This window comes from Xiphias gladius, chromosome 14, assembly GCF_016859285.1.
Source record: "Xiphias gladius isolate SHS-SW01 ecotype Sanya breed wild chromosome 14, ASM1685928v1, whole genome shotgun sequence".
NCBI classification, from domain to species: Eukaryota; Metazoa; Chordata; class Actinopteri; order Istiophoriformes; family Xiphiidae; genus Xiphias; species Xiphias gladius.
The window spans coordinates 14,146,833-14,285,738 of NC_053413.1; the positions used below are offsets into that span (position 1 = coordinate 14,146,833).

Below are 138,906 nucleotides of genomic sequence, written 5' to 3' on the forward strand. Positions count from 1 at the left end.
TACTATCAAGGCGCTGACAAATTGGAAGAGATGCCCATCAAGCAACCCAGATGAGGATGACAGACACAAAAACATTTGTGTCTTTATTGAATTGACTCATCAGTTATCAGGGATTTCACAAACTCTGTCAGTTTCTCAGTACCCCTCGTCTTACCATAACGGAGGCCCAACATGAAACTAAAAGGACTTGACCCAGAGCGCCTCTTCTGTCCTTCAACCGTTCAAGCACAAGGGCTCACTCGCTCGCAGCAGAGCTGTAAAACTGTTGTCAATCATGCTAATTGTTTACAAAAGGCAAAGAGCTCCATGTTGAGCATCAGCAGTAAACAATTTACATGATGGAGAAAGAGCAATAATAGTGACAATGGTGGTGATGATGACAGCCAAATGATGAAGAGAAAAATGTGATAAATTGAACGGAATATTGTACTACTCACCAATAAAGATGCTTAAATATACTCAATACAATATAAATTATTAAATCTAAGGTTTATTTTGTTTACCCCTCAGTAACCAACACTATTTTCCTCAGCTGTAAACATGATTTCAAACGTACTGTAGCTAAGAGCCCTACAACAGTCAGCTACTTTTTTAAGAGTACAATTGATAAGTCTGGGTTTTGCTCCAAATTTAACCATTTCATGACAGAGAGAAGGACGTGCATCCAGTTAAGCTCGAGGCACCTTCACTAGGTGAGCTTCACCCCCCAAAATCGTAATAACGTAAAGCATGAAAAAATAAAACAAAAATTCAACAAAGACACAAGGGAAGGCAACTTCATAGAAGTTAGGAGAACAAATGACAAGATAATCCCAATGGGGAGGCCTTTTGTGTTGCCAGATAAGAGGCTCTGAGGAGGGAAATCCTTATTTATTTACCCTGACATTATAAAGTCAAGTTTATACTCATTCACCTGACTCCTGAAGCAGAAAGATTCACTCTCAAAGCCAGATCATGTGCATTCACCAACAAAAAAAAAAAAAAAAAAAAGAATTTTTTTCAAGCATGCTGTGACTGGAATGCAGCCCTTTGGAGCACAGACGAAAGGCATTGTAACAGAACCACATCAGGTCACATCATAACCAAGAGAAGAACTAGTAGATTCCCTTATAGAAAACTTGTGGAAAGCTCATTATCAAAAAGACTCATTGCAATCTTTAAAACAGAATGCTTCAATTAAATATAGAATATACTGCTTTCAAGTATGAAACAGACATATGATGCGTTCATAAAATGCACTAATAAAATTATACTTCACGTGGCAGGTGAGGAAGTGCCTGTGGTGCAAAAGTGATGTCTAAAACACCTTGAATCTCTATTTCGGCTAAATACTGGTGGAACATTGTATTGCTTTTCCCTCCTCAGACCGTCTAGATCTGGGCAACCACTTTTTTACGATTCTGGGGGTGAGTGCCAAGCAACACACCTCTGCTGTTTCCTACAATACCTTCCACACATCAGCAGATTGTTACAAGAGAGGTTCCTCAGAGTGCCTGTGATGTGATAGTCCTTGTTGGTCTACTCCTCTGCATCTAACCGTTCATTGACATGTATGCTGGGACATTTCAACCAAAAATATTATATGGGGAGAATCAATCGAATACTTGACTAAGCTTTTGTGTTGCATAAGGGTGGAATAGGCCTATCCTTTCTGAATGACGTTACAATAACACTGCCAACATCACCACCATTTTCTCTTCGTGTTATATATATTGCGAGCCTTGTTAATCTATTATCCCAGTACAAAAGAAAAGAAAAAAGAAAAAAAGAAACACACAAGAAATGTTATCATATGCCCTGGTTTCCAGGCAAGGAAAGTCATTAAAAAAAAGCTCATTCACAGAACAAAAAGAAAGAAAATTCATATCACGGCAGATACTGCTCATCTTCTAAGTAGAATGGGTGTATGTGTGCCTGTGCATGCTTTTCAATCGAGCATCTTGAGTGTGTGCGTGTATGTGCGTGTGTGTGTGTGTGTGTATGTGTGAATGTAAGTGTGTACTGCCTAAGAGCAGGAATGGACAACGCCATTCTTCTGCATCTCTGAACCAGTGGCACCTGGATCAGAACACAGACTCAACGCAGACGTCTTATTGGTTAGTGACAGCATGGACCCGCCCACTGCACTTTCTTGCAGACTGCTGGAGCCGTTTGACACCTCACTGAAAGGGGGACAAAGGACCCAAGTGAGAACTGATAGGTGGACAGACTAATTAATGGAATGCATGCACATTCAGTAAAATGTACTATTGTTTATGTTCAAGTATGTGTATACCTACCCAAGAGCCAGGGAGATTTCTTCCAGCTGAGTCTTGTGCTCTGGTTGTCCATTCTCTGCAGGTTTCATCTTGTACTGCTGAACATCATGCACTACTTGGTTTTCCTGGTTTGGAAATGGGCAAAACGTAATTAGTTGCTGTTACTGTTGTACGCATATATGCACTTGTCATTGTGGTATAAAAGTGCCTAAATAAGCTGTATGATGGTTTAACACAGTTTCCACAAGGAGAGACTGAAGGGATTCTTAAGGAAACCCCTTACCATAGCCATCTCTCGGGTCCTCTTGCCGATCTCTCTCTCCACCTGGTGGAGCTCCAGGCTTAGCTGTTCGCTGGAGACAGCTGTTGCACTTGCTCCCCCCGCTGGCCACTTGGGCTGTTGTTGCTGCTGGGCGGCTGCTGCTGCCGCCGCCGCTGCTGCTGCTGCCACCTGGCCCTGGCTGGGCTGCACAGGCTGACCTGCCAGTGCACTGGCCTCTCTCTGCAGCAGTAAAGAGTTACTGGCAGCCTGTATTGTGAAACAGGAAGTTAAGGGGATGAGTGTGCAATTTAGTAATTTCTGGTAATAATCTGAAGAAATACAGCATAAAATACAAAATGTGTTTTTTGAGACTGGATATTTCAGTATTATGACTAGACTGTATGACTGCCAACTTCCTTTATTGTTCACCACAATTATGGTCATGATGAATGATAGCAGGGCTATAAATGCATTAAACATGAATAGTCTCCTCTGGAGTTTAAAAACATTTTTAGATGTATTTAAGTAGTTCAACATTTTTGAAAATGTCAAATTTATCCCATTTATCTATTCTCCCAGACCTTCGTAGGTCCTGTTAGAGAGCATACACACCTCCATGCTGTGCATCTGGGTCTGTTGGTTGATCTGCTGGTTGACCTGTTGCAGCTCAATTTTTAACTGTTCTCTGTCTGGGGCTGCCATTGGTAGGCTGTGAGGATGACATACAGTCAAGAAATTTACATAACTGCTTTACAATCAAACTTTTCACTTTCATACATGTATTTCTGTTATTTTTATGAAACCGTGATCAGTATTATAATCATATGAATATTACAAAGATGAAAGGAAAAACAAATGCAGGCCTCACCGCTCACTAAAGTGTCCCTGAGAGGAGGAGGCAGTCTGGTGGGAGGGGTATGAAGCTCCACCCCATCCTCCATGACTTCCATATGTGTATTCTGCCAGTGGCGAGGGGTAAAATAGTTGTCAGAAATGTTTTCATGACAAATTAGAATGATTAAATGCCACAAATATGGGAAATGACCATGTTGCCAAAATTCCATTTAAGAGGTACGAGTGGTCAGTGAGGTGAAAATTAGTAGAGAATTTGTCAATATCAGTAAATTACAAGTGTTATTAAGTATACAAAAATCACATGGTACATATGTATATATAAACGATATTTTTTGTTTTAATCATTTTTTTGTTTAATTAAATGTTTCAATCTCAAGTATTTAAGAAATAGGTCTGATAAAATTTTACTTGATGTGAGAAAAGAGAAAATCCATCACTCAGTATGAAAAGTTTAGAAAGCTTATAGAGATTTAAATTAATTATTGACCATCCCTAATAAGCAGTATCCTACTCCACCTGAGTACACCAATTATACTTTCCCTGTAACATCACGAAGACTTGTAGGTTATTAAAAAAAACAAAAAAAACAAAACAAATCTAATATATACCCAAATACAACTTTCACAGCATAAAAAAACATTATAGTTATGAATGCAACAAGACAAATGCCTCTGAGTCAGCTGAATTCCGGAAATGATATTGGGATCCTTATTTCCTGTTGATGCAGACTGACTAACTGTGTTCATCAGTCATTAATAGGTTGCTGTGCACATGATGTCTTACCTGGCATGGCCATGTGTTTAGAGTTTGGGTTCTGGGGAGTAGAGGCCATAGCCTGCACAGGGCCGGTGGTTTGGTAGCCTGTCTTTGAGGTGCGGGAAATGGCACCAAAACGTGATACTGTGGGCTGGGGGCCAAACGGGATAATGGGGTCATCGTCTTTGACTTCTGCACCCCTCCGAGGAGCCTCCAGCGATGGTTCCCTCAGACCCTTAGCCTCCACATTCTGACAGACAGGGGGGGAGGGAAGGACAAAGAGAAGAGAGGTTATGATATGGAGAGATCTGAAGAAGAGTCAGAGTGAGCAAAATGTTCTTTTCTCAGTTGATAAACTGTGGTTACACAAAGATTGTTTTTGTCAGTAGAATAAAGAGTAAAGATGAACAAAAAGCACACTTGTCAGTTCTGGCTGATTACACTTGCTAAAACAAAACAAGATAAAATAGCATAATAGCTTGCGTTATTTAACATTACCTCGATTATTCAGTCAGGTCCTATACATTGTTACGCTGACCTTGTGCTTCAATGCTCAGTCTTTCTAGAACCACAATGCATCAAGGAATCTAACATTTTCCCACCCCTAATGTCTACTCAGGAAACACTGATGTGGTAATGAAGTTATCCATCTGAACTCACCATCATCTCCATGGTACCAGAAACCATAACATCTTTGGGTTTGGCATCCTTTGTACCAATGTAGGAGCCAATGGTTTCACAAGACCAGGGAGAGTATTGCCCTGCATAGTCGGGCTCTCTGCATTTCACAATGCTTTTGGAGTTCTCTTCACCGTACTGCAGACGCAAAACATTCAGAGAGAAATTGCTGTCACTAATACTTACATGTATTCGCAGTCAACCAACACTTCTTTTCAACTTTTACGCAACCATTTCACGCACACTTCTTGAATCATGTGTCAGGTCTTATTAGTTTAATGCTTGTGTACAATCTGAACCAGTCTCAAAGACACATGAAATTCTCTCTGTGCTAACCTCAGGAGGGTAGTCGCTGGGGAAGGGATGAGAAAGAGTGGGGGAGGCAGCAAATGGTGGAGGTGAGATGACCTTCCTTTCCTCCAGCTGGGATAACAGCTCCTGACGTCGTCGGTGCAGATAGTCCAGACTGGGCTGTGGACCACTATATGATGGGCCCTAAGACACACACACTCAGAGATATTGCTGCTGTACTGCTGGCAGTTATCTAGGTGTTTTGTAACTAGCATGATGACACAAATAGATAAAGGCAAATAGTTTAAATGAAAAACAATCTAATCATACTCACCCTGACATAAGCCCTCGTAGGTGGAGCCTGGGCACCTGGTGGATAGTAGCCATCTGGTGCATACCTATCCCGGGCACTGGGCTCCTGGTGGTAAAGTGAGTTAGCCTGTCCTGCTGATGGCGGGGGAACATCAAGAGGCGCGGGACTCATTCTGACCATGTTATCCCTCTGAGATGGGTAAGGCTGTGGGGGAGGTGGTGGACCAGTGTAGGTCCCGTGGCGACCCCTGTCATAGTGTGAAGGGTGAGGGTAGGAGAAGGTTGGGCCAGAATGAGGGGCCTGGTAGGTGCGTTCCGGAGGGCCGTAGCCAGGGTAGGGGTCCTGGTAGGGGGGTCCTGATTCACTGGGGGGAGGAGGGTTACGGATGTAATCCCGAGGAACATACTGTGGCGGCTGCTGGTAGGGGTACCCTGAGAAATAAATGGCAGACTATTATTAACATATCTTCTGTAAATGATTTCTAAGTATAAAAGTGAAAAAAGATTAGCCTCACATACAGGAGCATACTATGCATTATTCAGTCTACTTGACCCTCACCTGTGGGGTATTGGGGGGGCTCATACTGAGAAGCAGAAGTTGGTGGGCGAGTGTCATAGCACATCTCAGTGAGCTGCGGCTGGGGGTACACTGGAGAACTTCTAGGTACCACAGGCATGTGCTTCACCCCAGAGAGGTGGTCTGCTGGCATCCTTGGGTGGGCCAGGGCATGCGGTGGCAGAGGCATACCGGGTTTGGGCACAGGGTCCAGGCTATACAAATAAAGAGTTCAGGTTCATAACTAAAATATTTCAAGGTCAAAAACAAAATTTCAGGATGTATCTAACCCTGCTCTGATAAATACTTTCCAGGTAATTTTATTCAATAGTCTGAACAATTAAACTACAGAGAAGGAATACATTGCAATCAGCAGGTGTCATTTAGAATAAAAATCTATGGACTCAAAGGCACAGTGTTGAGTGTTCTTTTGCCGCAAACTAAATTAATGTACAGAGAACAGAGTACTTTACTCACACGTCAGGTGGTGATCCCGGGGCACTGGGACTCCCTCCATCCATCTTGAGGGGTTTACGCAACAGTTCGTATGGAACTGTGTCGGTGCACCGGGCAATGAGCTGGGGCAAAGAGGGTGCGACACTGCCATTGGGGAGGGGGGAAGGCTTCCGGGTCACTGCTACATCAAGAGAAAGGCCCTCATCTGGCATGAGCCCTCCTGGGCCAGGGAGGCGAGCTGCCAGACGCTTATTCATTTTACGATACCTGACAAGCATAAAACAGTACAAAATGTATAAGAAAAAGGGAGAAGGACAATGGTTTCAAGTCAACTGCATCATCCAATTAAAAAAAATGTAAACAATGCTTCATGTTGATATTTGTCACACTCACTTCTCCAGTTCTTCCTGAGAGTGAGCAAAGGTGCAGCTGGCTCCACGAGGACAGCCTCCTTTCTGCTTCATGTCACGACACATGTATGTCTTGTACTTGCTGTGCTGAGGAGGCTAAAGAGAGACATTAAGTATTAATAAAATAGACAACACTCAACTTTTCGGTGTCATTATGGTAAAACCCTATTTATGGCAGTTGTCTTGCATGACAACATGCAAGCTAAGCTGTGTTAACACTCAATACTGTTGATAATGAAGCATACAATTAAGGCTGATACTGACAAAATGAACTGTCACAATATTATTTACCAAATACCTCAGAATTGACAGATGTGTTGCAAAATAAAGGAAAAGCCAACATCAAGTGTCTTAGTAAGGTGTTGGGCCACCATGAGCAGTCACAACATATTTTGACAACTCTCGGGAACTACTGGAGGGATTAACACCATCCCTATTCCCAGCTCTTTTCAAGTTCATATAGAAAAACTGACCTGTTGAGGATCAGCTCCTTTCTTGCTGTGGTTCTGGATGAAGTCCACCAGGCCATGCACCACTGTCTTCACTGCTACCAACCCCTTCTCAAGCTGCTCCCATGTAGGAGGGGGGGCATCTGGGGAAACAAATGGAGATATGAGGAAAAACAGACATTTAATTTGAATTTTCAAAATCAAAGGTGATCTACACAATCATAAGAGTTTTCATCTATGAATATTTCAAATTATGCTACTTAAATTAAAAAACCTAAATAACTTGTTGGTGCAGTCCCCTTGCCCACCGTACCAACTACTTCTCTTGATCTTACAAAGATAATATTTGGTAAGGATTACAAAATTCGGAGTTTGAATTTGAATGCAATTGCACAGAGTTGCACTGTTGCAGCTGTTACAGCAAATGTTTATACTAAAAGGCACTTTTTTGAGGACATAAATACAAATATACGAAAAACAAACCTACATAAGATATCTATCATCTACTCTGCTTGTTTTAAGCCAATTTATCAGGCAAGATATATTCGAGTGTTTTGTAGAGAGAAGTTTAAGATGATACAGAGGTCATAGTTTGGATTCAAAAATGTGACACTGTATATGTGACTTAATCCTTATATCATTTCAAAGCCAAGATTCCTGAAGTTGGCTTGTTTCTTACCAGGACTGGGATCAATGTTGGCCAGTAGTTCCAGGTGGGGCCGCAGCCTGTTGAGGTTGGCTGGGTCGCCAGTCCTCTGCAGCGCAATCGTCAGCTCCTGGACACTCTGAGCAAAAGATGCCGGGGTCTGCAGCTATGCCGGAGAAAGAGAGACGGAGAGTCAATGCTTTGGTAAGTTAATAGCTGACAGGTAGTTAATAGCCTACACATTATGTAGGAACACTGTTTGATATATAGAATGAGAATGCATAAATCATTTTCTATAAAATATGTACTGTACGTGGAAACAAACATGGGATACAAACAAAAAAAAACATTTACTCATTTTACACACCTTATCTATGATAGACTGCATGTGTGACTTGTGAGACTGATCTCCATATAACAGAGACGACCACTGGTCAGGTGCAATGCGCAGCCCTCCCTCCATGGCAATCTGAACAATCTGAGAGTCATGCTCGCGACGCAGAGCCTCGTAAGTACGAAACTCCTCTTTCAGCTGCATCAGGGATGAATCTTCATCACGTTTGGTCACCTTGGTAGACACAGAAGAAGTTGTTAGTTGAATTTTTTTTTTTCCCTCTGTTGGGCTTCTACCACAGAGAGATTTTACTTCATTTTCTATGTTTCAACTCATTACAGTGTTGAATTAACAGTGATTTTTAAAAACGTATCTGCATGGTTAGGGTCACACTAATATTTATGGTGATGGGGTCCACTGTGAAGCAGCACCACATGACCTACACTATTTCTCACAAACATCAAGAAAATTAATTAAATTTTTTCTGGGTTTTTTCTGGGACACATACCTTGAAGCAGGAGGCCCTGTAGAGGAGCTGCACCACATGACCTATGCTAGTTTTAGAGGCCTGTGGGAAGCGTGGCTCAAGCCTCTGGACTACAAAGAGAACTAACACCTTCCTGGAAAGAGCAGAACCATCCTCTAGAGCAAGAAGAACCAACTTTAGAGCTTCCTCCTGCATTGCTGGGGGAGGAAAAACACAAACGTAAAAATTACGAGTAATAGTTTATTATCAAAAAGCCCCAGAGGCCCCTATTTACTGAGGACATATGGAGTGCTTCAGGGCTTCTTTCATTTTACAGGTAATGGAAAACATTTTACCTGGGCCGAGAAACTGACATCCTCGTGCACGGACAGCGGCCCACAGATTGGAGGAGAGCTGCTGTGGATTCTGGTGCTGTAAGATGAGTTCGGTGACAGTCCGCTCACCTAGAGAGCGGGCAGCTCTCATGGCTCTAACGCGACCCTCCTCCTCTACCAGCTGGCAGTGGACCAAAGTTACCAGTTTCCTCTGCATTGGTCGACTCAGCATGCTCTGGGCCGTGCTGCTCAGACCCACACCTGATAAGAGGGAAGGGTATAAATACAGAAACATATCCTTGTACTACTACATACCAGTATACTACATTTAACAATAATATAATAATTTAATATACTACGACAGCGCTACAAAATAACGCCTCCATAGCTGAACTGATGCCTCTCAAGAGAAATTATTTATTTTTAGTTGCTGTATAATTATGCTGTAAAAAAGCCTATTTCAACTTTTACAATGAGAAAATTTTGTTACAAACTGTTAATGGTTAATCAACTGTTCATAATTCACCATTTACATCAAGTATAAATCAATCAATCATGTTCAATTATTAATCATTAATATGGCCAGTGATTAGAACAACAGCTTAAAATCTCACATTTAATGTGAGCAATACATTTTAAATAATAATATGACACTCATTGAATATATTTCTTTAATGCTTGTTTACCACTGGATTTTTCAAAACATGTAATGGTTTACCATCCAAAGTGGCCCCACCATGTCACTATAATCACTTTTAAAACAACCATTAATGAGTACTAAGTATGAGATATGTCTCTGTACTATATTTACAGAAGAGCAAGTTCTGCTTTTCTGTTTTTAATGACATTCCATGTTTAACAGATACAGTAACTGGCAAAACCTCAAATCAAGCCAACTGATTTAAGCCTTAACCACAAGACACTTCAAATCCTGTTCAGACATTGTAATATCTTTTTTAAATCCTTCATATTATGATGTAACAAATTGCATGAATAACAGAATTATATAGTATTATACAGTACTACTATTTGTTATACTTCTGACAAATGACAAAAACAAAAATTCAATCACTTGACATGTCTTCCATGTGTAATTTACGATGTCTTTAAAAGAAGTATTGTGTTTAACTGTATTTGCGAGAAGAGCCCATTAAATGACGTGTGACGTCATAGTCACAACTTTGTAAGTGGAAGCTCCAAGTTCATGAGTTATAACTTATGCTGATGATTATAAAAATGTCGTTCAAAGTGGAAATCCCTAATTACCTTTTTCATAAATGTTGTCTCCTACCCTTTTTCTTTTTCCCATGCAGAAAAAACCAACTCATGCACCATTTTTGAAACGCAACAAGGTCATGTCCATTAACAGTCACCTAGCAACAGTATTCTCACATCTTAAACCACTTGAACAATAAAACTACTGTGTACTTGTGGACTTCCAATGTTGAAAAACAATCTCTAGAGTTGAATTTGAAGTCGGCATGCATGTCAATGGATCAAAATCAAGGAAGACCAAACTACAAAGGTAACAAGCATGTGTTCGTGTATAAGTACCTCGGGTGTTGCTGAGGGGTTTGAGGTAGAGGGCCAGCTCCTCCACACACTGCCTGGCCTCCTCATAATGCTGTGAGTCCTCTGGACTGGTAATCAAGGCAACTGGCTGAGCCTTAGGAACCTACGGCAGGACATAGTGGGGGAAGGAATTAGTACAACCCATAGCAATAGGTGAAACTATTTTAGTATAATTATTTCTCGTCGATGTTGTAATGTGTGTTGTGGAACACGCATCGTTTTCTTTTCAAGACTAGGTCAAAAACTAGTATGTGGCTGGACCGCCCCATATCTTTTTGCTTCTCTCCAACTCTCTGTATTAACATACTCAGTAATTTAATAAAACCAAATTCCCAATAAAGCTGGTCTCATTTACAAGTTTTTCTGTTCTCTTGTCAGACAACAGAGCAAGTATGAAATAGTGACTGAAACTCAGCCATTAAGACGACATGTTAACCAGAAGTCACTTCCAAGCCATTCCTAAGCTACTGCTCTGCACAGCTAAAACCCTGGTTTTATAATGTGCTGTGATTTCAGCTATATTTACTTGTAAAATGATCACTCAGAGAAAAAGTCCATTCTCCTTTGTTTCAGCTGACATGAGGTCAATTGAATGAGACACATATAGAAGTGTGCCTGCAGAGGGAAAACTTGAACTAGCGCTCGCAGAGCAATACAGGCGACTCTCTTCTACGGAAAGTAGCCAAGGTTTGTCCAGTCGCTAAAAGGGTGTGAGAAGTTGGCAAATCGACTTTGCGACAGAGGCGCTGAGTTGGCAGCACTGCTTGTAAACACCCCACTGATGATACAATAGAAACTGTGTGCGCCTATTCATTTTCAAGGAGCAACAGCCAATGGTGTAACTTCAGCACTTAGTCACGCGGCGTTCGGCTGACCAATGGTGTAACCCACTCACTGACTGACTGACTCACTAACTAACTGACTCACTCACTCACTCGCTGACTAACTGACTCACTCACTCACTCACTGACTAACTGATTCACTCACTCACTCACTGACTAACTGATTCACTCACTCACTCACTCACTGACTAACTGACTCACTCACTGACTCACTCACTCACTGACTAACGCAGGGACATTCACGTTTATAGCGCTGGCCCTGCTGTTGTGGTCCAGCCAAACAACTAAACACTGTGAGTTGACTAATTCACTTCAAGATATCTCTATGTGGCTTCTGTGTATATGCAAGTATAATTTGGCAGAAAATTGAAATGGCATTGTAAAATGTATAAAAGTTGTACAAGAATTTTATTTGCGCTGCAAACACCTACAAACTCTCAGCAGCACATACTTTCATATAAAACTAAATGCTAATATTGAAATAAAAGAAATCTCCATTTATACTTTTCTGTCAATATACCATGCCGTGCAACTGCCAAGTGTCTTAAGAAGCTATTTCATAGAGCTCCATTATCATCATCTTGTCAGAGAACTATTTGGTTATGTTTCTGTGATGATTACTAGAGTATGCTCTGTTAATTAATCTGTTTTCCCTGGGCTATACTCACACTAAACTCAGAGCATGATCAACAAGAGAATTCAGATTTGACATTTTGAGATCCATTGCATTGCACTGAAAGCTTATACTCCATTCTCTGCATGCTGTCATGGCTTGTTTAACTGCACCTACCCTGGTTGACAATGCTAATAAACACCATTTAAAATACAGACAATACATTGCAAAAAAAGAATTTCACATTATGTTGTATCACACTAAGTAGTATGCAAACTTCCCAAGCTTGGCAATGCTTGCTTTCCAATTTAAATAACCACAGACATCAAATGAAACTATCAAAATAACTCTACCATCTTCACTTTAGACATTTTGATTTAATACTGACCAAACAAACCTGCAGCTCTGGGGCCTGTCATATGATAAATGAGGTTATTTTCATTAATAACAGCCAGTGCTCCAAACAGTGGTACAGAAGTATCATAACAACTTCCATTTCTATAGGGGCATATTAATTTGATTGGACATTATACCCTACTAACCTGTATGAGCACAAATATGCAAGGCACTCTGCTAAGAGACAAGCCTTCAGAGCCATGACTGTATCAGACACACAACAGAGCCATCGTCAATACGTTGACGATACATTATCCATTGTTATGCAGTATATACCCGGAAACTTGGCCAACAAAGCCAAAACACCATTGGCCATACTTTACCCTGTTGGTCAAACACTGGCTCAGAGAAATATAGCTTTACCAACTGCACTCAGTAAACCAATAGAATTAAAGTCATTGCTCAATGACTGGATTGTGACTCATAAAAGGAATCCCCATGCTATGTGCACATCATGTAATAGCCCTTGTGCAACGCTCTAATACAATTCCTAAACAGTAATTACAGAAAAAACCATTTGTCAAGTTAGGAATGGTATCTTAAAATGTTCCGCAACTCAGACACAAAACAAATCTCTGAGCTGTTATCATTAATCATTAGCTAGCATCAGCAAGGGCTCTGCATAAATGTTGTAAACCGAGATCTCTGTCATACCAAGCTTGTGTACAAATACACAGAGACACACGGCTTACCTGGCCTCCCACCAGCTGCAACAGGGCTGTGTTGACAGGTAGCTGCTCAATGTCTGTGCTGATGGCTGTCTGGTCAAAGGGACAAGCCTTACGGTGCAACTTGTTCAGGCACATCTTGCAGACAGTATGTCCACAGCCCAGGCTGATGGGCCTGCGAACAGTCTCCTCAAATGTCTGTGTGCAGATTGGGCACAGCAGGAACTCTGTCCATTGTGGTGCTTGCACTGGCATGGTTATAAGATTATGGGACGAGTGTGTGTAAATATATGTAAGCTTTTACACAGAGAAAAAAATATAATAATAATATATATATATATGGAAGATTCCACTGGAATCAAGATTTTTTTTCTTCCGAACTCAATTGTTCTTAAATGTCCTCACACATTGTGGATTTTGGATCACATCGCGTGACGAATACTGTAAAAGAGAAAGACAACATTAATTAAAACTGTGCAATCCACATTCAACAATTTGAATAAAGCTGCGTGCAAGTCAAAATCTAGCTTCATTTCATGTTCCAGCAGTATCTAAGTGCATTAACAAAACATGACTGTGTTGTGTATGGGTGCATCTGTAGTTACGGAATGCATTCAAGGCAGTGGGATGGCAAAGTAGGTTTCTTGTGGAACCGCTAACACTTAACTACGTGAAAAAGTCAAATATTTCTAATGGAAAGTTTACTTGGTGTTGACTACTCGGCGGTAAACGTTGTTAATTCGTAACACAAAACATATAAAAAAGAAATCGGAGGCGACATAGCAAATGTTCATCTGAATTATAAAATACAAATGAAACAAGCAACAGACAAGAATCAAAACAACTGCTGTGTGGCCTACTTAGAAGACCTGGTTACCACTATGACTATGGACAAAGGGTCCCGAAGAGGCTAACAACCAAGTCCCTCTGAGCTAACTTGTTATGAAGCTAACGTTTGCTAATACAGTTGGGTAACATTATGCTATCATTAAGCTACAAACATTAATTTTATTTGATTCAACGAGTTTGCTAACGCGATTTTAATATTTTTGACGTTTGGTCATACACCTATTAATGATTTATCTAAAATGAGTTTAGCTAGCTAATTGTAGATAATGTTAGCTTACTTAGCAAGCTAAGCTATGGGTGGCTAGTTTGCTAGGCTGGCTAGCGAGGAAACGTCGTTTTATTTAACAAACAAATACGTACTGATCTAAAACCATCGTCATTTATCGGTTATGACACCGTCGTCATTCTTAATGTGGATGAGATTGCGAATCCATTTCACTGCCAAGAACATCAGTTCCCATCTTGTGTGTTATTCAAGGAAACGATAGCTTGAGACGAACCAGTGACACTGGAAAGTGGAGCCATTTGACTTGCAACAGCGACATTATGTAACGCTAGCATTCGAAACTACCAAGCAACCTAACTATCTTAAAAATGTATTTATTTTCCCCAGAAACATCCATCTCACCTCTATGCTGATTAAATGTTCAGAATCACAGTAGAATAGCTTCTTGTTCACATTTTGCGAAGCAACTAACACAAATACTCTTCTCGTCGGACTGAGCACAGAGGGCTAACAGGCTAGCGCACAATCCGTACTCCTCCCTCTAGCAGCAGTTAGCTTGTAAGCTAGCTGCCTTTCGTGTTAGCAACAACTAACCATAGCTATGCGTCATTAATGTGACTAAAACAAAATATGCAACTTCTAGTGTTGGTTTCCATCTGGACAAATACATCATTATTGTCGATACTACTCACTCATTCCAAAAGACTTGGAAGATTTTCATCCTTTTTCAGAAAACTGTTGCGATATTTTCTTGCCATGTCGACTGTGCAGCTAAGCTGCTGCCGAGGTTTGGGGTGGGTGTCAACTCGTCAACAGAGTCGCTAGCCGGTTACAGCTAGCTGGGCAAGATGTATGTGTGTGTGTATGTGTGTGTGTGTGTGTGTTTGCGTGCGTGCGTGTGTGTGTGTGTGTGCGTGTGTCTGTGCGTGCGTGCGTGCGTGCTAATGGCGCCCTCTACTGACATTGAACCGCACGCACAGCCAAGCACAAAACTGAGCAGCATCTGCCGGAGCCTCATCACATCTGGGGATTGTGACAACTGACAAGCAGAACATTGTCCCAATTAGGCTGACTGTGCACGAGTGCAAACGCTTGTGTGTGCACGCGCGTCTATGAAAACAGTGAGGGAGAGAGAGAGAGAGAGAGAGAGAGAGGGTGAGCTGAGAGAATTGAGATCGCAGGGATCGGCTGTATTGACAAATAAGAATCAGCCGACAGTTGTTTTTAAGATGCAAAATTAGGCCTATATTCTCCAAAACACATCGCAGCCTATCACCTTTGCACCAGAAACCTCGAAATATCCCAAGAATGACAAGAAATCGAGGATACTTCATTTAGCCTTATGCCCATTAAGGCATTTTAGTTTTTATTTTTATTTTTTCGCTTTTTCAGTGGCTCGTTACTTTGCTCAGGGAGTCGGAGTGTGTGCTCTGTACTTACGCAACAGTGAGCTTCAGTCGGCGGCGAGTTTGCCAGGCAAGGACGAAATTAAAGCAGGCATTTTTGTATTCCATTTTTGTTTAATCCCTCTGATTTCTGGAGGGATTACCGGACCAATCATGATTGAGAGACCGCTGGCTCGTCTGACACTGCCTCCGAGGGAGCTGGGAGCCGTGTAGACAGCGAGTGGAAGCGCATCATTAGGATCTGGAGAAAAAACTGCAAAATCTTATCTGGCTTCCTTTTTTTTTTTTCATCCGGAGGGGAAAGTTGCTCCGTCTTCTCGCTTATGCTGGCAACCGACCTGAGGATGCGCGCTGCAATTTCTGCACGGTTGGCGCATATTTTAGTGTGGATGGTAGGCCTAACTTAAATGTGTTAAACTCCGCTCATTATGTTCGGCGCTGGAAGTATGTTTTAAAGGACACGATCTCCACCAAATAGCCCCAGGTAGGCCTACACGATTCATTGCGTGCGTTAACCTATTGACTAAATCTTTAGTATAATGTGCAGTGAAGCATACTTTGTGCATAATGTTAATTATATTTGTTAGATGGTCTTTAGCAAGATGCTGTGCATATCTACAGTATATGACTCAGAATTTCAAACATTTAAATTTCTTAAGGTCGAATAGGCAATCATTCAAATTTTCTGTGTGTATTTGGCGACTGATTATCAGAGAAAGTTTTTTGTTTCATTGTATATTGTTATTTTTGCCTGACAAAAAAACATGTAATATTGTTATTTCGAGTAGAGGCTCAGTTGCAGGCAGCAGTTGCTTATTCTAATTCTAAAGGATTATCCTGTGCACTGCAAAGTAATCAGTAGATAAGTCAACGTCAGTGAAACCACATTACATATCTCTTCACTGGGCAGATCAGATAGAAAGTAGCAGGTAACAGAGATGTAGAACAGATGTAAAAGACAAGTTTTATCTTCATGTATATACAAAAAGAAAAAGTTGTTGTTTTTTTTTTATCTATAGGGTCTGTCTGGACTTTTCTGTGCATGACCAGCCAATGGAGGAAGGAAAGGTGGTTGATAATATCCAAGAAAAATCCAGTTCCCCTGCACCCACTGGGCTTCCCATTAATTGGGGGCTCATCACTGGCCCTGTCCCTGAGCCTGTTTTCCCTGCACCCTCTTTGAGCGCCCAACTTCCTCCTCCTCAGAGTTCAGCTGTGCATGCACTACAGACCAAGGTGAAGTCACTCACACAGAGAAGGACAAGAGGGAGAGACAGAGAGAAGGAAAGAGAGAGGTTGGACACAGAGGTCCTGGTGAGCAATCCCGCAGGGCAGATTTCATCTGAAGTTTTTCTGAGACAGAGACCCAGAGGAAAGGGTCAGCTATCTCTGCCTGCTGCCTCTTGGCGATCAGGCGCTGCAAAGAACTTGAGCAGTAGCGATGAAGAGGAGGAGGTAGAGGTGCAAGTCAGGTTGGAGATCCACAGCCCTCCAGCTGAAGCACAAGGGGAGCAGCTGTTCCGGGGCGGTGAAGAAACTGAAGAAGAGAGGTCAGAAGAAAATGAAGACCAGGTCATTTTTCTGTCAGGCCCGTCTTGTGGGCTCGGGGCGGGTACCAGTCTGGATAGTCTTTTGACTGATAACTCAAGCAGTAGTAAGGATGACCCATCTCCTCCTCCTCCGCCACCTGTGCTCTTTTCCTGTTCTGCCACCACCTCTGCTTCTACAACATCCTCCTCTTCTTCCTCCTCATCTTCCACATCAACCAGACATTGGGCTCCACCAAAGGGCTTCTGGAGAGTGGCACGCCCAGAAACATTGCTTCTAAATGGTGTTGGCCCTCATAACGTACACTCCACATTGCCTCTGAAGGACTATACTCAGACAGAAGCACTTGCAGAGCCTCAGAGGAAGTCTAAACCAGCCGAGACAGGCACTAAAAGCAATGTAGGAGGTGTGGTGGATGACAGCGATGCAGCCTCAGAATTCAAGCACTCCACCAGTGTGGAGTGCTACCTGGACAGATGTGAGCAAAAGGAAACAGATGCTGGTGACCTTGCAAAAGGGGTGTACAGTTCAGACAGCTTGGAGAGCATATCTTCACAGAGTGGGCTACTCTCAGCTGATGAGAAGCTGAGGGTGAAGCAGAGGGCTTATGCAAAGTTAAGAGAAAGACAACAAAACTGCAGGGAGGAGAGAGAGCAGAGCGGAGGAGAAAGTGCTGGTTGTTATGGAGACACAACATGCAAAGTGGATAGTAAAGGTAGGTCTGTTTAGGGAAATAGTATATATTTATTGTCAAATGTATTGTCAAAAACGCTAGACCTGTCTTAAGAGTGTCAGAGATCAGCCTGGAACCAATTAACAGACAAGATCTTGATCTTTATCCATCTTGAGTTGCTATTTATTTTTAGTTTGTTGATGAATGAATTGTATTCCATTGAAGTTGTCTGACAAAGTGTTGTCAAGCCTCTGACCATGATACGAAACTCCTAGCTTCGGTTTTGCACAAAATCTGACTCTACTTTATTACATATCTATGAAATATAGTTTTAGTTGTGTGTCTGTAGAAGAATAACAAAGAAACAAGCAGAAACACTTTGAATATGCTAATATACTTTATACAACAGTTCACCATACAGATTGAATGAAGACTCATGTTTGTTCTTTATAAACAAGGGGCTCAGTCATACTGTAGTTGTTTGATTTTTATTTGCAACTTGCACAGTGTGGGTGGACATTGTAAGCTGGATACTATCCCAACTACAGTATTTTGAACAGTTTAAAAGCTCCGGGGGTGTGTTGCCATTTTGAGTGGAGACAGAAAATTCGGAGTAGTGCTTTGGAAAGTGCAAACTTTCTCCCAAAACTTTGTAAAGCTTTTTAAAACGTTAACATTTTGTCCACTTTGTCTATCTTGTAGAATGCTTTCCAGCTGTTGCAGCCATCCGGAGTGCCATATACAAGCCTTTGTTTGCCAAGCCTATGATATTGTATAGAAATGCAGTATGTAACCCGGCTGATTCCCAGTGTTGAACAGATGTCAGAGCGCAGATGTGCATATCTGAGGGCGTTGCTATTATTAGCAGTCTTAGCAGTGGGGGAAGTGTCCCTGCTTTTATATCTCTGTCTGTGTGCTAATGGATGTCTTTGTGTGCATCAAGGGTGACAGATTATGTATTTTCCCATGCTTTGTATCTGTAATATTGTTTATGTCTGCTCTATGTGTGTGTGTCGGTGCAAGACATACTGGTAAATCCATGATGATCAAGTGATTTTATTTCCCTTTCGTCACAGGGAAATCTGCCGTTATCTGCCTCTTAGTGGTTGCATAACCTATGTTTTTTTTTCTTTTTTGTGACTGACATTATGAGATTGCCACTGAAAGTAATGGTACGACAGTTTATGAAAATCGTTATGATCATACAATCCAATTATTTTAATACCCACATGTGTAGGTTACATTATGGCTGATGGCTCTTCTGGCAGTAGTCTTTGCACCAGGCAAATATTAAAACACTAAATAAGAACTGAACTGAACACTAAGTAAGAACTGAATATGATAAATCTTTGGGTTAGAAAAATGTACAGGAAAAACAAAGATTGGAGCAACTCCGTGCTCTTTAGACATAAAACCTTGGAGCACTTTTTAAAGCTTTTACATCTGAACATTGTTGAATCACAAAATTTAACATTAGTGCTGTCACAATCACACCATCTGACATTTTATTTCCAGTCCACTGAATCAGCACATCTGTTAAGATTTGTTCTTTTATTCTCTGTTTTATGTCAGTCGAAGGTGCCGATGGGGTTTTAGACGGCTCAGACTCAGCCATGCTTGCTCAGGAACTTGAACCCTATTTGAGGTGAGTAACTCAATGCTTCTTCGTGAACTTGGCAGGAGTGGTGACATACAACTCCTATACACTATTTATATCTTCTCCCCATGAATTCCACTATTACAGCTCTGTTTGTGGGAATTTAGCGTTTATTTTTTCCTGGAATGAAGAGGCTAGATTGCCAAACAGGCTTCCTCATGCACAATCAAAATAACTATTGTGACAACAGTGTTTAATCATTTACAAGAGGAAATGCTGACATGAAATACAATAAATTTATAAAGACATACAAATATGAAATCAAATATATTGATGAAGCTGATATTTTTACCCAAATAAAATTATGAAATGAAGTTCTTGTTTGCAAAAGATTTGCAAACTGTTAAACTTTATGATATGAATAAAGTCTTAAAACCTTGTAATTATTGCAGATGAGACACCGAACAAAAACGTCAGGTCATACATGAAGGTGTCATCCTTTAAGTAAGTGAAATAAAATAAATAGATAAATAAATAAATTGAACATGTTTTTCTGCACCCCAGCAATAAAAACACAAATTTCTCAATTTTTCAACATAGACGACATTGACGTATTTCTTAAATTATTCAGCTGATCCACCCTTTTCAGTTTATCCTCAGCAATGCCACCAATACTCTAGAGGCCATTATTATGACATAGTGCGTTATGAATATCATGATTAGAAACTGAAGAATGAAACAGCTGCACAAGATACCAAAGCAGGCTGCTAATTATACCACGTTTGACAGTGTTGGGATGAAACACTGACACCACAAACTGTAATCTATTGAAACACAACATGTTCTCCTCTTGACACACAGGAGACAATGAATCACACTCAGTCCATTACAAGGATTATCCACATGGCTGGTGTATCATGCTATCTTTATCACTGGGCCAGGGGATAAAGACAAGTACAGACGATGAAGCACAATGCCGAGCAGCTTAGCTGCTCGGCATAAGGATAGATGGATGGATGACGTTTCTCTCTGCTGCTCACCGCCAGTGCCACGCCCCAGTCTATCTATCTGATATTACATAAGACAGCTTAGGAGAACGCAGCTTGATTCACTCTACATTAAGTCAGTCTGTGGTGAATATGATGTTGCTGGATATGTCACAACACACAATAAGCTTTGCACATTTGAAGACTTCATCAAATACTCAGTTTCATTCAAACAGATGGCAATATAATCTAGTCTCATCATGCATGTGATTCTATCCATTCCATTGCTGTTTTCATCACCTAAATGATTAATTTCTGTACTATAGCATCTTTCTCTCTCTTTCTCTTGATTGTCAGGTCACTTCTTGTGATCACTGATGACCTTCCTCTGAGCCCAAGACATGAGCATGCGAAGCGTCTCCTGGAGCGAGCACGTCTCAAGGCTCGCTCCACTCACAGTAAAGGTGATCGCCCCTGCAGGCGCTCCCATTCTGATCAGAGATCCACTGTGTAAGTTGGCTACAGATGCCTACATGGGCAATGACTTCTTTGGCATCTTCACAACTTAGTTGAGACAGTGCAGTCGTGCATAGGTGTGCATTTGTGTGCATTGTTATGAATCAGTGGTGTAAGAAAAAGTTCCATTTACTAATCAGTTCTTAGTCTCTCTGGAAATTCCTTTGTTTCTATGACTGTTTCCATGTTTCAAAGTATTCCAAGCATTCATTTAATTTATAATATGGAGCATTTGCAATGGCTCCTACATTTGTGACTAGACAACAAACCTGGTCTGTGGTGGCTGAGACATACCTGTCGCCACTATCTACAGTATGTCTTTACCATGTCATTTGTTTATTTTATCACCTGTAGTTTGGAAAATGGGCACCATATGAGAATACTCAGTTTTATACAGATTCTTCAGTCAACCCAGTCTGTTGCTGAGAGATGACTGATATTAAATTTTAAGTGAATTTTCATTTGTTTTCGTTTTGCCCCATTTTCATAAGATACTAGTGTACAAGTTGAATTAAACTCTCTTATAGACAAAATATGTTTTGCTTTAAAATGTCTATAGTAAGCACTTCTTCTTTCTTGCAGGAAGAAGCAGCAAGAATCTCCCAGCCCAACGCCAGTGCAGAAAGCTGTGCAAATCAAAGACAATCTTACAACTCAAGCTGGTCCCCTCCTCATCCCAACTCAAAGAGACACTGCCCCTGGTGACCAAGTAGGTCGATCTAGACGGTATGGTTGTTCACCCACACGGGTACGCTTTGAGGATGAATCAGAGAAAGAAGCAGAGTCTCGGTACTTGGATAGAGTCAGACAGCGTGGCAGGCCTGGGGTGCCTAAGTCCAAGAGTAAAGAAAGTAATACAGATTCTAGCAGTAGTGGTTCAGAGAGGAGCAGAAGCCATAGAACTGTCTCCATGCCTCCCTCACAGAAGCAAGAAGATAAAGGTGTCAGAGGTGAAACCACAACAGTGATTAAAGAGATAATAGTGCTGGTGAAGAAATGTGAGGCATGTGGCTCTGTAGTCAGGGAACCTCAGCCGATCTTATCACCATCAAATCCACAGAATTCTGTGCCACAGCAGCCTTGCAACCCAGAGGACCCAGGGGGAAAAGCGGTTCCTCGCTGGGTGCCTCCAAACAAGCCAGAGGCAAGTACTCGTCCTAAAGCTCCTCTAACTGTCACTTTTGCTGGAGCTTTTGTGCTGGGGGAAAATAAAGAGAGTAGCACAGGGTGGAAGTCATCAGGGTTTGGGAAGCTTAGGAGAAGGAGCAGGAAAGGAGAAAGTCGGCTGGAGTCTGGTCATGGCCCTTATGGTCCATCATGGGCTCAACGGCGTAACTCAAATCCACGCAATAGGGTCAACTTGAGCAGAGCTGTTTCATTTGCCCCTGGCAGTCCCGTTGCTCTTGAGCCATGTGTGCTGGAGGCATCCGGTGGACTCAGGGAATCACCAACGCCATCGCTTCCTATAAAGTCAGCCCTAAAGTCGAGCTCAAGGAATCGCTCTGCTGCTGGTACATCCACAGTTCAGTTCCAGGTTACCTCAAATCATGGAGGAGAGGGCGGGTCTCAGCATTCAGCCCTGCTGGACTCTCCAGACACAAGAAGGGAGTCCCCAGTGTCTTTAATCCAAGGGACACCCGTAACAAGCAACCCCGTGCCCTGTATCAGGCCCTCCACTCTGAGGTACTCCCCAGCCCGACTCGCCACAGACCTGCCAACTGCTGAACTCTGGGATGCCACACCAGATGGAACAGGTGAGTGGTCACTGTGGTTGAGCCATGAGCCATGGATACATTACAGTTCCTATGGCAGATAGTTAAGAGATTTGAGGACCTTTAATGTCTGTTGTTTGATTGATGGAATCATGGATTGATAATGTATTTTATTGTTAGAGGGTTTACTATCCTTTGCTCAAGTAAGTGTAGTAATTCCATATTGTAACAAGACTAGGTCAAAATCTGGTATATGGCTGGATTGCCCCTTTATCTGTTGCTTCTCTCCTACTTTCTGTGCTCAGATACACAGTATTTTATTACAGCCGAATTCCCAATAAAGCTGCTCTCATTTACATTAGTCTTTGTTTTCCTTTTTTATAACCGTGACGTCATCTGACAAAATCACCATACACATAAGTTAAAGACAACGGCTTTGCTTTCCCTACGGAAAGTAGTTAAGGTTTGTCCAAAAAGTCGCTAGATTTGTCGCTAGGTGCTTTTGTGAAGAAAAGTCACTAAAAGGGTGTGAAAGGTCGGTAAATGTAGTGAAAAACTCCCCCTGATGACCTAAGAGAAACTGTTTGCGCCTATTCGTTTCGAAAGAACAACAACTAATGGTGTAACTTCAGCACTTAGTCACGTGGCATTCAGCTGACCAATGGTTCAACTGTATCACTTAGTCAGTCAGTCAGTCAGTCAGTCACGGACATTTGCGTTTATAGGGCTGGCCCTGCTGTTGGGGTCCAGCCAAAAATGTTATTTTTTAAGTAAGTTGTGCATTAAATTTTTTACTTATAAGTAAAAGTACTTAAATACCATCAGTAAAATGTATCAACAGTATAAGTACTATAGTAGTAGTCAATGTTGTGGAGTAAAAAATACAATATTTCCCTCTGAAATGTAGTTAACTACAAGAATAAAGTACCATTTTATGTTACTTTATAAGTACCTCTAAAATTAGTTAATTACATTGAGGAACAGTGGACGTAGAACTTAACTTTCTGCAGATATCAGAATATCATTGCTGAAATTGGTTCTGTGGAATTTGCATCATCACATTTAAAACCTTGCAGAATAAAACACAATACAACAGAACAGAACCGAACAGAACAAAATGATTCCTTGACATTCTTCTCTACCAGCAGGTTTAAGTGGAGACGCTGGCTCTGGTCCTGAGTGTCGACCAGCTCTGCGAGGCCTGGCTATGTCTCGGGCGGAGGACCTCAGAGCTGAGCTGCTGAGAGCAGAACATCTGAAAGCTGAGGCCACATGGGAGGAAAACTCTGACGCGTCCAGGTAAGCCAAGATAACAACACTCTTTTCATAGAACATATAATACCACAATAAATCCCTTGCCCCCACCGATGCTGTTCCCAAAATGACTTGAGCGTGCCAGTGGTAGCAGTTAGGAGATTAAAATCCTGACCTACCGTCCGCAGGATGTTACTGTTCCTAATATTCTGTGAATATCAAGACAATCCTGCCCTCTTCTGGAAACTACAAGCACTAGCAGTATGATAAAAAACATTAGCACACTGATCATTTTAACAGATCTTAAAATGTCTCAATCCCTGTGGTCCTGCTAACATCTGAGTCTACAATACTGTCTTACTAAAAAATACGTTCAACCTTTATTTTACAGAAAGCTGGATGGACGGCCAAAGCTCTTCCTCCGTCGCTTCTTTTCCTCCATTGGGCTGAATAGTGTTGGTAGACTTGTTAAAGGAGGCCGCTCCAGCAGCATGGAGCAGCTCACCATCTCCACTGCCCCCCGGGCCAGCTCTGCTTCCCCGAGCCCCACGCGCAGACCACAGCCTACCATTCGCATACAGCGGACACCCTCACTGCAGACCCTGCACACAGTGAGCAAGAGTACATTTTTTCACGCCATGTTATTTTTACTTCTGGACTGCGGTGCTGCTCTGTGACTGTCTTTGTATTCTCTTCATTTTTGTTGTATTTGATCACATCAAATAGATGTGACTTACACCTCAAAAAGGTAAGCCGTAGGGAGAAAGCATCTTATGTACATGTCTGAAAAACTTCCAGTTCCGCTTTGAAGTATCTTTCATTACTTATGTGCCACAAACCAAGGATTTGACGTATTATTGCCTGACACTGGCAGCACAAATAATGCATTCGTGCTTCCTTCCACTTTCTGTGATAGCCATCCTTGTTGTCCTCTTGGCAGCTACAAGGGTACACTAAACAGATGTAAACAGCTTTCTGCTCCAGCCAATCACAGCCTCTATTAGCATAATGTGCGTTTGTGGTGCCAAACTCGGTCTTGTTGGTTTTAGAGGGATGTTGGAGCCAAAAGGTCCAAGTTCCAAAAGCTGATCTGGTGCATTTTGCCAGTATGAAATACACAATTTGCTACAGTTCCATTTATTTGCCACTAGGTGCTGCCACTGGCCCAACTGCGCAAAGCCTCCTCAGTGCAGAGTTTAGAGAGAAAAACAGAGCGTTCAACAATACTGGGAGAGGTGCAGATACCATACGGCCTAGCGCCCAGGTAGGTGTCAAAGAAAAATAAAACAGAGAGAAAGACAGAGAGGTAGAAAAATTATATGTGGTATTAAACCACATTCTACATCTGTTTAATTCAATAGTTTACTTAAGTAATGACAAGAGCTGAATTTCTGCTTCTACAGCCCTGACAGCCCTCAGCTCGAGCTTCACAGGGCCCTGAGTGTTGAGGACGTACTTGGCTCCAGAATAGTGCGTCCGGTGGGCCGGGTCACCCAGGCTTTCCCTGATGGGACCCTCCTCCTGGAGCTCATCAGACCCCCAAATGGTCCTTTTGGTTTTGTCATCTCGAGAGGCAAAGGCCGACCAGACACAGGTAACTTTTTTAAATCAATATTTCATAGAATCTGGAGTTTGGTTTTGCAATTGTTTATTAATTTTGGGGGTAACTTTATTGTCTTAGCCTGCAGTTATGCTATTCTCCAATCATATATTATGTACCCTGAAAGTAGAATAGAATAGAAACGTTGCCTCTATAATAATAATCTTTATAATAATTGTTATGATATAAATTAACCTTGGCTTTATTGTTATATAGGCCTATAGGCAAAATTGATAATCAAACATAATCAGATACATCAGCAGCAGTCAAAACACTTGGCCAAATATGGCAGAAATTCTATTACATGTTCAAGTTCTGTTCAAGTGTTTGTAAAATGTATTAAAATGCTTTTCATCATGGTAAAGCTTTTATATGTTAATTATACTGGTTGCAGTTTTGTATACATCTGTTGTATATGGTTCACTGAACGCAAACGCATCCTCTGCCTCCTGTCTCTGCTTCCACCTGCTAAAGTCTACTTCCTCACAATTCGCCGTTGTTTTCATTTGTCTTCCTTCTTGCTCTTCCCCTTTTCTCGTATTCCTCTTCCAGGTGTATATGTAGAGAAAGTGGGCGACGGTAGTGGCGAAGGCCCCTATGTAGGTCTCCTCGGCATCGGTGATGAAATTCTGCAGGTGAATGGAGAGGCAGTTGCTGGCCTCAGTCTGGACCAGGTGACGCGGCTCATGACCCGGGAAAGCACCACTTCTCTTCGGATCATGCCGGCGCGTCGCAACCAACGCTGACTGGAAAGATAGACATGGCACAGAGCCATTTCTCCCGGGGCCATGGTTTCTAATTCAACACTGCAAACACTGCCGATGGGCTGTAACCTATAGGTGGATGTAATATAGTCAGCGTATATATCTCAGTGCAATTTCACATAGCAGAGTGGCCACATGGGATATCAGGGTTAGAGGTTCATTTCCTATTAGTGCAAACCCATGTTCGACAATATGACGCTGCAAGGGACTTGGATTACCATGGCAAATCAATAAAATAACCAAATAACACATCTAAAACAGACCAAATCGAGTAGCAGAGAGAACTCCGCAAGGTAGAAACAGATTTCAGAGTGTATATTGTGATTCACAACTTGCACAACTTGTTTCTGTGCATAGGTTTGGTTGTTACGGTCAGATAGGGATAGACTCAAACAACTCCACTTTTCTTTTCTTGTGATTTATGTTGCTCTTTAAAGCACACAGGATATGATCCCTTAAATGCTTAGTGAGCAGAACCATATTGTGTCGCGTTTAAAATTTTGTGCAGTTCCGTTCCCCTTAATCTTGTTGATTGTTTCATATGATTGACAAAAGAAGGGATGTGCCACAAATGTTATCTTGGCCCATGAGACCCTCAAACAAAAAGCTATCTCAGAGATGTATATATATTTGTGCCCTCCACTGTAATGCAACTGCATCACAAATTGTGTCTAAATAAAGGCGCTGATAATTATCTTTTTTCCATAGATGATATTTCCCTGGGGCTCTGCATGGTCTCTTCATTTGAATTGTGCTGTATCACGTAATGCTTCACGAAATTGATACTGTTTTGCTTCGAAATAAAATGTTTTATTTTGTCAACAGTTTTATTCTTGAATGCACGGCAGTAATTAATTATGCACATTTGTGTCACAAAAATGGTCACACAACTACGAAATTGTGTCACGAGGTGTCCAGTCCTTAGATGCATGAACATATTTCAAATAGTTAAACTTGGAGCATGATTTCCAATAATGTGAGTTTATTAAGTTATTTCCTTGATTTGACAGGACAACCCATCAAAGTTAAACGTCCAGTCAGCCTCGAGTCCCCCGTGGCTGGGGCCAGTCAGGCCTACTGAAAGTGCAAATTTGAAGTCATTCATTTCAGTGCCTCCCACTAACAGAAATCTTGGGCCCAGTCGCGGTGTCGCTGGAAGACGTTTACAACCACGCGAGGGGGTCGGGCGACGCCGTTGTTACACAGGATGAAGGAAGAAGGTCGTGACGGCTGCTTAAAGGTCGTGACCGATTGTTGGGACCGATGCTTTTTGATACACCGGCTTTAAAAACGTGTGTAAAAAAAAAAAAAGTAACGTGTAAGATTTTCCATACTCAACATCTGCCTACCTATCTATCTATCTGCCTCACGTGCTCTATAATTTCCCATGCCATCGGGTTATTTGACGGAATTTGGGCAAGGTGTACATTTAATAGACTACCAAAAAAAAAAAAAAAGCTCCGTGGGAAATCCGTTATTAGGATGTACCTGCTACCATTTAGTCTGTCCTGGATGTGCTCTGATAGCGTGTCACCGTTGATGTTGCTGCTGTTTTATCTGATGGACCAGAAGCCGATGCGCCTTTATCTCCTCCAGCCATGACTCCGCATGGACCCCGGGGAACCGCCGACCAAAGCTCCCGACACGAACAATGACAAGCAAAAGCGCGTTTATTTATTTGTTTATTTATTTATCTATGAAGAATTGTCACATCCAATTAAGGCAACCTTATCATAATTAGGCCCCAGTCCTCTATTGTATCAGTGGCACATCTAGCCACAAGGCGCAGAAATAGATATGGATTAATGGATAGGCTCTTTTTTTTTTTTTTTTTTTTTTAGGATAAAATTATAAAATAAATAAAAAACAAAAAAGGGCAGGCGACCCTCTGCTATCATCAGTTATCTTATTTTGAATGGGCTCAGAGAAACCCCTTTGTTGAAAAAGAAATAGGTCAAAAGCTTAACCTGCGCTTTTGTTTCTTTCATCAAAAAAAATTAAAACACCTCAACTACAGCTCAGGCTACAGTAGACTACCTCACGTTGTTACAGGCCGTTGCGCTGTGCCTGTTTGCTTTTTTTTTTTTTTTTTTTTTAATGCTTTGCCCTCCACAAGCCTATATAGCCCACGACAGCCAAATAATAATGAATCATTTCATAAATAATGGGTTTAGGGGCTTATCGGGAATGAAGAGGCCGCTGCCGTGCGCTTATCTCACTCGGCCACATTGCGGCCTGTGTTCCGCTCCCCATACTGAGGGAGCGCAGTGGATGCGGCGAGAAATAACTCAGCTACACACACACACACACACACACACACACACACACGCAAACACACACACACACACACACACACACACACACACACCGCTCCACAACTGGCAGAAAAAAAAAAAAAGAAAAACCTCAGACATGGATGACCCACTCACAAAATGGCTCCACTTACACAGTAACATCAACAACACGGCTGGAACGGTAAGTGCAAAAAATACATCTCTTTATTTAAACCACCACATTCGTTGTTCCAAAAGGCAGTAATTGGATTGCTACCGTCTACGTTTTATTGCTGTTATTTGAGAAATATTTAGCCTATATTTTCTACTATTGTCCGATCGGATGGCTGAGACTGTACGGGATGTAATAACGGATGCGAGGCCTATTAGAGAATTCCCAGAAATAAAAGTGAGTTGTTGTTTTTTTTTTTCGTTTTTTTGTTTTTTTCCCCATTGGCGGCGTGTTGTTGGCCTATAACAATACTGCAATGATTTTATTTTAATCGAATTAATTACCGACCAAAACACTGAACAGTCGTATGCGGTGCATTCGGCGTGACAAGCCTCTGATGTTCGGCTTTGACAACAACGGCGCTATGGCCTCCGACGACGACGATAAAACAAAAATGACACGACCTGCTCCGACGTCCGCGGCTGCGAGGACGACCGGGTCCAGGCGTTTTTCGAGGCTTCGCCGGGTTATTTGGGGATCTGGCCGGGAGGAGGAGGGGGAGGAGGGGGGGGGGGGTTTATTCCGACGAAGAGTGGATATTTCAAAGCTCTGCTCGTGGTCCCGGCACAATCTCTCGACGAGGCGACAACATTTTCACCTTTAAATAAACGGCAGCCGAAGGGAGCTTTCAAAGTCTCCGAAGGTCCATTCACACAACGCTCGGACGCAGGTTAGCCCAGGATATTAGCTTAACGGCATAAACTGTGCTGAAGGCCAAGTGTAGATAAGAGATTCGTAGAGGGGGAAAAAAAACAAAAAAAAAAAAACATGCATGCAGAAACCACAAGATAAAAACTCTGCTGTAGAGGACAAGTTAACGTCTGAAAAACTACCCCAAGCTCCGAATTTATAATAAAAAATGAGGCGAATTAATAATTGTACAGTTGGATATCTCGTCCTGGCTGGTTTGACATGAGGAAAAAAGCTCCCAGACCCTCAGCAGCTCACAAAAACGACAGAATCCTTGACAATTCAAGATTTTTTAAAAATGTGGTTGTCATGCAGCACAAGTGTTATATTCTGTGGAAAAATATCTGTAGGCTGTTGAGGCTTTTTATGCTTTTAAAATATCGAATGTATTAATGTATTAATTTGGGAAAAAAAAATTAACCAAGCCAGCAATTAATAGCCTATCAATTGTATCTTTTTACACGCGTTGTTTTGTAAATGTAAAGTCTGCAATTGACGATAATAATTCTTATCATAATAATGATAATTACAGAAACTATTTAATCCTAAATTTGATCACAGTAATAATCATGGATTGTTTATTCCCTATAGTCTTGCATTGAAAGCCAATGCGTAGCTATGTGGTATATCAAGATTGTAACAAATAATTTTATGAGCTGTAAATTAACCTAAGGAAATCTTATTTAGGAGTAGCGGACTCGAGCGCGTGGTGACGGCATAAAAATGATGGAAAAACGGCAGCCGGAGCTGTGTCCTAGAAGTCCCGATGCGGAGTCCGGTCCTGGAAAGCGGGAGGACTCCTCCATCATCTCCAGACAGAACGGATGCAAGGAAGACGAGGAGCCGAGGAGAGAGGAGGGGGGGGAGGTGAGGGGAGGGAGCTTCAAGGGGGTCGAAGAGACGGATGACGTTCCTCTGCAGAACTCGAGCAATGGGACCAGCATCAGCATCATCATCAACGGCGTTGCCAAGGAAACTGCCTCTCACAACGCCCTTGACCTGAAAAGGGAAGTGCCGGTGATCGAGCTCTCCAGGAGGGACGCTATAAAAGCGGTGGAGCAGAGGACTGAAAGCCATTTGGTGCCGATCACGGAACTTCGCAGACCTCCACCGCTGCCGCTGCCGCCGCCGCACCGAGACGACGCTCGAATGGTCCAACTGAGCCCAAACGCGTTTCCTGTCCCGGCCCGGGCGATGCTCTACAACCTGGCGCAGCCTCTCGCCGCCATCAACAGGTAAAGGTGGAGGCAGAAAAAGAAAAAAAATAGGGGGTTTCATGAATGTACGTTTAATTTGATCATTGTGAGTTTTCATCGTAGAAAGTTATAAGTTTGATGGCTGTAGGATGTTGCCTTATTAGTGCCCTGCAGGAATAGGCTACAGTGGTATGAAAAGATACTTGGAATGTAATTGAGTTTACATTATGTTGACAAGCATGTATGTGCATGTGTGACAGAGCGAGTTAGCCTATATTATATGTGTATGTGTGTGTGTGTGTGTGTGTGTGTGTGTGTGTGTGTGTGTGTTCCTGGTGCAAGGAGTGGGGGGTGTGCGGGGTTATCTGCAATAAATGAAATGATGTATGCAGGATTTCATGTTTTCTCATACACCTGTGCACCTTTTGTCTGCTTTCTGTTGCTGTAGTCTCGGAGGGGAGTCGGAGCAGTACAGCATGTACCCAAGCAACAGGGTAAAGCGCCGCCCGGCGCCTTATGAGGTTGAACTCGACGAGGGTAGGCGCATTTTAGATCTTTATAAGTATGGTAAGACGCACTTCTGCTGTGTCCTCCTTCTGCCAATATAGTCCCCTAAACGTACCCTCCTCATCTCCATTGTCATTCATCCACTGACATGGATCTATACAGTACCTAAATGAGTGTTGCAGAAGATGCTTTGCAAAAAGAACATAAATGCATCATAACTCATGGCATAAATGAGTGCTAAAAATCTGAATGTCAAATACGTAGGCTTCACCTGCATGCCATTAAAGTAAACTCTTTTCTGGTGGATTGGGGGTTTATTTCACTTGAACCATCCCTTCCAACGCTGCCCACTCACTGCCATATGCAGGGGTGGAGGATGGGGGTGCTGCTGCTTCCATGCCAAGGTTTTACTGCAGAGTGGGCTGAAGGATTAAGATAGACTGGGTGTGTTCCAAGGGCGACAATAGTCTGGAAGACACCATTGTTGGGGGCGGGAGGATGTGACTACCTGCGGTGGGGGCCTTTCTTTTATCATATCTCAATAAATAAAAAATAAATAGAGTATGGGAGAGGGAGCGCACAGTCTGCCCAGCACTCTTTCCTGGGGTTTGACATGCTAAACCAACCATTTCTCTTGTATTGCATTTGTATCATACTTGCACACGACATATTGCATTTATTTTTCCGAGCCTCTATAGCTTCTGTGCCATCATCTAAAAATCCATGGTTGTACGGAGGACATTTTTGTAACTTAATTCTTTAGGATTATTAAACTTTTTTGTTTTTCCTACAAGCAATTTTTTTTATCAAAACCTATATACATCTGTTCTTCTGCTACTACGTCTTACATTCTTATTTTTGCGCTTCAATTGCTTTACCCTTTTACCGACTGCATTATGTGTTTCAGCTCAGCATTTCATGTTCTTTGTGTTGTATCTTCTATCAATGCCTCCTCTCCTTACGCTCTCGATGTCTGTCTCTTTCCCGCCCTGTTCCTCTGCTAGCTGGCCAGCCAAAGATTGTTCGTCGCATCTTCACTAATAGTCGTGAACGTTGGCGGCAGCAGAACGTAAACGGGGCATTTGCGGAGCTTCGCAAACTCATCCCCACTCACCCTCCGGACAAGAAGCTAAGCAAGAATGAGATCCTTCGGCTTGCTATGAAGTACATCAGCTTCCTCTCAAACCTTCTGGAGGACCAGGATGGAGGGAGGAATGTTGGCAGCACAACTGATGGGGAAACAGGGCTCCTGGTTGGGGTTGGGACCCATGAGGGGGGCCCTCAGGGTGGATCACATCAGGACACAGTGGTGGGCTTGGCCAGGGACGACCTTCTGGAGACAATGTCACCAGGCTCCAGCTGTGGTAGCCTGCCTGATGGTGATGCCGAGGGCAGTCCTGAGAGCTATATGGAGGACCAGGACTCACCTCCAGCTCCAAGGACTCTAACGGCTTCTCGTGGGACCGCACTGCATCTAGCTGCTAGGGATCTGAGGCGCAATGGACGTCCGTTGGATGGCTCCACTCGCCGATGATGCTGATGCCATGAGACAACGGACACAAAACCTGAGACTGAAAGAGAACAATGAGAGAGACTAATTAAGAGGTGGATATGCTCAGGACCTGTTAGCTTTGAATTGTCAGTGTAGGAAGGAGAATCAAGCACCACGTAGCAAGATAGTGGTGTCCAAAATGGATCATGAGTACATTCCTGTCTCCACACTGCACCTGAGGCAGCACTGATGAATAACTTGGTTCGATTGGTGATCAATTTAATTAGATCCAACGAAAGACTTGTAAATTCTGCATGTCTCATGTCTTTGACTGACCTGCGGCTTATAACTTTCAGTGTTTTGACAAAACCAAACAAAAGAATCAAAGAGACACTCAGCAAAGACTTTTGATGTGTAATATTGAAGTTCACTAATGATATTATTGATTACTTTATGATGCAGCCAGAATAGAGCTAACATGCTCGCAGAGTGTTGCAAGTAAATGGTTTCTAAAGTGTCATTGAATAACTCTGTAGATTTATGCCCAACAAATTTAATGTGTTAGAATAATGACACAAAAGTAAGTTTGCCTCAGTTGGAGGCCGTAAATGAATGAAATGGACTCTAATCGTACCCATGCAGTTACGTATGTATTGTAAATAGCGTTATATTTCCACTGCACAATGTAATAACAGTGACTCGAGTTCAAGTCATGTGGTTTAAGATGTACCATAATGTGTTTGTCAATGGGTTTACTAGCAAAACAGTCTTTTAGGAGACAGGAAATGAGGATAAATGAGAGGAAACGAGATAAACTTAAAATGTAAAGTAAGCAACTGAACCTAGTACATCAAATGTGGTACCATTTATTTCTTTTACACTTTGGTGATGAGAAAATTACACCAAATATGGCAACAGACAGTTAAACAATTTCACTGCCTGGAATGAATATATCTATTTGAAATTGCTGTGGAGGTACAAGACATGCAGTGTGTTTCTTTTAGTGTACAAAATATGGGTCATATGAAATCATGAGATGATCCATGCAGTCCTTTTGATATGAATGTCTCTTTCAGTGTATTATTTTTTTTTTTTTTAACTGTAATGCAGTTGTAGTTTAGTAAGGTACACAAATAAATCCCTTCATTGCCGCATTTCACATAGATGCATAAAAACACATAGACAGAGGTATACACGCAAACACACACACACACACACACACACACACACACACACACACACACACACACACACACACACACACACACACACACACACACACCAGATACAGTGTTAATATCATAACAACACCAGCAGTTTTCTGACAAAGACAGTAAAGTATTGCTCACTGATGTTGGTTATTCTGCTTTTTCAGCAGGACTTAGTAGCCTCTGTTGGTACCTTTGGTAACTATGGTATTTTATGAATTGCAGTAAAGGGACATTGTACGTTTGGTAATGACATATTTGTTGTAAGATAGTTGTATCTATAAATATATCCAATGTTAAATCGATGAATTTTATACAAAATAAAACACACAGAGGAAAAGCCTTGTATTTGATCTCACTCAACAGCCTGTTGTGGGTCTTACTGATTCAGTTAAATTCATTAGAGTTTAGTTCAAATAAATTTAATTAAGATCAATTGATGTTGTTCAGTTCAATTCAATTTAAATCGCCCCTCTTATTAGAAACTGAACTGAATATGTACTTTTGTCCAAAATTGCATCATATATATACTAAATGTTCTCCCTTATACACACTTCTTCATAATTTCCAAACCTAATTGACTAATCCCTGGATGACGATAATGGCATACCATGCAACTGTTTCCAACCTTATCTGTACAGACTGTATAGTTAAAACCACAACCTCTTCATGAAACTCCCCCAATAGACGCTGGAATCCTCACTTCCTACCAACAAGTGACAACTTCCCTTGGAGGTTAACGTGGCTCTGTGACCTGCAGGATATCCTGCCATTGTGAAAGTGGTTTTGACAGCCTCCGCTGCACTCGTTTGCGCAGTGTTGTGTCTGTACACATTGTGAAACCGCCATACTGATCGAGACTCCCACCGCCCCGCGAGTTATTCACTTACATAATCAAAAAGTTATGTTCGCCATCCTGTGATCATTGATAAGAAAAATTAGGAGGGTGTTTGTAATTTTGCCACATAAATGCTACTTTTTCTGAAGTCTACCTCCTTGTATTCCATAAGTTTACACAGCAGACTTTGCCACCAGTACAAGAGCATCAGCTCTTGGACGTTTCTAAAAACTATAATTGCTTCCAGAGAGCATCAGAGACATCCAGGTGTTTGGAGACCTCTCCTGTGCTCTGCCCAGGCTGCGCTGGAACTCCTCTGAGGGCCTCTCTAGGTTAATGCCTGCCAAACATTTACCTGCTTCAGTGTTCCTGACTCTCAAAAAGACACAGACTCAAAAAGAGAGGGATACAGGGAGTGTATATGAGGGATTGAAAGGGAGGGAATGAGAGGAGGCATGTGCCTGTGCCCGTGTGTGTGTGTGTGTGTGTGTGTGTGTGTGTGTGTGTGTGTGAGTGTGTACATGTTTGTGTGTTTGTCAGAGCAGGCTTGTGTGTATGTGTGTGCTCTGCATAGATCTGTGTGTGTGTGTGTTTATCAGCTCAGTGCAGATGGGTGGCAGAGTGGCTCTTGCAGCCAAATGATTCAGTATGCTAATGAGTTGTTATCTGTGGTGCTGCAGGAACAATATACTGTCTTTCTCACAGTGGGAATCCAGCCTGCTGGGAGCAGATTACACTGCACACACCGCCAAGGTAGTTATTTATATTTTCACACAGAGCAGTAGAAAATACATAAATGCTCGCACACACACACACACACACACACACACACACACACACACACACACACACACACACACACACACACACACACACACACACACACACACACACACACACATCCACAGATAGGCTTATAAAGAAACAAGCAAAACAACATTTTAACACACACACCCACATACACACACACACCACCATCCCCACCAACACCAGCATAAATAAGGTGCAAATCTGAGGTAAATTTATGTCCTTCACCAGTAGATGGAGATGTCATTCCGGGCTTTCCTCTTTTACAGGTTTCAGTGTTCTGTTTCAGTATTCTTCGTAAAATATTACATATGCTCTTAATTAAAGTTAACTTGCAATTTACGCAGAGTTGCAATCAAGAGACATCATTAGCTTGAAATAGCGAAATGAAAAAATCCTCCCGGTCTTGTTGTAAGTCATATAAAATGATAAAATCAGTGCAAAAAGTTATCACATTAAACCACTGTATATTTCTTTCCAAAATGGCATGTTTAATTGTCTGTAAAATTCAAACATTATATTTCATTACATTTACAATCATGGTTTATTTCTATTCTTTTGACTTGAGCCCAGATGTTGGATATGAAAGAAAAATGTAGTTCTTTAATGATTCTTTCATAAAAAACACAAATGAAAATACAGGCTGTCTTTGATGATGTTAATTTGGGCCTGATCAAAAGTTTCATTCTCTAACATTTTTTATGTCACAGTTTTCCAATTTATAGTAATTGTTTGTCTTTTTGTGTGCCACCGGCTACAATCTTGGTTGAGTGCACACTCTAAACAACGTGTCTGCCTGAGGAAAACAGAAGAAATATACATGTTCTGTAGATTGAATGAAAAACTGCAAGTCAAACTTTTATAAAAATAAATGAGACATGCACACACTGTAATAAGTCTTTACTATATTGTATTGGTAAATAAATATGAAATTCTCGTTTATTGCTTTATTGTAATTTTAAATCAATGTGTACGATAGACCTGCAGAATAATTTGGCAGATATTATTAAATTGAAAGCCTTTTGATATAAAAGTCCACACTTAAGAGGGTAAAGGCATGCCCTCCCACATTGCTGAAGAGATATTGTGATAGAAGCATAACTGATTTCAAATTAAAATACACAACATCATAACAAAATGTTATAATAAAGGTTAAATGAAGTGTAACAACCTTTTTGCGCAATATCTTAACCTACTGACAAACCAACACCAAAAACACAACAAAAATTATGGTCATGAATGTAGAAATCAAATAGCAATGAAGATGTAGTCACTGATTTACTGAATTCATATCAGTGGAATTTGCCTGAAACTCGACAATGTTAACACTTTATATGTAAAATAAGATACAGATTTTCAGTGATGAAAAACGTCTTTTCCGATTGCTGAAGATTTCTGGCAAAGTTAGAGAAAGACATGCTTTTGTGTTTTTTAGAGAGGAATTGTTCCTGATCCCAAAATGTAATTATTATAACACCACACAATGAAAACGCTTTTAAAATAAGGTAATGCAGTCTCCCCTAGTCCCCATACTTAAGAAATATATCACATGATAAATATGTCTCAGGATAACCTCGAAGTGAAAGCAGTTCATCGTGATGAATTGCTGTTATGTAGAGGAAAAGGAGTTATTATTCTTAATCTGGCCAGAGGTCTTGACTGTTTCGAACCTAATGAGATATAACATTTGTAAAAATCAATTGTACAGTGTGGGTACAACAAAGCATAATGTATGGTGCATTCATCTCTCTCTGCTGCAGAAGGTTATCCTCCGTCTTCGGTGCTTAGGCACCTAATCTGTTATTCTCGGCATTTAATGTCAATGAGGCATTATTTTTTACTTGTATGGGCTTCTGGGTGATGTTTATATGTTGATTTTTTTTAACCCAATTCAGTCTGCTTTGGGCCTGAATCACCTTCACTACTGCCTCCCATCTTTACTGATAATTAGGAAAATAACAAGGATTTCACTCCTGTTCGTGGCCACTGTTTCCTTTACTGTGTTGCCTTACAGACCGTATTCAGTCAACAGAAACGGAGCTGCGGCGAATGAAACGTAGGAGTGAGAAGTGATGTATGAGAAATACCTTTACCATCCCGCTGTGTGAATGCTATCAGCAGTCAGTAAGTGTACAAGAACATGTTGAGTCTGGCTTTTGGATTTTTATGCAACTTTTGTCTCTCAGAAAATCCCATTTGTTCAAAAGGTTGATGATGGAAACATCAGCTTCTTATTCTTTGCAACCTTTTTATTACCAATATTCAGTCTGATGCCTGCATATAGCAATATCTCCAATGCCTCTGTCCAAAACTTGGGCACCTTACACCCTCTAGTGGGAAACAAGTGCAATTATATATCATTAACTTCAATTATTTCTAAATTTGTATTGGCCTCACTAACACAGAGCTTATCTATTCTCGCCACAGAGACTAATGGCTTATAAATTAGCTTCTAGCTCTGTTTCTAAGTAAATAACTCAAGGGTCATTCATTTCAAGCAGAGTCATTTTTAATGCATTGTTAAGAAGAACTGAAGTGTTGCATACAGCAGAATAATCAAGCCTCATCCATCTCCAAATACAGCAAGGCAAGCGAAGCATTTGGTCTGATTAGCACGACAGCGGTGAGCAGATACTGAAGCAGCGGTGTTCAGCTGAATCACATTCATTTGACAGAGGGGTGCAATAGGCTGAAGGTTGTGCAGAGTCTACGAGAATTTTAAACTAAAGCTCATCCAAGGTCAAAGGTTGCAGTCACAGGTTTTCTACCGCGGATGGTTTGGTCTTTGAGTCTCGGTAAAGCAAGAAGCCGGAGAAAGTGCTGTCATCCTCACTGCTGGAGTAAATTCCATTCCAGTCTCTCAGTGTCTCCAGCCACACCTGGTCGCCCTCATTCAACTGCAGCAGTGCGAGGTTGGACGCCTGGTCGATGTCTTGGCCGTACAGAGAATCCCGAGTCCGCAGCTTCCGTATCCCATTAACCACCAGGGCAGCACGGACAGGCCTGTTGCGCACAGTGATGTGGTAACTGAATAAGTAGACCCCCGGGTAGGTGACATTGAACTTGTTGAGTGCTGGGTCCCAGTGACCCTCCCTGTTGTAAAACACCTTATCAAACTTCACTGGTACGCCAGGCGGAGGGAAGGACCTGCTGGGGAACAAGCCCACGCTGAAGGCAGAGCGAACCTGCTCAACACTCTCACCTGGTGGACCTTTTGGGCCCCGAGGCCCACGCCCACCTTTAGGCCCCCTCTCCCCCCTCAGCCCTGCCATACCCCTCCCACCCAGAGGTCCTGGGGGCCCTCTCGCCCCAGTATCCCCCTTCCCTCCTGGAGGCCCGGGCTCCCCTCTCTCTCCCTTTGCACTGTCAGTTCCATTCACTCCTGGGGGGCCCATCTCACCTCTTAGACCAGGGGTCCCACTTTCACCCACATCGCCTTTCTCTCCTTTCTCACCAGGTAAACACTCGGCTGTAAATCTTTGTTCACCTTTCTGACCCTTTGTCCCAGATATCCCTGGGGGACCCATCGGCCCCTCTCGCCCAGTGCTGCCTTTAGTTCCATTCAGGCCAGGCTCTCCTCTTTCTCCCGGGTCCCCTTTCAGACCATGTTCACCTTTCTCTCCTCTGGGGCCTGGATTACCTATAGCATGTGGAGAGGTTAAATCAACTAGGAAGACATGTTTTAATTAGAATGCTTTTAATTTTCAAATAGCAATGTACATTTTCAAAGTATGTATTTATACAAATTAATCTAATCTAATCTGATTCAGTATGCTTAAAACAGATTTGGTAATATGTATACAATGTCTACTGGAGTGCTCTTTGAAAACTACACACCTTTTTCTCCTGATTTTCCAGGAATCCCAGGAAGACCCAAAGATCCTTGATCACCTTTTTCACCTGTGGTAGTTTTGATAAATAAAGCTTAGAAAATGACATCCACGAAGTAGTTGTACATTAAAGTGTTTGCAAAAAAGGAGAGAGAGATAGAAAGAGAGAAAGTGAGCAACATTCAAGAACTCTCTTGTACTTAAACCCTGTTGTACCTATGTCGCCACTGAGTCCGTTGGCTCCAGGTAGTCCTGCTGGTCCTGGAGGTCCTCTAGGCCCTGTTTCTCCTTTCTCTCCTGGCAACCCTGGAAAACAGAGGAGACTATGAAGAAGGGCAACTTTTGATGTCTGAAAGGTGATTTTCATGAAAATAAAAATCTTTCTTACCTGGAGGGCCCCTCCGTCCTGGCTGTCCTGGTGGCCCTCTCTCTCCCGTGGGCCCTACAGATCCACTTTCTGGCGGACAACACTCACAGAAGTTGAAGAAGCATTCATTGTAGTCGAAGGTATAGTTTCCATGGGTGTTTCCACAGGGTGCTATGGCATCTGTGCGGAAATCAGTGGGATAAGTGTCGCTGGAGTAGGTGGTACTGTCTGTTGGAGTCAAGGAGTAACCGTCCATCAGAACCTCAGTTGTCTCATCTGTGTGCAGGCTGCTTGAAGGGGACACGGTCGTGGTGGTGGTTCTTCCAAATCCTCCACCCCCGCCTCCGCCTCGAGGGGGCTTCTTGGTGCTCTGAGGTTTGAGCAAATGCGTGGTTCTGGCACTGGAAGTCAGCGCGGCCATCAGGACCACAAGGAGAGTGTTGAGGGAAGTAAGGTGAACGGATGGCATACTGAGGGCTCGGCACATTGATCTGTGAACAAAAAGGGACTAGGAGTTAGAAGACTAAGACATAACAGGTGCAGCACTTTGGAAAACGCATATTCTATTGCAACACAGTGCGTTTATGATGTATAATAAAGCAAAAAGTGCATCTTACCTGCTGATGTTGGTGGTGTTGACTTTTCACTCCATCCCCTCCAAATATGGATTGATGCAGCTTGCCTCCGTCCTTATATTGCCGTCAGTACCTCAACTCCTGCACCATCAAGCCCATGAGAGAACAAGGGGACAGAAAACACAGAGGGTTATTAGGAGGTAGGTAGTCTGGCAAGAACAGATTACGTGACTCCTGAGGGATATGAAATAAAGTAGGTTGTACACAAAGCAAGACTTTATTCTTTGTGATATGGGATATGATTCCAGGGCCCAAGAGTGCATACACTGCTAAGGTTGTGTTCACACACGCTTGCCTTGTACACAAACAGGAGAAAATATAAAGTTACAAACACGGAAACACATTCACAAAACATGTCTACATACACGTACTGTTTATACACACAAACACACAAATTGTTGGTAATGAATAACATGACATATGAGAATTACCGAGGACAGAACCTTGCAGCGATCACACCATTTGGCAATACCTCAAAGCAGAAAATGGATCACCATATACCCCCTGGGAGAGAGATCAATGTCCCAAAACAGTTGGTGTGGCAACATTGATCCAACCATTCACCCCCTTGATCTAACAAACCCAAAAAGCCCAGTAAACCCAGTAAACCTGATGGAAACCTGGCCCCACTGAACCTAGCTTCACATGTCTTAGAATGTGTTTTGGATGTAGTTTCAACCTCTGACATTAACTCTGAATGATTCCTGGTTTTGCTAAGATTTCACACAAAATATGGTGAGGAGCTAAGTGATATGTGTGAAAATCATAGATGGACAACACAAATGAGGATAAAGGCTAACACAGCAGAAAAGGCAGATAAAGTCACTATGGACATCCGCAGTTGCCTAGCTTAAGATCTATCCTGAATATATCCCAACAAACTGAGTGAATAGGCTGCTTTATCAGAAACACTTTTTCTGTAAGCTGTGCTGTAAACAAGGAACATTTAGAATACAAGAACAGACTAAAATCATTCAAGTGTAGTCACAGAAGAATGCTATTCAGTCATTGTTAAAATATTTCACAACTGAAATGATCAACTGGGTATTTTCCACCGGTTGTGTGCATGTAAACAAGAACATGGTGCTTTGGCATTCCTATTCCTATCTGTACTCTAAATGAAAACCTAACAGGTACAGTACAGCATTATACAGCAGGTACTTAGGAATTTAGTTAGATGGCTGATTGTCCTACAAGACTTATGTTTAACACCTTCCTCCAAAATTAAAAATCCAAATTCTAATAATAGAACAGAGCTTGCTTCACCTTTCAAAACAGGAAAAAACATCATAAAGTCCATTATACTATCTACACTGGATTATGGAGATAACCTGTATGCTCATGCTTCTGTCCGTACCTTACACCACTGGATGCCATTTACCACAGTGCCATTTGATTTATCGCGGCAGACATCACACTCACCTCTGTGAGTTATACAAAAAAGGGGAACCAATCAGTCACACCCAGAGGGCGTCATCATACGTGTGTTTTTGTTTTTGTGGACTTGCTATCTAATTTGCCGAGGCATTTGACGTCCTTAGTTGAACTCAAAGTGAACAACCATGACACCAGATCACAGTTCCTGCTCTGACCTGGGTAAAGCTGTTTTTTTTGGTAGTAGGCATCTTACTACTGGAATGAACTTTGAAACACACACTCCTTCTTCCGAGGGACTTTAAAGTTGTACCTGCTCATATTTTTAATAATATTTTGAGTGTTTCAGTAACTAACGTGTGTGTGTTGACTGCTTTGTGTGACTGAATTGATGCTGTAAATATGTCATTTGTTCTCTGGTCTCTCTTGTAGATGAGATCTTGATCCCAACGAAACTTCCTGAATAAAAAAGCTTAATTAAACACGTCAGTTTACTGTAAATGATGTGCTTATGTGGACTAAGAGACGGGTATTACTCCAGAAAGCCAGAAGGGGGCAGCGTTTAATTTGCGCAATGACTGATTGTTGCTACGCGCGCGCGTGTGTGTATGTGTGTGTGTGTGTGTGTGTATCTTCAAGTACAGATTCTGTTCTATTCTATTATAATGATTAACATGCAGTTGTTCATAAAAAGTCAGAGGGGCCATAAAATATTCAATAATAATAGATAGATAGATTGATTGATAGATAGGATAAACAATAGATTTGAAATAAATAAAAAAAAACAACTGCAGAATTGTAGACCTGCAGAGAAAATATTGAATAAAAATATACAATACATAAAAAAGCATTAAATAAAAATTAAGGATTTACACTATATACACCAGAAACAGCAGCATTGATCATAAATACGACGAGCAATTTAAGAAAGGTCGCAGTGCAATAAGAACTGTGCAAAATGGCAGGTGCACAGTAGACGCAATAAGAATATGATATACTAGTACAGACTGTAGTGCAGCAGTGTGTTCACCTGTCACACAGAGTTGATCTGTGGAGTAAAGATGTGTCTGGATTTATTACGAGCCTCACATGTAATGTTATACTAGATGACATCACCATTTGATTCCGCAGCCACCGCCATTGGCTCCAGTGTTTTGCTCGTGCGTCGCATGAGGTTTGCAGCTGCGCACTCTTGTCAACGCCGACCAAAGTTAGAGAAGGAGAAGTGTCAAGTTGGCCACTATCACAATACGCCACCTCCGGCTCGGGGCTTTCAAAATAAAGCCCTCACGTTTAAAAAAAACAAAAACATAAACAAAAAAACAAACAAAAAAACCCCAACCTGTCATTGTACACTCGTATAGCCTATAGAGGTTGCTTTTTGTGTTGCTTTATCAACACAACCACAGTCGACTTCCCATCTTATTCGGACTCTACGTTGGTGGTTTGACACAGCTCAAGAACGGAGGTGTGTGTGTGTGTGTGTGTGTGTGAAAAAATATGTTGATGCGGGGACAGAGGAGACATACATCCGAGAGAAGAAACGGGGTCAGCGGCGGAAAAGGAGGACACCTCCAAGTCACATCGTCGACTATCGCACCCCGGTGACTCCCGTCTCTCTCCGGGGTGGGTCTAACCCAAAAAAAAAAAAAAAAAAAAAAATCCGTCATCCTACGATGGGCTCTGGGAGATCGGCTCAACTCGGAGAACCCTCTTGCAGCTGCTCAGAGAGCCGAGGGTAGGACCGAGACATTGTACCGAGCCAATGAGGATTTCTTGTCCGCTACTGTCCTGCGCTTCTCGGCCCCGGTGTCTGGCAGCCAGCCGCGCACGGCGCGTAAATGCGAGCACTTTAGATGTTGAGATTCAGCCCTTGTCAGACATCGTGGTAGCGAATCGATTTCTTCGTAGCTCCGCTGAGCGGATGGAGTGAATTGTGCAAAAGGGGGGAGAGACAGACCACAGTTTGGGTGCGTGTGATGATAGGAGACACAATGACGCTCTTGTCTCTTCTGGGTCGGATCATGCGCTATTTTCTCCTCAGGCCGGAGACATTGTTTCTGTTGTGCATAAGCCTGGCGCTGTGGAGCTATTTCTTCCACACGGACGAGGTGAAAACCATCGTCAAGTCCAGCCGGGATGCCGTGAAGATGGTGAAGGGGAAAGTGGCGGAGATGATGCAGAATGACCGGCTGGGAGGCCTCAGTGTCCTGGACGCGGAGTTCTCCAAAACCTGGGAGTTCAAGAACAACAACGTAGCCGTATACTCCATACAGGGGAGGAGAGATCACATGGAGGACCGCTTCGAGGTGCTCACCGACATCGCCAACAAGAGTCACCCGTCCATTTTCGGGATATTTGACGGCCACGGTGGAGAGGTAGGCTGGGAGGGAGAGGTTACACAGACCCCACATTATATCACGCCGCATTTGTTTAGACTCGTCAGACCCAGAGACCCGCAGCTGCACGAGTTCTCAGCATCACTCACAGCATCTCGGGTAGCGACGGACAGAAAGGGAGCTGAGTGAGGAATTCATTCGTGTTACTGAAATGAATTAAGAGCCCCTTCGAAAACATTAAAACGTGAACTGATATGACAGTAAAGACAATGAAAATAAACTCTCTGTTGCGAATCATAGAGATGCAGGTTTCTATAGGAACACAATTACTTGAAATGGGGCTTGTGTTACTCACTTCATGCCCACCCCGTTTTCAAACACAGCAGTTCCCCTCCCCACTCCAGCTTTGTATTCTTTTGTGTGAACACCTCCTCCATCCCACTGCCAGCCAGGGAGTTGACTTGGGATTCATCACAGAGAGCTTGTGTGTGTGTGTGTGTGTGTGTGTGTCAAGGGTCAGTGGTTTCTCATGGCCGCTTTCAGACCACGTGTCCTGGACGCCATCTGTCACACCATCACCGCTGTCCCCCAGAGGTTACTGTGCAGGACACATTTCACCAAATGATACTGGTTAATGGTTTCATATTTAGAGCCCAGTCTTCCTGCTTGACATCTTATTTTTATTTAACTAACCTTTTTTTTTTTACGTGCAAACCTAAGGAGAGTCAAATGATGTTTATGAAACAGCACTTTGAAAGCTCTGTGGACAAAGTGTTACATGTAACTAAAAGATTGATGGCATAGGTAAGCAGACTTATGAACTTCCAGAATACAACAACTCCGTTTTGTCTGTAGCTTAAAGAGTAATATCTCTTTGAGCTGCTTGTCACCATAAACATCCATAAATGAAAATGAAATGAATGATATTGAGTGTCACAGTTGGTGTTCTCCTGCTGTGTAATATCAAGGCAGACCAGATCATTTTCCCCAGTGCCAGACATGATAGGCATCCAGATTTCTTACTGTTTTTACACAGATAAAAATACCCTGGGAACATTTTCTTTTTCTTTTTTTTTTTTAAGTTGCAAGAGTTGCTGTCGGGTCATGTTCAATGATGGAGGGAGGGAGAGAGCAAGCAGACAGCAGAAAGTGTACCGCTCTGTCTATTCCTGCCCCACAAACAAATATTTATCCTTCCCATCTGTCGCAATGTCTCTCACTCTTTCTCCCTCTTTTTCACTCTCTTATGCCATCTTTTTTTTCCCCCCCGATTTCTGTCTTCAAATTTGTATCCCTGTGCATTGTCTGGATTCAAAAGATTTTTTTTTCATGCTTTATTATCATCCTTTTATCTTTCAGCAGTCACAGTCAAGTAGGATTTTTGGACTCAAAAAGCATCGGTCACTTTGACTTTGACTTCAGCTACTATAGGGTCATTAGCATCATCAAACAGACCACATCCTGATTTATGGAAACACATTCACACTCATAAACACAGTTCCCAGTCTAAAAACTAAGCGCTAACAGTAAATGCATAGTAAATGAACTGGAGATGAGTCTGATGTTAAGGGTTATTTTAGAACGCTGTGTTTACCTTCTGGGAGTCTCAATGCTAATGATGTTGTCGGGAAATATTACTGCATGTGTGAATATCCTGGAACATTTATTTGCAAGTCCATTTTCATTCAGTTTGGCACAACTATAAGCACACACACACACACACACACACACACACACACACACACACACACACACACACACACACACACACACACACACATTGACTATATTAAATGAAGCAATGTTCTCAAGCCAAATATATGGGCAGATAAAACAGGCTGTCTCTGGCAGCGCAGTGTGTTCTGGCTCTGGAAATATGCAGGAAATTTCTCAAACACGTCTCTGTTTTCTTCGTAGCTTTTATCGAGTCAAGCAGTGAGTTATGGCCTAGAAATTATAAAAGTCAGCACAAGCTGCTTCTCCTCTTTAAACTTGATTTACTTACACTATTTGCTGTTGAAGCAGAAACTGGCAGTAGTTTACAACTCAAACAGGCTTCAACACTTTTCTTTATAAAACTGGATTCATATTTACACGCTGACTCGAGGGGCAAATAGGATTAAAAAGCAGCAAATTTAACAAGAGATCCAGAATACTGATTAATTGACCTTTCATAAAGTTGGCCCAATATATCACATTCACTCATTAAATCCTCAGACTGAATATTATTTGAGTCATTGGTGAGGTCTGTAACTGCACAGATCCTGTTATGTTCAGCTGTTTACTGCAAATGTAAAATTTATACTTGAGGCTCTCTCCCTGCTCACGGCTCACGTTGTGCCTCTCTCCCCAATTAAATAATCGAATGAGTACGCTCGTCCGGCATAAGGGAATGAGAGACAGGGGGTGGGGGCCGTAGGAAGACATGATTTTATTCTAGTGATCATTAGAAAGGTCTTAATCTTTCATAATATTTCATGTTGAGGTTCCCTTGTTGTATTTTACTTCCAATTCTGTTTACTTCATGATAAACATTTTGAGTAGAGTTATAGTGGTTGTCAGTTCAAATCTCATTTGCTGAGATTTGATTACTTCCCTGATGGAAAGACAGGCAGTTTTAGTTGCATATAAATAAAACGTTCGGAGATATTGGTTGTTTATCTTTGCTTCAGGTATTAATTAAAACTGAAATGCATGATCGTATCCATGAAAAGTGAAGTACTGAAAAACAAAGTACTGAAGGGTAAAAATTCGAACATTCGCATAAGCATATACTAGTGCTGTAGAACTGCTAAATCACATCACTACAGCGATACAGTGAAGCATGTAGATTGATCTGCCCAAATTTCCATAGAAACTGCGAATATGAAATAAGTACTCCGTATCTACCAGGGCACTAAGATGGTATAAAATTTTCCCATTTTACATTTCATTCGACAGCATTAGCATAATGGAAATCTTGGCAGAGAAAATGAGAGAAGAAGCAGTTAAGTAAGGGCAGGAGGAGGAGGAGAGACAGTGGGTGGGAGGATGAGGAGGCTGTTCAATAATTCAGCACATAGCACCTGCTTTATGTAATGAAAAAAGCACTCTGCTAAATTAGAGTTGTATCGTACCATATCACCTGGCAAGCACAGGTAACAAATCAAACTGAGGAAAATGTGATGAAATGTATATGTGTAGTACTGTGCAGCCAGTTATATGAATAAGAACAGTTTTTTTCTCGTTGCGTTTAATAGAAAATAAAGCACCAAAAATAACTTTGTTTCTTTCAAGCAGCATTTCTTGAGTTGTTTGGGCTCTTGTGGGCAGCAGCAAGCTTTAAACACATCATTTTGACATATACATTTATACAAATACATATACACACCTTACAGAGTTGCTATGACGAACATCGTGTTTCTGGCCACATGGCGAATGCAAGTCCTATATTTACTGTCCTTTTCATTAAATGCTCCACTTAGTTCACCAGCTAGTCAGTCAAAACAGCTACCTGCTGTGGCTGAAAACAATGCTGTTGAGGGCTGAAATACCAAAACAAAGAGCTCAAAGACGCTCGAGTTTCCATAGAGCTGAGGGGAGCTGCAGAGAGGGGTGATAATTCTCCGTGGCTTCATCGCCCTTTCATCTTACACATAGTCATTTAATCCATGTTTAATATAAAAAATATGTTACAGTGCAGCTTTTAACCCTGGGATAATCTGGCATAATAATCTGACCACATACAAGCAGTCAGTCCTCCTGCAGCTGTCTACTGAGGTATCACTGACATGAACTAGAGTCTAGCTTGAGATTTCTGAATTTATAAACTCATTTGACATTGACGGCAAAGACAGCTCTGTGCCCCACCTGTACTTATTCTCTGTCCTCCCTCCGTCTAATCCTCCATGCGTCCCCCCTCTCCCAGGCTGCAGCTGACTATGTGAAGGCCCACCTGCCAGAGTCCCTGAAGCAGCAGCTGCAGGCCTTTGAGAGAGAGAAGAGAGAGAGCGCTCTCTCTTACACCAGCATCCTGGAGCAGCGCATCCTGGCTGTGGACCGCGAGATGCTGGACAAGCTCTCTGCCAACCACGATGAAGCAGGTCAGGAGGTTGAGGAGAGGGGTGGGAAGTGAAGATATGCTGTGTGTGTGTGTGTGTGTGTGTGTGTGTGCGTGTGTGTGTGTGTGTGTGGGGTCAGTTTGTGAGCCAACAGAACGAGGATAGGAAGAGTTGGAAAATCGGCCTTTAAACATTTGTGGGAAAGTTGGTTTTTCGGGAAATGAAAATTCAAAATTTCTCCCACACAAATGACGTACACAAACAAATATATTGCCAAGTGTTAGCAGACATGTCCTTTTGGTGCCTTTACATGTATAGTGATGCATTTTAATTTTAAGACTCAGCATTTGCCAGAAATATTCTGTTCCACATCTCCTTAACCTTGGTAAAAGCAGTGATGTTGAGATAATGCCTTCAGGTGCTCGTTTGTTTGGCATTCACGCCTCCTGCCTCTTACAGGACATGGTGTTTCCTTTATAATATCCGCTCGGCACAATGCTTCCCAGCTGACATTACCTCTTTGATTGGCTCCTTTCGTACAGTTAGTTTTGAAATGCTTACTGAGAAGAGTGCGGCTGCTAGGTTGTAACATTATCCTGCCGCATGTGGATGTAGTTGATACTCTTTGCACAGTTGAAAATTTGAGCTTCAGTCCGGACTGATCGTTTGGCGGAATTTGATACATCTACGTCAAGAAACAGATTTTATTGTTGATTTGTTCGGTGACAGTCTGCCACTGTGTGAGTTCAACATATTGAAGACACAGGAGAAGACTGTGATATACTCACTTCTACTCACTCACAATCTAACCATTTTATTAAGGGAAACACTCAAATGGCCTCTCTGCCTGTGGTCCCGTCTTGTGATCATTTGCAGTTTGCACCATTGATTTAATGCCTTTTTCCTCCAAAAATCTGTAGATCGCATTTTAAAGGTCAAGCATTCCTGTATGTCATCATAGATTACTTTACTGATATTTTGAGCCCTGAGAATTTGGTAAGTCGAATCCTTATAAATCAATTTATTATTTATATATATATACACACAACACTTTATTATAGTGTGGAACGTCAATAAAAATAAAAAGTGTCAGACATTAATGTGAGAGCAATGTTTTGTGAATCATCGTAGGCTGCTAAAATGTCAGAATGCAGTAAACCCCAAGCTTCCCTTACTCCCATCTGTTTAAAATAAACACAGAACCAGATTTGATTCAGGATTGTGACACATTTGTGGGACATTTAGTGAACTTTCAAATCTATCAGCATCCTCAGCTGTTTCCTTTCATTTTTGTCTTTCCCTTTCTACCTCCCTGGCAGGAACGACGTGTCTAGTAGCGCTGCTGTCAGACAGAGAACTCACAGTGGCCAACGTTGGGGACTCTCGTGGCGTGCTGTGCGACAAAGACGGGAACGCTGTTGCGCTGTCACACGATCACAAACCATATCAGCTCAAAGAACGCAAGAGGATCAAGAGGGCAGGTACATAATAGAGCAACAACACTCAAATATAAAGCCTATACAGTATGTACCTGCACTGCACTTCCCTGTGATTGAATTTGGGGTCCTCGGTGGCCATCTTTTGGTCCATTTAGGAACGGCATCATGTTAAATATAGTAAAGTCTTACAAATACAAGCTGTGTGATCAAAGGATTTTCTCAGGCTAGCATTTATTACATTATCTCAAATCAATTAAGTAGTTTGAATGGTGTTTTAGAGCATCAGCTCCTTCAGGCAAAGCTTGTTTTTTTCGCACACTCAATCGGTAGACAAATATAAATAAATTTGTGGGTCAAAAACCGACTCAGAGTAGCCCAGGATTTGGATTGATGTACAGTATACCCACCAGTAGCCATCAAGCAATTTTTTCCTCATTAGCAGATCATCAGACTGTACGTAAACTCTAATTATTTAATAACTTTTCCATTTTTACCTTCACTTTCAGGAGGTTTCATCAGTTTTAATGGCTCCTGGAGAGTGCAGGGAATCCTGGCAATGTCCCGCTCTCTAGGGGACTACCCGCTGAAAAACCTCAACGTAGTCATCCCTGACCCTGATATCATGACCTTTGACCTGGACAAACTGCAGCCAGAGTTCATGATCCTGGCTTCTGATGGCCTGTGGGACGCCTTCAGTAACGAGGAGGCCGTTCGGTTCGTCCGCGAGCGTCTGGATGAGCCTCACTTTGGTGCCAAGAGCATCGTCCTCCAGTCCTTCTACCGTGGATGCCCCGACAACATTACTGTAATGGTGGTTAAGTTCAAAAGTGGAGCAGGGGGGAGCAGCAAGGCAGGGGATTAGGTCATGTCTAGAGCTCACATTGTGATCAATGTTTTCTATGATTTTCCCCATCTTCTGGATGGAGCGGGCAAATACAATATCGCAGGAGGGCTGAGAGAATATGAAGTATAGACACTGAGAACTGTGCTTTTGACAAGTGTACACACACATACAGACACATACATGCAAACACTTGTGAAAATTAGGTCTTGTTTCGTTTACTAGATTTCTGATTGAGATAAGGGCATGTAAACCCATGTAGACCCAATAACCATCTGCCAACTTAACGATGAATACATTAAAATACAGGTGTTCTCCGACAGTGGAGACCCATAAACGCAGGACAGACAGACACCACACAGGGGATTTCTCTTAACCAGCACACTTTAGACTGTGATTGATTTACTACTGTTTACTGTACATGCACATGAATGGTACAGCTCCACTGGAGGCTTCTTCAGAGGAGGCTTCAACTAGTGCCTACTCAAGAGTTACTGTGCACCTACAGGAAGCTGCCGAAAATGTGTTTGCAAAGACCCCCCTGCTTGCTGCATTTTCACGATGCTCTCACATAAAGTATGTAATGTGTAGTTTGGAGACCTGGAAAAAATAGTCAAAATCAAAAAGATTCCAGTGGAACAATACCCTTTATTTAACTGGAAGTGATGCTACACCCAAAATCTAACTTTTGAGTATCAAACACTCATCCCATGTAGACATCAGAGGTAGCTGTTAATCAACTGTAGTTTCATCCTCCAGCTGCTTTCAGCCTCAATTCATGCTGGTTACAATGGAATCTAAAAGCCAGTAGTCACCACGGTGGAAAAACGTAGCATAACTACGGAGTTAAACAGCAGCATCTCTGATTGGCCAGCTGGAGTCTGACCAATCACAGCTTCTACTACTGCTCTGTGGCTTAGATTTCATTTAATTTTGAGGTGTCACACCCCGTACAAGTCTTAAAATTAAAGGTACCTTTGAGTTAAGGCGGTCATGAACTGGAAACTTTAAATGTTGAATCAGGAGACTAATGAATTGTGAGATAAAATAAGAAAGACAGTAACATAAGTAACTGGAATAACAAAAAGTTACATTTAACAGCCTTAAAAGTGATTTTGGTTTTCCATTTTAAAATATAATTAGTATTATTATTACTATTCAACGTTCAAAGAAGGAATAAGAAAATAGAATTTGTAATTGGAAAAATGTAGTGATCCCTCCATATGCTCAGTATGTTTGTCCATATTTTAGCCAAAATATGCACAACATCTGCAACCAATTAAAAGTATAACTCCTGTTTCTTTGTACGCTTTTGGATAGTTGGCAGTCTTAAGTATGGATGTAACCATTCTCTGGAAGCCAACCAGTAAACTGCGTACGGAATTTAGACCAATGAATGAGCAGTAAGTGTGTTTCTCAATGAATGAGCTACGACAGAATGGTCTGAGGCGTTTCTGTGTACGTTATCAACTTTTTTTTTACCCACTCTGAAGAGTGATCATCGAAATTATTTGTCACTGTCATCCAAACTGGCACAGCCAATCTTGACTTTGAAGGTTGAAAGTGCAAATTTTCGGAGCAACCTTTCAGGTCTGCAGGAGACGAGTGGTACTTAAATTCGACATTTTGGGTGGAATGCCACTTAAACATGCAACACACACATATGAACACACACAGAGTTCTAAAAAAAAAAAAATGCACTTTTCAGATATTTATTTTTTGGAATGATGAATACTTACTACATATCAGCCAATGTAAACACTGTATATCCTCAGTAATACAAGAGGGTTTTAATGTATGCAGAACCTGATTTAATTCTTGATCTTCCCCTCTTGGTAACGCAATTTTATGACGCTTACACAAACTGTTTCATCAGAGTGATTTTACACCATCTGTATCAGGGCATGTGCTTTGGCGTGTCCATGTTCATGAACAAAGTACACAGAGTATGTATCCCTGGATGCCGTTGGCTGCCTTTGACCTGGGAAGCACACAAAACAGGAGGTACAGAAAGACTTCCACGCCCCCCGCTGCCATGAGAAAAAGCCGACTAAAAGATGACACATCATGAACTATACAGCAGTATGCAGAATGCTAGTAGCTAGAAATATGATATGCTCCTGAAGCAATACAACCGGTCTCATCGACAGCTACCGCCTGTCAAGGAGAGTTACAGTAAACCATACTTGATTTACTAATGTTTTTAAGTTCAGCTACTTCTTTACCACTGTGTACCATGACCTTGACATCAGTTGGAAGAAGCCTTTTTTTAATTTAACAGTTTACCTAATGCCTTATTTATTGTTGAGTTTTCAGATGTGTCTGGCGGATTGCCAAATGACTATATTCTGTATATTCAGTTTTTGTTTTTTTGTTTGTTTTTTCTGTCCTTCTGTACTTGAGCAGAAGTTTACAATAAAACAGAGACCCGTCACTTTAATTTGAGAGGCAGTCCGTGATTCACACTTTAATTTGATGCTCGATGTAAAAAAAAAAAAAGTGTACAGACTTTCTTTATGTAAATTATGAGAATTAAACAAACTCTTTCATTTGAAATGGACCCCCCCTTTAGTCTTTATTATTGCAAAGGCCTCGTGTGTCAGTCTGGCCTTTGGTAACTGTGCAGCATGCTCACCACATCAGCTCATTCACTGCAAAAAACACACTACCTCTTCATTTTCAAGGTCATTCTGAAAAGTGGTTCTTAGCAGTCAGCTTTGGCTATTTTGTGTACTCGATTCAGAGATGAGAATATTTTTACTCAATCTGGTTTCACTGATTATCACTACTTGTTCATTCGCATTACACCATACTCTTTTGCTCACACGAGTTTGGGTGCAGTTTCACACACACTCACACCTGGCGCTGGCTCTATTGGCGAGCCCCTCGGAATTAAGTTAAGTCTGAAGTGCCTTGCTCAAGGGCAGAGCAAGAATAGATGCGGAGGAATGGTGGCAAGGAATGACTAATGATCTCCTCCTCTTCTTGCTTTTTATCGCCTCTCCCGGAATTGGAACCCGCTGTTCCGCCAACCACCGGTCTCAAGAACCCACTTGTTGTAAATCATTGAGCGGTAAACAATAAAAAATAAATAAATAAATAAATAAAAATAAGGTGTTGAGATCAGAATGACGTTGGCGGAAAACAGGTGACGTCCTCTTGAGTGTTTCTGGGATGACTCTGCTGGACCACAAACAGCTCGACTGTGTCATACCTCTGCGCTGCCCCTTGCAGGGCAGCCTGCAGGCGGGCTGACCGGCGCTCGCTGATGACAAGCGTAGTGACGGCCTGCGCCAGCTGCGGGTGCTCAGAATAGCCCGGACAGGAACTGATCCAAACGCTCCAGGCCCGCGGTGCAACATTCAGGTGTCTGATAACCATAATGTCCGGTGCGTCACACCACGGCTTGACGGGAAGTCTTTACCCTATTTTATATGGATTTGGCGCTTTATAAGTGAGGCAAGTGCGCGCAGGCAGCAGTGGAAGAAAACTTGTCATCCTGCCAACTCAACAATACGTCAGAATATAACAGTTCTGCTTTGATTTTGAATTCCCTCGGAATTCTTTTCACTTTAAGCTACAATATGGGGCAGCAAGGCTCCAAATCCTCCCTAGAAGCGAGGGTGGTTTTCCACCGCGTTGGCGCAGGGGACATGTGTTCTGCTCCGTCCTCCGTTGTCCACATTCAGAGGAAGGTGACCAATCAGTCCGCCTGTCTTCACTCCCCTGCCCGGGCGCAGGAGAAGTCGATGTCCCATTCTCGGCCCCGCAGCCGCTGCGACACCGGGGGGTTGGTGTACGTGATGGATAACCCAACCGGCGGCGTGTGGGTGAAGCCGGGCGAGAACTGGACCAGGTCCTGATAGAAAAAATAGAAATCTCGAAGTGAACCACAAAGGAATTCAGCGATGGAATTAAGTCAGGCGCCCCGTGGTCGGATGCACTCTGTGCGTCCTTCGGCTCCGGAGTCTTGGAGATGCCGGTGATATGGGTTCCGGCTCTGAGTTGCGCCTCCACGAGTCAAGGTGCATTTAAATCGTCTCCGCGACACGAGAGAGGTGGCTGGAATGATCACTGAAATTTATTGATTTAGTCCGTATGAGACATTGTCGACTGGAAGGTGATGAAAATCGGTAAAGAGTGCCATGCGTCAGGCGCACGGCTTGTTTTCAACATGTTGGTGACACGACACTGCGTTAATAAGAGTAATTAAGAATGAAAACACCCGTTGAATGTTTTCAGAATAATGTGGACTAGGTCAAATAAATCAGCACTGGGAGTTGGATACTTTTGGGTCTTAATAACCGCTAACATCACCAGTGTGGTTTGTAAACACAGGGTACTTTGGCCGACTGGGTCAGAGTGAAAACTGCACCCTTCCAATGGCTGACCAACCTTCATTTATTTTTCCTCTTTTTACTTGACTTTATCTTTCTTTTGAGAATGCCTTTTATTCATCTATGCAATACCATAGCACGAAGAAACGTTTCTTTTAAATTAAACTTTTTTTTTTTAATGGTAGCTTGAGTATGATTGAATATGACTGGAGGACAATGAAGACCCACCTTGAGAGTTGAGACTTAATATTTGCCCAGAATGTCTTTCAATAACCCAAGTGTGTCATAGCAGCATAATTTCCCAGTTGTTTGTGGCTCCTTGTTTTCGAGCAGCTCTAGAAAATTCAAGGAGCTTTGGAGAAAGTGATGGTGCGTCTGAAGATTACAACAGCCACCTGACATTTGCCATTTCTGTCAAGGGGTTGTCACGGTGGGAGTGCGGGGACTGTTTGTAGGTTGAAAGTAACATTTAAAGACTTTAAAGTTCACTATATTTTCTTTATACAGAGGAGGCCAACGCCGGTTCAATGGGAAACTGCATTTATTTCTTTGGCTGGGGAAGTTTGGATATTGTTCATTATTATTGATAATTGTTCATCATGTTTACCTGTTGATTCTCACTTACACTGTGGAACGTGTGTTGTCCTTAAGTGAATAATAAAATTACTCAACTGAGTTGGAATGGATTTGAGTCAGATAATCACTGTATCTCGTATGTATTCAAGGCACTGCACACCAGGGTGTGTGTGTGTGTGTGTGAGAGAGTGAGAGAGACAGAGAGAGAGAGAGAGACACACACACACACACACACACCCTTTATTCTTTTTTATTTCAGAAGTATTTCCAGTGTTTTTATTGTCAGAATAATATTTGGTTTACAGCGATAAGCCCTAACTGAAGAATAGCAGAATATAGGCTGTTTCAGTAAAATGTCTTAGGATAACATTTTATAACCCATGCATGCACATTTCATAAAACATGGCTAACAGTGTTATGGCCACTGTAAAACCGATAGAGTATATCTCTACTTGTGAGAGCGCATATAAACTTATCTTCAGGTGCAAACTTTGATCCCTGGCGTGGCACCTCAGCGGGGAGAGCCCTGAGTGACAGTCAGTATGGAGCTAGTGGCTTATCTATTAAACTCCGGGCACCGCACTGAGCAAACATTGCGACAATAGGCTACTGTAAATGTGACTTGTGACTGTCCCACTTCAGTTGAAGCTCTTCGTCGCTCCACGTCGCCATGGGCCATCGAGGATCTAAACAACCCGAGGCGCAGGTTCTGCTCCTGGGCCTGGACAACGCCGGGAAGTCGACTCTCCTCTACAAGCTGAAACTCAACGCGCGTGTCAGCACCGTTCCGACCATCGGCTTCAACGTGGAAATGCTCGAGGCGAGAAAGAACGGGAAGAGCGTTGCCGTGACCGTGTGGGACGTCGGCGGCCAGGGGCAGATGCGACAGCACTGGGAGAGTTTCCACCCGGGCGCAGCAGCTGTCGCGTTTGTCGTGGACAGCTCCGACAGGCGGCGCCTGGAGGAGGCGCGGAGGGAGCTGGAAAAAACGCTGAGGAGCGACGAGCTGCCGGGCCGTCCGCTGATCCTCCTCGCCAACAAGCAGGACGTGGACGGCGCTCTGAATGCCACGGAGATCAAGGACAGGTTTAACCTGAGGAGGATCTGCTCTGGCCGGGATTGGTTCGTTCAGCCTTGCTCCGCATCGACGGGATATGGAGTTGAAGAGGCCCTCAGACGGGTGGTCCACATGGTCAAATTCCCATCAGACCGTTCGGCGATGAAAGACAATATCAAGGAAACAGTGCAATACCTAAGAGCGAGTAGCGGACATTAAGTTCTATTTAGAGGACATGCGGTGTTTTCACACCGCCACAATCTTACGAATGGAAATTTGAAATACGTTGATCTACAGCTAAACTCCTTTATACCGAGAATGAATCCTATTTAGAGAGATCCCACCTTTTGGTAGAGTCGACAGGGAAGAACCATTACGCAGTGATTCCTACGCGCTCACGCAGTTGAATTTTGCAGGATACTGAACAGTGAGTAAAGGCATCAGGGTGGCTGCTATGATGCCGTTGTAGATATCACAGGAAACACAACAGAGCCTACAGCGTAAAGTGTGCTACGGTGCATTAAACCCACTGCCGAGTGGCACAGGCGCACGATGGGTGACTGTGGAGATGTATGCATATCTCCTTTCAATTATTAAACAGGGGTCGGTTATCTCACGCAGCCACGTTCAAAGTGCATTCAACTCCGGTGTTCGCAGGGGCCCCTCACTGGTCCGGGATCAGTATCACAGCTCTTAGGCGAGGTTCTGGTGACATGGGGCACCGCGGCAGGGATCCTCGGGTGTGGGAAATCTCGCTGGCGTTCATCCTTTCAGTTCGGTAGTGGTGCATTTAGTAAAGTCGGTGATCTATTCACACGTTTCGATTCTCTTTTTCTGTCTAAAAAGCCGTTCACTCTGCAGTTATAAATACTGGTAAATCATTAGGGTTTTTTTTTGTTTTTTTGTTTTTTTTAAACAGTTATCCATCCAGTCTGCTGTGGTAAATGATAAGAAGTTGTCAATCAATGGTTCTTATTTCAATTTGATTCCCGATGAGCCAAAAAGAGAGAGCTGGCGCATAACATGCATCAGCCAACGGGACATGGCAAACCCAAACTTGGTCTAATTACTGGTTTATTACTGACCTGTGAAACATTAGAAGATCTATTAACATTACCAAAGCCATTGTCAACGGCTGCCTTGTCAGAAATGGGGCAACGAGCGATAAAATATTAGGTCAAAAATATTCTTGCACAGAGGCATACAGTTCAGGAAAACACCAGACAATGTCCTGGGCGGTTTGTTCAGGTTTTTCTTAAATATCCTATAGTGCTGTATAGTAAAGCCCCACTTTATCCATCTGACGTCCTTGTCATGTAGCTTGTCCCATGGAAGACTCCGGCCGTCCTCTGCCCCCGTCCCGCACCGTCTCTTCATACGTCGGGAGGCTTTTGCACTCATCGTATGTGGGCAGCTGGGCTCCTGGAGCTGGATCCATCAAGCCGTCCGGCGTGCAGCTCTCCACAAGCGGTTCCTGTGAAGTGGTAACAGTTGGCTGTCCGTTGTACGGCGGGCTGAGCTGCCTGGATCTAGAGCACAGCACTCTTTGGACAAAGTATCCGACGGCGAAGAGAAGCAGCATGATAAGAACCCCAGAGAGTTTCCGAGTGACCATGGCGATGTTGTAGTAAGTCTTGTCCACGAATGGCTTGCAACAGGTGACGGCAGTGGTGGCGTTTCCCTGCGCGCAGCAGACCTGGTCATCTCGACACAGGGCCTGTCCACACCTTCGGATGCAAAAAACGACGGTGCGGACAAGGAAGCAGACGGCGAGCACCGCCAGCATTCGGCATCTGTGGAGACACATCGCCGTTGTGTTCAGAGAAATGAGAGACGCGAGAGGGGGTCCAGCGAACCTCGACGACAACGCCTGGGAAACAGGAGACGGGCGAGACGAATCACTTGTGGATAATACGCTGAAAGACGCGTCGCTTGAAAGGCTGACGCAGAGCCATCATCAGCGCACCGCATGCCCAGAGGACTCATAAAAGTACTGGAGAAAAGAAGGGAAACGAACAATCAGCCGTCCATACGTTGGCACGTTGAATAGTCCGCACGAAGAATCCACCAGAGTACAACTGGGGCTACTCAGAGAGATGAATGTGCATGTATTCTCTCTGCAACAGATGAATATGCTAATAAGCTTGACAGTAACTCCTAAGTGTACTTAAGTGTGCCCAGGATTTATTATGCACTTAGCGGGTATACTGATGCGGCCAAGCAAATCGTAGCCTTACGTACAATGGCTTTTTCATTTGATATGAAAGTAAACAGGCGCCCAGGAAATCGACCAGTCGTGGGGTAAGCGCCGATAAATGACCATTGATTAATGATGAAGGTGGGATGGGACATTAAAAAAAAGCGGCCTGTCGAAGCCAGGGTCGGTGTTCAGGGACCACGGACAGCGCACAGCACGCCCATTGGAGAAAACAATGAGGGCGATGTCCGAGGTGCTGACTACTAAATGTTCTAGCTGGCAAGAGCACAACCATCTATTTCCATTTGCAATATAAGTACTGCTTCGTGCTCATTCAGGGGTCAAGTCAGGTCATCTCTTAAAAGGCTGCAATGTTTTGGTCTACTTCATGTCGGCTGATTTGAGTGTGTGTTATCTATATCTATCTATCTCTGGAAAAAAAAGAAGAAACCAATGCAAAATTATCAGTTTCTCTGATTTTACTATTTATAGGTATGTGAGTAAAATGAACATTTTTGTTTTAGTCTATAAACTACTGACATTTCTCCCAAATTCCAAATAAAAATATTGTCCTTTAGAGCACTGATTTTCAGAAAATGACAAATGGTCAAAATAACAAAATAGGTGCAGTGTTTTCAGACCTCAAATAATGCAGAGAAAACAAGTTCATATTCATTTTTAAACAACACAATGCTAATGTTTTAACTAAGGTAGAGTTCAGAAAATATTTGCTGGTCTTTCACACTGCTGTTGGGTGAATTTATGCACAAAAACTCAAGCAGCTCAGCTGTGTTTGATGGCTTGTGACCAGCCATCTTCCTCTTGATCACATTCCAGAGGTTTTCAATGGGGTTCAGGTCCAGAGTTTGGGCTGGCCATGACAGGGTCTCGATCTGGCGGTCCTTCATCCACACCTTGATTGACCTAGCTGTGTGGCATGGAGCATTGTCCTGCTGGAAAAACCAATCCTCAGAGTTGGGGAACATTGTCAGAGCAGAAGGAAGCAAATTTTCTTCCAGGATAACCTTTTACGTGGCTTGATTCATGCGTCCTTCGCAAAGACGCATCCTCCCGATTCCAGCTTTGCTGAAGCACCCCCAGGTCGTCACCGATCCTCCACCAAAACTAACAGTGGGTGCGAGACACTGTGGCTTGTAGGCCTCTCCAGGTCTCCGTCTAACCATTAGACGACCAGGTGTTGGGCAAAGCTGAAAATTGGACTCATCAGAGAAGATGACCTTACTCCAGTTCTCTATGATCCAATCCTTATGGTCTTTTGCAAACCTCAGCCTGGTTTTTCTTTGCTTCTCATTGATTAAGGGCTTTTTTTCTAGGTTTACACGACTTGAGCCCTGCCCCTAGGAGCCTGTTTCACACCGTTCTTGCCGTGCACTTCACCCTAGCTGCCATTTGCCATTCTTTCTGTAGGTCACTTGATGTCATCCTAAGGTTGCTGAGTTACATTCGAATGAGTTGACCGTCATCCCGGTCAGTGGAGAGTCGTTTTTTTCTCTCTGCCGGTCTGTACCTGTGTTGTCCCCAATGTCTGCTGCTTGACCTTGTTCGTATGAACTGCCATCTTAGGAATTTTAAGGATGGAAGCAACCTGACGCTCACTGTATCCCTCTGCCAGTAAAGCAAGAATTGAACCCTTCTTTTCCTCACTCAAAACTTTTCTTTTGGCTCGGTCAATTATTTTTTCCAATTACTTTTGAGGTACTACTAGCACTGTTTTTGCCATCTAGCTGGTCCTATTGCAAGAGGATAGTGATGACCACAGCAGTGGTTTTTATACCTTTCCTTGTTAAATAAGATTTGGTTCAAGTGATCACCTAATCAGTACCTCATTAAGTAGAATAAGGTGTGCTTGTGTTGGAATTCAACAGACATTGGAATGTATTGGCTGTCATACATATAGAGATGCTGATTTCAGAAAAATTTGCAGTGGTCTCAATTTTTTTCCCAGAGCTATATATATAAAATGCTATAAGTGCAAAATGCTGCCCCTGTCAACAAGGAATTTCCTAAAAGTCTGAATGAAAGGCTGGTGTAGACTGCAACAACGCCCCTAAAAAAACAGCAGTGGTACTTTCTTTACTCGCAATAGCTAGTAAATTTATTGAAATTATTTTAATACAAATACAACCTATAACTGAGTTAAGGGACCAAAAGCATACAATTTTGATTCAATTTCAAAAAGTAGACTTTTACCATAGTGAACCATGACAAATCATTTTACTGGATGTGGCAGGCGAAGCAAACATTTTATATCCCATTATGTACCCTCACAATGATTAATCAATTATGTGACTACACGATGAGTAGCTTGTGGGTTGTAATGGAGGGAAGTGCTCCCTAATAGCATGTCTGCTTTTCTCCTTGGTTCAAAATAGTCAACATTATGTTTGATGTATCTTTCCAGGGGGATGTCAAAAATGGATGCATTGTGTGTTGTGCACTGTGTTAAAATACACAAACACACACATCCACTTCTGTTGCTTGAGCCTAATGAGTCTGAGTGCTTAAAATCCAATACTAATTAAATTGTTTGCTAAATCCATATCAAATTCTTGGCCAAGAACTACAGGATGTTGGATTTTGTAAAGATCAGATATCGAAATAATGGAGAATATTGTGATGTCCGTGTGTTCTTGCATAAGGTAGATGCAACAAGAAGCGCCAAGTTAATGGTTTGAAATTTGTATAGAAAAGACAAGAACTGTAACAAAAACACATTTTAAGGAACATGGAAAATGTAAGTACTGTTCCTCTGAAAATGGCTGACAGTAAAGTTCACAGGAAAAAAAACTTTATTTAAAGTGATAAGACAGTCGAATGACGAGATTAATCTCTGGATTCGCAGGGTTTGGCATTTGTGTCAAAAATGTTTTCCCTGTTCATGGCAACAGTGAAATCATTGTTTTGTTTTTGTTTTTTTAAATCAACAGTCTCCAGTGTCCTATCCTTAGTCTCAGGTGGTCTTGTTCTTTGATGAAAGCACCATTTTGGAATCTGATGGTCTTGTTAGAAATTTGCTGGATGGGAGAACATTAAGGGGCCCCAGCTGCATAGTCTTCCCTGGAAAGCAAATCACATGGGGTCTCGTTAAAAACATGAAAGGCTCGGTTTCAGCTGCACTGAGGGTTCAATGAATAATTGGACCGCATAAAATAAACTGGTATATTCAAATATTCAAAAAAATAAATAAAATATTGTGTTTATCTACTGAGAATAAATTGAGAATGTACTCTTGTATTGTTAAAAAACAGTGCTGTAAAAAAAAAAAAAAAAAACAACAAACAAACAAAACTCAGACTTAACTATTTAGTCTGCATTAAAAACCCATCAGTAAATCCTGGGATTTGAATTTTTTGTAATTAGGAAAAACAGATTGTGCCTAGAAATGTGCCAAAATGTAACATGTGCCCATGAAGTTAGTTTAAACTTGTACATACAGTAGTTTAAAATAAAAAATAAAAATGCAATATCTGTTGTACTCACTTGCTTTGTCGTCCGTTTCTCTCTTCATTAATCTAGTAGAGGAATGAGGTGGTTGGTTGTGTTGGCTCTGGTGCATTCCTGGACGGATACGGATATAATTGGCTGGATTTTGTTCGGGTCTGTTCTGGACCAAACTCTCCTGTGAAACCGTGGCTTTGGTGCCGATGGTAGTTGGCGGGGGTTTTGTGGATGGAGGCTCCTCAACACGATGGGAGATATTGCAGCTTCTACATGTCCGGTCATTCCCATCAACTGACTGCCATCTGGACAAGACGGGAATTTTTAAAAACATACACGGAACTCCCGTCTGGTGAATGTTGTCAATAGAAATACAGCAGATATGATGTATTGTACCTTAAACAGAGGCAAACATTTTCAGATGATATGGCATTCAAGAAAGACAACTTTACTAATTTTGAGATAATACTGTGACACTATACTGACCATGCTGACTATAAAACTGCTTCATCATTAGTATAATACCTGTTCTCAATTAAAGAGCAGGCCCTGTTTTGTGAGCTGACACTTGACGTGATGAGAACAGCCTTCACATAGCAGGTTATGTAGACCTATGGTAGAGATATTAGTGAGAAATACAATCAAACTCCTCTTTCAGTCTCATGTATACTGAACAGGACAACGTAACAAATGCAAGTCTTACGCTGGCATGCACTTTTTACAATGAACCTTTGAAAAAGACAACTGACCTGGTTGCTGGGCTCCTGGTAAAACCTGAAAGCATCCAGCTGAAATCTCAGCTTGTGCTCCTCATCTCTCGGTAGGAAATGGGAGCTGGAGTTCGTCAGGTAAGCATCAGCAAGACATCTGTTATAGCAGCAAAGTGTTAGGAAGCACTTCCCAAATGAAAAAAAACTAGAATGATAGATTTTCCATTTTATGGTGGCAGGATGGAACTATTTAAGATGTGGTTTTGGCGCTCACCCATTATGCTCAATAAAGTCATATCTTAAGGTACCCTCTGCATCAGGAGTTGCTGTGGCAACACAGTGGTCAACATAGACTCGCAGGGGCATGTGGTTAGCAATGATGGTGGAGACTTCAAAATGAATGGGGTCACCCAGGTAATACGAATAAGATCCCTTCTCAAACTGCCAGTCATCTACAAAGATGATGAAAATAAAAACATCAATAAATATTTATAAAATGAAAAACCAACAGGCACCTTCAAAGCGAAGCATTACTAATACAAATGTTGCATAAGACTCCTCTGAAGATGCATGAGAGTAGAGGAAAGATGCTCTATCGCTGCCATCCTTTTAATACCAGTCATGAGTCGCAGACTGAAATCTATTTGGTCCTCAGCTGAGGTCCTGGAGACAAAAGGAACCCAGGTGGGATGCAGAGAAATGCTATCCACCGCATACTCCCTGAAAATAGAAAACCCGTTGTATTATTTCAATATTTACTCTTAGCCCTGTTTAGTTTTCCGAGGGGACTGAACGCAAGAATAATCGTATCAATAATTTAAAGAAGCTGCATCTTACACTGCACACAAACTACTGGGTCAGGAAGTGCACAGCTTACTTTTCATAATGGCATTCAACAGGAATGGTTGCTCCATCCAATCTAAGCAAGCCATCAGATGAAGCTTCAGGTGAGTAGACCAGAACATTGGAATAGATGATCTTCTCCCCTGTCGACTGGAAAACAATTTTGTCAGTTCTTCAGCATGTTCTTGACAAGGCAGAGGTTAACTAACCGAACACAGAGAGGTAGTCGTTTTAAGGGCGTATGAGGAGTCAGCAACACTTGCTGAAACCAACTGTCTAGACCTACACGGGCAGCTGAAACAACAGTGACGACTTTCTAAACACTCCACCTACGGTCGAGCCGCCACTTAAAAACAACGCGATGCTCACTGAGAGTGTAGTGCCACAGTCCATCAGGTGGGCCCGGAGGGTGAATTCCGCCTCCCCCGACGGGACTGATCCGCACGAACTCTCCTCGGCTACTGGATCCGAGCCCAGGCGAAGATGTCTGCCGTCCACCTGGAGGCCTGTATCAAACATGTCCGCCTGCACCACGACCTCCACCGAGTCTGGGTGGCACCGGACCACGACAGGCCGAGGCCGAGGCCGAGGCGGCGCTCCGAGCTCGGCGCCCTGCTGCTGTCTGACCGCGGACCCTTTGGGCTGGATGTCACCGTGGGTCCTGGTCGGGGCGTGGGCGTTCGCAGCGCCGGAGCCTCGGCCGTGCGTTAACCGGCTCTCTGCGAGCGTAGAAACTGAGAGAAGGACGATAATCCACCAGGAAGAGGTTCTTTGCAGGTTGCGGGCCATCCTTGGGCTCGAACATCCAGGTCTGGGAAGGAGTGACTCGGTCCTGCAACCGCTGAAAATACCCCCACAGGTGTAAGTGATTGACCTACTCAAACACACCTGGTTTTGACTGATTCTAGCCGTTTCATTAAGCGCGCACACGCCGTCGAGCGTGTCAACACAAGCGTGCTGGCCTATTTAGCATTTCTCAGTCTATGTAATTACACACAACTTTGTACATGTGTGCGCGGGTGCCGTGTTTGTTTGGCAGGGCTACGCGCGCTATGAGCTGACCTTCCCACCAGGCGGCGCCACATGCGCTCGGTCTGCGTCGAGACGGCATCGTGCAAGTGGACCGCAAACTTTATCTGCTCCGGGTTTCGCCTGTCAGGCCGCGTAGCAGCCAGTCTAATGCCGCTGCCCTGCAATAAATGCTCGGGGTCAAAGTGCTCAGCTTTTCTTTTTTTTTTTTTTTAATAAAGTTTTTACACATGTTTCGATTCAACCGTGTGACCATTCAGGAGGATGTAGCTTGTGACTGTCGTCCATCCCGCAGTACGATGCGCGGAGACCGCCCAGTGTCTTTAGTTCCACCGCATCTGTACCCGGTATCCCGCTCAGCCTGCCCCTCCCGTGCCCGACTTGGATTCATCCCCTTCAGCAAACTGTCTCACGCGTTCCCCGGGGGCAGGAACGTCACGTCGAAGCTCTCTCTCTCTCTCTCTCTCGACCCCAGCAACCACAAATCTCACTCGTCTCAGTTCAAAGCAAAAGCTGCTATTTCGCTTTCGGTAAGGTTTTGCGAACAAACCTACGCAGCTTACGTGCACGTTCGGAAAAACATGATTCCCACAACCAAAATGGCTAATTTTCAGTCGGCACTGAGTGAAGTTATGAAGACACCACAGAGCCTTCATCTGACCAAGAAAATCTTTACCTGGACACCCCACCGTCAACTCTTTGCTATGTGTAAATATAGTCTAATCCAAACACTACAGCGGAAATCAAATACGTTTTGACTGACTTTCACATCCTTCTGAATATCAAAAGACTTTTTACTGACATTATTATGATCCCCTGATAGTACGTTGATTATTAACACTGGATTTTCCAAATGAAGTGTGAACAAACACTCTACTGCATCCAGTTAATACTTAGTAATTCTCAAAAGGCTCAGCTGGTCAGGCTGAGTTGGTTAAAGGAAATTACAGTGAGGTGTGCAGTTAATAGTCCAGTGGCAAAATAAGGCCTTTTTTTTTTTTTTTTTAGGAATTAAGGACCATTAAATCAGAATTTCTCTCAGTTAAAGCGAGTTCAAAGTGTTCCTGCAATCACATATTGTTGTTTAGTAGCGAAAGATTAACCGACTGCTGTCAAGCTCTTACTTGAAAGAAGTCCAACGACTACATTTGATCAATATGTGATTGCTGTGACTATGAAGTGTCCCTGTAGATCCTTTTGATCACGGACAATATTACTTAAATCATCTCACACTAGCACATGATCTGGAATTAGACTGAAAAGTGATGAAATGAATGATACATCAGCAGGATTTATGCAGGAAAAATATTTATTTGATGAATATAAGAGCCAAGTGAATAACAATAATAAATAGTTCAAAATAAATAGTCCAGAATTAAATATAAATAAAAATCATGAATAAATAAATAGAGTATAGTCTGTCAATATCTTTTGTAAAAATGTACTTTAACACATCATCTTGATGTCAAATATAAATTACATGACTAAATGAAAATAATAAATATGTACCCTTGAAAAGCTATAAAGTAGACTGAAGTGTTCTCTAGATTATCTGATTGTAGCACAAACTGTGCGACTACAGAAACTGTAGTTCCTGTAGTCTCTTTGTAAAGTGTTTCTATGTAGCTCTCTGAAACTATTTCTGCGTTAGAGCTCAATAGAGAATTCATTTGGTGTGTTCGCCAGAGTTCATGTATCCAATGACTCTGTTGATTGTGATGGTGCGGACATGGAAGCCCTTCAGCACTTTGCAGAGCCTCAGCCTTTCATCGTAGGTGCTGAGACGGTCTGCAGCAGCCTTTAACATAAGAGACAGCCATGATGAAGGATTTCTCACAGTGATACACTAACCGGTCTTCCATAAGAGGTATGTACTACTTCATCCAGTTTTTTTGTTTGTTTGTTTGGTTTTAGCATAGCATTTCTTAATAAAAAGAAGTAACAAGTTTTTTGGATCTTTCTACAAGTTTGAAACCACAGAGACTTTAGTAAAAAAAAAAAAAAATTTGCAATGTATTTTCAACTCATCGTTGTGACATGCATCACTTACCTGCGCTGAGGCCAAGTCTGTGGGCAGGGACCATGCGAAGCAGTTCTGTTGAGAGCAAAGGATTGATGTTTACCATTTTACCGTGGGTTCAACGAACAGTTCAATGGTACAAGAGCTACTGGTGTAAAGATTGGCAGTGCGGGGATTTTGCATTGTGTAAAATGAGATACCTCCATGAATTCTCTGAGGCTGACCAGAACAGTTGGACCAAGTAAACTTTCAGGGTCCGGCTGAGCTGCGAGAAATTTGTAGTAGTGATGCAGATCCTCCCCAATGTTTGTCAGACATGACTCCTGGATCGCAAAACAGCAAAGTTAGTTATATTTAATGTTTACACCTTGGCTGAGATTATTTGGCTTTATATTTCTGTCAGACTTATTTTATCCGTATGAAATGAAGATAATCAAAACAATAGAAAAAAGGTATTCCTAAAGTAGCCCTTCTGTCACAGAGGCAGAACTTAACCTACCTGATCGAATTTTGCTTTAGCGAATCCAGAGCATGTTGATTCCTGTGGGACAAACTACATTTCTATGATTGTATTACAATGCAGAGGCACGGTCACAAAAGAATGAACAAAAGTTCTGTTTACTTGGACATAAAATAGATTTGCACAGACAGCAGCACGTTAGAATTATTTGTTATGTGATTTTCATTTCCGAATATTCTGCTTTGTCTCATACTTGAAATACATCCCAATGAAAAATGTGAGCTTTCGTTTCGTACCTTCGGGGCACACACAGATGGCGTGTTTGTCTCCGTGTTCAGTTCCATACCCTGCTTTGTGCAGTCGATCCCACTGAACAGGTTATTCTATGGCAGGGAAAGAAAGTTTTATTTCAAACTGCGAATTTAAGACAGATTAAAGGTGACAGTGTAGAAATTCATCTTCACTCAGTTGTGTAGGCCTACTTGTGTGAGAGCATCAGTGATGTTCTGTAGAAGTGTTCGTCCATATGAGACACATGAGTCTGTCATCGGTCCTTTACCCATCATTGGCAGAGACTGGCTGACTTGCCACAGAGGACAGCTGAGCACTAGGAGCAGGAGTGCCGGAGCGAAGCCTGGCAAAAAGAGAAAAATAGAGTCCGATTGGTAAATCTTGAAGTTCAACTATTTTCTTGCAGAGAGCAGATATTGCTCAGTTAGTGTATATGATACTCACAGAGCTTGATGAGTGGCATCTTGGGTAAGGCAGTTGCTTGCTGATTGCTTCTTGGCATCTGACTGAACTCAGACATTCTTAAGTGTTTTATACCCAGAGTGATGCAGGGATTTCCCTCATGTTGCACTAGCGTGTTGACACCTAAATGTAAAATGAAAGAGCAGAGTTAAGGTTGTGTAAATTCCTTTTCCGCCCCATATCACTAAATACCAAGGTGAAACTGGAATTAACAGAGACACTGATGAGTAAAAGGCCTATACAGATATCTTGAGTTTACCTTGGAGCTTCACACTGATGACTGTTCAGTGTTGACATTTCCAAAGAGGAGAAAGCAGAGTCAAAGGATTCTCTTGTATGTTATTTTAAACTGTAATGCTGAATGGTCACATCTAACATTTGTCCAGTATTGATCGTGTCCAATGTATTAATAATCACAAATAGAAGCATTTAATTTTATTTAATGTACCAGACAGAAAAAAAAAACCCATAGTGATTGACAACAGCTCTGTTAAAGGATCAGGTAAATCTGGTAGAAGTTGCCTTTTTGTTAGATAATGGGGATTTTTATCATATATATCTGGCATATTTAGGAAAAAAGAATTTGAAACATTATTTGTTTAATAACTTAAACCCATAAAAGCAGAATGTTAATTTGAACGCTGTCCATATATGAATGAGAAATTGGCTTTTAATGAAAAAGATTTATTTCTTATATTAATTTTTACATAAGTATTACAAATGTAATTTATACCTTTCAAAGCCAAATTATTTAAATAATTTAAAAAATGAGCAGCCGTTCGAGTTGGAGATTATTTATTGAGTCTTATAAATTCACATGTTGAAGTTATAGTATGTGTGATGTGTATGCTTCAAAGGTACCTTTCTTTTCCTTTTTTTCTTTTTTTTGGATCATTTACTTTTTTACTGATGATAATAAAAAAATTTAATAGGAATTGTATTTAGATCAACTGATGAGTAACTGAGTGTTACTTCTGTCCCCACGGTCAGGGCTGTTCCCCTTGTGGTAATCCTTCAGCAAACTCATTTACACTACATTTAGTGTTAACCTAAGTGTGAATGTGTGAATGAGCAGAGAAACACAACTGCTCTCATTGTGCAACTGTAAAACCGAGTATGTGAATGAGAGCAGTCCCACTTTCCCATATTGTACTTGATGACACAATTTTTAGGTGCGTGTCTTTTGTCATCATTTGGTTTTACTGTAAATATTGACCCATGTGGATTTAGTTGGAACGTGTGATGCAAATCAAATCTCATGAAAACCAGCTAAATACAAGAAAAGTACACACCATTGAAACATTTATTATTGGAATTTTTTTTACAATCATTATACAGTACATTAATCAACTGAGCAAACAATAAAAAAAAGGAAGTTTAACTTTGTGTTAAATGACATTCTTAAAAAGCTGAGAGTGAAAACATCTAAACACAGCCAGACAACAAGGCATGTTCTTCATCCTTTTAATAAAGTATCTTTTAACATTTACATACAGTATGTCCATAAACCTTTTAAACAGATAAAATAAATATGTGTTTAGGCAGTGGTTTATTAATATATTTGTGTTACATTTTTTATTATGTTAAACTTTTTTTTTTAGCATTGGTAAATTGAGCATAACAAAAATCACGTTGCATATTTTTACTAAGAGGCTGTGCCTCCATTTTTTGCGTCCTCTATCCCTATATATTAACCCAAAATAGTTTTTGAACCCACGTCTTGTCATTTTGTCTATTGTATCAAGTATCTCCACATTTAACAAATACAAATTTGTCTAGATAAAGTTCAAAATGTTGTCTCATATAGCTCTTAACACATATTTAAAGCAGGTGGAAACTGTTAATTCCAATTTTGTGTCTAAATGATCTTTACAAGATCTCTGTGAAGCGTGTAGACAACCTGTGAAACTAAGCTGCAGGCAAGCACGGATACAGACTGTTCATCATTTTCTGCTGCAACAGCTCAGACAGTAGATGTTTAATAGTGAATTCCAGTGTTAAACAGCGATGACACGGTGCTATTAGTGAAAGAAAGATTAAACGGGTGAGTGGGGCATATCTACAGAAGAACGGATAAATCTTCTTGATCACTATAGAGACAAACAAAAGACAAAGTTAATTAATCTTCATTTCAGTCAGGTGCGAGCCCTGAAAGTCATCATCCTCTCTGTGACAAGTGAGAAACAAGGTGTGCAGGCGCTCCCTCTGACCCAGCATTAACATACATGAGTGTAATGTGCAAAATCATAGAGGTAAATCAGTGTTAGGGACGGAATTAGGTCAAGAGGATTCCCCTAATTCTGTGAAATATGCTTTGATTAATCATGCTGAGTGGAAGTGAAAAGCCTGCACAAAGTCAGCTGTGTCCATACCGACAGCAATGGCCACCTCGGTCCTTCGACAACATCCGGCGGTGCACCACTTTACGTGTGTGTTAATAGCACGGATGGAGTTTCCTTAGTAACACTGGTGACAGTCCATGAAGCGCTTGGATGAAGAGCAGAGAGACAGACGTGAAGACAAGGGTGTTTTATTTAGAGACAGCTTTCTCTGCCTGGTGCCGCTGATGGCTGTGAGCGTGCCTGCCACAACAAAGACAAGACGTAGATTAGAGTGATCTCAGGACGTCTACCGAAAATATTTAATACTTGATATTAAATAGACAAAGAACGGCCAGTGAGGTGAGAGCATCACCTGGTGAGGTCCTCTATGTCCACCAACATGGCGTCCTGCTCCACATGGAGCTCATCCCTCATCAGCAGCAACTGCACCAGCTCCTCATTTAAACCTGTGTCAGATTACGGATGCAATTCACTAAAAGAGTAATAGACTGAGGGTGTCACTGTTCGGGTCAAAGGGGAAAATTTGTTGGACAGGAGGAGAATTTAGCACCCCGGTCTGTGAAAATGGTTAGAAAACTCCCATATTTTGAACCACAACTTTTACATTTGTCTTTGAAGGTTTTTTTTAAGGCTGACTGATTGAGTCTTTTGACCTCCATTGAATATTTCAGAACAGTTAAAGTACAGAAAACTGGTGCTGTTTTTCTTTGTTCTAAAAATCTGACGTAATAAAGATAAATGTTTTCACCTGCCACCAAAATGGGAAGACAGTAGTTTAATTTTGTAAGAACAGGGGATTTGTTGAGTTTATGAAATACTTCCAGATGATGGTTGTGTCATATGTGTGTGTATCTCTGTGTTTGTTGGGTGTGTGTCTATGCTACTCACTCTGAATCTGTGAGTGTAAGTCATTCGTGATGACTTGCAGCTGTCCAAGACTCATGTCCCTCATGTCTCCTCGCCTCAAATTCCTCTTCATCAAACCCTCGCTGATGTGAGGCAAATGGGGAAGCTGCATATGTAAACACACACAGACAGGAAATTGCTGCATATCAACATTTTCAAAATGGCCAAGAATGTGAAATACAACTAAAACGGTGTTATTCAATTTTGATCACCTGGGATCAATGTGTCTATGTGGGTTTGCAAATGTCCTTTATCTATCAACAGCAGGACAAATTTTCTGCTCTTTTGTTTACCAGTATCAGGGGTTTTCTTTTGGTCACACATATACATCCACTTTTAAATCCTGACTGACCTTCTAGTCAGAAAATGCAAGTATGTAATACTGTATTTATTGTGTTTAGTTTTCTGTAATAGCAACTTACAGTCATTCTGCTTTTACTCTTGGATAATTTGTTGCCCTGAATCATCTCCTAAAATGGAAAGAGGTCCCCTCACTCACTCACAGACAGACAGACAGACAGACAGACACACACACACACACACACACACACACACACACACACAAAAATCGATGATCTGCTTTTCTCTCTCTCATTGACTAACCAAGTCAGCCACAGGTGAACGTCTGTGCACTTGGATTTGCCTCTCCACCTCCACCTGCATGCGAGCCATGGGTCGAGCTAGAGCCAACGCCACCCGGGCCTCCTCCTGCAGTCTCCGCTGCACCCGCCAGAACCCGCTGCAGTCATCTAAGGGGTCTGAGTCCTCCTCTGCCGTGTCCCGGTCCGATAACGAAGAGCTTTGCTTGCTCTGGAGAGGAAGTGATATTATGATGTAACAGCTAATGTGGTTCTCAGAGGTTATTGCAAAGAGCAATGAGAGCAGCGGGACGAGACAGAAACACACAAACCGTTCATACACAAAAAACACAGAGACGATATCTAAGCTGTGCATACCACAGGGGACAGCGGTGTGTCCAGACTGGTTTCTGTCCTGCTGTCCTCAGCATCACTGTCTTTGTCACTGCTGCTGTCATTGACAAAACACACTTGCAGGTTCACCCCACCCTGCAGCCTGAGAAGAAAAACACAAAGGGCGAAGAACATGAGAAAGGAAATGCTGATGTTCGGTCAGACACTCAAAACATCTTCAAGCCATAATGAAACCTATATGGAGAAATGGGGAATTACTGATTGGTTTTAGTGATTTTGTTTACACACAAAAAAACAACAACATTTAAATGAAAGAAGCCACAACAAGTAGGACTAGGCAGGAATTTAGGGGTTAGATTTATCCTAAACAATATGATCCTAGATCACCAAGATATTTTACAAAATTGTGTTTATTCAATCACAAAGAAAGGAGTGGAAAGTGGAAAAGCCACGAAATGTTTGAAAAAAAGTTCAATCATTTGTAGAAGTCTAAAGTGAATAATAACAAACACATTTAATTTAGGTGAATATTGTAATTTCCACAAAAAGGCAAAACTATCACCAAAAAGTTTTGTAGCTGTCTGTATAGCACTGTACATCATGTGCCAGACTCCATGGGGAATCGCCTGAATTCTTTTGTACAGTGTATGACAGGAAGAGCACTGCTGTTTTTTCTTTTCTTTTCTTTTCTTTTCTTGGAAATAATAGCAGAGATGGGTGATCAATGGCAAACTTCTTATTGCTTTTGGGTAAACAACTAGGTGGCAGGCTGTTTTTCATGGTTTGGGTTAGATACAAGGGAAATCTTAATGCTGTAGCATAAATGATATATTATGATACAATGTTGTGCTTTCAACTACGTGGGGACAGTTTTTGGAAGACCCTTTCCTGATTCAATATAAGTGATGTCCTTAAAGAAATGGTCTACTGATTCGGAGTTGGTGTGGAAGAACTTGACTGCCCTGCACAGACCTTTGACTTCAACCCCATCCAGCATAGAATGAATTGGAACAGCAGCTGTAACCCTGGACCTTATCTCCCAACATAAGGGCCCAACCTGACCTCACTTATGCTCTTGTAGATGAATAGGAGCAAATCTTCTGGAAAGCCTTCCAAGAGGAGTGGAGGCTGTTATAGTAGCAGACTAATGCCCGTAGTTTCGGTATCACAGGTTCAACAACTGCATGTTGAGGTGTCCATATACTTCTGGCCATTAGGTGTACTGATGTTAGTAATGTCACAAAGTGTGACCTAATCAAGTAAGAACAAAAGCAGCTGAAAACCTCAAAAAAACAATTAAAGTCACAAACATAAAATCAGGCCCTCCAAAGCAGTTACAGAGAAACCATTGAAACCTTAACCTCAGCTTTTCCAAGAGCTCAAAACACAATTCACTGAATTCCAGGTCACGATGCTCTGACTGAAAGAACCTAACAATCCAAAGTAACGCCCCCCCCTCACACACACTAGGATGAGAACAATAACATATACAAAATCTCACGAGCTAAAAAGGTTGGTGTTGGAATTTCCACCCCAAACTAAATCCCAGAGGGTGCACATTTACCTCCAGTGGAGGTCACATGACTCCATACCCATCAATCACAACCCTGGATTCATATCAGGCATCACTTCTTCTTTCAGAGACATTTGGACCACAGACAGAACTGCACTTCCTCAAAACATAGCCAGTACCATGGGGTGGTGGGGGGGGGGCTTGTTTAATATAAATGTCCCGTCAAATGAAAAAAGTTACTCATGGTCAAAGTTGTCATCAAAAGAAAGCAGAGGAGTGTTTTAGGTGTAGTGGCTTCGGTTAACCAACTTGTGTCTGATGTAATGCAACTCTTTCCGATGCGTGTGTGTGCATGTGTTTGTGGGTGTCCCGGACCTAGATTACAAATATGAAATACCAATTTCATGGGAAAATTTCCTATAGTTTTATTTTATATGTCAAATCTAACGTATATATCATTCCACCTATATTTATAATTATTCTTGGAATGAAAACTTTAAGACACAAAATATTCTTTAAAATCTAGTAGTTAAAGAATATTAGTATTGCATTTTTATATAGGTTAGCGCATGTCACTAATGCCTTACAGGTGAAAAAAGAAATAAAATAATTGGAGATATGATATGAAAAATGTTATGATCTGTTTACATGTGATGGCTTTTGTAGCAGCTAGTGAAGTCATTTTGAATGCTAGATATTTCATTTTAGCACCAGACACTTGTCTAACGTCTAATCTATATCCCAACTTGAGAATTTCTTCAGAATTTGTCAGACTCATGAATCTGCGGCATCGCTCAGCAATAGAGGTTAACCACTGTGCCACCTCTGCTGTGAATACTCTCTCCATACCGGTGTTTCTTTGTTCTGTTGCTGATGGTAAATTAGTTATTGTTCAGCTCAATGACAGTTCCCATGGACTGACTGTAAACCCGACTGTGGCTTTCCGGGAAATGTTTCATTTTCCTTTTGAATTATTAGTTAAGTGAATCACTTATTCTACTGCTCTGTTTGTTACCAGGTCATAGACACAACATAGACATAAGCACAAGATAATTCAACTTATTTGCGTAACCCTTCCTATTGCACTGCACTGCACTCCACTAAGGACCCGCTGTCATTTACTGTCATTTGCCATTGAAACCTCGGAGCCAAGAAGGCACTCCAGTCAGTTTTATCTTTTGGATTTGTGTGTTTTTTAATTTATATTCTTAGTTAATATATATATATAGTAAGCTACTGAATAGCTCCCTCTCCTGGTTGTCAAACAACTTGCTTGTACTTGCCATGTAGACAGAGCTCAATCAATTATAAAAAATGCCAACTTTTTAAGAGCTAAGAAAAACTGTCCTGTTTTCTGCTTTGTGACAATCCATTTTTCAGACACTCCAATTTCCTTTTCTTTTTTTTAATAAATAAAAAAGGGTTCCTCTATCCATAAATGAACACGTCATTTTTAACTCTATCTGAAAAATTCAAAATCGCCAAATTGGGAGATACATGGTTTTTTTAAAACTGGACAGCAAAGTTGCGACAAAGATGGTTAGACTGATGCTGATATATAGGTTTGTCACTATGATGACCAAGTATTCATTTAAATGCCTTACATTGGCCAGTTGTGCGGTTTAAATTAGAAGGTTCCTTATATCGGACACATCTGCAGTCTACAAAACCTGCAATTAAGTTTTATGTTTAGGCTTTAAAATTTATTTATAATGTTTTCTGTTAATCAATAATTAATTGAATCTGGGGAGTATATCAATGTTTCCATGACATTATTCCCAGAATAAAATATGTAAAGATCTATAGAGCTTAAGTGTCAGCTGTCAGCAGCTAAATAACAAAAATACTGGTGCCAACCTTCAAAAGGCTACATTGATCAAACCGTAACACGCTTGTATTCAAACACTCGATTCAAACCCACCGGGAGGACGGGCCGTTCTTGCTGCAGCTGGTATAGATGACTGGCTCGTCGTCATAGAAACTGCCAAGGGCAAGTTTCTGCCTGATGGACTCTCTCTCATTCCTCTGGGCCTGCCAGAAACCCAGAAAAATACAAGAATACAAAGAATATTAATAAAAGAGCTGCGGCTGTACTGCTATCTCTGCTTGGGTGATCAAGTGGGACATACTCGTGGGAAGAATTACTATAATTGCGATTTAAATTTGACCTATAAATACTTGTATGGTACATAGGCAATTTCTGGTTGAAAAGAGGTTAAAAGGAAAGAGGAGAAAAATAAACTAAGGAGGAGGGACAAATATGGATAATGTAGGGGAAACGTGTAGATGGAAAGAATGGAGCAAAGTCGTTCAAACCGATTTCCTGTCTTTAAGACATTAAGATCATCCCGCTATGGGCTCACATAAAACTCTGTCATTATGGTTGCATAAATATTTTATTTACACTATCAAAGCGTAGCTAAGATATCAATAAAAATTGATTCTGTGCTTTCTCTTCTGCTCTTCCATAAGACATCAGTATTTACATAACACTCTTCCTCTCTTTTCCTATTCTGTCTGTAAATAATCACTTAACCCAGATTACCACGTTTAAACAGTCCTTGTAAAATTCTACAGCCAGCCATACACAGAAAACAGAATATCCCGTTCCCAGGCTATCCATGTCATACAGACACTACAAAAAGTACTGGACTACATCGATATGCTGGTTAAAAAGGCACATCTGGAAGATCCATGTGCTCTGATTTCCTCCCACAGTTCAGGTCAGGTGAGGTGGAAACTCTACATTTGCTCGCAGGTTTGAATGTGAGTGTTAATGTATTTATTCTTTACCTGTGGTAGTGACTGACTGACAACCCGCTGACAACCTGTCCAGGATGCACCCTGCCCCTCACCTGATGGATCCTGGGATAGACTACAGCCCCCGTGGGTGTAAATGAATGAATCTGGAAGATTCTGGCCACATTAACAGTGCCCTAATAACATTCAACATGGAGGGGAAGGATGTGGTACATTTTTTTTCTTACCAGGTCCACACACAAGACCTAAAAAAAGAAGAAAAAAGTCCATACTGTTTTTAAGTATTTGTACGTTAATTTTTAACTGTATCTAGTTCTGTCTCCAGTGAAGTGAACAGCACTTCTTTTAACAAAGTATAGCAAGCAACAAATCTTTAAATTCTTTGGTATTCAATTGCAACCACAGGACTATAATTGCTGTAAGTCATAAAGTACCAGCTTCTTTGGCTTAACTTTAAGCTCATCTTCAAGCTAGCAGCTAATATCTACAGTAAAATGGTTAGAAATGTCGTGTCATTCTGAACTGGTTTTTCACAACTCCCAATATGTGAATTGTCTGTGACTGAAATTTTCTCTCCTCTCCTCATATTTATTTCCAGCCATGGCCTCACCTAGTTGCTCAACATCCAGCATCCTTTCCTCCTCCCCCTCCTCCTTCTCCTCATCTTCTTCTCTTCCTTCTTCAGTTTACATCCTTCCCTGATTCGTTTATTATTTCACTTCAACTTCCACTCTAACGCTGCCCTTAGATCTCTTTTTTTTTTTTTCAACTACAAACATTTTTAGGTCCTTTCTTGCTGCCTCGGATTCAAAGTCTCACAGCTTTCGTCTTGATGCAGACAAAAACCAGACGAAATGCTTCATCACAGCATGATTTTCTATTCTGGCACCATGGGTAAAGAACTTTTATATTATGTGTGTGTTCGTCTGTGACACACACACACTCTCATCACCAACAGCCATTGAATAACACTGCCAAAATTAGAGTTGTTTTTGTTATGTGTCAGGGTTCTCTCTCTAAATGACCTGAAAAACCGGCCCAACACACACACACACACACACACACACACACACACACTTTTTTTGTGACGCATCATTAGATGAGTCAGTGGTGTAAGGGCATAAATAACAGTTGATCGCCGTCACTCTCCCAGCCAACGCTCTGCCTCCTGCGCATCCACTTCAGACAACCGGATGTCCTCCTCACCAGCAGACTGACCACACACAGATACACACACATGCACACGAACAAATACAGATTCAAACACAACCTATTTTACAATTCCAGAAGAAAGTATGTTAGTGTAAAAGCACCTTATGGTCTCTGTAAATGATGTAGAATGATTTCATTTATGAAAAAAACTGAGCAGAGCATGTTATATGATTTATATAGACATAAATCACAGAAGAGATGTTAAAACACAGAGATAAGCAGGCAAATATCACATATGAACACACCCACTCCCTTTACAATCACACATCCACTCATCCAGTATGGCTGATTCATCTACAGCAGCACACCCATGATGGATACCGATACCTGCCCGTAAATATTATGCTACATACTCTAAGCCATCCAAATTACACACTACCACAAACAAACACAAATCCACACACCTGGTAAACACGTTTCTCCTGGTGCACCATCCTTCAGCGCATCGTACTAAAACAGCCGCCGTACCCTTCTCTACACTGCAGTGAAGCTAGACCCAGGAGACCCTCTCATATACTGCAGCTCTGTACAGGAGAGTGAGGGAGGGAGGAGAGAAGCAGGAGAGAGAGGAGGGGGGGTAATGTGGGAGCAGGAGAGGAAAGAGTGGGAAGAGACGGAAGCAGAGGAGGAGAGAGAAATGGAAGAGGGAGGGGAGAGACAGAGCTGCTCAGCGCTGCCATGGCTCTCCTGATCTGTTATCTGTTCCTCCATCTTCCTCACAGGCTTTCTCTCTCTTGGTTTCTCCTCTATATCTTTCCTTTATCAGAAGGAGATGGACAAATAGCTCCTAGAAATCTGTGTCCTGATAAGAGGAGCCAGATGTTATATATTTACAGATATTATATGATGGGCTAGAAAGCGAGGCTAAACATAGTCTAATAAATGAGACTACAACACTGGAAAAAAAACCCCATTAAAGAGGCCGCAGCTGATCAATGACAGCTCGTCAAATAAATGTCAACACTTTTGTGCAACACTGACATGGTGCCTGCCTCTTGGCCCAAAGCAGAGTGGTGAATTTTTAATTACACTTTATCTGTTTGTTTTGTCTCCTAAAGGAATCTCCTCCAGCCCCATTCCACATCACAAATTCAAGTGTGATGGGCCGTAAGAGAAACAAGGAAGAGCAGGGTGCACATGTCCACACGTGCGTACAGAAACATAAATACACGCACACATACTCACAATTAGTTCCCACATTGCTGCGTCACAATGCCGCAGTGGGATGATTAAACAACAAAACATTTTGAATGATCTTTCATGCTACATCAGCATCAGGGGTCAAATATCCTCAGGCTCTCCATGCCACACATTTCTCAGGCCATTATAATCATATACTGTATCCACATATATACATATAAACCAGATACAGCATAGCCCAGGACCGCAAATGCTGTTATGTACACATTGATATATATTGTATATCATCAGCTTCTGCTCATTTAATTTCCTTTTAAACCTGGACTTGTGCTAAATCCCCTTCTTGATCTTGTCTCTGTCTGTTTTTTTCTGGTCAAGAGATGTAGTAGAATTTGTCAAAACAAATGGACTCAAGAGGGAGTAATTCAGTGCTTGTGTGGCTCAAACAGGAACAGAGGAAGTCAATCACTCACAGAGATGCTGGAGAGTCTGGTTCGCCCTCCACTGTAACAGTCTTCTGCCTGTGGTGCAAAGATATCCTGGAGCTCTTCAGCCCAGCTGCAGCTGTTTTCCATGCAGCGTCTTCCTCGTCTCTGGTGTTGTATGTCACAGTTGCCATCATCTCCACAGTGCTCCCACCAGTGGCCTGCTGTGGCCTTTCTCATAAATACTACTCCCTCCTCTTCCTCATCCATGTCCACATCATAGATCTCCATGAAGGCAAACTGTGTGGAGTGGGTGGGGCAGATGTCACGTTTGGGGGAGGGGCTAAGAGCTCTGGCAGGGAATATGGCCAAAGATAGACTGAAGATATTCAGTGGTGGGGGACAGATTTCGGACTGAAATCAACCACCTGAATGCTGGCAGTATCAATCCCTTTCATTTCCGTGGTGTCTTTGATTTCCCTGTGATAGTGCAGATAAAATAAACTGATTCATAGAACTGCAACATGGGCTTTAACATCAAACAATGTTAAAACATTTCTATGCTGAAAAATTGCTCATGCAGACACTATGTTCTTATCCTAACATTCCGTCTCTGTACTTTTTACTCTCCTTTTTTCATTGTAAATCGAATTTTCTTAACCACAAATATATAAATGGCATGGTCTATCATCCTAAATTCTCATCACCTTTAAAATAAAAAAAAATAAAATCATACATAGCACATGCTGTACATTGCACTCACCTGCATTGGTAGAAATGCAACAACTCCTTAAGATGTTTGAGGTAAAAGTGCAAAAGCAGCAATTATAACAAAAAAGAGAGGAGCAAAGTGTTGCATAAACAGGCAACTGCTTCTCCCATGCTGGACAGAGACTATATGTTGACCGCTGGAGGATGTATTTTAGCATTTCTTACTCCTCTGCAGAATAGTTCTTGTTCCTGCGCTAAGTGCTCCAAATTTTACTCAACACTTACAAGCTGTAAATGAAAAGAAAAAATTAAAGACGAGAATCCATGCTTCAAAAGAGACTAGCATTTCACGTCTCTGTTGTCACGTGTGCATTAGTTTCAGTGATGTGTGTAGATCTGTGTGTGTGTGTCTCATCACGTGGTGACCAGAGGAGATGCTGTCGTGGAAATATATAGGAACAGACAGAATGGGGTGTGCTGCATGAGTGTATATGGGAGTGGTGGGTTTCACAAAAAAAAAAAAAAAAATTGTTAGAAGCAAAAATATTTAGAGACAGCAAATATTTGAAAAACAAAATTTTGGAATTTTATAAAGACCAAACCACATTTTATTCCAAAATAGATGACTGGAAAGACGTTTTGCAACACCCACTTTCATTAAGTTGCTCTCATCTCTTCAGATGCACTGCACAACTTCCCATAATTTTCAGCTTTATAATTTTTTGATCATGGAAACAAACTTATTTAGCAGCAAAAGGTATTGGGCAGTATGAAATTTTGTAATAGAATAGTGTGCATACTCACATCACAGATGCAATAATGCATGTAACCCATTGACCAAGGTCCCAGGTTTTATTCTTTCAGGGTTAAATGTTAGGATATTAACAGTTTTTGCATAAAAACTGTGTGGTATACTGAGGCTCTCATTGTGCTTAGGAACCTCTGCTTCAGTTTCCCCTTTCAGCTTTGATTTGAATATTTAGCCCCTTTGCCAAGGGCTGCAGCTGCAATTTATGCAGGACGTCACTGAAACAGTCTCTGGCCCAATGTTGCGTGGAAAACTAAACAGGAGTCACTAGACGTTTCAAGAGTTCCCATCAACTAGATGAGTGTTTAATTTACTAAATCGTAGTGTGGAATTGGGTATCCTACCATTGTACACCCAGGGCATGCCAAGAGGTTTAGCACCATGGCAACACTTGGATTACAGATGAAAACACAAATGAGACCAAGTTCTAAGTAAAACATGGTTTATTGAATGCTCAGTATTATAGGACACCAGCCCCTGAAAGAGAGTTATGGTTGAGAAATGTAACTTAAATTCATACTAATGTAAACATTTACGTGCAGTATAATACAGGTTAGCCTTACCATTCAAAGTTGACTTATTTAGGTTGTGGATTTTTTCCAGTCAACTTGAGGAATGTCTTTTCCTGCTGAGCGGGAAACCATGGGACAGGTTGCCAGTAGTGAAAGCCTGGGTGTGGGTGTGCTTGAGCCTGGAGTCCAGATTTGTAACCAGAATGAGGCCCGTATTTCTGGTAATATGGGAGTTTGCCAGCCTTGTTGTATTCGTACGACACATAGGGAGTGAAGGGGAGCATGTGATAAGGAACATATGGACTCATTGGGCCTGGATAGCCGCTACTGCTGGGTGTGGTAGTATGGGAACATGGTTTAGTTGTTTGTGCAGTGGGAGCAGAGGCAGTCGTGGGACCAGAGGCAGTCGTTGACTTCAGTGTAGGGCTTGATTGACTCGGTTTACTTATATCACCTGGCTTAGTTGTGGGAGTAGGATGCCGAGTAGTTTGCATTGGTTGACTTGGATTTTCTGGGTATGGAGGCTTTCCATAGAAATGCTGAATGATTGGGTAGTAGTAAATTTCAGAGCTGTCAGGGTTTTCTGGCAACTGGTGTCCTGCTGGAGGGTAGTAGGGATAGTAGGGAAAATATGGTGGGTAATTAGGGATTGATGGTTTTTGAGGAGTCTTGGTAGTCGAGGCTGAGGTAGTCATGATGGCTGTAGTCATTAGAGTAGTGCCAGGTCCAGTGGTCGTGGCTGGGGGCACAGTGGTCGTGGCTGGGGGCACAGTGGTCGTGGCTGGGGGCTTTGGGAGAGGGTAGTAGGGGTAGTAAGGGTAGTAAGGGTAAAATGGGTAGTATAGATAGTAAGGATATGCAGGAGGATTTATTTGCGGTTTCTCTGTGGCTGGCTTGGTAGTTACAGTGGTCGTGTCAGGCTTAGTAGTTGAAGGAGGCGCAGTGCTGGGGGCTGGTCTCATCATATACATGTAGTAATACCAATAGGCATATGGATTGCGAGGATCGTAGATGGAATATGGCTGATTCACTTGTCGTTTATGACGATACAGGTTCCGGGGCCTGTGAGGGAAAGGAAGTTTCAAGGGATGCTGAGCAGGCTTGGGGGTAGTTGAAGCAGGTGTTGCACCAGGACTTTTAGATATGGGGCACATGAGTTTAACTGGAGTCTCCAGCCAACTCATTGGCACCACATAGTTCCCATTCTGAAACAGGAATATACAAGTAACTTAACTGATAATACATTTAATCTGTAGTTAAACACTTGTAAATGTTGGTTTTAACTTGCTCTACTAGGCTCATCCTGACAAACCCCCCAGAAGTTAGTTTTTACTTTGGACCATTTATTTAAAAAAACCTCAGAAGTAGCAATAAACTGAAGCTTCATGGATACCATCTGTTGAGGGATATACACAACCTTCGATACTTTCAGCATTGGTTTACCTATTTACCACCATATAAATCTTTAGTTAATTAAAGCATTAGGGGCAGGGGTATACCTCTCGTATCACATTGCAGCCATCATAGGGAACAACCAAAACGAGGCCGAGTGCATTCTGCTGCCGTGAGTATCCACAGGCTTCAGGCACCCGGATCAGAGGAAGGGGACGTGCATTGCCTAAGAGGAAGCGTAGAGCCATTATTGTATACTAACATGTCAAGCATATACAGCTTTAACCATAACCTCAGAGCTTGGTTATGTTACAATACCCGTGTCTAGCTGTAAATTAGCAGCTCCAGGTCCCATGGCTTTCAACTTCATCTTGGTTTGACCACAATGCAGAGTAGGATTCAAGCGCCTCCATGCTGCTTCGTTGGCCATGGCATCCTTCAGCTGTGATGTCTGTTTGAGTTTCTCTTTAGAAGTTCAGATACAAAGTTAATACTTGCCATATCCTTTGATTTTTTTCCCTATGGATATTTGCATGAAGGATATCAAATAACTGTACAGCAAAATCTTACTTGTTCCATCTGACTGATCTGAATCAACATTTGGCAAGCCATCCTTACTTGTGGGAGCAGCAGCAGAGGCAGATCCCGATTCAGAGTTAAGCTCTTTCCCATTAAAGAGAATGTTTCCTTTCCTCACTTCCATCACTGCAGCCTCACTAACCGCCTCGTCTCGTTGAACTCTTTCGCTCATCCCTCTCAAGCTAGAACAAGTCAAACTCGGGGCCAAAGAGCACAGGAGCAATAGGACTGCTACAGTTTGACATGATCTGCAGCTCCTTCCAGCTTCACCTGCCATACTGGAGCTGCACGCCTGGAGCAAATGGAGAGCACTTTATTTTAAAACTGAATGACTGGATGCCAGTTTTTTTTATACCGAGTAGGTATTGGCACCAGGTAATCAACCAATCAGATTCTTCAGCTAGAGCTTGCACCTGTGTTAATTAAGGTCACAACAGGTGGGCTTGCTTAGACCCTAATTTCACTGTTGCCTCAGGTCAATTAAGTCAGCCCTGCATATTTATCATATGACATGAAATAGGAGACATGCCATTTATTTTAGAAGTTATTTTTGATATCAAGTTCTGCAAATATTTATCTTTGGTAGTATATTTTATCAGCATATACAGTACATACTCTGTGTGACGCTTGAAGTTTGCAGTGACGTCCCTTGTTCAATGATTAAGGGAATTTAATGACTTTTATTTGTATATCAGTTCTTTTTTATCTCTACATTACATGCAGGAATGTATGCGGTACAACATTGTTTCTTCAGCGCTTGCTATTGATGACTTTAAATTTCATAGCCATACCAAGTAGTGAACATTCAGACAAGAATAATACAGACCTACATGAGACAGCTTTGTCTGGGAATGGACGAAATAACTGTTAATGGTAATATATATGAAAGAGCAAGACAATTCCAATTTAAGACCCATACAATTAACAGTATATTTCTCTCTTTATATTATGAGCTGTGTCCTTACCCATTCTATCATAGTCTATAAAATAATAGATTAAACTGTAATGGCACATGGGGAAAATTATTAATCAAACCTGTTAAATATAAAAAAAGTAGAAAATTAGACTGAAAGTGGACGACATGAAGAGATAACATTTTCACCACTGTTCCAGTATTGTAAGAATATGTAGATTAGACATGAACATGATATAACATGACATGAACACAAAGAATCAAAAATAAACCAATAACGTAAAAATGATTCCACATGAAATAAGTGGAGAAATAAAACTTGAAAGCCCCCATCTGTACTAATCTATGAATGCTGAACAGGTTGCATTAATATGGGATTTCATTCTCTTAAATGTATATCCTCACCTTGAGAAAGTACCTGTATTCTCACAATTTAGAAAATCATAGACAAAACCCATGTGTCCACTACAAGTTGCTAAGTTTTTAAGATGCACCAGCAAGCAGACATTTCAATGCAAATCCCATTTACAAGTCACAAGTCTACAGATGTCATGCGAAGGAGCTGCTGAGATATGTGCTGATTAGGAACAATTTAGAGGTTGTTTGAAATTAAAAAGTTCTGTTGATTAGTGTCAAAAAAGCTCTATCAAGATGCAATCCACCTTGATTTAAAGTATTAAAATTAAATGTAGGGGAGTATGGATATTTTTTTTATAAACACTTTACCCTATGGAAATTATTACTCTGGTTTAATAATTTTGAACGCATTCTCTGATCTGGCTATAAGACTACAGCTTCATTTCCCTCACTGCCAATGGCCTTTTATAAAAATAACAGGTATAGGTTTCATATAAACTCTTCCCGTTTTATGTATAGATACACAAAAAAAAAATAAAACAGCATTGCCCCTCAGTTTTTGGTGTCTCCATTTCAGAATTGGCACAATTTAAATTAAGTTTTATAAATCCTAGTTTACACCCTCTCTCCTTACTTCCATCACTGCAGCCTCACTAGGCTACACCCTCTAAATGTCTAAAATGTCATTTGTGACAAATCACTCATTAACAGCATTTTAATTTTATACACCCAAAGCTAGAAGCTCTCAGTTGTCAAATTGAGTGGTTTCGTATCCAAAATGTCAGTGAACAAGCAAAATGTGCATGTATGTTTTAGGACCATTGGCAACACACAACAGTTCCATGACCCAAATGTTCACTTTGCTCTGCCAGCTTGTAAGGAAGGGAACAATTTAAAGTGAGCATTTCAGTCATATGGACTAGTGACAATGTTCCTGACATACACATCGCTTCACCTTTTCACACTGGCCTTCTAGATACTAGACGGCGCTATGTTTGACATCTGAAGAGCCTCTTGTCTGTAGTAAAGACCTTTTTCAATATGGGCTATTCATCTCTCCCACACACCCACCAAATCCCATTTTACCAGCCTTTCCACATTATCCCTTCAACTGCCCCAGAGAATTTCACTAAATACTGAGAGTCACACACACTCACTTATGTTAGTCAAACCATTTAATATACATTTTTCAGCAGACTAGCCTGAAGGAGGGGGATAAGGAGGAGGAAATGGCATAAATGGAAATGGAAGGTGGACATGCGGATGAAAGTGGGGGTGATCGTGTGGTGCTGGAGTCAGTACGGTGTCAGTTTTCTTAGTTGTGGTGGTGGCAGTTGTGGTTGGTGTCGTCTCTGGCTTAGGGGTTGGATATTGTGGAAAGGGAGGCATAAGAGGAGGGAAAAGAGGATAGGGAGGATATGGAGGAAAGACAGGCATGTACGGCGGGAACTGTGGCAACTGAGCTTTAGTAGTTGGTTTACTTGTGGTCGCTGAAGTTGTTGGCAGAGGTCTGGGTAGGGGCCATGGAAAGGGGGGATAGAAAGGTGGGTAGAACTGAAAAGGAAATACTGGGGGAGGAGCCGCAGCTGCTGGCTTTGCAGTGGTTGTTGATTTGGTGGTCGTTCCAGCCGTTGTGGTTGGCGCTGCTGTTGTAACTGGGAGGGGGGGAGGAAAGTAGGGATAAAAAGGAGGGAAGAAAGGGGGGTATTGCGGAAATTTAGGCATTACTGGTTTCTTTGTTGTTGTCGCTGCCGCCGTTGTAGCTTCTGATACAACGGCTGAAGGGTACTGAGGATAAGGCAGGTAAGGTGGAAAGAAATAGGATGGGGGAATTTTAGGATATGAAACATCTGGGTTCTTGCTGAGGTGGGGCATCAGAGGCATCTGGGGCACGTTAGGGTAGGATGGAGGGTACCTGGGTGTCTGAGGTACAGGCTGATGTGGGTCAGCAGTTGTGGGAGCAGGTGCTGCAGGTTTGGGGCACCAGAGAGAGACTGGGATTCCCTGCCAACGCATTGGCAGCATGTAACTTCCACCCTTGGGAGAAAAACAGAATCCAATTAATTACAATGAGGCTTAAACTAAGTTTTGATTAATCCACAGGATCATATTTAGTCTACTAGAAAATGCTCAATTTAACACAGACTAAAGTAAGTGTATTGTGTGTTGAGTCCAAAACACAAATTATGTAGTTTGCAGTAATTTAAAGCCTTGCATTTTGAAAATCTAGACTCAGCCGAATGATTAGAATTTAGGAAATAATAGTCTAGTTTGTTACCAGTATTAGCCACTGAACATTAAATTTAGACCAGAACAGCTTTCATTTTATTTCTGGAAATAAAAATTACCTCTTGAACCATATTGCAGCCATCATACGGAACCAACATAATAAGTGAAAGGGAGTTCCTCTGCATGTTGTAGCCACAGGTGGAAGGGATCTGGGGCAGAGGCATTGGAGGTCCATTTCCTGTAGGGGTTTAAAGGAGGAAGAAAATTATAATAAAAATATATCTCTTGGCAAAACACTGGTGCAAATACCTACAAGGTAGAGCTTACACATGCATGGTACTTCTCATGAACCACTTCACTCTACCTTGTTCCACTGCAAACTGTGAGGCTCCAGGTCCCACTGCTCTGAACTTCATCTGGTCCCAACCACACTGCAGGGAAGGCGCCATGCGCTTCCAGGATGCTTCTCTGGAACTGATATCATGCGCTTGTCCTTTCGACCAGCCTGACAGGAAACATTCAAATGAGAATTTTGCTACTGATCACAGCCCATTGTGACCCCCCCTCTTGGAGCTGTGGTGATGTCAGTATGCAGAAACTTTACTACGCAACACCTGCAGTGTAATACAAAGACCTCAGATTTCTACCTGCAAAGTCCGATTGATAAGCAGTTTCATCCTGCACGGAAGCGTTTGAGGAGGCTTTCCTGGTCCCGTCTACGACCTGCGACTCAAGGCCTGACCCGTTCTCGACTCTCCCGAACACAATTTTCCCCTCCTGGACACCTGTCGTTTTGGCTGCGTCGGCTTTTTTTCGCCCTTCCCGACTCTCCGTTTTCGTCAGTCGATAACAGTCCACCGTTTGCGCCAAGTAACACGCCAGAAGAAAAGCTGCAGCCAAGCAAACCGTAGCGCTTTTCCGTTTCCCTCTGCGCGTCATTCTGTCGTGCGTAACTCCTGGATATGTCAAGTGCCGGCGGATGCTGCCTTCCCGCGGCTATTTGTGTCGCAACGTTTCCTTCCAGCGGGTGCTGCGGGCGCCGCAGCAGCCAATCAGAAGCCGCGGCGGGGCCGGCTGATCGCTCGTCCCTCGAATCATCTGGAAGTGGGTACACCTGGGTAGGATGTCACCGTCGCCCTCAGGTGAGGAGGAAACGGGGGAGCAGGAAGGCGCTTTTTATGCACTTCAGTGTCAGGTTCAGAAACCAATATAAATGTGATCACTTATTTCATCTCTTATTATCCCTATTATTAGTATCCCTATTCGAATAGCCATCTCATTTATTTTCTTTCTCTGTTTTGTTTTTAATTCGTGAACATAACACAGCATGAACAGAGAGCCATCTTTTGGGCAACTGGCGTTAAAACATGTTCACTAGATGGAATAAATTGGACGAAAAAAGTGCATAAAGGAGGGGTTTAAAGCAGGGAGTGGAAAAAAAAGTAGATTTACATTAGTCCTTGGTGGCGCTTCAGAGTTCACTCTTGACCTGTGTTGAAGATACTGTCATAGGAAAGAAAGCTCAAAGACAGCTAGAGAATGGACCCGGAGGTTAGGTTGTTTTGCAAAAGAATGGACTTTGAAGCCCAACTTTTACGCCAACAAGTGCTCAGAAAAAATTAAAATTTGAACATCTACAGCTCCATGACAACTGGGCAAACTCCATCTGCGGATGAAGCTCCAGAACAGCTACTAAATGGACCTTGAGGTGAGATTATTTTGTATTTTATGTCTCCAAACCCTTTCTGCCTTTTAGGTCAAACACTCAAATGAACACTGGATTAAAAAATTACCATATTAAGATAACTGAATTTGAACATATTCAAAACTGAATCCAGATTCAATCCAACAAGATCTGACATTTAATCTTTTTTTGTTTTTTTTTTGTTTTGTTTTTTTAGGGGCATACAATTGACATTCAATTTCAGGATCCTCTTTCCTTATTTTCCGCAGCGCACGTTGAGTTGGTGTACAGTCAGCACCCTGACAGTATTATACAGTTTATTATAACTTTATTATAACTCATTGCATCTATTGCTACTAAAACTAGTCAGCCCGCAGCAGAAATGAAGTCTGCTACTACGTTTACACATTGCTCTCAACAGCTCTTTCGTCTCCAAGGTTACTGACAACACCAGCAAGTGTGAGGCATTAGTGAATATTTGACTACCACTGAGGTGAGTGTATTACGTTGTGTTTTTTTTAATTTTTTATTAGTGCGCTATATCCTGCTCAAGATAAACTCTCAAGCAGATACATTTTATAGGTGTTCTGCCTTTCCTTGTGTTTATTCTGCCACTGTCCTTTTCTGTTTTCTTGTCTAATCTCATTTTTATATATTATCTACTGTGTCTATTTTCCTCCAACAGGAGAGCAACTTTACACAAACAGTGAACGCTGTTATTTCCTCCTGGGACAAAGACACTGAAATCAGTAACTGCAGCACAGTAAGAAGGACAGAGACAAAGATGAGGTCCAGTTTTTCCTGTGAGTCTGCTCCTAATATGATTAAAATGATATTATGAAAGTAAAATAGGATAATCGAGTCATCTGATGCAAAGAGGAATCATTAAGTAGCTGTTGTATTCAGGTCAATCCTTACCTGTCTGGGACTTAATTCAATGATGCCACAATGACTTTTGTTTTGCCATTAGATGCCACCTCTGCTACATTAGAGCATGAGCCGCTGTGGGTCCTGAATGACCATGTGAGACAAATCATAGTCATAGATAGATTAGTGGGAAATACATTACATAAATCTGTTTTCCTTTTCAACCATGTTTTTAATCAAGAACCATCAAGCTTATTAATGACTTGTTTAATTTATTTGATTTGTATTTTTCTCTGGGATTGGCGAGAGGATACAAGAGGGCTGTCCACAGTCAGTTAGTGATCCACCCACCTATTGTATCAGAGCTGCAGGAGTTCTGAGGTACAATCGGGAGTCTGACAACCACAGGATAAACTTAACAGCCATTCTTCCAGAGGTACTAAGATCAGATTTCTACCTGCTGTCGTAAATTCCCATTTAGAGCAACATGTCTTTCAGTTACTCATCAGTGCAATCTAAAAACTGTTTTTCTAGCCTCCATCTCTGACCGAATATGCATTGAAATGTGAGTACTGCGGGGAAAAGGCCAGACCATCACTCGATCTAACATGGCTACAGGAGCCCGAGGTGAGGCAGATAGTAAATGTTCAAAACCAAGTCCCCAAAATTTACCTGATGCACTGCTGACCCCCTTGCATCCTCCATCCTAGACGGCTCCCCTCTTCTGTTGCGCCCAGCGGCAGCAGCTGTGTGAGATTCTGGTGAAGCAGAGATGTTTGTTTGAGGGGAGACGTGACCTGAAAACCGGTACTCCAACATCACTGGAAGACAAGCCAGCCGCAGTGGTGGAGGAGCTGCTCCTCCAAGGAAGGGAGATGGACGACCCCAACAAGTTTATCATGGATTTACCAAGTGTACTTGCGTACGAATTTGCATTTTAAAATGTTACATAGACCCTGAAATATAATCAGTACTTATCATGAATATTAGTGCTTAGCAGAAATAACAGGAATGATGTATTTGGAAATTTTTCACAGGACACAGTCAGAACTGGGAATCCATGAGGATTGCCCAGTCCAACTACCTGTGAAAGAAACCTGTGAGTAACTGCTCAGTGAGCAACATACACATCGGCAGCTTTAAATCTGTTCATCCACGATATGCATTTTTTAAATTTTTTTTACTTGTTCAGATTATTGGTAAGAAACTAAACAATTGTGACTTAAATGGCTTTGTGAGACCAATACAGTTTGTTCTGTGCTACTGTTTAGTCGCCTCAACGTCAAAGGTCCTCAGCTTCCGGCTCTCTGGTGCTCCAGGAAAAGGATGCTGGACAGCGTATCCTAGTAGCGCAACTGAGAAGTGCTTGAAAACAGAAGGGGAAGAGGCGCAGGTGTTGGTCCCTTTTTGCGACCACAAGCCACTTCAGTTTGGCATATGTCATCATCAGGTATCCAAAAATTACGGTTATGTTTTCTTTTGTGACCTATTGTTTGTTATATTTAAATCAATCCTAAGAATATCTTAAATAATTGTTCCTATCAACAGTGATGAAACCACACCATATATGTATGTATGTGTGTATGTGGCCACAATGCTTCTAATCAATGCACAAACAATACAATTTGTTACATCTTGTAAATGTTTTTGTCATGCAAATAAGGATAAGTATTAATGATTATATACCTGTATGACTATTATAGGGTTACTCCACCAAATTAGTTTTATACTTCGATTAAGTAGGGGGACTTGCAAGAGACGAATTGTCGAAATCAAAGCAGCAAAGACAGAGATATCCTGACTTTTAGCCCATAGTATGCCTCAGGCTCCAGAAATAATTGCTCCTACATTTCCCATAATGCAGCACGATAGCATCTTTTGTCAGACCCTCTGTGCCTAGCAAAGGCCCTCATTTTTCAAACTTGTCACCATCATTTTGTAATAGAGGCTTTCTGTTAAGAAACTGACTTTGGTGGAGTGCCCCTTTAATAACAGGAGATATGTAAAAACATTTAAAGCATCAAATATCTTTTAAATTTTTGAATCTTACTGTATATATTTGCAGGATGGAGGTGAATTTCTACACAAATATTATTCCAATGGCATGAAATTTCTTACCTTGTTCCCTGATGGCTCTGCTCAGGCCTTGTATCCACCCAGATTTGATGTTTCGAGATTTTATCATGTGGTGAGATTGTCAGCTGGTTTTGGGGTAAAGACCAGGAAACAATGCAAAATTAATAAAAAGAGCAATGTGAAAATTTAAGCCAGAACAAATCGTGTGTTAGATTGTATAGGCAATGCAAAATGCACTCTACAGTGGGTGTCCCCATCCTTATCGTCATGGCAACAGTTATCCCTCGGGCATCTTGGCTCTTGTTGTTGTGGTCACTGAAGAAAATGGAAGGGTCTGCATCGTGTATGACGACAGCTATGCCCCCAATCAGTCGATTAGAGCCGTGTTCCAGTCTGACGGCAGGGCGACATGTTATCACAGCAATGGAAACATATGGTACAGAGTAAAGTGTTTACATTTATCATTTAATTATTTAAAAATGTATTGGTAATAAATACAATTTAGTTAATTTCATTATTTAATTGTTACGTAAATATAAATTAGGCTAATTAATATCCTGTTCATATACGAATGGGTGAATATTATGTATGATTTTAGGATAAAATGATTGAGGTGCAAATATAATTAGTTTTATCCATAGTCATAGACAATGACGCTAACGGTGTGTATATATATGCATTTGTGTGTCTGCGTTCATGTCGCAGGCTGTCCTTAAACAGATCAGGAGGTCAGTGTTTGGATGAGGGAGGTGCCAGAGTTCGTCGGTGGAGCTGGAGCAGTCTGAGTCTCACTCCCACTCCCCTGCACCCTGTCTTCCTGTCCCTCAACAAAACTGTTGGGGTCCGAGTCTTTGGGAAGGAACAAGTGTTTGTCTCCTTCCTGGCACAAGGGCAACAAGCAAAGTTCAGTGTGGGTACCTGCTGTGCTCAGGTAAAAGTGAAGCATTGTTTACTGTTTTTAAACAAGATATTTCTGTAAACAGAAATAATAAACCCAAGTGTTTATGATGGCGTGCAGAACCGGAAACACTTAGGGTTTTTTATTTCTGACCACATATTCATCTTGCAGTTCCCAGAAGCTGCAATAGAAGCTGTGCACAAAGCTTTTTTCCATCTTTTTCAATTATATTTCGGCACCTACATTTTTAGGTTAAATGTACCGTTCTGACAGTGTGACGTAAACCTCTTGAACTTATGTTCCCCTGGCATCTTCGCCTTAAGTAGATTAAGCTTTACAGTATTTACAGTGGAATGAAGAATTTGGGGCATCCCTGGTTAATATTTCTGTTACTGTGAATAGTTAAGTGAGTAGAAGATGAACTGATCTCCAAAAGGCATAAAGTAAAAAAGGAAACGTTCTTTTCGAGCAAAATTCCTGTATTATTTTTGTTTTGTACAATTTTAGAGTAAAAAAAGAAAAGGAGCACCATGTAAAAGTTTGGGCACCACGAGAGATCTGAGCTCTCGGATAACTTTTACCAAGGTCTCAGCCCCCAGTTAGCCTGTTAGGGCTATGGCTTGTTCGCAGTCACCGTTAGGAAAGGCCAAGTGATGCAAATTTCAAAGCTTCATAAATACTCAGACTCCCCAAACCACGTCCCAACTTTCAGCAGCCATGGACTCCTTTAAGCAGCTGCCTAGCTCTCTGAAAATTAAAATAATGGATGTCCACAAAGCAGGAGAAGGCTATAAGAAGATAACAAAGTGTTTTCAGGTAACCGTTCCCTCAGTTCGTCATGTAATCAAGAAATGGCAGTTAATAGGAATGGTGGAGGTCACGTTGAGGTCTGGAAAACCAAGAAAACTCTTAGAGAGAACTGTAGGATTGCTAGAAAGGCAAATCAAAACCCCCGTTTGACTGCAAAAGTCCTACAGATAGATTTAACAGACTCTGGAGTGGTGGTCCATTGTTCTACTGTACAGCAACACCTGCACAAATATGACCTTCACGGAAGAGTCTTCCAAGGAAAACCTGTCCTGTGTTCTCTCAACAAAATTCCTCATCAGAAGTTTGCAAAGGAACATCTAAACAAGCCTGATGCATTTTGGAAATAAGTCCTGTGTAATGGAAGTTAAAATAGAACTTTTGGCCGCAATGAGCAAAGGTATGTTTGGAGAAAAAAGGGTGCAGAATATCATGAAAAGAACACCTCTCCACTGTTAAGCACGGGGCTTGATCGATCATGCTTTGGGCTTGTGTTAAAGCCAGTGGCACGGGGAACATTTCACTGGTAGAGGGAAGAATGGATTCAATTAAATACCAGCAAATTCTGGTGGCAAACATCACACCGTCTGTAAAAGAGTTGAAGATGAAAAGTGGATGGCTTCTACAAAAGGATAATCATCCTAAACACACCTCAAAATCCACAATGGACAACCTCAAGAGGCGCAAGCTGAAGGTTTTGCCATGGCCCTCACACTCCCCAACCTAAACATCATCGAACATCTGTGGATAGAGCTCAGAAAAGCAGTGCATGCAAGACAGCCCCAGAATCTCACAGAACTAGATGCCTTTGCAAGGAAGAATGGGTGAAAATCCCAAAAGAAAAACTGAGACTCTTATTTGCTACAAAAAGTGTTTACAAGCTGTGATACTTGCCAAAGAGGGCGTTACTAAGTACTGACCATGCAGGGTGCCCAAACTTTTTTTTCGGCCCCTTTTCCTTTTTTTTGGTTATATAAACATAAAATATAACAAGTACATAAAACATAAAATAAAAAGTAATCTTGGTTAAAATATATAAGAAATGTGTCTTTCTGCCTTTTGGAAATCAGGTCATCTTTTACGTGCTTAGCTATTCACAATAACAGAAGTTTGGACCAGGGGTGCCCAAACTTTTTCATGGCACTGTAAATGCCAGTTAGAAATTGTTTCAAACTATACTTTTTCTGCTTGTTCAGACGCTTCACAGAATTTGTATCTTGCTCATATTCAGTGTAACATCAAATTCCAAGGTGCCCTTTTTATGAGTGTTGCATTACATCAAAGGGATCTTATTATGTTATGACATTCACATTGACTCATTTGGTAGCTTTTTTTAAATTATGGCATCTGAAAATAACTTTTTTTTTTTTTTTAGGGTAAATCTAACACAGATGGGCCTGCTTCAGGACCATCAGTAACAAAGGAGGAGCTGTTAGTGTTGGCAGCCAGGATTAGAATCCACGTGGTCATTCAGTATCTTCACCAGAACCCGGTGACACCCTCCCATTCCCAGCTGCCCAAGACCAAAAAAGCCCCTCACCTCCATGTTGTTGCTCAAAGGCTTCTGGAAGTCAGTGCTCATGTGATGATGAGTGACAGTGAAAGAGCCTTTATCCATGAGTGTCTGGAGAATTATCTTTGATGTCCCCTTGAAAAAGTTCACTGTGACACAATGGCAGCAGCTCTGCTATCATAATGAAGTCACAGAGGAATAACGGCACTTAAGTCATACTCCACAAACTGAGGTTCAAAAAAACTTTAATTTGCAGTTTCAAAGTAACTATAGGGGATCTGAACAAAAAAAATATATTAGTACTTGTGTTAACATGTTTCCTATGGTCTTGAGTCCCTCTATACAACTTAATAGCTCTTAATGGTATTTCAGAAGATACTATAGAATAGATTTCACATAAGAGTACGTTGTGTCCTGAGCGGATAAAGAAAATATAAAAACCCTTAACTCTTCATAGCCACATGTGAAAGTGCAAAAGTTGCAAAGGTTAAAATTTTCCCATCAAATGTCTCCATTTGTCTGGGTCACTGTTTGCTCTTTCTGCATATATGCTAGTGATGAAATGATGTACATTTCGTTTGAGCCCACAGGGAATGCTCTCGAAGGTTATCTTTTTCCTTTGGTGCATAGTAACAAATATATAAATAGTCATTGGATCTGCCAAATTTCATTTAGTTACAAGTAGAGCTTGCAAATGATTCAACAAGTTGGGATACGCTGTAGCACTGTAACCTCACTGTATGTTCTGGTCTTACATTGTACTCATGCCTGGTCTGTTTTGTCTCTAATAATCAAATCAGCATAGAGCCTCAAGTCTTCCTAATAACATTAGGTTGAGCAGATGGCTAAGAGATGTGCCCTCATGACCTGACTTGAAGAAGCAGGTTTATCTCCTAGCCATTCAGCAGCTTTTCTATTCTTCTTCTCAGGTTTCCTTAACTAAACCAAACTGACTTAAACCTTGATGAGAGAACTGAAGAGAGTTGTCTCCCCTAAAAAGTACCACACCACAACTTCACAGTTAAATAGTTACAATATGTTTTAATCTTCTTAACTTCCTCCAAGTTATGTAAATATAAAAATTATTCAGAAATCATACCAAGATATAATTCCCCGATGTTATTTTCACAACAGTGATGACAGATTTTAAGTGTTGCATTTTTTACATGGCTAGGCTACTTTTAGAACAATAAACTTAAAATTCTACATATGGCTCAGTGGTACAAATGACACATTTGTTTTTTAATTCACATAAATCAATTATATGCAACAAGTTAAAGACTATAAGAATCAATGTTAAATCTCTCCTTATGAGACCACTGGTGTCACCTGGATGAAATCTGCAGTCGTATGAATAGTTTAAGAAAAATGACAGAATGGCCGGCACTGTTGCCATGGATCCCACTCTGGCGTCAGGGGCGGAATGTCTCCAAAGGGCATAGTGAAGAGTGATGGGGGCATCCAGTCTGCGCTAGCAGTCTTCCTGCCTTCAGCGCAGACCTTCATAAACATCATTTCACAGCCCAGTGAGAAACCCACCTCAAACCTAGACAGGCAGAGAGAAAGGGCAATCAAATACAAGAGCAGTAGTTCCACTGACCAGTATGTTTTACAGGTAAGGAAAAAAGGTTTTAAGACCGGCAAAAGACTGAATAGTTTAAAAAAAAAAAAAACATCTTTGGTGAAAACAGCACTATGAACACTACTCTACTTACAAGGAGGGGCTTTGAGCTCCAGCCAGGAATTGAAGAGTAGCGTTAGGAGTGGTGATGAGGTCTTGTGTTCATGTGAACGTTCATCTTCATCTCATTGTCCAGGATTTGCACAAGCTGCTGCATGGAGGGCAGGTGACCTGACTCTAGTTTTGACCACACTGGCACATCTATGGAAAGACAATACTCACTCAACTGTAATTCAGTGCATTTTTAAACCATAACCACACAACTTAATTAATAGCATCTAAAAAATAAAAAAAAAATTCTTTAAGCTTGTTTTCAACCATCTGAGCAATAATTATATAAAAACAGCACTACGTGTTGTTCAAAGTGTAATAACAGCAGGAAAAAGAAAATCCTTGTTGACCACTACATTTACCTCATTACCACTGTTTGTGAAGTGTCAGCCAAGTGAAATCAATCTTATGACAAAAACATTAGGTTCAGTCAATAAGCCCAGGCTGTGAATCACACTCACCATTTAATGTAATTTCAAAGGCTCCTGTAGACATTAACTGGTTTTCAATCATATTGCTGAAGAAGAACACCATCATGCAGGCATATATCTGAAAGAAGCACGGGAGAAATTTGAGGTCAAGGTTCTACACAAAAAAATAGTTTCCCATGTTTTTTTTACTGGCTGTTGTGTTTCCAATTTTTCTTGAATCGTGCTCACTCAATGGACCACAAGAGCAGTGTACTGAAAAGATACCGTGTACTGCAATAATGAGGACAAAGACCCATGGGTGGAACACAGTGCTCTATTGACAGAAAAATATCTGCCAATTATATAAAAGGTTTTCTGGTACCAGTATTGCATTTGATTCTCATTGGCTCGTCTCATTTCTTGTTGATTTCTCTCTGCAGTTTGCAGGGTAGTCAGGAACGGACTGATTTGTGTATGTGTGACAAAGGCACACTGTCTTCTTATTGTTTGATGACATTAGGGCACAGTGAGATTACAGAGAAGCAAGTTACAGGGCCTGGAACTGTTCATGAGACCAGCAAATTTTATATCGGCAAAACAAGCCAAATGCTAACTAAATCTTTATCTACTCTGTATGCAATTATGTTAGTTATCTGTTTAGCTACCAAAACCACTACATTATCAGCCTCACTTGTCTTATTAAAACACAAGAAAAGCAGATAGTGCAAAACTGTTTTATTTGCAAATATCTGATGTTAACAGTCACTGGCCATTTTCCCTCTGAGTATTTGGCACGTCTGCAACCCTCTGGATAATAGATCCAAACCAAACAATACGTAACAACACAACCTGAAGACCCCGAATGACCAGCTAATGAAATCCCATGGGTTGAGTTGTACTTGGCAGTGTGTATGTTTAGTGTATACTGCATCAGAAACACTGCCAAACTAAAGCCCACTTTCCTTCATTTCTATATTCAAGCCATGTTCCTGTGTGATATCTGTGGTGATTACCTGCAAATCAAATGCTCACCTGCATTATACTGACTCCACCATCCTAACACACTGTTACACATGGAAATTACAGTGCTCTTCCATAGGTCCAGAGCTTTAATAACTCCTATACTTCCAGGGAACCTTACCTTATTTCCCTGGCCCCACTCCCAGAGGCCTGGAGCTTGCATACCAACGAGGGCAAATGGGTCTCTGCCAATAATAATCAGCCCAATCACCAGCAGTTTGAACACAGACAGGAAGGAAGCAATGTGTCTGAGGAAATGAAACAAGAAACTGGCTTTTAATACAATTTCTAGACATGGCAATATAAAGCCGACAAGGCTTGTTATAGATCCAAATCCTGCAAGATATATAATGGTTGTCCAGACATATGTGAACCTGGAAATACTCTCACGGTAGGTTGGTCATGTGCAATAAACATAATTCTTAAGTTATTGTAATGTAATTGTAATAACTGTAATTAACCTCCTTCAAGGTCATTGAAGTAAGCACATTCATCTGAGGTTCAAAAAATAAAAAAGTGCATTTAACATTTGCCAAATACAATTAAGATGGACAGAGCAGCTTATTTAATAAGTCATCTTAAAGTCTAACTAATTATTAAAAATATGATTTCACTTCAGAGGCAACTAACCACATTATTTGAACACTTTGCCAAGAGAGAAGGGCGTGGCCTCAATTTATACAAATTAAGCTTCATTGTGTAGAATAAACAAGTACATGAAGTCAACACTGGCTTCCTCTCGTACAAACATTTATATATTTCAACAGTGATTAAGATTCTTGAAGGGAAATGTATATCTTAAAATAATAAACTAGTTTATTATTACTCCAGTTTTACTACCTTTAAACTTTAACATGTGTAACTGGTTGAACTACAACTCGTCAGTGAATAAAGGTTTATTCTTCCAGTGAAACAGAGATAGACAAGGCTGGAGAACTGGATGGCCAGGGTGTGACACTGTCTCCTTCTTTGATGGAGCTAATCCCTGGTGTGTTGATTAAGAGTTCAACTGATGAGGACCTGAGGGTCTCAGCAGCACCACAACTTTAACTACAACACCTGGGACTGTTGCACAAACCAGTCTCATATCAAGACTAAGCGTCTGATCCAAATATAACCCGTTTCCCAGCCACAGATGCTTCACAAGCCCGCTGAACGCATTACATTAAGATTAGAAAATTTAAATTTCATCAGAATCAAAATTCTAGTGTCTGTAACAGTGCTCAAAAACGAAATAGTTCATGGACAATTCTATATTATGGGGAGAAATATACTGAAGAAAAATATTTAAGAGGAATATTAGTCCTAGGGCTGCAACTCATTATGATTTTCCGTATCAGTTGCATTTGAGAAGCTGGAAGCAGCGAATTTGGAGCATTTGCACTTGAAAAGCCATTTCAATGATTAATCCATTATCAAATTTGCTGCTGATTAATTGTCTGTTTATCCGACAAACCAACTGGTCATTTCAGCTCTAATTTGTCTTTCTGTATATACAATAGAAAGCAAAGCTTTCACTGAAAAAAACAGTCCATCAGGACAGGTGCACACTTTTAGATCAATGAATCCACTCTGTCAATGATACAGCGCAATAGTTTCTTAGAACTCGAAGCACTAGTGACAAAGTTAATTCGTTACATCTACCTAAAACTACTGTAGTCTAATACAACAGTGCTGCGACAGATCCTACATTCATCAAAGTTGTAATGTTTTTGGGCATTCTGCTTGAAGGTAAAATTTATCGCAGAGTTGATATACTAGACTTCATTAGTTTTAGCAAGGTGTACCCAATAAAAGGCCAACTGAGCATTTGTAGTGGAATTATTGTAGTCATACTGACACTGCCTCGAATTTAAACAAGATCAAAATCTGAAAAATTTCTGATGATAGCTGAAATAATACAGTATACAGTATGCGATCAATAATAGCCGACACTACATAACACAATGCTCCTTTGAACCAAACTTTGACAATTTCAGAGTAGTTTTGTCTACGCCTATAAAACCACCAAAGACAAATTCATGGCCAGATAAGCCTGACTGCATGAGAATTCCATTTCCTCAGTCAAATCACAGCTAATCCTGGGCAGCTTTCAGTCTGCTTTAATAAAGCTGGATATAATCCACTTGTAACAAGGCAGAGAATCCCTCTCTCTCTTACCGATACATGGGCATGGGAAGATAGTTCTCCCCTTCAATGCGGATGTCTGGGTACCGCTGATACAAGGCCTGCGTGTACTCTTCAAACACCCGCTTGTACCCTCAGGAAATGCTGTGTGAAGACAAACATGCTGTTAGAAAGGCATACACAGTGTACAGCTGCAATAACAACCATGAACAAAGGCAGCCGCAACAATACAATGATCTACAGGCTAGATTGTGAACTTAGCCTTGACACCTGAATTCCAACGTTATCTGTAGACCATTTGTTTGGATTTTCCCCCCTGACTTAACGTTAAGGTGAAATTCCATTTAGCAGCATGCAGACTTTCTTCAACACGTTGTACTCCTATGCCATACGCCCCAGTCTGTGACATTTTGCTTCAGAGAAAAGCACCAATTTACAATGCAAATGTCTGTTAGTCTCGTCTAGTTTACTTTAGTCATAACTAACCTCCTTGCAAATTAACAGATTAAAACCACGTGACATCGTTAGTAGCACAACTCCCTCGCTTTTACGATGAAATATTACTGTTAATCATTTTTATGTTTGTATTTAATTTAATAGATTTGGGTTCAGCTTCCTCCACAGAGTGATAAGCAGTTACCTTACGTTAAAGGGGTTAATTTGATATAGTGTGATTTTAATGAGCCGCGTCTTTCAGGCATAATCTAGAAAACCAAAAAACAAAATTTTTAATTCAGTTGTACGTAATAATCCCAGCTACACGGAGCACTTTACTGGGATTTGAAATAATCCCAGTGTCTACGCAATAAAAAAAGAACATGTTAATGTAACCTGCGGACCAGAGACGACTGTTATTGGATTTATCGATAACTCGCGGGTTTGACAGAGGGAGAGGGGCGATGTTTTCGACGAAATGGGCATAACAGGCTAAAATGTGGGAATTCCAGAAAATGTATTCTCCCCGTGTCTTAACAGTGTTTGAGCCGTTTCGCTAATAAATAACTAGGGAAGGCTCCTTCTTCTTCGACCAACATGTTAACATAAGCTAACCTCCTGATAGCTAGCTTCCATCGATTTTCGGCCTACGGTGTTGTTAGCCGGAGAGTTTAGCTAGCTCGCAATGACTCGCCATGTTTTTTGCTAATTTGCCTTACCAAATCTGAAACTTGAGAAGGGGTCCCGTGGCAAACTGCATTTTCATCTTCTTCACGCCGCTGCTGTCACCAGACGAGGCGCAGCACAGCGAGAAAACCCCCAAAACGAGGAACGAAAGACGCAACCACTTCATCGCCATCCGTTCCGGGGCTCGTTTCCTCACTCGGTCAGACGGAGGGAGGTAGGTTAATCTGTACTTGTCGTTTGTGGTTGGTCCCCCGTTTTCCTCGTGCTCTGATCATTCGTTTTAAACACGACTGGCGCCCACGTTTAGCGCCACCTGCCGCTCTGGCTGTTCAACTGACCTGCAGCATATGCTGTATATATTTTAGTGATCAGTTCAAGACACTTCATCTAACCCCAACAACTGAAATAATGAATTACAGCGCTAGCGTAGTTATCTAACTTTATGATTTTATAACACTATATATGCTATATCTATTAAAGTTTTATAGGCCTCAGATGCCTATTTCTCATCTGTATTGCCAACATTTTTCATTTCAATTACATAAGGTGGTGCATTATCTCACCCTAGATGTATGATAGACCATTATGTTACTTGCTTTGAGAAGGGGGCAGGTAATGTAAGATTTTTCGAAACACTTTCTGATAAGGCAACATTAATAGGTTATAATCAATGGCCCTATTACTGCTTAATAAGTAATTTACTAGTGCTTTATAGATGAGTTACAAGCCATCAAGAACAACTTTTGGGTTGCCAGGTCGTGGAAAATCCTCTCCCAGCATGACACTTTTGTCTTTTTGGCAAGCTGGTTAACTAATAAAGGAGACCCCTTCCACTGGACTGTTTGACCACTCACCTCCTGGAAAAGGGCTGCCGGGCATCTTGACCAAAATGCATTTTTAGACTGTTTATTAACATTTAGAGCGACATACTTGATTGAGTATTGCATAACCCGTTTTTATTGATTTATTAACATTGACAGGCGAGTGGCCAACTTCGGATGATGGCTTGTTATTACCCATTTAGAAATCCATTACCTTTAGTAACATTTATAACTGCAGACTTGGTGCTTGGAGGTGTGTCCCTGTTGAATTTAAATGCCAACAACCTGGTAACCCCAAAGGTGTTTTTAATTGCTTACAACTGATCTGTAAAAAAATAGTAAACATTTTACTAGCCATTAATAATGCCATTAATTACAGTTTATAAAGTCTTTCTAAATGGTGTTTTATCAGAAAGTGGTTCTGATTATTCTCCTCCCTGCTCCTTTTCGATCAAGGAATGTGTATTATGTTGTTACAGATCGTAGCTCATATTTTGTGTACAATTTTGTGTTGGAAGGCTACACTGATGTGATTGAAAAAATAAATAATGCATAATGAATGAATAGTGAACACAGCTTGCTATACAGCTTAGTATAGCAGGAAGTTATTTCCTCTCAAACAAATCCAAGCTGGAGTTACAATAAATCCATATCAAACATTGGCGCAGATTCATAATCACACCAAAACCAATACTGAGTGCTCAAGTAGTACAAAAACAAGTCAAAAAAATCCCTTTGTCTTGAAAAGCATTTAACTCCTCAACAGATCTTTAAGACCTAACCATAACAATATTATGAGTGTATCCTAATGAATGAAAAATCAAAATTGTATTTTCTTACCAGTTCCATCAAACACAAGTTAACCTTTGGGAGGGGCGATCACCCATTATGCCACTGAACCACAATATTCTATTTTTCTTTTTAGATCATGTTCGGACCAATCTTGGATTAACTTTATTTGGCCACTGTACTGTATGTTTGTTAACTGAGTATTTAGTTGACAGCTGTGTCCTCCTACCTCCACCTGTAGTGTGCACAGGAGATCATCTGCATTTTGTTTTTGCATATGTGTAAATCCATGAACTCCATTCTCAATTTTAGTGAGTATAAGAATCCCCTTAAATTCCCTAATTATACACATGAAAAATTTTCACAGGGGATTATGGGTGGTGCATGTTCTCTCATCTGTTTTGTCAAATAAATGCCACTGCTCGGAACCTTAGTGTTTTTTGCATAGAAAAATCCATTTATTATTTTCAGTAGAATTTCTGCTGCTGCTATCACAATTGTGTCAAACTTGGAATTTATTAAGTGCCCAAAACCACAAGCAAACAATCTAGTATCTGCCAGTGGAGGCAGTCACAGTAAGATTGTGAAAACATCCATGTGAAATGTTCTGCATTCAAAATGTACACCAGTAGTTTCCAAAAGTGGCTTCTTACAAGACTTAAGATACTAAATGAATAAGTGTTTGAATACATTTTTATTGAATACAGTCATTAATACAATAAAATCAAAAAGAACTGCTTCACAACAGACAACAGTTTCAATACATTTGCCAGCCTGGATGGGTTTTTGGGTTCATCTCAGTGGTTCAACCTCGCCATTCTCTCCTGATCCACAGCAGACTGCAAAGCCAGTACTGTGTCTGTGAATGACAGATAAGACTAAGTAAATAAATGTAAAGCACATGCATTCACCCAGATTTTGGTCCTTTATGTAATGCAGTTTTGTCCTGGTACTTAATCTGGCCAGCCCAAGGTTTCTCTTTTGTCTCCCCTGAGCCAGCATGCAATTCACAGATTTGGTCATTTAACTATTTGAAGGTGTCATGAAGGTTGTTTCACTACCACCACGCTACTACATCATACCTGTCAGTTAAGAATGTGTAGTCAACATGTATTTGTTAAGCTTTCAGGTTTTTCACAAATGCAAAACCTCCATAATCTGGTGTGAATGACTTAAACAAACCTGAAGACTCAGTGAGAATAGTGGTGACAGTGGATATGTAATATTCAACAATACAGTAGATTTTGTTTAGTTTTTACCACTTAAGTCCAAAATAAAACCAAAAATCAAGCAATGATTTGCACAAACCCAATAACTTCTGGGAATGATCCACCAGGTCGGGAAGTCCTGCCTCGATGTTGTACGAGGTTTGCTCCATTGCCTTAACGAGTTCATTTGCCCTCTGTGAAACAAAAGTGAAAAAAATGTGAGGACTTACAAAGCCATTAAAAATGGCATTATGACTTGTATGCTGTAAAGACGAGCAGATTAAAGAAAACTACCTGGAGCTCTACATAAACCTTCTCCTCCAGATCTGCCACTTGGGATATGGCGTCAAAGACACCGGTATGCACAACAGATTCCTACAACACAAAAAAGTGAACAGCACATTTTTTAGCAAATAGTGCATACAAAATAATCAATATTAATTATGATTTTGGAATCATTTGCACAAGCTGACCTCGTCTGAGGAGCTATTTATAGGCTCCTGTGCCTTAGCTGCTTCACTGGGTTTTGAATTGCCATTCAGTTCCTTCACTCTGCAGAAGAGGGGAAAATGTTTCAAGCTTTATTTTCCAAGGCATGGTATACCTTTCACAAAAAGAAAGAAAAGAAAAAAAAAAAAAAAAAAAGGACAAAAATATTTGGAATCAAGTTAAACTCCATTCGCCAAATATGTACCTGTCAGCATAACGTAGTGTGTTCATTGTATATTCACATGAAGTCATTCCTGGAGACACCATAGCAATCTATGGAATAAGAGAAGTGAAAATATGTCTACATACATTCTGTGCTTAAACACCCATACAGTCACATCAGAGTTTGTGCTTGTTTGGTGTGCATCTGCACAATTCACTATAATGTAATCAGACCACAATACACCATATGCCAAACTGTATGTAAATAAAGTTTGGTGTCTTAACTTACCATGCAGGTCCTGGACTTTTCTCCAATGAAGGAATCCCTGAGTACTTTGGTCAAAGTGCTCATCCGGAAAGGAATGTGATCACTGTTTTTCCCCAGTGAACGAATGCATTCCTACAGGACACACAAGTGGTCATTTTAGGTGCTGTGCATGCATATTTATTATTTGGGCAGTGGGAGTTCTGAGAATGTCAGAAGAATTAAGCATTAGGAATATTTTATTCTTGTTTAGTCTCAATTTGAGAGAGCCAGGGTTACTTTATCTGCATCCTAGCTGAGGTGCGAGAGAGAGAACAGGCTTCTCTAAGTTTGCAGCCACAGCTACGTATTTATCCAGCGTGTGCATGCCTCCACATTAGCCACAGTCTACCTTGAGAGCCAGCAGGCTGCGGTTTATCTCTGCGGTCTCAACCAAAGTACTGCGGTCATTGCTGCTGACGTCTGTGCCACGCTCGTTGCCTGCCAAATCGACCAATGAAAATTTGCTGTGTAGCGTGGTGGCACGGTCATTCCGTCGTAGCACAATCTGGAGGACCGCATGAGAGCGGGATGAGTTGGCGTTGGCTGAGGTCTGGCCTGATGTTCTGGGAAGATGGAAGAATAGAAGGAAAGCGAAAGCAGCCACGTTAATGTTATATATTTGTATTTACTACACATTTTACTGAACCAGAAGATGGACTTGAAATACTGATGTGAAACCAAAAAAAGTATTTAAAGATTTTAGTTTGCTATGTTAAAATAACTAATGAACACTACATATTTAGTGCTCTTTCAGTCAACATTTTGTCTCGAGTGTTTGAATATGTATGTACCATGAGATCACAACAACACGCTCTCCTCACATAAGTACCTGCAAGCACTGCCCGTCTGTATCATCTTGATGACCTCTTCTGCCGTGGTCACGTAGACCTCCTCAAGGCCCACCACCTGAACCTGCTGCCGGTCATCCTCCAGAACACGGAGCTTGGACTTCTTGTTCAGCAGGTCATACACCTAAGTCAAAAAGTATATTTCACTTAAAGAATAACTTGAATAAGCCAATTTTTCAGTTAAATATTCTCAATAAATGAGCTCATGGGGGTAGGAGAAGAGGTTTTTCTTACTTTGCCATTGTAAATCTCAAAGAAGCTGACGTAGACAGAAAGATCCAGGTTAGCATACCTCCTGTGGTGGAGATAGGCGAAAACATCATGGGCTAAAAGGGAGAGAGTCGAGCAATTATTCAAACTTAAAGTGCCCCTTAGAAGAAAACATGAGAGAATCCTGAATATTATGTAGTCTGAAGAATAGAGCATTGGATATGAAATGTGACTCCTATTCTGAATTAAGGAGACAAATACATATAAAACAAGTTGGAGAATTGTTTTTAATTAAATCCTTTAATGTTACCCAATTTGGTCATAATCCCTGACCAAACAAGTTTATTACCAGTGATGTGGAAATCTGGGGATCCTACCTGCCAAGGCATAGATCCCTTTGGCACTGTTCTGCTGCCTCCCTGTGAAATCACCTCCCATCGTCTGGGGAGAAGATACCAAATCAGGAAAAATAAATAAAAAAGTGTGCATAGTAGGCTATACAGAGATTTGAATTTTGGGAAACTCCCAAAGAAAACTAGAGACATTATTTTCTGCTTAGATGCAAATAATTGCTATTGCAAAACACCTTAAAAAACAGCTATTTTTTTTGTTATTCTTCATCAAAACCATGCATCAAAGATATAACTCATTTCCATCTAAACAAAGGAATTTTAAAAACAGATTCCAGAAAACTCAACCACACACAGCAAGCAGAGACTTACATGAGTTTTTCCACTTCCTGTCTGGCCATAGGCGAAACATGTTGCCATGCAACCTTCGAAAATGGACTGCACCAAAGGTTTGGCTGTGAACCTGAAGAAGAAAATGTAATTTGTCTTAAGTCTTGGAAAAAATAAAAATAAACCATACTGAAAGAAATACTGCTGAGTCACACTTTATACACATGTATTAAATATTGCTGTGTGGACTTACAAATACAGTTCTTTACAGTTTTACAGTTTCCATTGAAAAATAGGAGGCCAAAAACTAGACTGTTGGCACAATCGGAGCCTTTAAATCATATTCTCTAGGAGGAAAATTCTTCATAAGAAAACTGGCCAGTGAAAGCACTTGGCACCTCATTCAGTTAATCTGCAATGCGATCCAAATTGTTGCAAATCCAAAATTTCAAAAAGACAGTGAGGTCCTTACTTGTAGACCAGGTCGTTGGTGGCGGTCTCATCAAAGGAGTAGTCAAAGTGAAAGATTTGGTTGTCTAAGTACTTGGTGAGGTCCACCTTCTGTTTTGGCTCATGGACCAGCAGTACACCTTTCCCGGGTACAGACACCACATCAATCTCCTTCTTATTACTCTCTGGAATACACAAGAATGTCAAAGTGAGTATTAAAAAAAACAAAACAAAACACAGCATAGCTAGCGACTCTGTCATTAATTAATCCTTCATCTCCAGATGATACTACATACAGGAGGTTACACCGTGTCTACACAGAAGGCATAGCATGAGCAGCAGCTTCAGTGCTCCATGCTTATCTACACAGGATACCTCGAGGCACAGTTTGGAGTTGTGGGTCACCTGGGTTTGGAAGGCCTGTGTAGACAGCTGGACTGATGAAAATAGAAGCTTATCTCCTCCATCAGATGCACGCCATCGGGGCGATTGAAAAACGTGGCTAACACGCGTTCTGTGTAGACACCCTGTTATACATCACTCACAATGTACCTTGCTTGTTAAGGGGCCGCTTGCGAACACACACACAAATCCTGTGAGGTTCGATCTGTAAAAACACAACACGTGCTGTAAGCATGGGCTTTATGTAGCACATTGGCATACAGTGTCATACATGGCACATAGTTCCTGAGTCCAGACTTACCAGGTCAGTAGCTGATATGGGGGTTATTTCCAAGGTTTCTCTGAAATCTTGGATCATCTCGTAGAACTTTTGGTTTGGTCGAGAAGCCTCTCCAAACTTAAATGAAAAGGAAACAAAGGGAACGCAAATACAATGTGAGAAGGAACTTCTCTTTTGTGTAAAAGCTCTAACCAAGTCACATTTCCAATTAAGAAAGATATGTATATAGCAGAATGAGTTAAAAAAAAAAAAAAATCTCACCTTTCCCCTCTTGGTCTGCATTTCGGGGGGCTTTATGACACAAGATACCCTTTTGTTGCCTTTGTTTAACTCTTGGGGAGCCACAGATTTTCTCCTGCCTGGAGTGCATAAAGATAATGACCACCTTTTTCTTTTTTTTGTTTTTGTTTTAAAGACCACACATCTCATTGACACCATTGCAGCATCCAACAAATTAAATGACAGAACAAGTATGTGCCCATATCATCCAGCCCTTGTTGATAAAATCAATGTGTGCATAATCACCAAATTATTTTGTCTACCATAAAACAAAACAAAAATCAATCCTTTGCAGAAGAGAAGGGAAGTTGCGTTTTGACATTAATGTGTACAGCTCTCTCTCTGCGTAGGATATGTGTATAGTTCGTTGTAATCCGGTGGATGCACATGATGTGGTGTAAAGTTTGTTTCTGACCTTTGACTGGAGGTGGAGCAGGCACTCTCTCAGGTTCATCATTTTCTTTTATGGCCTCACGGACAAAAGGCATCGACTGTGCTGGTCTGGTTTCATTCTTTCTACGCTGCTGATTAGGAATTACTAAATAAGGCAGAAGATTGTGCTTGAGTTTATAAAGATGACAAATATTTCAAAACTATTAAACAAAGAAAGCACTAAAAAAGTTGCACATGTTGCACAATACTTGAAAACCTAATCTAATGCATCCAACAACATGTTCGACATATTGCGATACCGTTACCAGTGTGTAATGGGACCGTCTACAATGCAGATGTGCAAAATATACAGTATGGGCAGGACTCACATTTAACTGTCGCTGACAACAACAATACCCAAATGTTGAATGTAACAAATATGTGACTTACGTCACATATCGTTTACTGGAAAAAGATCCAATTTGTAAAATTCTTTTTCAGATATATTTTCAGAAGATTGCTACCAACCAGAATTTGTAAGGCCTGATGATGGGGGGACACTAGGGTGGACTGTCTCCGGGCTTCCCTGAGAAGACTCAGAAGTTGGGACTGGTGCTGGAACAGGGGCTGGGGCCTGGAACATACACGTCTGCCTGGCCTGAGACCGACTGGCAACTGAAAGTAGAACAAATCCAAGTGAAACAGCTGCAGTACAAGTTTCATTGTCTGAAAGCAAGTATCATTAAGTATTGCTAGCACTGGGGTTAAACCCCAAACGCCTGCAACAATGGAAAGATGAACTGCACATAGCTGTAGGCTGCCAAATCACAAGTGACTACAGCAACAAGTCTGCCATTCTTAGAAGAAACAAGATTCTTCAGAAACCCAGAGTGGCAGAGATGTGAGATTGGAGTGATGAAAACAGCAACAGGAAAGTGAAAGCTAATTTACTGTAGGTTATTAAATAATGACAGCTTCTAATTCAAGCCAGTTACACATGAAAACATTACTGACTGAAGTTTAATAGTGTTATTGTCAGCCAATATTGTAAAATCAAAAAGCAATCTATCATATCATCAGACGAGTCTGTCCTAAATGGATAAGCATGCTGGAACAAATGCTGTACCCTTGTTGTTATGAGTGATGATACAGAGCACTCCTTTTTTGACTCTCTTTGTCCAGTGCATGTTTTTTCTAACAGATAATGCTATGTGCCCAGAATTAGTCAATTTGCATCCCCATGCCACTAATCATTGAAATAAAGAAGAAAATCATTTATAACCAGTGGTCTGAGCAGAGTTCAGCTTTCCCAGGATTGTGGGTATTTGCACTTACACCCTGAACCCCTTAACAAAGGAATGGCTGGAAAATATGACTCATTTGCTTTAGAGAGAGGAGCATGCATGCCTTGCCGACCTGACTCTTCAACCTTGGCAACAGCTGGAGCAGAGGCTTTTGGAAGGAAAAAAGCCGTTAAGTGACAGAATACCGTACGTGGTAGTCAAACAGACAAAACGGTCCAATTCATTTACATACAGGAGGAAGGGGCAGGAATCCTGGATGAGCGCAGTCGACCCTCATACTTCTGTGGAAGGGACAGAAACAGAAGACGTTGCTCAGCGTATCATGTTATTACAGCCTCATTCAAAGCAAGCCAATGTACAGCTTTAACCTTTTAATGTTCAACCCATGTTTTCAAACCCAAATGATGAGTAAAATCGCATTTTTCATGCACGCCCACTATATTATACCACAACGTTTCTGCTGAATCCTCAGGACAGCAATGTAATAATCTATAACACTGAACTTTAGTTAACACTCCTTTGTCATTTATTCAGAAAGGGGATTAATTAGATTTTGCAGGAGACACAAAACAAGGGAGCAGCTCAGATAGGATCATATGATTATAACTATGAGGTAAAAAACAAAGTGTAAACACTAAAATTTTTTAGAAAATATTGTTCAACAAGGTGCTCTATTTCCTTATGTGGAAAAGTAAGGTACCTTGTCTGGAGCAGGTGGTGTTGGGTCAGCAGCTTTGTTGGTGACAGCTTTTATATGGTCCAGAAGCTCTGGATTGAGTGTACACAACTCGCTCACTTCAACCTAAAACACACGGACACTCAGTCAAAAGGAGAAATGCAGTCATTTAGATCAGACTTCGACTTACTTACAGCCCCTTGGTACATTAAGTTTAGGGGATATTCGACAAGGCTGTCATACAGGACGTTTTAAGAGATGACTGGTTCATATCGTCGCTAATGTCACAAAAACTCTTTTCTGTTTTTATTGACCACTGACCTCCTTCCCTCGGCAGATGTTCCTCTCATGCCACTCTACCATAACCGTGGACTTGGCGGTTTCAACGGATTTCACCGTTGCCAGATGCACTCGACCTGGTTTACACACACAAGCGGCAAGTCACCCTTTGTTAACTCCAGACAACGTTATAAGTTAGCCTCCATGTGTTACCATAAAAAAAATATATATATAAGCTCACCATCACTGCGGCTGATTTGTACAGAGAGTCCAACAAGAAGCCTAGACAGGCTGGTCTCCATTTTAGCTTTTTGTCGCTGCTGTAACGGAGAAATCAAAATTCAGGTAACCTTATCGTTTTTTGTTAACGAGCTAACTCGCGCTCCAGCTTATGTGCTGAAGTCGATATTAAACTATATCTTCATGTCATCGATAAATTAAAGACGACGATATAAGCGCACTATTCTCTTCATTGTGTTTATTTATTTCTGACTAACGACACAATCAAATTTACCTACCAAAGTCAACGCAAGCGCCGCCCAAGATTTAAACTGGCGTTATTTCCGGGATTTTAAGATTTTCATTGGTCGTCGTCATGTCATCGTTTGCGCCCTTCTTCTTCTGTGGCTTTTTAAAAAAAAGTGAAATCCAGATTGGCATAATACCGCCACTGGCTGGATCAGTTAGGAATGACCTCTGCATTGAAAATCAATCGTCAGTTGAAAATCCTAAGTAGCCTCTAAAGGCTTACCTAGAAGCCCACCAGACATCATATTGACCAGGTCACTATACGTTTTGTAACGTTTAACTTTTGTGCCACAAAGCTACACTTCGGACAGAACCATAGTTTGATGCTCTAGTCACTGCTTACTTTGCGGAAAGAGGTTATGCCAAAACATAATATCTGATAATATCTGATGTACTGTTTACTTGTCTTTGCTTACTCACAGACTCTTCTAATTTTCATACTTAAGATGCATAAGTAATGTGGCAAAAAGGACTTTGATGCATAACAATATGATTACATGTAAATAGAGCTTAAACTTTTTAAACTTTTTTAAAGTCTCTTTTGCGTTTTGCGTGGTCTGAAAATAATACCTGTTCGCTGAAATGACCCTGTCTTAAAGTGTAATCTGACTTATGTTCTGAAATACATACGCAACTAAAACAACAAAATTAAATATATAACGACAACATTACGAAATAAAACATATGGATAAGCACAGTGGCGATTTTCCAGTGTTCGTGGCAGTGATGTTGGCACCAGTGGCCCCCCTTGCCCTCTGCAAACAACATGCCTCGAGCCTCAAGTTTGCGTCCAGAGCATGGATGTAGCAGGCATGGAAACTGCTATGATTTTCGCCGGGCCAAAGGATTCTGTCTTATTAAATATTAACCATCTCCACTTGACTATTTCCATCTTCCCAATCTCAGTTACTAACTAATGATGTTATAGATAGGGGCGTGTTAAGACACATAATTTTAGCTAAAGCTAGTTTATAAATGAGTCCGACTAACTTGTTAGAGTCCAGCAGGAAAAGCTGGCATGCAGCCTGAAGGTGAAAGTTGACAAAGTGAAAACACCTCTTTTCTCGGTCGTACTGAATAACACCAGTTTCCTGAAACGCTGTGAAATCAAATATTTATAGTATTAATTTTGTCAGTTTGTGTCCGGCATCACGAAGGCTTTTCCTAATTTATTACATCATTGCCCTAACATCATTTCTCATATTGTGTACCATCGTCCTCTGTTAAATTTGCTGTTTAAAAGTATTTTGCACTCGACATTTGCATATATTATATGTAGGCTAATAAATTCAGGTTTTTCATAAAACTTCAAAAAAGTATTTACTATAAAAATCACTGCTGACTAATATTCAGTGATGTATACTGTGAGATAACAGAAATTTGTCAACTGTTGTGCCGTGTATAACAAGGTACTGTATCTATCCCTTTTAACACCCCTGATTTTAGGTAATTTAGGATAATGTTGAAAATCAATGAGCAGGACTGCTTTATGGCAATATTACATTCACAGGACTCCTGCGCCAATGTAACAGAGTATCTTGATTGAATATCCAAGAAATGTAGTACTGTTTATCATGGCATATCAGAATATCACAATATAAAGTTAAATGTAGTGCGATAGAAGATTTTATTCACATCACACACCCCTACTTATATAACGTATTCAGAAATGTGTGTCCATGACCGGACACTTCGAACTTCATACAATTGGAGTGCTGTTTCTGATTCAGTCTACAGTGATGCCCAAGTTCTGCTAAACACTGATCCGTTTCGCCTACTGCATTTCATCCATGTGACCGCAGGAATCCTGTGTTTGTCCACATGCTCCCTCTTTCCCCCCAGCCGCTGCAAACCAGGCACAACAGTTCAGTCCCCCATGACATCAACAATCAGGGACAGCTGGAGAATGACCCATAATGCAGTTCAGCCTTGCCTTCAGCGTGGGAGGCTTCCCAGTTTCCCAGTCCTCTTTTCTTTTTTGCCACACAGCCTCCCCACTCCTCCATGCCCACAACCCCTCGGTCTCCAAACTTTCTAACTATACACAAGCTGGACTTATGTATACACATCCTCTACAAGCAAACGCTGACACATGACAAATCAAAGGTCTAATAAACAGCTTGTGCTGAACAATTTTCCCCCCACCGCCAAAGGATGAAAAATAAACAAATCCCTGTCGGTTGGCCCAGCCAGGCCATTTGGTGGGTCTGTCTGTCGATGACTGGGTGGCCCAGGGCTGCTCGGTGTGAGGCCTGGGATGGAGCCACAACTGTTTCCTGTGAGCAGCCCAACCCCCAGAACCTCTCCACAACTGGCTTAGTGGGTGGTATTCCCCTCCTCCTTCTTTTCCCCTCATCCCCCAAACTCCTACACTCTCGTCTCTCCCTCAAACCCTCCTCTCCCATTCAGGGCTCTCTACCGCAAATGTTTTCTGTGACTTTACTCAGGCAAAGAGTCAGTAGATTCACAGAAAACATTTGATCATTATAAACAACATGCAAAAGTCACTGATTTTCTCAGGTGTTATCAAAGTAACTTATATACTTAACAAAGCTTTTAATAAAGTGTTTTTTTTTCTCTTTTATATCTCTCTTTGAAATCCCATCCGATGAAATCTAGGAGTTAAATTAAACTTCCTGTTTTAAATTATGGACTACAAAGCGACAAATGAAGTAGCTGTGGATGAGTGTGCATTCCTAAATGCTTTAAGACACTTTGAACCTATGTGGTACTTGAATTTTTGTAAATAATCATGATAGCTTTATTGGTTTCAATTAAATGATTAATCTGTGTTTCCATGTGTATGTCAGCCTCAAATCTGAGCATTCAGTTATTTTATTGCAGCCTCTAACATGAAGGGTAGGTCATAGCGATGCAAACTATATTTTTATTTTATGTCAATCAAATAATCTCCTCTGTTAACATCATGTTAAAAACATGCATTTGTATAACTGTGCTACACATTTGTGTTCCAGTGCAATATAATTTGTTCAGCAGTTTGTTTTTTTTGTCACATTTCTTGTGTTCATTCATTGATTAATGGGAATCATTCATTGGACAATGGGAATTGTCGCTTTTATGTTAGCTAGAGAGAACATCACTTGCATGTTGCTGAGCCTCCAGGATGGGTTTTCCCTCACACAAACTCTGTGCACGCAAACACGGACAGCTCTGTTACTTATTTGTTTTCTCATGCTTATGAGGGTTTAATATTTCACTGAGAAAACTTGAGCAGATTGGTAGTTTGCTGTTTCGAGTCCAGGCACCCCGTTTTAGACGGCAGGCTCCCCAGTCACTGTTCTTCTGCCTGGATATTGCAGCCATGCTAAAGAAGCAGCAGCATTTTGATGTGCTGCTTTCTCAGTCTGGGGAGTTGGTAATAGTGGTGCTTGATTTGAGGAAGGAGTGGTCTTGTATCTGTTGGCCCTGAGTCTGTTTAACTGCTCACTTCTTTCCATCCATCCAAAAGCATATTTTCTCAGTGTAAAGAAAATTGGCACAGGCCAAGGCTCCGTTCCCCTATACAGACTAAATAAACACACATGCATACAGTGCGTTAGCTGAGCACACTTACAAACCACCCAGGAAGGTTGACAGACTTGGAATGGACTAGTGAGAGGAACAAAGAAGAAGAAGAAGAGCACTGACCTATTGGTTCTTCTTCTATACTGTTACCTTGTGGTTGTAATTAGAATTAACAGTTTTTTAAATTTAATTCTTTGACAAACATAGCACTTGATATCCATACTTAATTTTTTTTGGCTTTGACATTTGTTGTCTCAAAAAAGAGATCATATATGTTGTCATATATGTTAGTCTTGGGCCAACGTTAATTATTTCATTATTTCTCAACTCTGAAATGCACAAAAGAGAAATTTTGAGTTTTGACAGCCATTACCAAGTGATGCTGGAATACGGACCAGTAAGATGCTAAGGGAAGATGGTAGCAAGAACACATATGTTGTAGAGCTTGAAGAAATTGATCAGTTATTTAAAGGAAAACCATCTCCTTCTTTGGTAACATTAGGACGGCTTCTCAGTCTCACTCTGATATTTGCCGTCTGTGTTGCATTATACAATATGACCAGCAGAGAGCAATGTGGTTACAAACAGAAAGAGCCCCATACAACCAGTTACAGTAAACTTTGTACTTGGAAATAAGAGCACTAACAAGTCGGTTTAAAACTTCTCCAGCCAAGGAACCAAACTGAGCAAATGCTGAGTGAGTCTGGAACATTCACTCATTAATGCATATTAGTATTCTTGGCATGTGGGGATCCACTGCAACATGCCAGTGACCCAGTTTGGGTCCCAGCCCATCATTTAAGAAAAGCTGCCATATAGACTAAGCTTATTCTTAAAACACATCATTTCAAGCCGTGAAATAGTTCAGTGAGCAGTTTATCCACCTTTTAGCTCTGCCACACTGACCCGGCCCTATGCCAACAGCCACCTAAGTTTGCCCAGCTGGCAAATTGCATTTGTTTCTGCAACTATAATTTTGTTTATTTATTTGGCCTCTGCAGTAAAGAGTGGTCAGAGAAGTAAGCACAGCTGCAGTTACACTACAGGAATGGCTTTTCTGTCCACAGGTTGGTTATATATACAGTCCACTGATAGCGTTTAATTGATAATTAATACCAATATATAACTAATTTATGAGATTAATAGCATCATTTTAGCTGACACAGGGAACAGTGTTTTTTGTAAATGGTTTGCTAGCGATACATCTCACATATCAGACCGACAGTATCAGGCAGAAACTAGTCTGCGCGTTCAGTGAGTTAAATGTTTCATCAAACAAAAGCGAGGCTTGATGCAGAGTCAATAGATCCATTCTGCATCCAGCCTCTCCTCCACTCCCCTCACCTGCATTTTGGAAAACACTACACCATTCTTTTTAATATAGCAATTTTTAAAATACAAACCCGCTAACTGGGGATGTCAGTGAACTGGTCTGTATTGTAAAAACCATTGCCATGTCAAATATCCGAGTGTGGTCTTCCTCAGAGTGCAGATGAGGTTGACCTGAATTTGCATTGTTTTTTTGTTCTTGTCACCAGAAGTTGGCCTGTTAGCTCACACACTCAGCAGAGAAGAAATGTGCCTGTTGTTCTGAAATACGGTTTCTACCTAATCGACTCAGTAGCGTCTGTGAATATTCATACGCCTGTGTGTGGTCCTTTGCACAAGAATGTATGTATGTGTGTGTGTAAGAAAGTAACGAAGAATCTAAACATCACCCGGACTAAGTCAAAACATACGACCGTCGGCATGGTCACACAGTGAGGGTGACTGCTCCTTGACTCTCTGTAGAGGAGCTCACTCTCAGGGAGGCCAGTTAACAGGAACAGTGACTTATTGTTTGGCCTCGGACCCGACGATGAACAAGTTCTTTTGTAACAACAACAATGATTCTAAATATTAGTTTTGTTGTCACCACGCCCTCTGTTGGTCGGTGCATGTTGCAGCTGTTGGAGGACACAGTGGTCACATTCATCATTCAGCATGGTGTATGTCCAGTGCTACTGCTTCAGTCACCATAAAATATATCTATGTTTTATTTTTTTTGCACATGCACTGTAATTTCTTATCTAAAGAAGAACATTTTTAAACTTGCTTGAGTAATATGTACGTTACAGCACTTGTGCAGCAAGAAACAAGTAACAGGAACTTTTATAACCACTTACAAAATTGGCAACATCAATATTGACATTTAAAGTGATTACTCTGACATTTTTTAGTAAATAATTAGACACATAGGACATTTTTAGGGCACTTTTAGAACATTTTAGAGCGTTATGGTCTAGAATACCATTAGTGTTGGGCTTTACACCCACAGCCACACACACGTACAGTAACAGAGTGCAGCTCTTGGTTTCTTCATTTCTCCATTTGGTCAGTAACTAATCCACAGGGCCAATCTGTCACTCATAATTTCCCTGAGAAGTCTACCAAACTGCAAAAAGTAAGAGCGCAAAATAAGCATTTCATCTTAAAACTTAATCTAAACTTTTCAATTGAACGTTTAGTGACAAAATAAAATGCATCCGAAACAAAGTTTAATCCATGACTGTGAAATTAGCCCATAAATTCTCTTCTTGAATTCATTTTTTTTTATATGAACCATAAAGATTGAGATACAGCAGGCCTGCATACAGCCTCTTTAAGGGAACACCAGTCAAAACCACAAACCATGAATAGCGCAGAAATGTGTCAGTGTGCTTTTGAAATTAATCCTTTAAACCCACCAGTGTTTCTTTTTTCTTTTTTTTACGGGACTCACCAGAAAAGTCATATGTTTGCTTGTATAGTGCAGGGTACAACATGTGGACCCAAAGAACTCAAAGAAAAACTACACCTACACCCAGAGTTTTACAGCCTTCCCAGAAACCACAGCGATGGGATGCAATGCAAAAGTCATTTTTGTCCATTATTGAGTCCAAAAGGTTATTAACTTATTTTCTTATATTAAGAGAAAAAATCTGCCAGTGCGGTGAGATAATTGCAAAATGTTTCCATTACCAATCAACTTATTTCAAGAACATTTCTAAAATTAATGTAATTTTCCGTTACTCCTTTAGTGCAGCAATTTGCCTTATTCTCTTATTTACTTCAAGACACTGACACCAAAATCTCTACAAAAGTCTTAAAACAAGCAGGCAGGATGGAGTAATCTTACTGCAATGGCAGGCTGCCGAAAAGATAAGAAGAAGAAGACTTGTAGGGTTCAGTAAAATGCAATGATTTTGTAATAGGATGGAGATTTTCATCTAAGAAATGAGCCTACACCAGGATAATATTTTAATGTTGCGGAATTAAAAGTTACCATAAAAGGTTGTGAACCTCCGACTCACTTCACTTGGATTAATTTTGCTGGCATTAATGATTAACAGAACAGTTAATTTCACTTGCATATTTTCTGGCCTGCAAACCAGGAGGAGGACCCCTGGCTCATGAAACGTAATGTACTGTTTGTCAAGAAGAGCAGCAACAGCCTCGGTTTGAGACAAATACAAAATTAGTAGTTAGCACGACCAAGATAGCTGAACTGGCGACGATAAAGAAAGACTTTTATATTCAAATTTTGTAAACAGAAATTACAGAAATAAAGAAACCACAGCACTGGCCACACTCTGAGTTCTGAAGTGTGGTTCAGAAACACCACAGCAAACTTTGGTTTATGATCAAAGATGTCCCCACCATTAAAAACAAAAGATTGGAAGTAGTAATCTTGCACATGGCCACTTTAACCTCATAGTGACACAATCATTTAAGTGTTAGACATCGTACATATATTGATATATATTTTTAATGCTTTTATGCAACGTTGAATGCTTTATTGAATGACCAAATGACTAACTTTCCTGTATTATTTCCAAATTTACAGTTTATCGAAACATTAACACCGTCACTCTCAAATACTCTTGTTAGCGAAACCTAAGTGGGTTCCTGATTTTCTTAAATCGACCTGCGCTGGTCAGCTCTTGTACTTAACTCTTACAGTGCTGTAATAAGCTACCTACACTGTAGTGTTAGTATTATTGTTAGTGCTCCCCAAATGTGTTAATGCCATTGTTTGCGTCATCCATTACATAGATAATGATTTGGCAGGCCCCGAGACGAATGATATTGAAAAACCAAGCTCATGGATGGTGTCAATTATAGTTTATCCTCTGGTTGGCTTAACTTGCTGTAGAGTAAAGCTCTGGCTTATTGCTCCCCAGCCTGCCCCAGTCCTCCTCCTCCTCTCCTCTTCACCACATGAAATGGCTGTCTGTGCCAGCCTAGCGCTGAACCTTCATTAGCTTTTACTACCCCACTTGGATGTGTTTAGCTTTGCTCTCTTTTTCTCGCTCTCTGTGTGTTTGACTGGGTGTGTGTGTGTGTGTGTGTGTGTGTGTGTGTGTGTGTGTGTGTGTGTGTGTGTGTGTCTGTCTCACCCTCTGTATGTGTCTGTGTCTGCATATGTTTAATTACCAGCCCCCGCCCTCCCTTTGGAGTACCCCCTCAATGCCATGCCACCATATCATTACACTGTGGCTGCAATTTAAACTTCAGTCACACATACACACACCAACATACCCTGGCTGGCCTGCAAATTGTAAAGAGGAGACAGTGGGGTACTGTGGGGAGCCAATTTAGCTCATTTAGTCTCTGCTAAAATGGGGTTCTCAAATGGAAACACGCATATGTACAAAGAGAGTGATGTAGAGAAAGCAATACTACAGAGCACTATAGCACAACACATTGCAACTGATCCACAACTACGTCTGGTGTTCAAACTGTTATTGTTTGAACTAAACAAACCACTTATAAGCACAAGGCCTCTGCCTTACGAGGCTCATATTTAGACCCTTCTGTAAACAGCAAAGCACAGAGTGAATCAATTAAAAGGGCATTACACTGGTTCCTGTTTATTTAAAAGATGTTTACACTATACCGGCCCTCCCGCCTGTCTGCATGATTGCCTGGAACGTCGTATTCCTCCTCCTGCCGCTGCCACTGCTCAATAGGCCCGGTCACGGCCAAGGTATATCAAACACACACACACACACCCAAACACACACACACACACACACACACACACACACACACACACACACACACACACACACACACACACATTCACACACACACAGGACATAGATTACAAACACATTTGTTATGTTGAAGAGCCTTTTCAGTAAATATTGATCTCGTTCTTCCTCTGTTTCTGCGAGAGATGATTAGACGACCTCAGTCGGCGCAACAGTCTGCTGCAGCGTACAATCACAGTTCAGGAACACATAAATACATACAACAGCAGAGAGACTGGACTCTCAAAGGTGCCTTCTGTTTTCGAAAACAGGCTCAGAATGGTGAGAAAAAAAAACGCGTAAATGAACATGTTCATGAATTGGGTAAAAGATGAGGTGATGGAAAGATTTTGGAAATGTTGTTTGCTGCAGAGTATGGTTAGAAACAGTTATGTTATTAATTACAGTGTCCCTAAGTTTTTTGATTTGGAACAAAAGTATCAGAGCTATGGCCTCGCTTGAAAGAGTTACGAATATGAATCTTTCATTATAAAGCCACCATTTCCACCACCAATTAATTAAGGAATAGTAATTATCAATTGGGATTACAAATGATAAATGAGCAGAATTGGAGTTTGATATTTTGGGAAAAAATCCTCTTACTCGCTTTCTTGCTGAGATATAGGTGAGATGATCGATACCACAATGACGTCTGTGCATTTAGTATGGAGCTGAAGCCAGGAGGCAGTTAGCTTAGCTTAGCCTAAAGACTGGAAACAGTGGAAACCTGTCCATCAGCACCTCTAAAGCTCCTCTAAATAGTGCCTTGAAACCTCTATTGCTCGCTAATGAACAGGTTACATCTTGTTTCAGCTCCTTTCAGCTTTACCCAGCAAGAAATAAAATAGTTCCAGCGCATCAGCGTGGCATCGATCTGGTCATCTAACTCTCGAAAAGAAAGTGAAAAAGTGTATTTCCCAAAACGTCAAACTATTCCTTTAATGAGAGACTTAGTAAAAAAATTTTTTTGCATATTTGGCATTAGGTACATGAAGTGCGTGTGTGGACATTTGCATATCATGTAACAGGCAAAGCTCAAATACAGACATTTCATCAATGTAATGAAATTTACTATGCCAAAAAACCTTACCATTCCTTTCCTAATTTTATTTTAAATTATTAAAGTCATCCTCTTCTTAGGATAAATTAGGAGACAAAAATCATCAAAATGCTGTGAAACTAGGAAATGGGGTCACATCATGTTTTTGAAAGCTAATTAAAATTCCAGTAATGGTTTGAGTTTCAAACTGGGGGCCAACTTCTGGATTATTGTGGGTTTAAATTTCAAATCCAAAAATAACTCTTCGTTAGATACCTCAGCTCAGAGCAGTGTTGCTTCTCAAAAAACATGTATATACTTTTAAAAAATATCTATCACTGTAATGCGGCTGCGACAGGGTTATCCTATTTAGACAGAGCATTAATGTGGATGTGAAGAGAAACAAGCCCCATTCCCCAGATTTGTGTGGTATGTCACCCTGAAGTCTGCTTTCTTACTGGCTTTGCAGCTAATTCCCCCATTCTTCTCTGTTGCGCTTAGTGCAAAAGTACAAACACATACACCAACCCCCACAGACATGCATGCCAGTGCATGTTTTTGCACACACACACACACACACACACACACACACACACACACACACACACACACACACACACACACACACACACACACACACACACACACACACTTTTCTTTTCTAATCAGCCCTATTGAATTCCTGCAACAATGGGCGCTCATCCTCAGGCCACCCAAGCAGTGCACACGCTCACACACACACACACACACACACACACACACACACACACACACACACACACACACACACACACACACACACACACACACACACACACACACACACACGCATACACACTAACACCAGCATCACCAGATCACGAGTTCAGTCTTTTGTTCCTTCATTGTGTTTTCTTTTCCCCCATTGATCTCACCTTCACACACAGGTCAGAAGTTGGCACTGGGAGATCGTGTTATCTGGACTATCAGCTGCTATCTGGGCCCACACACTGCACTCACACACAGTGAGGAGGAAAGGAGCTCTTTTAACCACTGCTACAGCCACTGCCCTGGCATTACTGTGTAGAAGCACATGTAGGTGATTTAAAGTACATTTTAAATGTTTATGCTGTCTGTGATTCTATAATGCTGTGATTTATAGACAGTGACGTTCTTGTCCCCGCATATTTGCGCTCATCCCTACATCCCTTGAAAAATGTTAGCATACAGTAAATATAAAACTTTTTATTTTACTTTTTCTCTGTGTTATCGTAGTTTCACACTTGAAAGATATGCTTGAGAATCTGCATTTGAAAGGTTCAGGGAGAGTAAGAGTAAGCAACTCCACCTCTCAACCCTGGTGTGTGTTTTTTTGACGATTATCAAAAGACAATCATCAAAACATGAAGTGGCTCACCTGCATTTCTAGGCTCAAGCGTTCCAACAATAATTGTGCCAGTGATAAAGGAGTCAAATAAGCGCAAAAGAGAGGACGAAAAGTCCCAAAATAGAAAAACCTGGCAAAAACCTGACTATAAAGAAAAGTTATACACCATAAAACTGTAACGTTATCTCTCTTTTCTTAGCTGATATACCCCTGTACAATGCCTTATGCTTGTGGGAACTCATCCCAAAGTTACACATTTGTGCCTTTGTTAGTGTAAGTTACGTGTATTGAAACCAGGCTGTGTCATCACATTTGAACTTAATTATTTCATTAATTTTTTTTCAGGGACATTTAGAAGGAAATTAATGGGTGGTTTAGAATTTTTATGTCTTGCCTCAATGTACTCTTAAATTAAAATGTTTTTGAATTACGAAACATATAAAATACAAAGAGTATTTTGAGTATAAAGATGTGGTACAGTGGTTTGGTGATTAGCAAGACAATCCTTAATTAAGTTGACTGTATTTTAATGGATGTTGCATTTACTTTGTTACTTTGCTATAGCTGCGAATATAAGTCTGAACAGTTGTTTACCCAATTTTCCACCAAATGCATGCTGGGATAGGCTCTAGCCCCGCTATGACCCATAACTGGGCAGCATGTTTTCATTTTCTTGTCACTGAGCTGTAACATTAAATACAACGTGCTCCCAGGATGACAAGACCTCGGGGGGAAACTTGTTCTCATTAACCTACAACTTTAAGAGAAAATCAGTCTGACCAGCACTGCTTACTGCTTTTGCACGTGTGTATGAGAGAGATTAAATATTAAACTAGAATGGCACTCAGTTGAGTGCATACCTTCGCCAAGGCCAATGTCAAACAACATAAACCAGACTTCAGAGAAAAGAATTCAAATTCATGGTAAATGATCCTGATCTGGCCCAAAATGTAATGGTTCTTCCCTGGGCCATGCCCCATCCCTCCACCGAGTTCGGTGCAAATCAGTTCAGTACTATTTGCATAATCCTGCTGACAAATAAACCACCCAACCAACAAACAAACAAACCAAAAACCAACCAACAAATAAACAGACAGACAACATGAAAACATAACCTACTTGGCAGAGGTAATAGATGAAAACTAAGTTTAGCTTGTGTTGAACCATAACCATAAATTACCATTGTGTTGTACTGTCTGATTCTAAATGTGTGTGTGTGTTTGTGTGAGTGTGTATGAGGTTTGGTTTAGAGGTGGACTTGCATGACAGTAACTTCAAAAGGACTGAGGTATCAGATTCAGACATGGGCTGCTTTGCTTGGGCTGACAAACCAGGAGCTGTTGTGCTGGAAGCGAAGGAATTTACAGCATCTACCTTTCATCTACACAGGTGGGCCTGTGTGAATGTGTGTGTTTGTGTGTGTGTGCATTTGTGTGTTTGTATGTGCATGTAAGTATATCTGTGTATGAGGAGACAAGGGGGTGTATATGTGTATGGGTATGTGGTTTTTTGTTTGGGTTCTTAAGAATGTGCAGTGCATATAAGCATATGAAGGTATTTGTGTGAGTGTATGTGTGTGTGTGTGTGTGTGTGTGTGTGTGTGTGTGTGTGTGTGTGTGTGTACGCTTGTGTGTGCACGTGCACAATGGCAGAGATTTAGACAAACGAGTCACAACAATCACCCAGGAAGCCAGTGATCCCAGACACTTTCCAGGTGGTTCAATGCTGCAGTTCAGTGCTTCTCAACGTTGAGTCATTGCTCATGAAGTGGAGATGTTTGAAATCAACCCATACAGTAGGAAAACACATACAGCCAAATGTATGATGATATACAAAAAGGCACTGATGTGACAGTACAGCTTGTAAGGCAATACATTTTGAGGGAGTATTTTCTAACCCAGCCTCAGTGGGTGTCAGGTGACTGACTGGAAGCAGAGCGCAATGTAATGCTTGCACAATATGAAGCACTCCTCTGGCACAATGAAATAACAATAAAATGCAATGAGTTTTTGATCTTAATTATGTTCTGTCTAAATTCCTTATAATCAGTATGTCTTAAGCAAACCAAAACTCAGTTTTCATGCAACACAAAAACGTCCAGGCAAATGGCTTCTTTGGGTATTAAATTGATACTGAGTGTTTCATGCTATCTTATAACTACTGTGTATGCCTCCTTCCGCACTCCAAGATTGCTTGAGAAACATGCAAATTTGGTATTCGTAGAGACATAACAACAGCGGTCGGGCTGAAAATGGGAATTTAATGACTCCTAATTTGGATATGGAGTCATTAAAACTTTAGGCATCTGGAATGCTACAGTAAAGTTCATAGAGTGCTAATAGTGGAAAAAGTTTGCCTTTTGGTGACCATGAATATACAAAGCAAAGCTTCTTGGCCATTCAAATGACATTTTTATATTTTAAGATAACCTGTCACATATCAAAGATATGATAATATGTGACAAGTCAAGAGCTAATACTTGGTGGCACTGGAAAAAATGTGGCAGTTTTACTAAAATCCCCTCAGGGTCCTTCTCTGCGGACCATCCAAACCTTCCATATCGGCTGTCAAGACATATGTGGATGGACGGACATACTGACACGGCCATATTAGGTGCACGGGTCCAAGCAGAGACATGTTGAAACAGTTTACATTTGATCTAAATGTCAGATTAAGCCTTGTTCATAAAATCAGTTTCGCCTGACGAGTTCAGTTTCATTTATGGCTGACGTACAAAAAAATCAGTCAGGCATTGCACAGTAACTTATAAGGTAACGAGTAACATATGACTGAGTCACAGGTCCATATTCTAAAACTATTTTTATACATTTGCATTTTGTGCATGCGTTTTTTGGTCTTTCGGTTTTCAGCACTGAAGAAACAAATTTTTATATAACTCACATTTATTGCGAGAGTCAGTATCTTCAGCGTCTGACCGATTACATTGTTTCAATGAGATTTAGGCCTAAACATAAATTCACTTACAGTAGATATATAGATACTTTTGGGTTTAAAATATCAACATGCTGACGGCAAACCTTTTGTCTGACACCTCAACAATGCACCTTGATAATCGAGAAGGCCTTTTCTAAAGAGTGTTTTTAACCAGCAAACGCAATCAGATTTAGCTCATCTGCATTTGTGATAACAGTATTGATCCTTTATCTATTTGCAGGGTCACAGACAAACACACACAAATACACTACAAAAGACTGGCAAAGACCACAGAAACACTTTTTTCATTCAATTTATTTTGTTAGTTAAATTTCTATAGCAGGTGAGGGAACATAACAGTCACGCGAGGGTTTTCTTGAGCATAGTTTTCAGAAGTCACAGTGTTTTAGACATGGACAAGAACATTTCTTTTAAAAAATGACAATGAAGAAGGAAGGCCGAGAGGAAACTTAAAAACAAGGTGTAACAGTGACACATTCCTACACACCTTCTCCTTCATGATCCTCCGACTACCACCTTTGCTCCACAAAAAAAAAGGCCTCTGCTCTAAAGTGTTGTCAACCCCTCCCTCCCATAACCCCCCCATCAAAAAATGCAAACAAAACAAAACAATAAAACAAAAACAAACTTGGCAACAAATAGATATATTTATATATAATATATATTTACTCTTTAAAAATAGAACTTCAGTCTAGATACTAACATCTGTACAAACTACAAAAATAAATTTTTAATATAAATAATTTATATGGCATGACATTAACAATTTTTTGAAATAAACTACAAACTAATGCAGGAGCACCCCCCCCTCCCCAACTACAAACTCCTCACCACTGTCTGACAACACCCCCTGGCTGTCTACGGTCTAATGGAACTGTAAATGGTGCTTTGCCCGTTTTGCTTAATTATTCACAACTGCACAGTAGCTACTTAACTCTTCTTTCGTATTTACAAAAGAAACCAAAGCTGCCACTTGATAAATGACATGAAAAAAAATAGATTGGCAAGTTTTTCCCTGCAATTTAACCTGGCAGTGATGAGACCAATACTGAACAACAACAACAGCAACTTTGTAAAGCAAATGAAATGATAATCCTAAGAATGAATGAAGAATGTGGCATATATGAGGTTATTAACAAGAAGAGTGAGACATTAGAAAGTGTCAGAGCAGGCTGAAGCATTAAAAAGAATGAACCAGTTTACATAATGAAATAATTGCACAGGATCACAACGGTATGAATGTGTTAAAACCCTAAAGCAGCCAGCAAAGAAAAACGGAAAAAATATTAATAATAAAATAAAATCACTCCCTTTGCATTGGATTTTATAATTCCCTTTCAAAATAATACAAGGAAGTGAACAACACTTTTGTCACAAAGTGACAAATGTGAACGTCACCCACTGTAGAGCTTACAAAAACTGCAGAAGAATAAAAAAGAAATCGTATCACAGCTCCTTCAAGTAGTTTAAAACTGCAGAGGACATTGGGACAACAGGACAAAGATTTAACACGAAATATGATGTATGAATTAGATGTGACCCTGCCAGCATGTTGCCGGACTGACCACATTTAGAAATATTCCCACAGATGGACTGACAAAAATCAATCTACTACAGTTTCTTGAAAAACATTCTGTGTCTGGACAAGACTGAGACCAAACCTGTAAAACATATTTACACTAAAGCATGAACATAATACTGAGCTCTGAATGCTGTGATAACAAAAACAAGGGGATATACTGAAGGCACGGCGGTTACTACTGTTAAGAAAACAGTATCTGCTGCGTAACTCTCTGCTTTTTTTTTTTTTTACAGTGCACACTGTGACAGAGAATATATATCTATACTTAAAATACAAAAGAGAGTGTGCCAGATGCAGAATATCTCACAGTATAATACTGTGTAGAAAGTTACTAAGTACACGGACTTAAGCAAGAGGGAGAAGAGGGGGGTACTGCATTTTTTAAGGCAAATCACTTAACATTATTTTGAAGTGTAGCAGCAAAAAAAAAACCCAAAACAAAACAAAACAAAAAAAAACAATAACATAACAATACAAATAGAAATAAAACACTGACCATGTATGTTCAATAGCCTAATATCTTATTAACATCTCACTTTATGTGGACACTTTTTACATATAGCGCATTTCTTATTCTATACACTGTGGGGGGGAAAAAAAATCAACTGCCCCACAACAAAATAATCTTTTACATCTGAACTTTTACACAAGAGTATACCCAAGTTATACAGTACTCTTTTAAATAGCTTCCCTCTTTTTTAGTATTAAAATATATAATCATAGATTTATATAATTCTTAAAACAAGTTGATTTCTTTCTTAATATGTCCTTGAAATAAATCCTCTCCTTTTTTTGTCTGAAGTCTATGTACAGCTGAGAGTTCAAGTTGTGATGTGACGCTATGTGGGCGTCAAGGTGCTCTGGGAAGCAGCCAGAGACTTGAAGAGAGAAGGCACAGCGTGTGAGAGAGTCTAGCAATCTTTGGCTGCCTGGATCCTCAACCCACCTGCAGCAGACAAACAGAGAAGAGGGAGAAGAATTAGACATTGCTAAACTGCCATCAAACACAGAGAAATGAGGGCTGGGAAAACTAGAAACGGTGTTATCTCATTTAAGAATTACATGTTTTTCTTGTTTTATTGTTACATCAAATGTAAGCTCTCAATATGTGTGCTAAGAAGATCACAGGTCAGGTTAACCTAAGATTGACAAGTTGCTGACTCACCTTGCGTCTTGAGCTGATGCTCTGTCTGGCACTGTGATGCTTCCAAGTCCTGGATCTCTAGAGAGTCTCTCTTGCATGAAGAAAAGTTTGTTTTGTCACCAAAAGTCCTCTTAGCAGCTTCAAAACAGTCCGACTCACTGTCTGTGTCAAAACCTTCATGCATGTAGCCTTGGTACGCCGCCCCTGGCAAGGTCGGATGCACAGCCACCGTCACGGAGGCTGTGGCTGTAACCATGGTAACAGGCCCCCCAGTTGAGCCTTGTGGCGTTGGCAGGGCGGAGGTGCTATTGCTATATCTTGGCCCTTTAGTCCTGTTTGGCTGAGGCCCTCTGCTGTTCTGAAGCCTGGGGCCGCTTTGACAAGTCCTCCCAGGGAAGTGAGCTCTGTCGCTGGGCAAGTGTTGGCTTGGCTGAGCCTGGAGCCTCTGGAGACCCTGCTGCTGCTCCAGCTTGTTTCCATCCCAGCATGTAACCTGAGAGCTGAGAGGTGACTGTGCATTGTGTGAAGACTCATTTAACGGGTCTATCCTCCCACCAGTGCCTGGTGCATTTTCTTTGAATGGCTTCACCACCTACAACAAAAACATTTTCATAATTTACTTTGAGAATAACACATGAATTTAAAGATCACTTGATCATACAGGAGGGGTTCCTATCTAATCAGTGTGGTCATGCAGCGTACCGTGAGTTTGGGGAAGCTGGGGTTCTTGCTGGCTTCTAGCAGTATGTGAGACGTAGCCGGTGTAACGTTGGTGTGCGATGCTATGTACGCACTGCGGTCACAGTACTTGTAATCCTCTTCCCCGATCCCCGAAGTGGTGGTCATCTCAGAGTAATACTCAGAGTCTGATGACTCTGAAAAGGCTTGTTGACGAGATGCCCGTGGGTTGTGGTGGCCCGTGTAGTACCCGTGGTGGGTCATGGGTGGGGGAAGCGGGGGCTCGGGGGAAGGCGTGGGCAGGCGGCTGGCATTGTCGACTGGGGTGACCTCAGCGGAAGGCCCCATCATGGAAAGGAGGACTGGCAGGAGTACTAAGCCATTCAGCATCCCCAACACAGTCAGGATGGCCAGCACTGCAAAGAAATACCTGTAAGAGAGAGAGATGAGGGACGTCAGTTTGAACTTGAACCCAAAAAAGTCACAACTAGTGCTAGAAAGAACCACTTTCAGATTCAAACTAACTGGTAACATTTTGTAGGCTCTTTTGCTCGGTGAAACAAGAAGTGAAGGTGAAATATAGAAAGAGAGACCAATGAGAGTGACCACACCTTTCTTGTTTGCTAGCAGCAGCTGCCAATTGTTTACTCGGTTTAGTCGAGGTCAGGCAATACCAAAGCACCTCTGTGTTTACACTGAACAGGTCTGCCAACCCTCCTCTTCCGGCCTTTTGCCTGCCTCAGCTGGATTGTACACACATGCATTAGGAAGTGCATATGCATGTGCGCATACTCACAGTCACACAGAGCCACAATCCATTTAATCTTGTTTTCTTTTGAATCTTAAGTTTTTTGGGATTTGGCTGAAATTCAGATGGATTTAGAGCTTCAGCAAACCTCATGACACTTTTACACATTGCGGGAAACAGTTAATATTTGACATACATCTTTATTTTATGCATTTGTTTTTGTTCAATTTTTCTTTCAATGTGACAAAAAAAGGGGCGGGGGCGAGACCACGGGGTCCCGATGTTTTATATGTACAGGAACAGACATACACACATGCGCGTGCACGATTCCAAACACACACATAGTTGGCACATGAGGAAGGGAAGTAGCTCAGGGGAAGAAGTCAGGGAAAGCCCAGTGTTTGTGTATCAAAGGCAGGGGGGTGCAAATCTGATTCCCCGCTCAGTCCAACTAAAACATGCTTTGATGCCTCCACTGCTGCTGCTACAAGACTTTCTCTCGCTCTGTTTCTCACTCACACTGTGTGCGTGTGTGTGCGTATTTTTGTGTGTGCGTGCATCTCAGTGGAGCTCTGAGGAGGCCAGGGGTGGAGGCAGGCCACAAGAAAGAGCTCCCCAAGAAAATTAGAGAGGACTCCACTTAAACACTAACAGAAAGCAGAAAGAGAGAGACAGTGAGATGCTAACCACCAGCCAGACTTAAAGAGTCAAAAGAAAGAGGGAAGGAAAAAAATGATTGTTGGAATGAAGAGAAAAAAAGCAAACAAGGACAGGGATAATAGCTGTGGAGTGTTCTGGAAACATGCTTCTCTCCTCTGAATGGGCCACTACTACAGTTATTACTACTTCACTTGACAAAGGTCACTCTTCAGGAAAAAGTTCATGGCTTGCATGTTACGTGTGATTTCACAATGCGTATTCGCACCAATTTCTGCCCCCCTGCTTTCTCTGCCGTGTTTTCGCCTTTCCCCTTTAACTGTTGTTTTTGATTTCTTCCTTTATCAGAAGCATAACACATGTCATCCTAACCAGTGTTGACAAAAACTCCTCAGGGAGATATTTTCAATTTCTCGCTGTCTGCTCAAAACCAGGACTTGTCTTTAAACGACACGCAGATACTGAATTGTCCTGCTTAATCGAAGTACGTTTACAAGCAGGCGCTAAAATCCCAAACAGGTCATCTTTGCTTTCATGGCATAGCACTGGACTCCAGTGCTATGCCATGTGAGCTCTGTGAACTCTCTTGCTTATATTACTCAAAACTACATTTCAACTTCTTTACATGGTTAAAAAAAAAACAAGAGAAGAGTGAGATAGGAAGACAGAGAGCGAGACTTTGGTGGGACCTCCAACAGCGTCTCACTGTTAGGAATTCTGTTGTTTATATAAACTGTAATCTTTTCCATTCGTTGTCGGGGCCTGGGGAGTCATGTGTGTATGTGTGTGTGAGAAAGAGAGCGTAAGTGTTTACATGCCTATACATATGTGAATTTTTCCCTGTGTGTGTGTGTGTGTGTGTGCGTCTCTGTGCGTGCGTGCGTGTGTGTGTGTGTGTGTGTGTGCATGCATATCTGGCCCGCATGTGTGTGCATGCATGCTACGTAAGTGTATGTGTGTGAGAGAGGACTCTGAGCAGAGCTGAATTAGGCTTGCTGTTTATTCAGTGCATTACAAGGCCAGGAGATGTTTACAACAGTATATTTATGCTACTCCCCAGCTAGCCAGCTCTGGCTTGCCCCGTTCACCCGACCACAGCTACAGCTACAGCTAAACAAGACCTCCAACAGAGATACTAGACCCTTTTGTCTCTTTCTCACCCCGTCCTCGGAAAATGCTCTCTCTCACAACCATGGAAGATAAGAAGAAAAACAAGACGCTGAAAATGCTCTCTTATCTCCATTAATCCCAATCCAACTTCCTATTCATTCTCAGTTTTTCTCTACTCCTACATATTTACTCCTCTTTATCTTTAAAATCCAACATTGGATCCATTCATGTAAAATCCATCTACCCACCCACCCACCCACCAGGACCTCATATCCTTGTAAGGAAGCCACCCTCAGAGTACTCCTCTTCCTCTCTCTGTCTCTGTCTCGGTTTCTGCAGAAAAACTGCACTTTTTATGTCATGGAGGCCTATTGCAGTCTGTGAGCTCAAGGTTGTGGTTTCGGGTTTGGGCCGAGACCACATTCGGCTGAAAAACATCGAGCTATTCGCCTTTTTTTCCACTCTGACCATGAAACAGTGGTAGAAAACACACGCACACACATATACATATATACACAGTTTACACTTAGGCGCACACACACACACACACACACACACACACACACACACACACACACACACACACACACACACACACACACACACACACACACACACACACACAGGGGAGTGATGTCTGTTGGTGGGCTACACACCATCTGACTGGCTGACCGGTTCAGATTTAGCTCCACTTTGTATTACGGCACCTAACATGGAGGGAGAGAATGCTAAACGGATGATAGGAATTTTTACAGATTCCCCTCGTGTGTGTTTGTGTGAAAGAATCAGTGAGAACGAGTGAGAGAGAGAGACACCACCCAGTGGGTAGCAGAGCACTTCCATGTTTACGAGCAGCTGCTACACACTCTTGATGTTTTCCCCATTTGTTGAGCTCTGAGGTTGGGGAGACGGATGTGTGTGTGTGCCCAGAGTGACAGAACCAGGTGCATATTTGTCACTGTGTGTGTGTCTGTGTCTGCATAAAACGGGGTATAACATTTCCACCTGAATGCATCCCTGACCCCCCACAAGGCTTCCTCCTGTCCCCAAGTGAGGCTAGACAACTGGCTCAACACATATACACACATTCACACACCAGTGGTGTAAAACCAAAATATTGCGTCTTGTTGAGCTGACATATGGGCTGTGGGGGGTGTAGACACCACTGCTTCCAAAACGAGCACTGTCACTCTCTCACACATAAGCACAAAGTCAGCATGACTTGTCAAATGCTTGCATACAGACCAATACTCACAAACTGACATACATACACACAGCATCTCACCTCATGATGAAGTCAAACTCTGACCCTGCCAGCATGAGAACGCCCAGCAGCGTAGAGATCGCTCCGTCAACCACCGGGGCAAACATGTGCTCCAGAGCCACCGCCGAGCGCTTGTTTCTGTTGCCAATCGCTGTCAGGAAGCCCTGCGGCGGAGAGGGAGGTGGGGAAAGAGAAATGAGTTGGAAATCTTGCCGATCACACAAAAGTTGTGCTTGCGGCGAAAGTTGGCATGCTTCAGAATTCCTGCCTTTGGTTTTGTTGGGGATCGCTGTGCTACACTACAAGACAGTACACTGTGTTAGAGGGGTGCCAGCATGAACCAGGTAGCCAAAAGTTTCCTAGTAAATCTTTAATCACACTTATTTTACCTTAATTACTTTCCATTTCTGGTATGAAGCAGCAGGAGTCTGTGCTTTGCACTTTAAATCAACTAAAAATTGTTTGCAAAATGAGGCCTATTGGTTTTATGAAATGGCTATTACAAATCCTTGTGCGGAGAAAAAGTACATTCAATCAATAATTAAAATTTTTTATCAAAGGTTCATTGTAAATCTTCCATGGGGTATGAAAATCCACATAAAAATAGCAATACACTCAATCCTTAGTGTATAGTAGGTATTTCACAGTCAAACCAGAAGCTTCAGGTTTCAAGTAAAGTAGGCGTTTAATTGTGGGTGCTCGGTCCCTCTAACAGTTAATCCATGTGTGCGCTCTGGCTCTCAGTGTATTCACTCACCAGTGCAATGTGAACAGTGAACTCCACTCCGATACCCACGGAGGCAATCAGGATGACGACAGGGATGGCGCTCAACTTGATGCCAATCAGACCCATAATGCCAAACAACTCCACCGTCATCATGGCCAAGATAAACACCTGGAAAGACAACGTATAAAGTGTCACAAAGTGAAATGTTTTCAACTGCCAATACTTGAGAAACAGTACAATGATTAGGAAAAAAGAAAGCAAACCATCAAAATAAATAATAATAAAAATAATAAAAGCCTATAAACAATATAGGTGAATATGTCTTTCTTTAGTAAGTGAGTTTAGCCTTTTTGCCGCTTCACCCCAGTAGTCTTTGACCCTGTGCTCAGGATCTCAAAGACATGGCATCAAATTACCCACCCTTAGGCTATACGCCTAACAACAACAAGTCTTAGAAAACAACGAGGAGAAAACGGTTCCCGGCCAACAGGAGCTTTTGATCACAGCGGGGGCTATGAGCTGGGGCACGGTTAAATTGGAAATGATAAAAGCCGTTTAACTGCTTGACCACATACAGGCTGGGCAAAACCTTCACAGGCAGGCTGATGCTTGGAAACCATGCATATAGCTGTGCCTCTCTCTGTGTCTGAGGAGATTGGGTTGTGTTGCCGTCTCAATCAGTGCTGCTAGGGGCCGCTACTTAAATTAAACACATTCCAACTGAAACTGCCACTGTTGTTCTGCTACACTTCAGCCCCCCCAATGGTCAGGGATATGTGGATTTGTGTATGTGTGTGAGTCTGGGGGGCCCTTAAGGACCACTGGTCCCACCAGCTTGTGTGTGAAATGTTTTCCAAACACTGCACACTCAGACTGTCTCTTTCTCTCTCACACACACACACTCACACACAAACATATCCCTGATGGATGGGTTGAGCAGGCCAAGGTCGCAACTGGGCAGATCTGTCCTGTCCCCAAGTCTCTTGCTCTCCCTTGGACAAAAGCTGTGAGGGAGTTGGAGGTAGAGGCTTCAGGAGGGCAAAGCCTTTCTTGCTCCTTTGCATTTCCTTTTCTAAGGCCGGCCCAGCCTACATTAGAATGACAAAGGTCCCCATGTGTATGTGTGAGTGTGTGGGGCTAAGGGGCCCCCTAGACAGCGTTATTGAGCTGTGCTGAGAAGGGTGAGAAGAAAGTGAGTGGAAGAAGAGAGGGAGGAAGGGGCTAATGATGTTGTTGAGGTAGGATGAGGAGGTAAAGCTGAGACAGAAATAGGCAAAAAATGGAAAAGAGGGCAAAAGGAAGGATGAGGAAGATTAGGGCATGATGAAGAGTTACAGAGGAAATTCATTGTTGTCTTACAATGATGCCGGCGGTCCAGGGGTTGAGCAGGAGAATCGCACAGACCAGGAAGGTGCAGGCCAGCACCACGCTGATCGACAGCAGGAACCAGTGTCTGAGGCCAATATACTGCTCCCAGAACAAAAAGGGGTATCCATTAGGGTAGTTGAACACACCCTTGCGACTAAACTCGTCGCAGATGGCCCGCACACTCTCAATGGCCTCCACAAAGTCGCTAGCCTGGCGAAGGCCGTTAAGGTAGAAGGGGAACTGGGCAAACTCCAGGGCCTCTGCAGCTGGGACTGCAAGAGAGAATGAGATTTGAGATCTTATCATATTCATACTACAAATTATTTTCAGGTGTGTCCACTCTGGCCAAATCATATGTATAAGATTAGACACTTACTGCGCAGATTCTCTCCCGTAGTGTCATACTTGTCGTGAATCCACTCTCTGGGATGGGGGTAGAAGTTGGCCTGGGAGGCAGCGTAGCCCAGAGGATCGTTACTGACCCAAACTGTCAGGTAAATGTAAAACACCTCTGGGGGGATCAGACCCTCTGCATCTACCAGCCGACGAGACGTAAGCTAGAGAAAAATGATTCAATTTTTGTCAGAATGAATGGTAAAAAGACAGCTAATAATGTAGTCGTCTACAATTCCACACACCTTCTCGTGGAAAGGACATATGGATTCTGTTTTAAAATAGTTTTTTTTTTCTTTGCAGCTCTTGGACATACCTGGCTGTAGTTAAAAGGCTCTTTCTTGGAGCCAGTTTGGATGAGGAGCTTGTATGCCAGAGCTCCGTCCTCTGTGCCATTACGATAGCTGTCAGCGGTAATCCTGCCTGCCTGCCAGTCAGCATCGAAAGCAGCCTGAAGACCTGCGTGTGAGGTAAAACACACACAGAAGAGAAAGAATTATTGTGGCTGTCATTTATAAATATTATGATTTCTATTATCATAAAATGATAGGGGTTTTCCGGCGTGTCTGTCAATGGGCAGTGATGTTGGAAACGTGAAATATCACGTTTCTTTTTCCTTCTCTCTTTTTTTTTTCAGCTGGCTCTGATTGACCTGTTAACTATTACTTCCTCTTGACTGGGCCTCTGACACATCCTAGCCTGAGGACACACACACACACACACACACACACACACACACACACACACACACACACACACACACACACACACACACACACACACACAAAGATAAACTATGACCCCAACCCGTCTACTGCACCACCCCTGAGCCCAGGTGGATGGGGGTAAACAGTGTGACTGAACTTTGAACTTTCACTCACCCTTCGCACATTCTCACCCCCGCACACACACCCATTGACTCCTGTACTGAGTAAAAAGTACACCTGCAAAAATCTTTTGCACCTTCCAGCGGATTCTGATATCATTATCAGCAACCCTCAAGGGGAAAGAGAATAAGTCATTGCATGACTCATTCAAAAAATAACATTACTCAGCTTGAATTATTACCTCTGAGCCAGTCATGGAAGTAGTGCAGCCACATGCGGGGCAGTTTGTTGTTGCTGACTCTGACCACGTATTTAACAGAGTTAAAAGCGTTGTGCAGCTGGATCAGCAGCCTCTGTGATCGAGCGTAATCAAATCCATCCATGGTCACCAGGTACATGTTGTAGAAGGAGAAGTACTTAAACTGGGCGTCGATGAAATCATACTCCTTGGTGTCGCGTGGCACGATGTCGGTCAGGTAGAGGCCGTCGTGCACCATCGTTGTCCCATACAGGCTAAGGCCCAGGAGGCCCAGGAAGAGGACCACCACGATGGCTTTGCTTTTTGGCTTGAGGAGTAGAGGAGCATATTTCTCCCTGGCAAAGCTGGACAGGTTCCAGTGCAGGAAAGGGAGTGGGACGCACTCCTTTCCCGATCTGGAGTCCTCCACCTGGGCTAGAAGGTCCCGCGTGGAGCTGGAAGTAGGGGTGAAGAGCTGGGAGCCGTAGGGGTCAGGTACTGAGGTGGTGGTGGGGGAAGGTGTGATGGCTACAAGAAGGAAAACAAGCAGCAAATCAGTGTTTTGGCATCAGGATTTATTGAAAAATACTGACTTTAAAGAGGAATTTGGCCAAAAAAAACATTATTTTGAGAAACATAATATAACTTTATTTACCTTGAGCCTGTGAAGTGGGGCAGAGGATGATGGAAGGTGGGCTGGTGGAGATCTGTGAGGTAGGCGGTAGAATCGTAACAATATGCTGTCCTGCTGCGTCACACTGAGTGAATGCCTGCACCGTGGTGGTGATTTGGGTGCTGGTTGTGATCGTGGATCCCGCAGTGTACTGGTGCGTGTGCGCCGTTGCTGTTGTAGGCGTGTGCGGCTGCTCTCCGGCATCCGACAGCTCGTGTGGAGAGAGGTGGATGACGCGGTCCGAGCAGGGGCTGTACAGGCAGCAGAGGACGTCCAAACGCTTGTCCTCACGTCGGTGGAGGTCCAAACTGAGGATGGCGGGGAAGATGAGCAGCACCATGGCGAAGTTAAACACAACCACGACAGCCGCCTAGGGAGAGAAATACAGAGAGAAAAAAGAGAAAAACAAAATGAGAAGAGAACAGTATTGGTAATTTTCGGCACCCTACCCCAGCTGGGGAGAGTCAGGGCTCCTTGTTTTTTTTTTAGTGTCTCAGAGCACAGCCCCGAAAGTAAAGAAAAAGCATTATTGTAAATCACCAGCAAGGGATACTAAGTGAGCCGGGAGGGGAGAGGGAGAGAGACACAGAGAAAAAAGAAAGAAAAGAGTTCCAGAAAGAAAGAACTACTAAAAAAGAATGAGAGAAAGAAGCAGGGGGGGGATATATATGTTGCGAGTCTGAGCAAAACCATCACCCTTCACCACCGCCAACTCCCCACTCACTCCAGCCCCTGAAGCTGACATTCTAACTGGTTGTAGTTTTCAGTGTGCATGCGTCTATGTGTGTGTATTTCTGTGTGTGCTTGTGTGTTTCGGACCACCCACAGTTAGTCACAGATCAGAGCAAACCGCCTTGAGGGGGCCAGTGATATACTGATCCACTCCTCCCTCCCTCTCGTTCTCTCTCTGTCTGCTTCTCTCTGTCTGTTCATCACTCTCTTTGCTCTGATTATTCCACATTACACACATGTACTAACACGCGCACACACACACACACACACACACACACACGCACATATTTATGCACATATACAGGCACATGCAGAGACATACACACACAAAAAAGTTGGCCCTGTAGGTGCAGTGGCAATAAAATTGGGAACAAAGGCTTTCCCTGCTCTGAATAACTGTCACCTCTCTTAAGTTATCTCCTTCATTTTCAAAGGAGCCTCAGCTCAGGCCTCTCGGTGCGCGATTGTGTATATGTGTTTATGTCTGTTTGTATGCGTGTGAGGGTGTGTGTGTTCGTGTGTGTGTGTGTGTGTGTGTGTGCAAAACATACCTGCAAAGAGAAAGCTCGCAAGGCAGGGATGGGTACGAGAGCAGCCATAAAGAACGCAATCATGTTGTTGATGGAAGTCAGAGCCACACTGGTGCCGGTGCGACGCAAACAGTCTCCTGTCCGCTCCTTTAAAACAAACACATGCACAAATCAGACAGAGGTGAGGACAGGAGAGGAGAGGGGAGGACAGGAGAGCAGAGGGGAGGAAGGAGAGGAGCGGAGACTATTAAAGGTACCTTGAAGGGGATGTTACTTCCAGTTTCTGTGAAGGAGTGAGCCAACAGAAACATGTCATCCACACCAATCCCTAGTGCCAAGAAGGGAAGCACCTGGGTGGGAAACACATCAGTGGTGAGCATAGGATGTGCATGAACATTTGAAGTGTGTGACATCAAAATCTGGGCTCTCGATCAAGATTTAGACCAAAAATGACCAAAAGACCAACAGGATTTGAGACCAAAATGCTAGTAAACTACATAAGCTATGAATTTTCTTTGCGTTGTACCTGTGTGGTGGCAGCATTGAAAGAGAGGCCGAGCAGGGAGCAGAGACCCAGTCCTGCAGCCACTGACAGGGCTACCAGCAGCACCCCGGCCAGCCCCACGGCCCCCTGGGACTTAGCACAGTCCCACCTTAGCATGGTCACACAGGCATAGGCGAGCTAGAGAGAAGACATCCATATTAAATATTAGTTATTTCAAAGTAAATATTTTTCATTAACTTACTAGTCTGACTTAAATATTATGTCAGTCAATATGCCCACCATGAGCAGGTATCCTCCAGCCACCCGTATGACGCTGACATCAGAAAAGGATTTCATGATGTCGTTGAGGGTGGTGGTGGAGAAAGCGTGGATGGACTGGCTGGAGTTAGCAGGAATACTCTGATGGACCACCTGAGGGACACAAATTAGTCGGTTATTAAGCTTGGCAAAGTACCTCAATTGCCAAATGTCAGCATGTCAGATTCTTCAAATGTAAAATTCAATTTCATAGAGGATGAGAAATACACTAGAATCTGAATTCTGCAACATATTAATACTAGAATTTAGAATTGGATTGTCAAAAGGAAGATGTTGAAAACCCCAGATTGATAGTTAAGTATACTAAATACCGTGGTGGGGCTGAGCTGCTGAGTAAGAAAAATACTTTTTTTTTCTCTCACATGAAGATACACACCATTCTACACACACAGTCCAGTACCTCCATAGGTACCCCAAGCCTCTCGTACAACTGCATATTTTAGGGCACTAAAAGAAAAAGAAAAGGGCCCCTGTCCCTTTGAAATGTTCATATGTGTGAAAGTGAGTATGAATGTGCATGTGTGTTTTTCGTGTGCTAGCATGTGTGTGTGTGTGTGTGTGTGTGCG

The 138,906-nt window shown here is 41.6% G+C and overlaps 14 protein-coding genes across 23 annotated transcripts in view; 4 read left to right on the top strand and 10 right to left on the bottom strand.

Annotated features, from left to right (window-relative positions):
- Window positions 1-1,067: 1,067 nt before the first annotated feature.
- Window positions 1,068-14,541, bottom strand: rc3h1b (ring finger and CCCH-type domains 1b). Its single transcript, XM_040143895.1, has 20 exons — window positions 14,365-14,541; window positions 13,180-13,596; window positions 10,619-10,739; window positions 9,086-9,325; window positions 8,772-8,947; window positions 8,297-8,497; window positions 7,963-8,095; window positions 7,308-7,426; window positions 6,818-6,930; window positions 6,446-6,691; window positions 5,972-6,183; window positions 5,435-5,844; window positions 5,146-5,304; window positions 4,792-4,947; window positions 4,159-4,381; window positions 3,389-3,479; window positions 3,133-3,229; window positions 2,542-2,787; window positions 2,280-2,383; window positions 1,068-2,162 (listed from the first exon to the last, which is right to left on the bottom strand). Exons 2-20 carry the CDS (start codon window positions 13,408-13,410, stop codon window positions 2,006-2,008), a joined length of 3,435 nt encoding a protein of 1,144 aa, XP_039999829.1. The 5' UTR covers window positions 13,411-13,596; window positions 14,365-14,541; the 3' UTR covers window positions 1,068-2,005.
- Window positions 14,542-28,675: 14,134 nt separating this feature from the next.
- On the top strand, window positions 28,676-35,181 carry tal1 (T-cell acute lymphocytic leukemia 1). Of its 3 annotated transcripts, none has more exons than XM_040143903.1 (4): window positions 28,676-28,761; window positions 30,169-30,716; window positions 31,126-31,214; window positions 32,189-35,181. In XM_040143903.1, exons 2-4 carry the CDS (start codon window positions 30,205-30,207, stop codon window positions 32,716-32,718), a joined length of 1,131 nt encoding a protein of 376 aa, XP_039999837.1. In that variant the 5' UTR covers window positions 28,676-28,761; window positions 30,169-30,204; the 3' UTR covers window positions 32,719-35,181. The 3 variants fall into 3 exon arrangements, with proteins under 3 accessions (XP_039999837.1, XP_039999838.1, XP_039999839.1); XM_040143904.1 differs by lacking the exon at window positions 28,676-28,761 and adding an exon at window positions 28,788-28,968; XM_040143905.1 differs by lacking the exon at window positions 28,676-28,761 and adding an exon at window positions 29,364-29,461.
- A 2,916-nt stretch (window positions 35,182-38,097) lies between these two features.
- Window positions 38,098-44,517, bottom strand: otol1a (otolin 1a). Of its 2 annotated transcripts, none has more exons than XM_040143898.1 (6): window positions 44,430-44,517; window positions 40,344-40,442; window positions 39,748-40,217; window positions 39,576-39,665; window positions 39,367-39,429; window positions 38,098-39,169 (listed from the first exon to the last, which is right to left on the bottom strand). In XM_040143898.1, exons 3-6 carry the CDS (start codon window positions 40,211-40,213, stop codon window positions 38,283-38,285), a joined length of 1,506 nt encoding a protein of 501 aa, XP_039999832.1. In that variant the 5' UTR covers window positions 40,214-40,217; window positions 40,344-40,442; window positions 44,430-44,517; the 3' UTR covers window positions 38,098-38,282. The 2 variants fall into 2 exon arrangements, with proteins under 2 accessions (XP_039999832.1, XP_039999831.1); XM_040143897.1 differs by lacking the exon at window positions 44,430-44,517 and adding an exon at window positions 42,766-42,893.
- Window positions 43,427-52,906, top strand: ppm1la (protein phosphatase, Mg2+/Mn2+ dependent, 1La). The gene is made up of 4 exons (XM_040143906.1): window positions 43,427-44,113; window positions 47,982-48,156; window positions 49,434-49,595; window positions 50,060-52,906. Exons 1-4 carry the CDS (start codon window positions 43,715-43,717, stop codon window positions 50,413-50,415), a joined length of 1,092 nt encoding a protein of 363 aa, XP_039999840.1. The 5' UTR covers window positions 43,427-43,714; the 3' UTR covers window positions 50,416-52,906.
- Window positions 52,907-55,933: 3,027 nt separating this feature from the next.
- On the top strand, window positions 55,934-57,262 carry arl14 (ADP-ribosylation factor-like 14). Its single transcript, XM_040143922.1, has one exon. It carries the CDS (start codon window positions 55,978-55,980, stop codon window positions 56,581-56,583), a length of 606 nt encoding a protein of 201 aa, XP_039999856.1. The 5' UTR covers window positions 55,934-55,977; the 3' UTR covers window positions 56,584-57,262.
- A 3,512-nt stretch (window positions 57,263-60,774) lies between these two features.
- On the bottom strand, window positions 60,775-64,550 carry zp3b (zona pellucida glycoprotein 3b). Its single transcript, XM_040142690.1, has 8 exons — window positions 63,943-64,550; window positions 63,608-63,723; window positions 63,347-63,450; window positions 63,005-63,182; window positions 62,770-62,887; window positions 62,546-62,631; window positions 62,063-62,325; window positions 60,775-61,639 (listed from the first exon to the last, which is right to left on the bottom strand). Exons 1-8 carry the CDS (start codon window positions 64,360-64,362, stop codon window positions 61,533-61,535), a joined length of 1,392 nt encoding a protein of 463 aa, XP_039998624.1. The 5' UTR covers window positions 64,363-64,550; the 3' UTR covers window positions 60,775-61,532.
- A 1,718-nt stretch (window positions 64,551-66,268) lies between these two features.
- LOC120799320 (interleukin-12 subunit alpha-like) lies at window positions 66,269-67,925 on the bottom strand. Its single transcript, XM_040144410.1, has 7 exons — window positions 67,818-67,925; window positions 67,565-67,716; window positions 67,379-67,465; window positions 67,122-67,163; window positions 66,823-66,945; window positions 66,653-66,697; window positions 66,269-66,400 (listed from the first exon to the last, which is right to left on the bottom strand). The coding sequence occupies exons 1-7, from the start codon at window positions 67,891-67,893 to the stop codon at window positions 66,269-66,271; spliced, it is 657 nt and encodes a 218-aa protein (XP_040000344.1). The 5' UTR covers window positions 67,894-67,925.
- Window positions 67,926-69,298: 1,373 nt separating this feature from the next.
- Window positions 69,299-78,012, bottom strand: LOC120798436 (schwannomin-interacting protein 1-like). 2 transcript variants are annotated; one of them, XR_005708705.1, is made up of 8 exons: window positions 77,905-78,012; window positions 75,450-75,559; window positions 72,040-72,157; window positions 71,687-71,893; window positions 71,066-71,189; window positions 70,530-70,623; window positions 70,208-70,417; window positions 69,299-69,925 (listed from the first exon to the last, which is right to left on the bottom strand). XR_005708705.1 is itself a non-coding variant. In XM_040142667.1 (7 exons), the coding sequence occupies exons 1-7, from the start codon at window positions 77,932-77,934 to the stop codon at window positions 70,366-70,368; spliced, it is 735 nt and encodes a 244-aa protein (XP_039998601.1). In that variant the 5' UTR covers window positions 77,935-78,012; the 3' UTR covers window positions 69,299-70,365. The 2 variants fall into 2 exon arrangements, 1 of the variants encoding a protein (XP_039998601.1); XM_040142667.1 differs by having other exon boundaries at window positions 69,299-70,417.
- A 2,997-nt stretch (window positions 78,013-81,009) lies between these two features.
- Window positions 81,010-83,410, bottom strand: LOC120798435 (leucine-rich repeat extensin-like protein 2). Of its 2 annotated transcripts, none has more exons than XM_040142666.1 (5): window positions 83,107-83,410; window positions 82,807-82,953; window positions 82,596-82,714; window positions 81,148-82,301; window positions 81,010-81,061 (listed from the first exon to the last, which is right to left on the bottom strand). In XM_040142666.1, exons 1-4 carry the CDS (start codon window positions 83,342-83,344, stop codon window positions 81,162-81,164), a joined length of 1,644 nt encoding a protein of 547 aa, XP_039998600.1. In that variant the 5' UTR covers window positions 83,345-83,410; the 3' UTR covers window positions 81,010-81,061; window positions 81,148-81,161. The 2 variants fall into 2 exon arrangements, with proteins under 2 accessions (XP_039998600.1, XP_039998599.1); XM_040142665.1 differs by having other exon boundaries at window positions 83,059-83,410.
- A 2,084-nt stretch (window positions 83,411-85,494) lies between these two features.
- LOC120798855 (leucine-rich repeat extensin-like protein 5) lies at window positions 85,495-87,561 on the bottom strand. Its single transcript, XM_040143618.1, has 4 exons — window positions 87,214-87,561; window positions 86,931-87,071; window positions 86,686-86,804; window positions 85,495-86,374 (listed from the first exon to the last, which is right to left on the bottom strand). Exons 1-4 carry the CDS (start codon window positions 87,503-87,505, stop codon window positions 85,535-85,537), a joined length of 1,392 nt encoding a protein of 463 aa, XP_039999552.1. The 5' UTR covers window positions 87,506-87,561; the 3' UTR covers window positions 85,495-85,534.
- A 664-nt stretch (window positions 87,562-88,225) lies between these two features.
- On the top strand, window positions 88,226-95,050 carry LOC120798854 (glutamate-rich protein 6). Of its 3 annotated transcripts, XM_040143617.1 has the most exons (13): window positions 88,226-88,274; window positions 88,688-88,743; window positions 88,936-89,053; window positions 89,221-89,273; window positions 89,425-89,553; window positions 89,652-89,744; window positions 89,828-90,039; window positions 90,155-90,216; window positions 90,389-90,567; window positions 91,183-91,265; window positions 91,471-91,629; window positions 91,899-92,124; window positions 94,274-95,050. In XM_040143617.1, exons 3-13 carry the CDS (start codon window positions 89,035-89,037, stop codon window positions 94,538-94,540), a joined length of 1,482 nt encoding a protein of 493 aa, XP_039999551.1. In that variant the 5' UTR covers window positions 88,226-88,274; window positions 88,688-88,743; window positions 88,936-89,034; the 3' UTR covers window positions 94,541-95,050. The 3 variants fall into 3 exon arrangements, with proteins under 3 accessions (XP_039999551.1, XP_039999548.1, XP_039999549.1); XM_040143614.1 differs by lacking the exon at window positions 88,688-88,743 and having other exon boundaries at window positions 88,245-88,274; XM_040143615.1 differs by lacking the exon at window positions 88,688-88,743 and having other exon boundaries at window positions 88,245-88,274; window positions 89,864-90,039.
- A 382-nt stretch (window positions 95,051-95,432) lies between these two features.
- On the bottom strand, window positions 95,433-101,074 carry selenot1a (selenoprotein T, 1a). Its single transcript, XM_040143619.1, has 6 exons — window positions 100,855-101,074; window positions 99,734-99,844; window positions 97,695-97,821; window positions 96,605-96,692; window positions 96,127-96,293; window positions 95,433-95,957 (listed from the first exon to the last, which is right to left on the bottom strand). The coding sequence occupies exons 1-5, from the start codon at window positions 100,992-100,994 to the stop codon at window positions 96,169-96,171; spliced, it is 591 nt and encodes a 196-aa protein (XP_039999553.1). The 5' UTR covers window positions 100,995-101,074; the 3' UTR covers window positions 95,433-95,957; window positions 96,127-96,168.
- A 2,033-nt stretch (window positions 101,075-103,107) lies between these two features.
- On the bottom strand, window positions 103,108-110,985 carry kif2c (kinesin family member 2C). Of its 3 annotated transcripts, none has more exons than XM_040144754.1 (23): window positions 110,897-110,985; window positions 110,620-110,698; window positions 110,421-110,515; window positions 110,124-110,225; window positions 109,656-109,704; window positions 109,536-109,571; window positions 108,648-108,794; window positions 108,163-108,285; window positions 107,730-107,827; window positions 107,490-107,585; window positions 107,339-107,393; window positions 106,809-106,971; window positions 106,379-106,469; window positions 106,034-106,097; window positions 105,681-105,772; window positions 105,428-105,570; window positions 104,948-105,161; window positions 104,581-104,691; window positions 104,335-104,402; window positions 104,114-104,192; window positions 103,935-104,015; window positions 103,741-103,834; window positions 103,108-103,291 (listed from the first exon to the last, which is right to left on the bottom strand). In XM_040144754.1, exons 2-23 carry the CDS (start codon window positions 110,678-110,680, stop codon window positions 103,230-103,232), a joined length of 2,124 nt encoding a protein of 707 aa, XP_040000688.1. In that variant the 5' UTR covers window positions 110,681-110,698; window positions 110,897-110,985; the 3' UTR covers window positions 103,108-103,229. The 3 variants fall into 3 exon arrangements, with proteins under 3 accessions (XP_040000688.1, XP_040000687.1, XP_040000689.1); XM_040144753.1 differs by having other exon boundaries at window positions 109,527-109,571; XM_040144755.1 differs by lacking the exon at window positions 109,536-109,571 and having other exon boundaries at window positions 110,897-110,984.
- Window positions 110,986-125,145: 14,160 nt separating this feature from the next.
- Window positions 125,146-138,906, bottom strand: part of ptch2 (patched 2) — a 31,402-nt gene continuing 17,641 nt past the window's right edge. The window contains exons 10-23 of the mRNA XM_040142691.1: window positions 138,301-138,432; window positions 138,043-138,198; window positions 137,774-137,866; window positions 137,538-137,663; window positions 136,237-136,624; window positions 135,585-136,109; window positions 134,833-134,975; window positions 134,500-134,680; window positions 134,115-134,395; window positions 132,786-132,923; window positions 132,050-132,192; window positions 128,274-128,679; window positions 127,593-128,163; window positions 125,146-127,373 (exon numbers count right to left, since the gene is read on the bottom strand). Of these exons, the coding sequence (XP_039998625.1) occupies window positions 127,339-127,373; window positions 127,593-128,163; window positions 128,274-128,679; window positions 132,050-132,192; window positions 132,786-132,923; window positions 134,115-134,395; window positions 134,500-134,680; window positions 134,833-134,975; window positions 135,585-136,109; window positions 136,237-136,624; window positions 137,538-137,663; window positions 137,774-137,866; window positions 138,043-138,198; window positions 138,301-138,432 (3,318 nt within the window). The 3' untranslated portion in view covers window positions 125,146-127,338. The remainder of the gene's footprint in view (window positions 127,374-127,592; window positions 128,164-128,273; window positions 128,680-132,049; window positions 132,193-132,785; window positions 132,924-134,114; window positions 134,396-134,499; window positions 134,681-134,832; window positions 134,976-135,584; window positions 136,110-136,236; window positions 136,625-137,537; window positions 137,664-137,773; window positions 137,867-138,042; window positions 138,199-138,300; window positions 138,433-138,906) is intronic.

What these genes read in the sequence shown, in the direction of transcription:
- rc3h1b (XM_040143895.1), bottom strand. Translation starts at nt 13,410, where the DNA reads ATGCCAGTGCAAGCACCACAATGGACAGAGTTCCTGCTGTGCCCAATC. An exon ending in CAACATTGATCCCAGTCCTG is followed by an intron (nt 7,427 to 7,962) that starts GTAAGAAACAAG and finishes TTGTTTCCCCAG; the next exon opens with ATGCCCCCCCTCCTACATGG. An exon ending in CTACGAGGGCTTATGTCAGG is followed by an intron (nt 5,305 to 5,434) that starts GTGAGTATGATT and finishes TGTGTGTCTTAG; the next exon opens with GGCCCATCATATAGTGGTCC.
- tal1 (XM_040143903.1), top strand. Translation starts at nt 30,205, where the DNA reads ATGATGGAAAAACGGCAGCCGGAGCTGTGTCCTAGAAGTCCCGATGCG. An exon ending in CCTCTCGCCGCCATCAACAG is followed by an intron (nt 30,717 to 31,125) that starts GTAAAGGTGGAG and finishes CTGTTGCTGTAG; the next exon opens with TCTCGGAGGGGAGTCGGAGC. An exon ending in TGAGGTTGAACTCGACGAGG is followed by an intron (nt 31,215 to 32,188) that starts GTAGGCGCATTT and finishes TTCCTCTGCTAG; the next exon opens with CTGGCCAGCCAAAGATTGTT.
- otol1a (XM_040143898.1), bottom strand. Translation starts at nt 40,213, where the DNA reads ATGTGCCGAGCCCTCAGTATGCCATCCGTTCACCTTACTTCCCTCAAC. An exon ending in AGGACGGAGGGGCCCTCCAG is followed by an intron (nt 39,666 to 39,747) that starts GTAAGAAAGATT and finishes TCTGTTTTCCAG; the next exon opens with GGTTGCCAGGAGAGAAAGGA. An exon ending in TGGAAAATCAGGAGAAAAAG is followed by an intron (nt 39,170 to 39,366) that starts GTGTGTAGTTTT and finishes CACATGCTATAG; the next exon opens with GTAATCCAGGCCCCAGAGGA.
- ppm1la (XM_040143906.1), top strand. Translation starts at nt 43,715, where the DNA reads ATGATAGGAGACACAATGACGCTCTTGTCTCTTCTGGGTCGGATCATG. An exon ending in TTGACGGCCACGGTGGAGAG is followed by an intron (nt 44,114 to 47,981) that starts GTAGGCTGGGAG and finishes CCCCTCTCCCAG; the next exon opens with GCTGCAGCTGACTATGTGAA. An exon ending in CAAGAGGATCAAGAGGGCAG is followed by an intron (nt 49,596 to 50,059) that starts GTACATAATAGA and finishes CTTCACTTTCAG; the next exon opens with GAGGTTTCATCAGTTTTAAT.
- arl14 (XM_040143922.1), top strand. Translation starts at nt 55,978, where the DNA reads ATGGGCCATCGAGGATCTAAACAACCCGAGGCGCAGGTTCTGCTCCTG.
- zp3b (XM_040142690.1), bottom strand. Translation starts at nt 64,362, where the DNA reads ATGGCCCGCAACCTGCAAAGAACCTCTTCCTGGTGGATTATCGTCCTT. An exon ending in CAGTCTGCGACTCATGACTG is followed by an intron (nt 63,183 to 63,346) that starts GTATTAAAAGGA and finishes TCATCTTTGTAG; the next exon opens with ATGACTGGCAGTTTGAGAAG. An exon ending in ACCAGGAGCCCAGCAACCAG is followed by an intron (nt 62,632 to 62,769) that starts GTCAGTTGTCTT and finishes TCTCTACCATAG; the next exon opens with GTCTACATAACCTGCTATGT.
- LOC120799320 (XM_040144410.1), bottom strand. Translation starts at nt 67,893, where the DNA reads ATGTCTGAGTTCAGTCAGATGCCAAGAAGCAATCAGCAAGCAACTGCC. An exon ending in CATCTGTGTGTGCCCCGAAG is followed by an intron (nt 67,164 to 67,378) that starts GTACGAAACGAA and finishes TTTGTCCCACAG; the next exon opens with GAATCAACATGCTCTGGATT. An exon ending in CAGACTTGGCCTCAGCGCAG is followed by an intron (nt 66,401 to 66,652) that starts GTAAGTGATGCA and finishes CTTATGTTAAAG; the next exon opens with GCTGCTGCAGACCGTCTCAG.
- LOC120798436 (XM_040142667.1), bottom strand. Translation starts at nt 77,934, where the DNA reads ATGGTGCACCAGGAGAAACGTGTTTACCAG. An exon ending in CTTACACTCACAGATTCAGA is followed by an intron (nt 70,624 to 71,065) that starts GTGAGTAGCATA and finishes AATCTGACACAG; the next exon opens with GTTTAAATGAGGAGCTGGTG. An exon ending in GACATAGAGGACCTCACCAG is followed by an intron (nt 70,418 to 70,529) that starts GTGATGCTCTCA and finishes TTGTTGTGGCAG; the next exon opens with GCACGCTCACAGCCATCAGC.
- LOC120798435 (XM_040142665.1), bottom strand. Translation starts at nt 83,344, where the DNA reads ATGGCAGGTGAAGCTGGAAGGAGCTGCAGATCATGTCAAACTGTAGCA. An exon ending in AGATCAGTCAGATGGAACAA is followed by an intron (nt 82,954 to 83,058) that starts GTAAGATTTTGC and finishes GAACTTCTAAAG; the next exon opens with AGAAACTCAAACAGACATCA. An exon ending in GCTGCAATGTGATACGAGAG is followed by an intron (nt 82,302 to 82,595) that starts GTATACCCCTGC and finishes TTCCTGTTTCAG; the next exon opens with AATGGGAACTATGTGGTGCC.
- LOC120798855 (XM_040143618.1), bottom strand. Translation starts at nt 87,505, where the DNA reads ATGACGCGCAGAGGGAAACGGAAAAGCGCTACGGTTTGCTTGGCTGCA. An exon ending in TTATCAATCGGACTTTGCAG is followed by an intron (nt 87,072 to 87,213) that starts GTAGAAATCTGA and finishes GTTTCCTGTCAG; the next exon opens with GCTGGTCGAAAGGACAAGCG. An exon ending in GCTGCAATATGGTTCAAGAG is followed by an intron (nt 86,375 to 86,685) that starts GTAATTTTTATT and finishes TTTTCTCCCAAG; the next exon opens with GGTGGAAGTTACATGCTGCC.
- LOC120798854 (XM_040143614.1), top strand. An exon ending in CATGGCTACAGGAGCCCGAG is followed by an intron (nt 89,745 to 89,827) that starts GTGAGGCAGATA and finishes CCTCCATCCTAG; the next exon opens with ACGGCTCCCCTCTTCTGTTG. An exon ending in CACAGCAATGGAAACATATG is followed by an intron (nt 91,630 to 91,898) that starts GTACAGAGTAAA and finishes TTCATGTCGCAG; the next exon opens with GCTGTCCTTAAACAGATCAG.
- kif2c (XM_040144753.1), bottom strand. Translation starts at nt 110,680, where the DNA reads ATGGAGACCAGCCTGTCTAGGCTTCTTGTTGGACTCTCTGTACAAATC. An exon ending in CAGACGGGCAGTGCTTGCAG is followed by an intron (nt 105,162 to 105,427) that starts GTACTTATGTGA and finishes CCATCTTCCCAG; the next exon opens with AACATCAGGCCAGACCTCAG. An exon ending in GCAGCCTGCTGGCTCTCAAG is followed by an intron (nt 104,692 to 104,947) that starts GTAGACTGTGGC and finishes TGTGTCCTGTAG; the next exon opens with GAATGCATTCGTTCACTGGG.